This window comes from Hydra viridissima, unplaced genomic scaffold (genome assembly GCF_058129835.1).
Source record: "Hydra viridissima isolate aposymbiotic clone 2 unplaced genomic scaffold, HvirCarnegie_v1 scaffold_13, whole genome shotgun sequence".
NCBI classification, from domain to species: Eukaryota; Metazoa; Cnidaria; class Hydrozoa; order Anthoathecata; family Hydridae; genus Hydra; species Hydra viridissima.
The window spans coordinates 2,634,222-2,777,881 of record NW_028324312.1 but is presented as its reverse complement, the minus strand read 5'-3'; the positions used below and the strand labels follow the sequence as shown (position 1 = coordinate 2,777,881).

Below are 143,660 nucleotides of genomic sequence, written 5' to 3'. Positions count from 1 at the left end.
GAGAACAGTGCAGAGCGTTGTGAAACCATTTAAGGACACTGTTCCAATCAAAAGAAAATCAGGAAGTGGAAAAAAAAAATGCTTTGTTAGATGAGATCTTGGTAAAAAAGTGAAAGATGCCTTAGACAGAAAACCGGAGATTTCTGTTCGAACTTTAGCGAATAAATTTAAGACAAGTGCTTCCACTATACAAAGAGTAAAGAGAAATTGTTACTATAAATCTTATAAAAAGAAAAAAGTTCCTCGTCGTGAAGAAAAGCAAGAAAATGTCGCAATTCGATGTTCAAAGCTGTTCTATAAAAAATTATGTGCTAAAAAATCTTGTTTGATTATTGACGATGAAACTTAATGTGCTGCATATTTCCGATCTCTTCCAGGACACCAATATTATTCAGCAATTAATTGCAAGAAACTGAATTCCAATTATAAATGCATTGGAATGCAAAAATTTGCTAAAAAATTCTTTTGTGAATTTGTGAATATGGTGAAAGAAGCTCTTGTTTTGTTACTACGGGAACAATTAACATCAAAATATACATAAAAGAATGTATCAAGAAACGTCTTTTGCCGTTTTTAAGAACACACACGGGTAACCCGTTGTTTTGGCCCGATTTAGCATCATGTCACTACTCTGGGAAAACTTTAAACTGGCTTAGAGAACATAAAGTAGATTTCGTTGAAAAACACTGCAATCCACCAAATTGTCCCGAACTACGTCCTATCGAAAGATATTGGGCTCTTGTCAAAAAAAAAACTAAGGTTCAATGTAAAAGAAGCCAAAAACATTAAAGACTTCAAAAATAAATGGATATTAGCTACTGTGAGGAGGGAAAATGATAAAATTGTAAACATTATCTTTAAGTTTTACCCGACTCAAGCATATAATATTCGACAAAGAGTGAGTCAACCAACAAAAAGTACGCACGGAGACTTATTGAATTTGTCATATGAATAAGATGATAAAGCGAAAAGAAGAGTAAAATGTAACAACAACCAAGAAAAGACGTACACGCAAAGAATTATTGAATTTGTCAAATGAATAGACGATATACCGAAAAGAAAAGTAAAAACAACAACAACCAAGAAAAGACGTACACACAGAGACTTATTGAATTTGTCATATGAATAAACGATAAAGCGACAAGAAAAATAAAAAATAACAACAACCAAGAAAAGATGTACGCACGGAAACTTATTCAACCTGTCATATAAATAAATGATGAATAAGTAGCAAAACGGTAAACAACCGAAAACTATAAAAAGCTCAAAAAAAGAAAAGAAGACAGTTTTGGGAGGACAGTTTCTGAAGAGAGTTTTTAAGAGTTTTTGAAGAGGTTTTAAAATGGCAAAATAAGAGTTAAGAAGAGTAAGAGATTTAAAAGAGAATTTTATGAGAAAAGAGATTTAAAAGAAGATTTTATGAGAAAAGAGTTTTAAAGAGATTTAAAAGAAGATTTTATGAGAAAAGAGTTTTAAGAGATTTAAAAGAGGAATTTATGAAAAAAGGATTTTTAAAGATTTAAAGAGAATTTTATGAGAAGTATTTACGAAGATTTTAAAGAGAAACTTACGAGAAGAATTGGTAAGAAAAGATATTTGAGTAACTTTAAATAAGCGTTATTATCTGTATTGATTTATTGATATTTGCATGAGTTAATTTTAAGAGAATATATATTGATGAGAATATTTGAGAATATTTATTAAGAAAAATAAGTAAGAGAAGAAGAACCAGTAGTAAGTACTTTTGTTTGCATTTCGATTATTAATATTATTGTTGTTATTACTATATGCGTAAAATATTGTTATTGAAAAATTTGATGCTTTACCGCGCACCTTAGCATATCCGCGCCATTACACTTACGTCACACAAATATAAGAGTGCTTACCATTACACATTAATAGAACAATTGTTGAGTTTTATATTATTGAATATACTGAGGACGGCGAATTTAAGTTAAGCCTTTTTTGATTAGACCTTGCCCATTCCTAACCAAACTATTCCCAAACCTAGCCCTTTCCTAACCAAGTACTCCCCAGACCACTAACCTCGTTCCCAACCTCCATATACCTAATCCAAAAATAACACCAAACCCAAACTTCCCATTCCCCTTCGCCTTTACTGCAAAGAAGAAAAGATAATGATAATATAACAATAATAATAAAAATAATTAAATCCACCGCCCTCACACTACCAAGAAAGTCCAGCCGAAGACTGTGCAAAAGCTGATGTCAAGTGTAAAACGCAAAGTGCGTGCGTTCTCACGTACAAAACTTCACAAACTTTCTTAAGTGAAATTTAATAATATTAATAAATGTACTTTCAAAATATATATAACATTCAATATCGAAATACAATAGTTAAATAAATATCCTTTATAAAGTCCGTACAGATTTTTTCTGGTACATGTCTTATATTCAAAGTAGTTAAAATTGTTTTTTGAATTTTTCGAATTTTATAAGTACTCAATGTTAATGAGAAACTTTTACTTTTCTTGAAGGTCAAGAGGAGTCAATTTAAGGTTCCTAAAAAGATCATATTTTTTTAGTAGCAAGCATTGAGCTTTCATGCAAAAAACGATTATTTTATGAAAAAACAAACTTTTTTTTTCAATTATCATGGTGAAAAAAGTAATAATGGCTTCCAATCACTTCTACTCTAAACAAAATTTAAAAGCATGGTCGTGAAACCATTGCAAATAGAGTGCTACCTATTGGTCTGATCAATGAAGAGGCTGATGAAACAACAAAGTTACGAATGTTTCACTCAAGAAAATTTTCATGGTTAAAAGGCAGTCTGATCTCTTTTATAGGATTACGGACATCAGTGTCCCAGTCAATTTTGAAGTTTCATACAAAAATAAACTGCTAAAAATGTGAAAACGTAAATCTTTGTCTACAACAGTACTTTTGATCTTAAAGAAACCAATAATTAAAAAAGTAAGAATTAAAACAAGTATAATACTTGTTTTAATTCTTACTTTTTTAATTATATATACTTACTTTTTTAATTATATATATAATTATATATAAAAATAAATACTATTTACCTAATAATATCGTACGTCAAATATTAATATGAAATGGTAATTTATAATCAAGCGCGTTGCATTATTTTTATTCCACTATCAAATTTATTTCTTTTTAAAATCACTCATGCGTGCATACTATTATTCTATTCAAGTGCACCTCTATATTCTCTAACTTATTTTTTAAAGCAAAAAAGTAAAATTATTTATGAGCGCTTACTTGTAACTTTACCCTAATTTAATGAAAATTCAATCAAATTAGAAATGTTTAATGGAGTTTAATAACAAAGACTTTAATGCTGATGAATCAAGCCAGTATGGAGGGTGTGAGAAAAGCGATAAAATAGCATTTACTCTCATCAACTAAACGGTTTTTGTCTTGTTGAAGAATGTGAAGATTTATTATCTAAACAAAACAAAAAAAAAATATAACTCTTATTAAAACAAGCTACACTAGAGTAAAAAAAAAAATAATCAAAGATAAGTGTTAGAGTTTTTCATCAGCCATTACATTATGAGTGGCTGTGGGAAAATAGTTCTGAAGTTTTATGACCAGCATGATCATATAGGGTGTTTCAAATTGTGCAGTTTTTTTTAAGAATTAACAAAACATATAGTTTTCATTCATTTTCAGAAACTTTTTATTAATAATTGAATATCTGTTATAACATTTAAATACAAAATATAATATCTGCCAAATGGCCTCCTCTTGCAGCTCCACAGACGTCCACTCTTGTCAAAACTTTAAATGACATTTTAACATAATTGAGACTCTATCTCACCAATGACACGAATAATTTCATCCTTAAGCTCCGGAATCGACTGGAATTTTGTACCTGGCTAATCATGTAACCAAAAAAAAAATAATCCAACGGTGATAACTCACACGATTTTGGTGGCCAATTAATATCACCATTTCTGCTGATAACACGTCCAGGAAATTCGGTATGCAACAACGTGATTGCTTCATTAGCAAAATGAGGTGTAGCGCCACTTGTTCATAACAATACAAAAAATGCTGTAAGGCTGTTGAAACCAGATGTTCTCTAGATCAATATTCATTAATTCAGGCCATAAAAATTCGGATATCATTTAACAATATAAATCACCATTTATTGTTAGAGATTCACCGGTAGCATTTCCAACGAAGTAAGGTCCAATTACATCACCTGACCATAATGCATACCAAGCGTGAGGCTTTCTTCGTGAGCGTGAGGCTTTCTTCGAGAGGCTTTCTTCGAGAGGCTTTCTTCGTAAGGCTTTCTTCGAGAGGCTTTCTTCGAGAGGCTTTCTTCGAGAGGCTTTCTTCGTAAGGCTTTCTTCGAGAGGCTTTCTTCGAGAGGCTTTCTTCGTGAGGCTTTCTTCAAGCGTGAGTCGAAAGTAAAATATTTTATTAAAGAAAAATTAAATATAAAACACGACATTCAAATAGAAAGAGCCCACAGAACTGGAAAAAAAAAATAAATCTGGACATAAAAAGCGACGAACAATAGTTGTAAAGTTCCTAAACTATAAAGACAAAGAAAAAATATTACAGCATTATAAACGACTAAAGCTTTGGAATAAACGTATATATCTCAACGACGACTACAGCGAAAGAACGATTGAAAAAAGAAAAATACTCTTTGCAAAAGCTAAAGAATTAAGATCCTCAGGTAAGTATGCAAAAGTTGTCTATAATAAACTTATAACGCGCGATTAATAATTACGATAACAAAAAGAAATTCTTTAAAATGTGCTCAAAAAATAATTACAAAAATGAATGACTTTCAATCGCTAACCTATAATTTTTATGAAAAATACATTATGTCAGATGAAAACGCAGACTCAGATGTAAATTTTTTTAGTGATATGTACACGGACAGTTTATATCATTACCCTAGCACCATTAAAGAATTTCTTTTTAAAAATGTAAATGATACAAACAGTGAAAGAATCAGAATCCTTCACATAAATATAAGGAGTTTAAGCAAAAATAATGAAAACTTTCGACATTTTCTAGAAGAAACTGAAAAGATTTTTAATATTATATGTGTTACGGAAACTTGGTGCCCTTCTATCGAACTTGAAAATAATTCTAATTTTCATCTCAAGAATTTTGAATTAGTCTCATTAGAAAGACAAACAAATAAACGCGGTGGAGGAGTTCTTATATACGTTAAAGAAAACTTTGCGTATAAAGTTAGAAGCGATTTGAGCGTTTCTGACAAAGATAAAGAGATCGTAACCATTGAATTAATTATTAACAAAGGAAAAAACATACTTATAAGCAGCTGCTATAGGCCACCTGACGGCGCATGCGAAAATTTTAGCTTTTATTTGCAACGTAATATAGTTCGCGCTGGTAACAACGAAAGAAAAAAAAACTTTATAATTGAGGATTTTAATATGGACTGTCTTATTTATAACAAAGACAAAAAAGTGAGAAGTTTCTATGATGAAATTTTTTTAGCTGGCGCAATTCCCTTAATCAATCATCCAACTAGAGTAACAAAAAATTCTACTACTCTCATTGATAATATCTTTACTACAGACATCTTTAATAACTCCATCCAAAAAGGTATCGTAAAAACTGATATATCGGACCACTTCCCTATTTTCCTAACCCTTAACACAACGTTATCAAATAAAATTAAACAAAATAGAACTGTAAAAAAACGAATTTACAACGACAAAAAAATTAATGATTTTAAACATCAACTATCATTACTTCATTGGGGGCACATCAACTTTAATGAAGATGCAAGTACTGTTTATAATGAATTCTTTGAAACATTCTACTCTGTATATGACGCGAACTTTCCAGTATGTAAAAAAGTTATAAGTCATAAAACCTTCAATAGTCCTTGGATTACAAAAGGCTTAAAAAAATCTTCGAAAAAAAAGCAGAAGTTGTATATTAAATATTTAAAAACTAAATCTTCTGCAAATGAAAAAATATATAAAAATTATAAAAATTTATTTGAAAAAATTCGCAAAAATCTAAAAAAAAATTATTATACTAATTTGATCGATAAGTTTAAAAACAACTCAACGCGCACCTGGCAGATAATAAAAGATATAACAGGAAAATCAAAAAATCACTTAAGTTCTTTACCACAAACTATAAAATTTGAAGATGTAAATATATGTGAACCGAGCAAAATTGCAAACATATTTAATAAATTTTTTACTGAAATTGGAACCAATCTCTCTAAAAAAATTCCTATGACCAAAAATTCGTTTGAAGACTACTTGTGTCCTATAAATAAATCTCATTATAACAATGAGTATTCTTCTGAATTATCCCACGACGAGCTCGATATAGCCTTTAAGTCTTTAAAAAGAAATAAAGCTATTGGTGCTGATGAAGTAAGTGGTAATATAGTTGCAGAATGCTATGAAAATCTGAAAGATATTCTTTATAAAGTGTTTAATGCATCTATAAAACAAGGAGTTTTCCCGGATCAATTGAAAATTGTGTAAGTCATACCAATTTACAAACAAGGCGATAAAACAAATATCAACAACTATCGCCCGATTTCGGTTCTTTCAACTTTTTCAAAATTATTGGAAAGAATAATATATAATAGAATATTTAAATATTTTGACCAAAATAATATACTATACTCCAAACAGTTTGGCTTTAAAAAAAATGTTTCAACTGAGCACGCAATTATTCAATTTGTTAGGGAAATCTCAGAATCTTTCGAAAAAAAACAATATACCCTAGGAGTCTTTATTGATCTTTCGAAGGCTTTCGATACCGTTGACCATAAAATATTGCTTAAAAAGCTCGAATACTATGGAATCAAAAACAACATGCTAAAATGGTTTCATAGTTACTTTTCAAATAGAAAGCAATTTCTTACCTATAATGATGGCCTTCAAAGTGACTATACTGAAATAACCTGCGGTGTTCCACAAGGCTCTATTCTTGGTCCTCTTATGTTTTTAATTTATATTAATGATTTTAGCAAAGCAGCTAATCTTCGGAGTATTATATTTGCTGATGATACAAATTTGTTCTTATCAAACAGTAATATTAATGAGCTGTTTTCTGATATGAACAAAGAACTTAAATGCGTATCTGAGTGGTTTAAATGTAACAAATTGACCTTAAACCTTGATAAAACAAACTACATTCTATTTCACCCTATTTCTAAAAAACGTTTTTTACCAACAACCATGCCAAAAATTCTTATTGATGAACTAGAAATAAAAAAGGAAACTTTTACTAGTTTTCTTGGCATTTATCTTGATGAGAATGTTACATGGAAACCACATATTGACTACATTTGTACAAAGGTTTCTAAAAATATAGGAGTCCTCTATAAGTCAAGAAATTATTTAAACAAAACCATTTTAATCCAACTCTATTACTCATTTATACATAGTTATATTAACTATGCAAATATTGCTTGGGGAAGTACAAGTAAAAGTAAGTTGCGTACTCTTTACCATCGTCAGAAACACGCATTACGCTTAGTTTGTTTTGAAAATCGATTTACGCATTCAAAGTTCTTATTCAAAAATATAAAAGTACTTAACATTTATGAAGTGAATGTATATAAAATATTATGCTTTATGTTTCAATGTAAAATCAATCCGTCCTTACACGTTTTTAAAGATTTTATTACCTTAAAAACAAAAAATAAGTATACACTACGAAATGATAACTCTTTGAACCCTTTTGTCGAACAAAATTCAATCAGTTCTGTATAGCTTATCGTGCACCCAATCTCTGGAACAAAATTGTTTTACCTAATTTTGATTTATCAATTACCTTCCCAGTCTTTAAAAAGAAATTAAAAAAATTCATTCTCTTTAATGACAATATGTTGAAATACTTTTAAAATTAAGAAATTTGTATAAACACGCTCTTTTGTTTTTTGTATTTTGTCATTTTTATTTGTCTATATCTATCTATATATTCTATTATAACTTTTTATGGTTCTGGCGACAAGATCATTAGATCTTCTATCAGATACCATGTTTTTATTTAAATTAGTCTATATATCACGGATTTTATTGCATCACGAAAGCATATATCTCGGATTTTGATGTATTACGAGAACATATGTCATGGATTTTGTTGTATTACGAGAGCATATATCACGGACTTTATTATATTACGACTAATTAAATGTAAAACTGAAAAAAAAAAAAAAAAAAAAAAAAAAAAAGCAGTGACTCGTTTAGAAAGCAAAGGTTTCTCATGAATAATTCGTGGATTTTCCTTACCCCAGATTCGGTAAATTTGTTTACTAATATTGCCACCAAGTTTAAAATGTATCTCATCGGAAAACATGATTTTGTGAGAAAAATCAGCTGGTTGTGCAGTGATGAAGTTGACAAGTGAACGATGTTTTAAATAACAAAGTGCCTTTAGTTTCTGTGTTATTTGAATGTTATATGCCAAAGCTAAATTCTTGTGTAAAATACACCATGTTGTTGATATTCTGAGTACAACTCGTTGCGAACGTCGTCTAATTGACTCTTCAGGCTCTTTAGCAATACTTTCATGAACCAATTTTTTCTTGTGAATGCTACGGCTGCATTTTTCAGTTTTTTGATTTTCTACCGAACCGGTCTCTTGATATTTTTTAATAATTCAACAAATAGTACTTTGAGACGGACGACTATGCAAACCATAAAATTCACGTCATTTTTTAAAAACATTTTTTAACAGAACGCTGGTTTTCATAAAATAATTAAACAGTTTGAACGCGTTGTTGTAATGTGTAAGAAGCCATTTTTGTAAATGTAATACGTCACACTTCTTAAATGTAAAGATACCCAAACGAATTCAATGCACCATCTTTAATTTATTTATTTTTAAAAAAAACCGCTCAGTTTGAAACACCATTTATATTGGGAAGATCTCCATCAACAAAACCATCAACTTTTGGAATACCAACTTATGGGGGTAATTGAGACTTTTAAGGCTCTCGTTTTTCATCAACTCATCCTGAAATCCTTCAAATGACTACCAAATAATACGATTATCCTTTCTGATACAAAGAATACTCACCACCATCAGGAAGCATTTGTAATCCAGATGTAATCGATCTTCAATCAATTAAGGTTTTCTGCTAAAATTCCTATCATGTCGTCTCTTGAAGATTGGGGGAGGGGGAATCTTTTTTGGATTCTCCCTCAATTGTATCTAGCATGAAGTGCCGCTCCAGTTCTAAGTATTTTGTTTTCAGTAGACTATATTTGTATGTCCCCTGTAACACCACCACCAATCATAATGGGAACATATAAGTTATAATTCTTGGGAGTGAAATGTTGCTCTAAACAATAGTATCCTTTTGGAGACCAGTTAACAGGTAAAAGTAATAAATAGTAAAAAGTAATAGTAATAAAAAGTAATCAAACTACAAACAAAGGTACTTAAAAAGATTATTTTGTGTTGTACAATCAAATACTTTGATGAATTCCAAGTATACATTGCAAATTAAGATTTAAGATTCTTTTGGTTTTTTTTAAAATTTTTTTAGAACTTTAACACAGCTACGTTATGTTGTGCTAGCTAAATGCACACAATTGCTAACATTAATAATTATAGCGTATCTCTTTTTCCGTGGCCTCTACTGCCCCCGTATCCGCCTCCATATCCACCTCCGTAGCCTCTGCCATACCTTCCTCCTCCGCTTCTTGGATCACTCATTTTATTCATGTTTAACTCTTCAATTTCCTGAATCAAAGGTAAATGACTTATTCAAAACCCATTTCTAATTATGGCTTCATATTCAGTAAGAATCGCAGACGCTAAGAATGTTAGCAATTGGACTTTGCCAAACAAATTTGTTGTAAAACAATAATAGTCTTGTCGTTGATTTGTAACTTATAATATGACTTTTTAAAAAAAAGATATTGTGGTGAATCTATATGAGAATTATCTTGAGTTATCAACAAACATTTCCATCTTTAGGATTATTAAAAGAGTAAACAGTATCTGGATAATTTGGTCTCTCTCATTTATCACTTTGATATTTTTGAATGCCTTTCTACCACCTCATTTAGTCACGGTTTTTTTTTTTTCTTTTACAAAAGTTATAATGGACGTAGCAGCTAAAAATAGCAGTAAGAACATTAAACCTGCCAAAAGCACCGAGCAATCCTAAGAATTTTAATTTGAACGCTTGATTTGAGTTGATTTTCTAGAATTTCTAAAACAGCATTTTGTTTTTCTGCAACAAAGATAAGCATATGCAATGCAACATTTTCTAAAATGCTTACAACTTTAAGTAAATATTGATTTTTCTTAAACCACTGTGGAAGCGGAACTTAAGATTCTTCGTAATACTATTTTACATGCAAATATAAATACTCTTGTAAAATTCAATACTGGGAGCGTTATCAAAAAAGGATAAATTAAGACTACAATAACATAAAACATAATAGTCAAATTTTTAGAAAATAAAACCAAGAGGTGTGAAAATACATGAGTTGTTCATATACCATGCTTCAGAGATTTCGGATCAAAGTGAAGTCAATTTTTTAAGAATTCACTTTTGCATTTGATAATTTACTTTTGTATCCACTGCAATAATATATCACTGCACACTTAGTATCATACATAAAATAAAAATAAAAAACTAATTTTTCTAACTTTCCCCATAAAAACCAAAAAACCCGGTCGTGTTATACAGGTATCTGTGTACAGCTCAATATCAATCTCTTTTCCTTCCATAAATAAAACTTCTTCCGAAATCTTCAAGGGATTTCAAATCTTGCATTCCTGATTTGTGACAAGATTTCATGCGGATTTGGATGGTTGTTTACCTCCCCAACTTTGAGCGCATCTAAATTTTCTTTACCAAAATTTTACCTAAATTTTCTTTACTCTTGAAAGAGCAACAAAGAACATTTCTATGAAAATGATTCTTTGTTCCACAGTTTGGAGATTTTGCTTCTATCTCATCAAGTAGAACTTAGAAAAAATTTTCTAATAACAGAATAAATGTTTGTTTGTACAAAAGAGCTTAGCTTAGTATGAAGATAAGAGATTTGCCACATGATAGTCAGCTAAAAAATCTCACCATGTTTTTGTATGAATCCAAGCAGGTCAAATCATAGCGAAAAGTACAAACTTGCTCTTAGACGCGATGACATTTCCAAATTCTCAGGTGTTGTCTCTCATTTCTTCAAGGACTTCCCTTAATCAAATGATAGATTTAATTATAATTGAAGTTGAATCTAGTCTATGCAGTCTATTCTTACACACACTCGAGAGTTTAAAGAAAATAAAACAAACTTAATTGAAAATGCTGCAATTTACGGGTTTCTCACAAAAACAATTCCTTCCCTCCCTTCCCCCTCTCCTTCATTTTCCCTTCCCTATATTATGATAAAAACATGAATAAGTTATGCAAAATTTTGATAGGCTTGATCATTTAGCGCAAATGAAACAATATCATCAGTAAAAACGATGGAAAATTGAAATAATGAGTTAAAATTAAATAATAGTTATTTTTATTTTATTCTGAAAGTTTGCACTTCAGTAACCCTTTAATAAGAGATTCCCTTTGAATAAGAGAAAAACCCTTTAATAAGAGATTCCGTGCTTTTTTGATTGCCTTTTAAATGCCATTGTAGTCTTCGTTTGAAGAATTTGGTTGAGAAAATCTGCAGCTCCGAAAATTTGTTTTTGATTGTCTTTGCACAACGCTCAGTTTACCATATAATCGGCACAGATCAGAGATTCCATAGCCCCAGTAGACTTGTGACCTTTTATCAGTTGGTAAATCATACACAGCAATCCTTTGAATTTTGGCATGAAGGAAAGGTATTTTATATTGAAAAACATATTCCAGAACTGCAGCTGTTTCGACCAATGTAAGTGGGTACCCAAAATAAACTTATTAAATTCAAAAGTTTTGTTACAAATTTTGAGGCTGCAGACATAGAAATTATTGCTTCTATTTGTCTACATGGCCGTATAAGCTGCGACACTATCACAGCCCTTGTCATTCTTTTGCCAGCTCCTCCGAAATGTATTCTTTTACCTGGCTGCACAGCAACGAAAGAATTTGGCTGAAAAAATGATATTAATAACCAAATTTTCAATTAATGATCAACTTAAGTGTGTTAAGAGATAAGTTGACGCAAATCAAAAATGGAAAGACAATATTGAAAAAATCTGAAAAGGCGGATGTCAAGACTTTTTGATTTTTATGGAATTACTAAACACGCAAACTTTCACTTATGGGCAACTACATTTATAACTAAAACTGAATATTTCATACCAACATTAATTTTCTGCCGAATTTGTTACGAATTAAAAAATTTACACGACTCTATTAGAAAAACCACTGATTATTAGATTGGTACAACTAGGTTTGTGTTTACTTTACACGGCATCATTTATAGATTTGTTGATTTATGATAAATCAGTTACGTATTTGCTGCTACGAAAACATGCGGTTGCCTGAAAAATGAATAAAAATGAAATAACTGATGATTTTTTTAAAAAGAAATGCCATTTAAATTGGATAGAAATTTAAAAAATACTTTCAATTTTATTTTTTCTTTTATTAAAGATTAGATTGTGTAATCTGGATCCTAATATAATTAGTCAAGTACCTCTAAATTAGCTTTATGGCTACAATCCTTAGTTACCAAAGTAACAGCAGTCGAATGGTTTTGCGTTAAAGACTAATGTTAAAATAAATGCTCACTTGTTATGAACAAAAAATTTTAAACATGCTAATTTTTTCATTCAAAACATTTTTCTATTAAATTACTGTTTGTTACGGTAGCTGATAACCTTTGAGTATTTTTAGCTTTATATATATATATATATATATATATATATATATATATATATGTATGTATGTATGTATGTATGTATGTATGTATGTATGTATGTATGTATGTATGTATGTATGTATGTATGTATGTATGTATGTATGTATGTATGTATGTATGTATGTATGTATGTATGTATGTATGTATGTATGTATGTATGTATGTATGTATGTATGTATGTATGTATGTATGTATGTATGTATGTATGTATGTATGTATGTATGTATGTATGTATGTATGTATGTATTATGTAAAGCAAAGAGGCCCTTTTTTGCATGTTCTAAAATTGAGAACCAAAAGATATGGTTATATGAATTGTTTTGAATTTGCTAATAAGACACTTTTTTTTTTGCATAATGTTTTGCTCAAAACCAAAACTTTAGCAAGTTTTTTGTTTTCCTTCAAATCACCTACATTTTATGTTATTGTTTAGTCAATAGAATATTGAAACACAAGTTTTAATATGCTTATTTGAAGCTAGTTAATATATTAGGATTAATAGCAGTTTGCGTGCTACATAGAATTGTCATAATAACAAGGGTTAACTGTACATACTTAATCTCTATTAGTGAATTTATAAAAATAGTAGTAGATAAAACAATTGGTAATAAAATAAAAGTACAAGCAGTAATGCCAAATTCATCATCAAAGTGGATTTTTTATGTGATAAGCACAAGAATTATTTAGAAAAGAAAAAAAACAAAAAAATAAAATATTAGCTACGTGGTGCTTTTACAAATTTGTTGTTATAAACTGCCATTTGAACATTTGCATGATATTATAGTTATTTTTTCAGTGTTCTTAGACTTTTTTTTCCTACCTATGCATGTTTGCTTTTGGCTTTCTAATGCAAATTATCCAGCCATCTAAATATAATAGCTGCATCCTAATACATATATATGTAATAATACTTTTTGATTTTTTAAGAAAGCACAATTTTCATTATTATCAGAAATATGGTTTTGTAATATTCAACATAAATACAAATCATACTTTAATCTAACGGCTAGAATCTTCTTTACATAAATGTAACTTTTAGGTTTACACTCCCATATAGAATATTATGACATCTTTGAGGAACACTCAAAGCTCTCTTTCAAATAGGACTTCCAGCAGACAAATTTCACTACAGTCTTCTAGATCAAACATATTTGGAGCAAGTGTGAGCAAGCGCAATGTTGCATTTGATTCAAATGTAGAAAAGGCTGTTCCTAAGAAGTCTAATGTAAAGGTATCATGCAATTATAATTGATAATCTTATTTTCATATAAATACCAAATTAAGATATCAATCTGTCATTTAATTATTTTCATTAATAGTATTTTTAAATTGATTACAAGTGGAACAGTTGTTTATCTTTTTAGATTTATGATGAATTTGGTGTAGATGTGACACCAAGAAGTTTACTCGCATCATGTTCAACTGGATCAAATGAGTGAGTTTTTTTATATTTTAAGATTTGAAACAATTAAATGTTGTGACATTATTTTCTATAAATGTCAAGCTTTGGTTAAAAATTTAGTAAAAGACATCAATATTTGAATTCAACATAAATCTTTAAAATAACTTTTAGAAAATACTAAATAATAGCAAAATGGTGCTGAAAAAACATAACAACTGAATATTAGCAAAAGTATACTTAAAAACATAATAATAACTTTATGGTCCCCAAAAGTGAAAAATGCTATTTTAGTACTTAAAAATATATAGAATTGTCTCAAAGCATTACAAAAATGTGTTGCAGTATTATAAATTTGGCAAAAAGAACTTATTCTAGTAGGTATTACAGTTAATATAAAAGATTTACAAAGGTAATTAGAAACAGATGCTGAATAACATTGTCTAAAATTCTACATATACAATTAAGGTATACAAAGTGAAATTTGTAACTTTAAATATTTTTAGCATCTAATGATAATGTAATAAATTTTATTTCAGAAATACTTAAATCACCTACTTCTTTAAATCAATGAAATATCAAGATAAAATATTAAAGCATGCGTAAACTTGCCCACAAATCTTACTAAACAATGAAAATATAGTCTTTTGGAAAGCTGCAATAAAACATTATTTTTTTAATGTACAAATACCTTCATTTTTTAGTCTTTTACTCTTCTGGGATAATTGGTCTTGTGCAAATAACAGGTGATAACATTTAATTTGGCCTGTGTTTGAAGAGTCATAACTCACTTCAAAAATAAGATTGGATTTAAATGAAGACAGATTTAAATTTTTGATCTATTTTTATTATTTGAAATTAGTTTTTTTTAAATACCCAATTTCTATGGACAAAATCAATTTTAAAGAAAATTGGCTCAACTAAGCTCTGATGAACTTTGTGTAGATTTTTCCAATAAAAATTGAATGCGTTTTTTTAATTGATCTAAATTTTCAGCTTGCCAATTGTTCTTGTATACCAGTCCTTTAAGAATACTCCAAAAATTCCCTATTGGACAACATTCTGGCAAGTTTGCTGGGTTTTCTTCATTTTCAACAAAATCAACCTTTTTCTCTCAAAAATAATCAACCACAGTTTTAGCATAGTGAACAGACATCAAGTTAGGCCAAATATATATCATTAGAATGGTGCTCTTCGATTAATCGAATTAGTCTTTTTTTGATACAACGTTTTAAATAAATTTTTTAGTTGATAGCAAGATAATGTTAAACAAAAAGGCTTTGACATTCCATTTTTTGAAAAACATATCCAGATGAGCACCTTATCAAATTTATCAACAGGTTTGTATTTTATGTTTGTAAAGGTATGACAACTTTACAAGCGTAAATATTATATTGCTTGTGTAAAATATGTTGTTACCATTAATGCTAGTATGAGCTAAAATAAATGAAGAGTCATCATCTAATATGAAAGCTCAGTTTCAAAATCTTTTATACAGTCTTTATTTTCTTTCTTGAATAGATCTCAGTTTTTGTTGTCAGCGTTTTACTAATGTAAGCTTGGCTGCAATTAAACTTTTGGGCTGCTTGTCTTTGAGAAATTCCATCCTTGTGGTCAAACATTTTCTTTAAGCGTTTGACATTGTTTTTGGTTATTATTTTTGATTTATGACCACCTCCTGTTGCTTTTTGACAGCTAGCTCCACTTTCTATACATCTTATTATAGTTGATTTTAGTATAAATTCTGCCATAAAATAATTTTTTTTTAATGAATAAAATTTTATAGATAAATTATGCATTTTCTTAAAGAGGAGAAAATTTGCAATATTTTCAATCTATTTACAATTTTTCAAATTGATTGTGGTGTCAAGAAATTAGTCTAAAACTACAGGCTAAATTAAACGTTATCACTTGTTAGGCTTTAACTTTTAGATAGCATTTTAACAATTCAAAGTATAGAACATATGTACTTCATAGTAGTATAGTAAATAGCTTTTCTGACTTTCTTAAATTCTGATCTTAGTTTTGAGTTTCTTTTCCTATGTTTTAACAAAATTTTCCCTTTCTTTTTAAATTTATTGTCATTAAATTTATTGTCACTAGAAATTTGAAAAAATTTATTGTCAATATATCTGTAGCTTTTGATGTCTTCATTATTATATGCCTCTTACACCTAAAAAATCTACAAGCTGAATAAACAATTAATTATTACTAAAAAATTAAATTCTTTTAATAAACCAATGGAATAAAACATAATAATTTGCACATTAGTAATGATATACAAAACACTAAGTTTAACAATTGTATTTTTACAGAAAACCATAAGCAAATTGTAGGCGATTACTGCAGATGAATAAGTATAAACAACTAAGGTTCCCTATATATATGTGTTCCCTATATATAATTTCCCTGATTCCATAATCTTGGTATAAAAATTATTCTGCTGAATACTACTAAATGATGAAGTCAAAAACTAGTATAACACGAGGTTTTAAAAAAAAAGAAAAACATTTTATCAATTCTTCAAGATCTTAAACAACGCCAAAAAAAGTAGTAGATTTTTATCATGATGACAAGTTTACAAGGCAACTGTCAAGAAAAAAAAGACTGCATAAGTAATCAACATAAACCATCAACTTTCTAAAAACTGTAGAATGATAAAAGTAATAAAATTCAACTTTGAGTTAGTCAAACAGGTTTTTTAAGAAACAATAAGCTAAAGTTATTTGAATTGATTTTATACCTAGAAGGAAGAACAGCAAAACCAACTTCAATGACTCATTTTCTGTTATGGCTGTAAGTATGTAAGTGTTAAAGATGCCAGATAAATATAGTTACTATACATATTAATATCAATAAATAAAGTTTATATTACTATATTTTATATAATTGTTGCTTACTCTGAATATTTTTTTTATATGTCAATCATTAATTGATAAAAAAAAACTTTGTTTCTTAATAGATTTTCTGTTTTATCTAATTTTTTGTTTTATTATATTTAAAAAAACTTCTGCATCATAAGGAAACTATTTTTTGTTTGCACCCAAAAGAGATATTTTCAAATATATTTGTATTCCTCCATTTTTATAATTTTTGTTTTATGTACTTTTTTTATTAAGTGAGTTTTGTAACTTAAAAATTAACATTATTTAGTCAGGGGAAATGTTCAATCAGTCTATCTTTTGTGCCAGTACTGTGCAATCAAGTTTTGCTGCAGGATTCTCAAAGTGAGTAAGCTTTTTTACATTTTCTAAGAACTCTCAAAGGTTTTTTCTAAGAACTCTCAATGGTTTTTTCTAAGAACTCTCAATAGTTTTTTCGTCATAATAAAATTATACTTTTGAGCATTTTTTTGATTTTTTTTTTAAACTTTTTTGCACTCTTTTTAAAGGTATATCACATCTTACTCCTAAGGTAAAAAAAATATCTCCAATTATAGTAGGTATATTTTTGCACCCTACTATTAAGAAAAATAAAGTGATAAAATAAGTAATATTAAAACTTCTAAAAATGCATAAGCCTAAACATTTAAAGATATTTAATTAAAGCATAGTTTTTTTAAAACACAAAAATAATTTTTAAAAAATTTGAATACTTTTAAGCAAAAAAATTTCAACAGTTCTTTTAAAAAAGATTTTATTAGTGATTTATTAAATCTTTTTTAACTAGATCTATACTGAGCTCAATAATTGGAGGTGGCTCTCATATTTCATTGGATTCAGTGGCAGATGATATAAACTATGCAAATCTTTCAAACTTCAATGTTTTGCAAGGTAGAGAAACTTATAAACAAGTGCTAATACTAATCATGAAAATAATAAAAATAATATTAGTAATAATAGTATTGATAATTCATTTATTACATCATTTTTACTCAAAATTAGTTGCGGATCTTTTGAAAACACTTGTTATTTTTTTAGATTTTCATATTAAACATATTGATGATGCAGATGAAGAAAAAGAAATATTAAGCGAAGCTGATATTAAAAAGATGGTACACAATTGTTTAATTTGGATCATTTTCTTAAGCATTTATAAAACATATGTCCTAAACATTTGTTTTATTATGCTTTACATATTTAGTAGGGTAACCTTTTCAGGTATCAATCACATTAGAAGAGACTGATACCATTTGGCATTTAGATATACAAGGTGTCACAGTACCTATTGAAGATTCATTGCATGTCAAAAAGCGGAATGAAATTTATGATCAAGTCAGTAGCAGTTACAAAATAGTATTTTTATTATTATTTTTTCTTTCTCTAAGTACTATTTTGAGTACTAAGGTATATATGCATTATTTGTTTTTTCAAAGTGAATTCGATTGATAAAGATGGAGGTTACTTCTTTGTTTGATATCCTTTTCAGTTATGCAAAACTCGAGTTGGTAATGATATGTATGTTGACCGTGGTATGCAAACATTTAATGATGCATACAAAACTAAAGATACACAAACATTTCCTATTCTTTTTAAGGTTTATTTTGGCTTTATAAATTATATCACTATAAATACTATACTGACTGTATTTCTGATTTATTTCAATTTTTTATATTTATTTTTTATGTTAAATTCTTACTTAAATAAAAACAAAACATCTATCCAATAAAGAATATCAAATATATTTTTGCGTAGGAACAATCTTGCCAAGTCACAGGATGGGAAATTTATGATGTATATAAAGAGTTGGCTGCTCCATTAACAGAAGGTAAAAAATATTAACTTAAAATAATTAGTCACTTTTATTGAATAAGATCAATCACTGCTCTTTCTTTACTCGGCTTACAGAAAATTTAGACAATTGGTTATTAAAAACATAATTCTTATTTTACCTCTATTGTTTTTCCAAATTTACAGTTTATTTCTTTTTTTTTACATTTTGCTTTCAATACTTCAGTTAGTAAATATACTATTTAGATAATGATGATGATGATATTCTTGGACATTCATTCAAAATGCATAATGTTACAGAAGCTCAAAATGTTGTTGGTTCAGTATCAACTGCTTTACATTCATCTACACAATCAATAAAAACACAGTCAATCCTTAGTGGTAATTGAAGACTTTTTTTTTAATGAAAAATGTTTCTTTAGTAATAAATTAAAAAGTGCAAATGATTCATTTCTTCAGCTGTTTATTCTTTTGAATTGAACAAATAATTCAAATTGAATAAATTTATAATTAAAAAATTTTATATATTTTTGATTAAATAATTCAATTGCTTAATAAAGCAAACCTAGGTCTTGAAATAACAATTGCTCACCAAACAAATACCTCCCATATAAAAATAGTATCACAACATCAATAATAAAGTATTATGATATCATCTGAAGTTGATAAGATAGTATTTTGATATCTTCAGATAATATCTTATTGTAATTAAAATCATATGTAAACATTAAATGGTATTTGATTGATAATCAGATGTTATTTTGAGCCCTGTAATCAAAGCAAAAACCAGTATAAACTGTTTTATTATTTACAGAAGTGTTTGCATAAAGAAAGGTAAAAGAAGAAAGTAGCATGACACAACATTTCTTGTTAAATTTCTTGTTTCTCTTTTTTTTTTTAGAAAGCACTACAACATTTGGATCAGAGAGTATGATGTCGCTTATTGCTAGGCAAGAGAGTTTTGTATCTGAAAAAAATGCGTTAAGCTTAAAACAGACTAATGATGAAATGCTAAAATTAATAAAAGTAGGTGGAAGAATATTTGGTTTGAGTTAATTTTACTTAATGAACAATTAAACCTGTTAAATCATAACAGTTACACAATGATTGTCTTAACAAACAATTCTAAATAATATCTTAATTTAACCCATGAAGAGTTACTTGAATAAACTTTATTGACAAACAATTTAGTTGTATTTTTTTTTACTTGAAAGTATAGGACATTTTTTCAGTCATAATGAAATATTTTTCTAATTTTCCTTTCCCTCTAAAACATGAATTTTAAATTTGTTTGACAAACAAATCTTATTAATTAATAAATTTTATGACAAATTGCTATGCACAAAAAATGCATTAAAGTATGTGATCATTAAATTTGGTTTGATGAAAATTTAAAAAGATAAAATAATTAAACTTATCCAAAAATTTATTTATTTTAATCTAAGGAACTTGAAGGTTATAAAAAATTCTTTTCATTATTTCGAATAAATTAGCAAACATTTAAGTTAATCAACTACATCAACTTCTGCACAGTGTCTTTGGCAATTTTTTCTCCTACTAATGTCCACTCTTTAATCAAATCCTTAGCTGCACTTATTGTTTTGTCACTCTTATAAAAATATCCTTTTCTAATTCCCAAAAATTCTCAATGGGATGGAACTGTGGGCAGTTTGGTACATTTAAGCTTTTAGGTATGAATTTAATGTCTCTCAAATTTTTCCACTCTACAGTCTTCTTAGAATAATGACAAGAAGCAAGATCACACCAAAACCAACAGGGAACATTGTGACTTTGATAAAATGGCAAAAGTCTAGGTTGCAAGTGTTCCTTGATGTAAACATCTGAGTTTAAAGTTGATGATGTGATGATAGCTTGAGATCTCAAATCAAAGCTGCATATCGCTTGCCACAAGAGAAGCTTCTTACCAAATTTATCTAGTATTTATACTTAACTTGTTGCTGACATGTTCACCAATAATTGAAATGTAAAATTTTGGAACTGGGAGCTGTGTGAAGTCATACTTGATGTATGTTTTGTCATCCATAATTATGTAGTAATTCAATTTTATAAGCACTCTATCATTAAGTTTTTGAGCTCGAGACTAAGTAGTCAGTGATTGCTTATCTGATCGGTTTGCATTATTAATGGCTCAATAAGACTTGAAATTGTAAAATTTCTTAACTTTCCTGATGAAATACTTTGAAACTTTATACCTTTTGGCTTGTTCTCTATTCGAATAGCCAGGATTTTGCGTGAATGATTGTTGAATACTAATTGCTGCTTGCTTATCCTTAAAGCCACTCTTTCTTCCAGATCATTTTGCTCATTTGATAGATAGAGAGCTCTTGTATTGTTTTATGGCTATGTAAACAGTTGTTTTGCTAGATTCAGATGTTTTAGCAATTGAAAGTAACGGTGTAGAAGGAATTTGTAGATAGTTGTGCAGATTTTTTTTTCTTTTTTCTAATGGTTTCCATGACATTTTAACTAAGAGAAATATTTTGACTCGTTTGTTGATGTTTTTAATTAATACTATCATTACTTAATGTAATTACACACAAAAAAAAAAAATTTTAAATATGTTAATGACAAGCTTTAAAATGAAATTCGTTGTTCCAAATTTAACGATCATATGCTTTATTGTCCTCTATGCTTACAAACTTCAAATTATATAACACTATTGATAAACAAATTGAGATTAATTATTTAAATAGAACAGAAAATAAATTTGCAATACCATTTTATTCAAATAACTGAATATTTATGCATAGTCGTTAAACATAATTTTTTTAAAGTATAATTAACTTTATTATTAATAAAAATTACATTGTATAGTAATTGATTCTAACTTTAAAAAAAAGGAATTTTTTTCCAATATTATAATGCATTAATTAAAAATCAAATATCATTATTATTATACTATATATTTAGTGTTATCTAAACATTCAAAAATTGTCAATTTTATTTTAGAATGGCACAATAAAAGAAAGTTTGTTTTTTATGGAGAGGGTGATTCTTCAAAACCTGTTTCAAGATAAGCAGGCAGCATACAGAGGGCTTCAGGTAGATTTCAAATGTAAGAGTTTTCAATGTTTTTAACTTTAGTGATTTTTAAATGTTTGGAAATCATGATTTTTAGTTTGGCTTTATGTTAATGTTATCATGTGCAGGCTTGAGTAAATTTTTTTTTTATTTTGTATTTTTTTTATTCATATTTTGATTTATTTTTTGAGGCATTTTCACTTTTAGGCAGGCTTATTTATAAATATGCATTTTATTTAAACAAAATTAATTATATGTGTTTTTTTTTAAGTCGCTCAGCCTACTGCTGAAGAATATTCTGAAGTTAATCAAACCTCAAATGCTGTACCAAATCTAATGCAATTATGGTCCTATGAATGCTCAATGACCAAAGGAATGTCAGTCAATTGTATGGTTTGGAATAAAAGCAATAAAGTAAATATTTTTATTTGCTGTTGCTTTTTTAGCAGAAGGAAAATATTCATTGTCAGAAATAAAAAAAAGTCTCAAAGAGTGATGAGGACAATTCATACAGTTTTTGGCTTAAGGGCATTAGCTTGGTCTTGACCTTGGTTTTTAAAGCATTGTAATTTTAATTTTGAATATGCGTATTTATATTGATACTACCATGGAAATTTACATTTTCCATCTTTTTTTTGAATAGTTTAAAATTTTAAAAAATTGTTGTAAAAAGTCTTATGGAAGTTTTATCAAATTATAAGTTTTTTTGAATTAATTTTTGCAGGAAACTGCTAACAGCTGTAACCCAATTTATAGAAAAATCTAAAATTAGGGCTTTTTGTGAACAAATGCAGTATATCCTGTGTGTCATTTTACATAATGTAAACAATTGAAATGCCTATAGATCTACATATTCAAAACACAGCAAACACTGCATTTTACAAATTTAATATTCTGTTCAGTTGAGCCAACAAGTCTTTAGCCATGTGAATGGTGGCCTTGGCATAGAGTTTTAGCCCCAAGGTCTTAAGAGTGTTGGCCTTGAGCCTAAGTCCTTGGTTATGGCCTTAAGTAAAGTAACCTGTGAGTACTAGTCCTGACTCCATTATTATTTATTAGATTTTTCCAGGTGCTCTATTGCCACCTAACTCATTGCCATTTAGCAATAGAAGTCATATGGACCCATACTTACTCCTCTCCCCCTCTTTTTGTTTTTAAAACATAGAAACTTTCCACTTAAAGAAACAATTCACAGAAAAAAGATCATGTTTTGCTAATTTTTTATTATTCTTAGTGATTAAAGAATCCTACACATGCACTCAACTATTGCAGCTATGTGCCCTTCTGCATACACATAAAACAAATACTTTTATGAGTAAAATGATTAATATATAATATGGTTTCTATCTTTCCTTTCCGTTTTTTTATAATTTTTCTTGGAGGCAACTTTAGTAGAAGTAGCAAAATCAAATAAATAATTTTAAAAACAATAGTTTTCTAGTTAACTTGTAAACTTTTATAGTAAAATGATATCAAGTTTTTCTATTAGGATTTACTAGCTGTTGGATATGGTTCAGAAGATTTTCATAAAGGAAAAATTTGTATATGGTCTGTTAAAAATCCAGAGGTATGAAACATATTTTCTTTCAAAACTAAACATGTGAAGGACATTTAGGTTTATAGTCTTTAAGAATATAAGCTACTTTTAACTATTGTATGATAAAAAAGGTTTCAATATGAAGCAAAGTACTTGTAGTTAAAATGCTCAAAATATTTTGAAGTGTTTTTGGCTTACCTCTTCTTTACTTTTGCTAAAAAAATTTGGTTTATAAAAGTTATTTGATTAAAATTCTATCATTCAACAAATATATGAGGATCATTAATTTCTTGTCTTTAGTTTCCAGAACGAGTATACACTTTAAACAGTGCTGCAACATCAATAGACTTTTCTACTTCAAGTCCAAACTTTCTTGCTGTATTACCTTTTTTTAAAGAATTTTTTTTAAATTTTCTCTTCTTAAGTCTTATTTGTTTAAGTTTGAATTATTGCCATTTTTCTATATTGCTTTTTTATATATCTTTTTATAGGTTGGGTTGTATAATGGTGGAATAGCTGTCTATAATATAAGAAGTAGTGATGATAGTGTGGTTGTAGATAGCATGTAAATTTAAAATTTTTTTTTCATTACTTTGTTAAATTAGAAATTATTAATAATCATAACAGTTATTATTAAGGCTTCGCCAATATTGATATTTTTAGCTTGTTACTAGATTGCTTATTAAACTTTCTCATAAAGTAATAGTGCTAAAATATATTTTTCATTTTAAGAGATCAAAATTATTTTAATCAGGTATTTCACTAGCACGGTTTGTTTATAAAATACTTATGTCTGTTTGCATTTAAAATGTGTTGTTTTCAATGACATAAATTCCCAACTTTTAATCATTTTAAAAATTTTTTTCAAAAAAACTTCTTTTGTTTAGGGATAGTGATGGTAAGCATGGTGCACCTGTTTGGCAACTGAAGTGGATTGAAAGAGATAGAGGAACCAGTGAAGAGAAAGGAGAAGTTCTAGTATCAGCATCTGCAGATGGTCGTGTTTCACAATGGTCTATTAGAAAAGGATTAGAATACCTAGGTGAATTGCTTTCAGTCACCTTTTAGAAATATTGTGTCACTTGGTCTAGTATGGTGTAAAGTTCACAATACTTAAACCAACACATTAGATTTTCAGCCTCATAAATGACTTAAATTTCTGTGGTTCACTTTTAAGAATGTGTTTACACTACAAGAACAGCTCAATTATGCTCAGGATTATTTGTAACATTAGTTAATATTATTTTTAGGTAAATTACATTTACTTAAAGAATATATAATTAACAAGAATATAATAAACAAGAAAACTCTTTTTAGCATAAAAATTTTGCTTTTTGATGCATACAGCATACTTGTGAATAACTAATCCAAATAAAGTCTTATTAAATAGATCATTTATTTAGATTTGATGAGGTTGAAGCGAGCCAGTTCATTAGAGCAAAATTCAAAGAAAAAAAATGAAAAAAAAAATGATGCACTCATATCCAGACTGGCTGCAGGAATGTGTTTTGATTTCCACCCTTCTGAAGGAAGCATGTAAAGTTTGAATTTTAAAATTAAAGAATTTTAATTTTTGTCTGTTTTGTCTATGTGCATTTCATGTCTAATAATGATGACTATTATTTTGCCTTCCTATTTCTTACATAACCTGCCATTTTTGAAAAAACTGATAGGTGAGTTCTTTTCTACAAGAAATAGAAACAAAACTTGTAATTGCTTTATGATTTCTCCTAAAATATTTCTTATTTTAGCTACTTAGTTGGAACAGAAGAAGGTCTTATCCATCGATGTTCTTGTTCATATAATGAACAGTTTCTCGAAACATACTCTGATCACAAGGTTATTTTTTTAACCTTTTTAAGTTATTAATAATTTTTATTTGATGAATTCAATATCAATACATCCAATCTTCCTTAGTACTGATGTTAAGGAATAACCTGATTTTATTGTTGTTAAGATGTAGCTTTAAAAAAAAATGTGTTTTTATTCTAAAGTCAACTTTTTCCTTTTAGTTGGGCTTTAAAAAACCATGTTTTAAAAATTTTTAACACATCCTTTAAACTTAATAAACTTTCTTGCAGAGAAGATTTATTATGTTCATTAATTATGTCAGCAAAAAACGCAATCATACAATCGATGTTTTGACTGTATTCTTTATTTAATTGTATTTATCTCCCAAAAACTTTTGCTTGTAAAGAAATGTATTAGTGTTTTAGTTAAAATGTTGTTTAATTCCAAATTCATTCTTAGCACTTTTGCTTTACAAATGAATTGCTTTTATAATGCTGCGTTTTAAGCTGTTTGCTAAAATTAAATTGACATATGAAAATGAATTGTCAAACGAATCTCACATGGTTTATTCGATAAGGGTCCTGAGCATTGTACTGAATGGTTTATCACCGAGAAAACGGGAATGACTAATACGATATAAATGATTAGGAACCTTTTAAAAGATTGCTTAATGATTAAATTTCTTATATGTCATATCAAAATTGGGTCTTTTTTGTTATTCCTTTAACACATGGCAATTTCTTCACTTCAATATGTTATATACTTTAAAAATACTTATACAAAATCAATGCAAGCTTCTTTCTGATATTCTACTTTTGTATTTTGTAATCTTTTGTTTATCAATATAAAGATGTTCATAATTTTTTAATGATTTTTCCCAGGGTCCTTTATACTGCTTATTATGGTCTCCCTTTGATCGAGATGTTTTTATGAGTTGCAGTGCTGATTGGACAATTCGCTTATGGACTTTAGAAAAAACAGAATCCATTCTTACTCTGCAAGCATCTACTGTATGTTTGTATATCATATAAGTTGAATTTATACGAATGACGTTTTTCTTCTTTAGATTTTAAACATAAAAAATTATTTTTAAAAGCAGCATTTATGATACATTCATTTTGATTATTAGAAAGCTATTGTTGACGTGGATTGGTCACCAACAACGCATTCTTTACTGTGCGCAATAAATGACCACCATATCGAGCTGTGGAATCTCTCCAATAGCACGTAAATTATTTTTTAAAGATGGGCGGATGTTTGATAGATGATGCATCGAAGGTTTGCTATATGATGCATCGAAGGTTTGCTATATGGGAATGGGTTTTTAACTATACATCAGTTAACTACTGAGAAATCGGGATAGCAAGGGGCCATGTGATCTGGTCTTGGGTTTTTTCAAAATTTAAAAACTGATTTTTAATGAAAACTAAGTTTTCATCAAATTTTCAGAGGGACCATTTGTCCTGGTCCCGGATTTTAAGGTCCTTAATAGAAAAACTGGTTTTCTGATTTTTGAACTTCTTATTAGTCATAGGATAAAAGTCATAGTCTTTTTTTTTTTTCTACTGACGTGCATATTTTACATATTCAGACATGAAAGGGTTTAAACTCATTTTTTGTACAATTAATAAATTACAAATTACGTTTATGTATTGCTCTTTATGTTTTATAATTGTTTATACTTGTTTTATGATTGTTAAACTTTAGATTGGATCCCATCTTAACAGTCATACCTGAAACAAGCGGAAGGCTAACTTCGATCAAGTTCGCCTTGAATTCGGAAGTATTTATATAGAGATATAAGTTTTTAATGTTCTCTGAAAACTATTCTTTTTCTTCTGTAATCTAATTATTACTTTTTAAGGCATTATTAGTGGGGGACTCAGAAGGTCGAGTCACAGTATACCTCATGCAAAATATTCCGTCATCTCCTACGGTACGAGTAATAATGCACAATTTCGTTGTATTTTTTTTTTAGCTTAGTGGAAACTTTGTTTTATAGCTTCTTTACGGTTTTAAGTTTCTTAATATAAATTGTAAGTCTTTTTTTTTTTTTAAAAAATTTATTAAAAGAATACCATTACATAATTATATAATTTTCTTCCAGGATATCCGTCTAAAGAACCTTTTAAATAATATTCAGAAAAACGATGGAAAAGAGGAAAACGATGAATATAATAGAGAATGTTAACTATCTATAAAGAAGACAGTTTTTTGTTGCGTTATAAATTTTCTATATGCACTAAGTTTTTATAAAATATTTCATTAATAATATTACATGCCTTTTATTAAATTTATCTACATGTGACAGAAAAATGTACTTCCCGTTAATACTTGAGCGAAAGCGATAATAATTTTTAGCAAATTGTTTTCAAAGTACGTGGAATCTCTCTAAAACGCTTATTAATTTCCACTTTGTAGAACTTACTTATAAATTAAAAAAGACTGTTGATTATTATCTTTTTCATCTCTATCTGGAATGTGAACAAAGTTGCTACGATAATTTAAACATAAAAAATGAAGAGAACTGAAGGAAACATCTTAAATCCGAGTTTCATCGCTATCACAATAACGAAATGGCCAAAAAAGATTAGTACATCAACAATTTCCTCTAATATTTTGGTTACAAATATGAGTCAGCTAAAAACGTTAGCTCTTAAAAAAGTAGTAAACTGAAAACTTGCTTTTTTTCTCTTTATTTTAATGGTAGTTGTTAGGATAGAAATGATCGTTAAGAGCTTACTGAGATGCATGATTGCTTCAAAATTTTCTGATTCCCATTTTTTAAAATTTTATTTTAGATTCATTAGTGTAGATAATGCGTAAGAAAAACCAGTCCCCCTGTTTCCAAGATCTCAAGTGTACTAAGGCGGGAAACCAGTTTTTTTCTAAAAAAAAAAGCCGAAAACTTTAGTTAAATTCGATCGGTTGTTTCGTTAATAACTTATGCATACCGCGGTAAGCTTCGCTACCGAGAACTTTATAATTTATGCAAACCGTATTTGGCGTCAATAATTTCTTTTGTATATATAAGCAATTTTTAAAAAACAGTTCTGTTGCGAATGACGCGTAAGATAATTTATATAATAAATTTACCGAAAACTACAGCCGAGAATATTGAGGAAATATAACCGAGTAAAATACAACCGAGACTCATTTTTATTACATTTATCTTTTGTGCAACCGAACCATAATTTATTTATAAATTTTTATTACTTTTTAGTGAACACGACTGAAAACTGTGCACAAAAAGTACGTGACAAACGTTATCACTTTTGTTTTTGTTCTATAAAAAACAAAGTTTTATTATTGTAAAACAAAAAAAAGATGGTTTTTATTTAATTTTCGAGCTCTATGTTAATTTAAAAGACTTTGTCACGATATAATTGTATGGCTTAATGCTCAACGGATATTCTGAGGCAAAATTTAGCCGAAAACGAGCGCTAATCTCTGTGCGCGGACAGGTTTTGTAGTAAATATTGGCTACTTTCTAGCGCCTATCCTATCTCGTAGGTTACTTATAAAATATATATTTTAATTGCATCAAGAAATTCATCAAAAAATCTTTCCAACGCTACCAAATAAGTGCCATTTTGTTTAACTTTTAAACAAAATATCAACTATAGCATAAGTACAGTTTTTGTTGAAAAAATCCTGGTTTCCCGCCTTAGTTCACTTGAGTAGTAAATATGTTAAAGAAAATATCGCCCTCAAAATACCCTCATTTCTACTCTTTCAAACTACGTCAATTATCGCGCATTTGTAGAGCACCTTAAAGATTCCTTTTTTGGCTCTGAGTGAATAGCCCTTATGTTTGTCCTTGGTAAGCGCTTCTATAATAGAAGTTCTATTAAAAAACGATTTTTCTAATTTTATGTGAACACGGCCGCAATACAGTTTTTCCGGACGTACCTGAAATTTTACTTTAAGCAAATATTTCCTCTATAACAATGTATGTGCATTCTATATTTAAGGTTAAAAACCAAACATTTCAGTTGGATTATTTATATAATTTCGGTTTCTGATGGGATCAAATCCCATTGAAGAAAAATCTGATTTTAAAAATATTGATAATATAGATAAAAGAAATGAGGATTTAGTTTGTAATAGTGGTAAAGAAAATTACGTTGAAAGAATGTCAAAAAATTCTTCACTATATGAACATGAATCAAATCGCCAATTATTGGATTTTAATTCAGAAATTGTCTCAGAAGAGCATCATGGAAAAGAAATTTCTGATAATTTTTCCAACAGTGATATTAATGAAGTGATGAACTCAGGAGATCTAGGACTACCTGACCACATTAAGTTAATCGAGAAAAAAAGAGCTGTAATCAAATCAGATTCTAAGTTTTCAAAATTAATTGAAAAAGTATCATCTGGTTTGAAGAAAGAAAAAGTAAAAAAAAACTCTTTTAACTCATCCACATCTGATGGAAATGGTAGCAGAAGTAGTACTATACAAACCTTGCCAACAGATAATGCTGATTCTATATCTAGTATTACTAAATGGTGGCAAAAATATGCTGAAACACGCAAACAAAAGCGAAAAAAAGCAGCACAAGCTGAAGAAAATAAAATGCGTTACAAGTTGCAATATCATTTTATGACACCATTTCAAAAGTATAAGCTGGGCAGAAAGCCTTGGAAACTAGGAGTTCAAATTTTAAAAATCATGATGGTAACTGCACAGGTAAAAGTATAATATGTTTTATATGAATACTGATTTCTTGCATTTTAGTAGATATCTTTTTCTTACCAAGTAATTTCAATTGAAGTCTATCTTTTAAACTGATATTTTTCAAATAAAATCAAAATATAGTTATAGGTATGCAATGTAGGTATGATATTAGAAATATAAATTTGAATTGGTTTCTTAACAAAAACATAATATGTGAATTACCACCATATATTAGGTTTGTAATTGATTTGGAGATTACAGGGCTTATTTTATTTCATAGTATTATACTTGTCTTGTGTGTTGTGTGACTTATTCTGTTAACGTATAACTTAACAAATTAAAAACAATAAGAGTACAATTTAAAAAACTGAATATTTTTTTACATTAAATTTCCTGTAATTGTTTTAAATAAATGTAATTAGTTGTTGTAATGAAATGTAAGTATTAAGAGTTTAAATATATTATTATTCTTATTGTTATTATTATTATTATTATTATTATTATTATTATTATTATTATTATTATTATTATTATTATTATTATTGTTATTATTATTATTGTTATTATTATTATTATTGTTATTATTATTATTATTATTATTATTATTATTATTATTATTATTATTATTATTATTATTATTATTATTGTTATTATTATTATTTTGTTATTATTATAAATAGTTGTTAAATTCATTTCTCCCTTTTTCTTTTTCTGCTCTCATCTTATATAAAAGCTATTGGTTAAACATAGTTTTTTCATAATAACAAATCATGTCTATGCATAATTCTTAATGCAAATGACTAATTTATTTATAAGAACCACAAAAAAAAAACAACGAAATTCTGCTATAAAGAACCATTATGAAAAAAATAAAATTAAGTTAAGAGGTGTTATAGTTTTTGGGTGATGATTTTTTTAATGTTTACCAGAATTCTAGATCTAAGGCTATATTTACAATCCTCGCTTGAATAGTTTCCTGAAGTTAAAGTCATTTTTAAAATTCCTTATGAAATAACTATCAGCTCTAAATCAAGAAGGTTCTCTAAACCAAAAAGGTTTATCTAAATTGTCTTACTATTAGTTCAATTTTCATTTGCTAAATTATGTAATACATGTTTTTATATTAACTAATATTTTTAGCATGATTTTTTATTATTATTAAGGTTATTCTATTTGGTACAGATCGTTTTGCATCAGTTGCTTTTATGAAAAATACAAAAAGTGCATTTGAAAATCTTTTTATCCAATCATTTGATGGCTCAACACCATTTTCCTACTTTGATAGAGCTACAGTTGTTGATGCAATTAGATTTACCAACATGACAGTAAGTTACATTTAAAAAGTGCATTGCCACTGTCATCTTATAATTATAGTTTTGATTTTGAAATAACTTTCATGTAAGTTGTAAATAAATGTTGTATTAAATATTATTTATCAATAAGTTTTGTATTATATATTAGTATTACAACTTGGAGAATATATCTATTGGTAAGTTTTGGTATCCAGGCTTTGTGCTCACTGATCCACCTCCTATATCAATTTGTTTGCAACGTTATATAAATAAAGTGGGTAACAAAAGTCTTGGAATTGATTATGATGCTGCAACATTTACAAGTAAAATATTATGGCTATGTGAAAAAAATTCACTTTCCCTCATAGAATATTTTTGCGTTTATTTATTTCACATATAAGTTTGTATATATTGGCTGATTGATATTGAATTAAAAAAAAAATTTTTTCAATTTCTTTTTTTATGATAAAACCAATACATCAAATGTTTGAAAAGGAATATTTGATATTTATAGGCAGCTCAAATGCATTCAATTTTATTGATTTATAAATCAACTAAATGTTTTTTAATTGTTTGGAAAAGATCTTCCTGAACTATTAATTTATTATAGTTCAAATTCTTCTGTCAGAACACTTTCTACATACTGAAATGACTATAAAACCCTAATTTATGGTTTGAATTTGAGTTCTAGCATCCAACCACAGTCTGGTTCCAGCTGTCTGGAGCACTCAGTTGTGTTACTTGACCACATAGAGTAGAAACTGCTGTTGCTCATCATATCTGGAAAGCACTCTATTGTATTCTTGAAAAAGAGCAACTTATTTATAGTTCAACATGATCATTGAAGCCATTGATTGCTAGAGGATATCAAGAAGTTATTGCAAGCCATCCACATCTTGGAATTGAGCTGGAGGAAAATGGTTGACAGTTGCATCTTCTCCATGAACATGACCATAGGTGCCAAGTTCACGGGTGAAACAGGGGCAGTGGCCCCCCTGGAAATCTATACTGATAATATATTATCACAGATTATCATGAGGGCGAGAGTATCTATTCGCCCCTGTAATAATCCGTGATTTTATATTATTAGTGTAAATTTCTGGGGGGGCCACTGCCCCTGTTGCCCCCGTGAACTCGGCGCCTATGAACATGACTGACTTTTTGGAAATAAATGGTTTTCTGAATTCTTCTTAAATACCACAGATAGTTACAAAGCTTTTTGAAAGCTGCTTTGATAATCACTGGGTCAATTGTTGAATAGGCAATTCATGTAAAGCACTGTCATCCACTTTTTGAGGTAAACATGGACAGTGAATGCACTCATGTTACACAGACCTTTCTGTATGACATGAGTGTATTGATAGAACTAGGAAAAGAACATCCACATTTTTAATGTGTTGATGACTTTAGACACTCATTTTGTATAGTTTATTGGTCCAAATGTACTCTTCTACAATAGGTTTCTCCCAAATAAGATCACGATATATATTTAAAAATGTTCCATGTTGTAAAAATGTTCAATGTTTGGTGGGTCTGCCCCATGGATAATCTGAAGTTGTTAAAGTAGTTGCACAGTTAACTGCCTGTTCTGTTATTGGCAGCCTAGTGATGGAATATAGGATACAGACTATATAGCTAATATAAATAATTAATAAATGATAAATTACTTATTAAAGCAGTTACAAAAAACAAATATGTGACACTAATTAACAGAGCACTAAAAAAAAGAGCTTTTTGCTAGAGAATATTCAGAGATATAATAATCAGGATGTAAAAATGGTGTTTGCAGTTTAAACTGTTTTAATAAAGTATGCATAAAATTCTATTAATAAATCAGAATCAAACTTAATATAGTAACTTACTAAGAAGTTAATATAGTAACAGCTAATTATAAGCAAAAAAAATTTCATGACAATTTATGAATTTTTATCAAGATAGTATTGGCATCTGGTGGATATTATTATTATAAAGATGATTACATTTGTAATGATAATATTTGAATAATAATGATAATAATGATGATGATAATAATGATGATCATAATAATAATAATAAATGTTATATGTTGTTTTTTTTTGTATAATAATATATTTACTTATAAAAGATGTTTGTCTCATTGTAAAAAAGAAATATGAAGCGATGATGGTATTAGAATCCTACAGGAACCTTCATCAACAGTATAATGATACTATAAAATTTGTCAAAGCAGTAAAATCCACATAAAATATTTTTATAAGATGGCTGCCTGTCACATGTGGTGATATAATATGAGAAAAAGTGCAAACTATAGTACCTACAGTTAATATTAAACATCTCAAAAGTCTAATTTCTATTTTTTTTTTTTTCTTAATTTATTGAAAATTACGATATAGTTGCCTATTTAAATGATTTGCTTTTACTTTATTGTGTTATGGTAACATTTTGATATCATCGAGCTACCTCTAAATTTTGTTCGAATAAAACCATAAACTTGTTTAGTGGTTAATACATAAAAATCATACTTTAAAACTTCAAAGATAAGTGTCACCCTATTACAGTACAAAATAAAAATTAGTATTAATACAGTATTAAAAATACTGCAAATTTAAATTTAGTTCATTAAAATGAATTTTAAAACTGTATTTATGCTAATTTTTATTTTTTTGAAACAGTAATAGAGTGATTTTTTAAAAGCTGCTGTAGTTTTTACAAATTATGTTCAAGTTGTGTTAGCTGATTCTTTTTGTACAGATTTATATAGATAATACATAAACCTATTCCATTAAAAGGAACTGCTACCTTCCAACTATGATATAACTAAGATTCCCAACTGGCTTCTTCCAACTATGATATAACCAACCAACTATAACTATTATTTTCATATTTAAATTTTATAACATGAACTTCTGGATGAAATTCTGGATGATGTTAAATGTCACTTGTCGTGTTAATTTTTTTTAGAGTATTTCCAATGTCATTCTCAAAATTATTAACCTACTTGCTACTTCTTTGTTGCTGATCTTGGGCTATCTTTCATACCTATTTGCCTCTTTAATTCTTAGCTTTTAACTCATTTTTATGTATCTTGACTTTCTGATCTCAAAATCTCCATAAAAAAGTTACCAATCAAAATTTCCAAATCATCAATGAGTAATGGTTGAGTTTGCCAAAGAGCATCATGATCAATAATTGCTCCATATTCATTTATTGACCATGATGCTCTTTGGCCAACTTCCTGATTGTTGAACTTTTGTCTTCTTCCACAGCTACCAAAGTACCTGTTCATCAAAATTTGATGGTTGACCTCTCCCTTCTTCATCTGTAAGGTTTGGATTGCCCAATTTGAGCTGCGGCAAAAGATTAACCAGCTGAAGCTATCTTTTAAACTGGTTTTAGCTGATTAGTCCTTTGTTAAAAAATTTGTTGAGATCATGAAATGACTAGGATGCATTCCAATCTTTCTCAAAAAAAGTAAGGAATTTGGCAAACATAGATATGATTTTCAAAAGAGATTTTCTCTATTTGAGAAGATAAGAGTATTATTGTGAAAAAAAGAATTATGCACCAACCCAATACATAAAAGTTTTAGAATTTTAATGTAAAATTCTGGTTTGATGTAAAGTAATATTTAAATTTGTTTTTTTAGTTTGTGAGAGTTCGTTGTCTGATAGGTTTTTGGACAATATAGTGAATCAGAAAAGTTTCTTTGACAGGTAACCATTTTTTTATAAAGCATTTCTGCAAATGCTTTATAAAGAAACATAAAATAAGAAATTTATTTTATTTGTTTATTTTATTAGTTATTTATTTGCTTTAATTATTGCAAGTTATTGTATAAGCATTTCAATGTTTTAAAGTTTGAAAAACTATAAGAAATAAAAGTTTATATTTTTTTTTAATACTTGAATTCATAATGATACTTGTAACAAAAATATTGAAGTAGTAATATTTATCTGTCTTGTGTCATTCTGATATAAAAGCTAATTGCAACTAAATTTACAAAAATATATTTACATCACCAAATGCAAACAATGTTAAATATTTTTTTGTGGTAATAATATAGGACTTAGTAAGGCACTGCTCCAGCCTCATTTGGTATTATAGAATCCGTAATCAGCCTGCAATTATTAGAATAAAACAGCAAAAAAAATAGTTCAACCTAACAACACAAGTTTAAACTATTTTTAAAAACTATTTTTTATTTACTTATTCTACACAATAAAAATAAAATTTTCTGCTTAACATGAGAATGTATATGAAACAAATAAAACGGTGAAATATGTTAAATGCGTAAAGACATAACAACATTTGGCTATAATAAAGCATTCAATTTAAAGTAAGATCATGATGCAGCATGATCATGAGTCTTTCTCAGATCTATATGTTTTTATATAGAAAACATGTAATACATATACAAAGAAAACATATATATACATATACATAGAAAACATATATATAAATATACATAGAATACATATAGATCTGAGAAAGTCTTGTCTTATATAGGCTCCACAATATCACCTATATCAGCTCTAAAAAGAATTTCTTTAACTTTCTTTTTTTTTCTAAATTAAGTTATATTAAAAGGTGATAGTAAAGTATTCAATTTAATTAAATTAGGTTAAAAATTTAGGGAAATTTTTGAATGATAAGAATCATATATAATAAATAAATTTATTTTAGTTGCATTTTTTAACTTATAAAAATTTTTTTTAACTGTACTCAAAGTAATTTTTCATTATTTTTATGCCTTAATGCATTGAATGAATCAGCAGAATATATATACATTATTTATACATAAGTTCATTAATTTTAACACTTAAATTTTTTTAACCATAAAACAGTTACATCTGTTTAATATAAAATAACGTTACAAGAACTTTTAAAGGTGCTAAAATCATTTTTAATATATCTTTATAATTCTTATTGTTGTTAATTATAATTGTTATTATTATTATTTTTGAACCATTGAAGATTTATTTTGTTATCAAAAATTTTTAGTGTGGTTTCTATTCAACTGAAGTTTGATTTGAGTGTGGTCTTCTTGAATGGTTTAAAGCTACGGCATCTTCCAGAATGTTTGCAAATGCAAAATACTGTATTTATATTTTTTTTTTGTCAGTTTAATTTAATAAAATTTTGATTTCTTATTTTGATGTGTAATATTTTTTTTAATTTTGTAACTTATTTACACACCATCTTTTTGTTTATTTACCCATTTAAGTGCCAGCCATTTTTAAACTTAAAGCCTAAACAAGCTAAATTGTTTTTCATTATATTTTGTTTGCAATCACATGTATGAGCCCACATATTATTGTTTCAAGTTAGCATACAACTAAAAAAAAGTCCCAGTCTAGTAAAATTAAAGTTTATCTCATGATTCATTTAACTTAATCTCCTAATATATTTCATTTACTGTTACAAGGGTAAAACATTGTCAGTAAACATTAGGCAGAAGTTCTTTACAGGACATTAAACAATTAAAGAAGCTTTTTGGATTTTTTTTACTTTTATTTTTTTTTTAATTTCGTTTATTCTTTCTTTTAGAAAGAAGTTTAAATAAAATTTGTTTCAAAAAGTATTTACAAAATTTACATATTTACAAAATTTACCTCTTTGTATTTTCTTTCTTGAAGGTGTTCTTCATTTTTATTTTTCTTAATGAAGTGTTAATTCATAGTGTGAATCCAACTTTTTGCACCAATCAATCATTACAGGTTATCTTAACAGCTCCTGAACCACCATTTTATGTAAAAAAGTCTTTAATGATTTGAATAGATTTAATCAACATTTTAGGTGATAATATTTCAAATATGCATATAACCCTTGAGCCTCCACTGCACAAGGATTTAACCTGGGTAATTCTGGGCTTATCTTACCTAGAACCATTATAAAAGCATTCTTACTTTAGTTTTTCAACTTATCTTTAGATTTCTATTGATAATTCAAACCATGATGGGCAGTTGCGTGTTGCCCTTCAGATGACAGAAGACATCAAAAATTGTCCTGAGAAATTTCTACTATTAGGTATTTTACTAAGTATTTAGTTTGCTAAAAGGGAGGGAAGAGGAGGGAGGGAGAGAAGAAAAACTTAAAAATCTTAAAGTATCATTCAAATAATTTGAAGAGGTTTCAACTTGTAAGTACAAATAAAAAGCTGGTCTGATGTTTTTAAATTTATTTTTAAACTATATTTACAAGATCCTAAATTTGGCTTAACAAAAAGTATTGTGTTTTTATTTAATGTTTATTTGTATTTTCCCCCTTATAAATCCCCCTTGAATTAGTTGTTAAACAGAAAAGGTTTAATGTTTGTATAACTTTTTTTTTATTAGGGGAAGACAATACAGTCATTCAAGATCTTCTGATCACTTTTGACATTTTGGTCATATTGATTTGCAGCTTGTCAAGTTTGCTCTGTGTTCGTTCTCTTGCCAAATCTATCATGTTGGCTGAAGTGTGTTTTACATATTTATCTTTATTAAAGCTCTAGTTATAATAGGTCAACTTTAGTGACTGGTAAACAATTTTCTTCAGGCTGCACAAAAATATTTTTCTGACTACAAAGGTGAAGAACTCACCAGATGGGACCTACTTGAGCTTATCAACAAGTGGTTTGCAGTTATTGTGATTAGTGATTTGCTTTCTATCATTGGCTCTATCTACAAAATCCGTGTTGATGAAAGAGTATGTGAAAAGTATTTCTTTTTTTACAATAGTTAATAAAAAATAATATTTGTAATGTTGTAATGATAACTTTTATCTAAATTTTTAATGATGTTGTCTACATTTTGGTACCGCTTTTTATTCTTTTCAAACTTGCAAATATTTTTGGTATATCAATATTACTTATCTAGAACGTTCTGTTTTAGTGTTAGTTTGATAAAGTAAATAAATTTAAATAAAAATATTTTCTTAAAACTTGAAATTTATTACAAATTGTAAAATCTCTTTTTATTTTTTAACCTACACTCGATTCATGTAGTTAAATAGTGCATAAGTTTGAATTAGTTTTGTTTTTTGATATGCAAGTATTTATGCTTAAGTGTGATTTTAGGATATTCAGTTTTACAATATTTGCAGTGTGCTGCTAGGACTTGGAGTGGTGCTTGTTTGGACTGGCATGCTTCGCTTTTTTACTTACTTGAAAACTTTTAATGTAAGTCCTTCCTGTCATTTTAAAACCTTCGAGCTGTTTTAAAATTTGTGGTCTAAAAGTTTTTCATAGCAATAATGAATTTTACAATCCTTGCTCCAAAATTAAAACCAAAATCAATGCAAGAAAAGAAACTTTTTTCCAAATAATAATAAATTTAGTTATTAAATTCACCACTACTAAGGCAATCATTCTTTAGATTTTATTGATTGCTCTGCGATATGCAGCACCAAATCTGATGCGATTTATGTTTTGTGCTATGTTTATCTTTACCGGTTTTACTTTGTGCGGATGGATTGTCCTGGGGCCTTATCATCTCAAGGTATGATTTGTGGTATTAAAAAAAACATCTTAAAGGATAAAAATGCGAAGTGGCTACAAATTTGTGCAACACTTTCTTTTAGTTCCAAACCTTCCTATCGACAGCTGAAGGTCTCTTCTCTTTACTTAATGGAGACGATATATTTGCAACATTTGCGACCATGAGTCGCTTGAGCACCTCCATCTGGATTTTCAGTAAAATCTATCTATACGCCTTTGTATCACTGTTCATTTATATTGTGTTGAGTACCTTCATAAGTATAGTTGGGGATACCTATGAAAGACTCAAGGTATTAAATTACATCCCATGATTCGTTGAATTTAAATTATGTTGATATTTTATTTTAAAAAAATGTAAAACTTAAGGTGATCTAAGCGTTTCAAAAAAATTTGATTTTTTGAAACGGCAAGATCACCTTAAGTTTTATATTTTACTTTTATTGTGGAGGACTGGGGAAGAATGCCGCCTACACGTATTGAAGTATTTATAATGGGCCGCACGACTTCAGGGAACAGTAATGAAGGATTTACACCAAGCTGCCCTCGATGGTATGTATTTAGATTTCTATGCTTAATGTTGTTTAATGAAAATTTTCTTGTGGAGATTCTGTTATTCATTTTTGCCTTATTAACATAAACGTCTTTGTAGTATACGAGAATATAACCTCAGAGGGGGCACAAATCTAACTAAAGTAAACATCGAAGGTTTATCTTCAAGTCGATTGTCTATTGTATCAGCATCCCTGGAATGATAATTTCTAATATTCTTTAAAAGATAATAATGGCCCTAAATGAACGAAGTAATATTTTAACGTGTTTGTTTCTTGTGGATTTTTTCTCTTTTTTTTTTTTTTTAACTTTTATGCCTTGAATATTTACTTTAGGATTTTTTTTTTAAGGAAATAAACGTAAACTTTTAACAAACCTTTTCTGTTTTGAAAAAAGGTTGATAATATTTCGCTCTGTTTTTTACGAGCATTGTAAATTGATATTGTAGTTTTTCTAATTTCAAAACCAAGTTTTCTGTAGCAGTTTGTTAATATATTGTTACGAATGTCTTTACATATAGAATTTTGGATAACAAAAGTATTTTTGCAAACCTTTGCTTTGATTTTATATAAATATCTGTGAAATAAATAAAGTGAAATAAAGTGATCTGTGTAATAGATAATGTCAAAATAAAAGATGATTTAATTTATAAACACAATATAATTGATAATATCGAATATATATATATATATATATATATATATATATATATATATATATATATATATATATATATATATAAATATATATATATATATATATATATATATATATATATATATATATATATATATATATATATATATATATATATATATAAAATTGATAAATATCTTAACCCTTTCCTGCCGGGGTAGTGATTTCTGACGAATTTCCGCTTTTTAACTTTATTATCATAATAAGGTAGGTAAAAGGAAACCTTCAGATTATTTTAAGATTTTTATTGTACCTAGAAGTACTATTTCCAAGACCTAGACTTAAAAGTACCGTCAGGAACTTTGTGTTATTACAATGTTAGGAACTATGAGATCCAATACTAAATAAACAAATATCTATTTAATTTTATATATATATATATATATATATATATATATATATATATATATATATATATATATATATATATATATATATAATTAAATAGATAGGTTTTTAATTACAAATTGACCTCGTGGTATTCAGCAAAACAATTTTTCTTTTCATTTACACACAAAAGCACTTTGCAATGAGAACATATACTATGAGGTTTCGACTGAATCTTTTTCAAACTACAAACCTCACACCTTCCCCTATTTTCTACGAAAGTAGGCCAATGGATGCCTCTATTACCCAAGCGAACGTCTTTTATAATGGTATACCCAGATTTGCGTCTTTTGGAAGGGCCACCTTTCTCAGTATTATCAGTAGAAGTCTTTCTTTTCTGACTAGCATCTTTCATTGTTTTCAAGCCTTGAGTAACCTGTATCTACGCCGCCCATATAGCTATTATAATCTTTGACAGCTACAGGACATGTAATGGCAGACTTGTTGCCGTTTCATTACCATGAAAGTTAAATACTAAATGAACCACTTTTTTATCCTTCCATTTCCAATATCCAATGTCTAAATTTGAAAATCGATGATCACTGTCGCCCCTTTTCATTTGAGAATCAGCGAGCATATTTCCAGCTAGTCCTTTTCTATTACTTCGGATAGTTCCACATGCGTAGGTGTTCTCAGTTTTCAGTTTCTCAAGCAAATCAACAGACGAGAAAAAATTATCAAATTAAACTATCTTCCCTTTACTCCAATCTTGTTCCGTCAACTCCAATACTTCTTTCTCTCCCAAGCCATAGCCGGTAAACTTTGAGTTCAGTTCTTCGTCCTTTCCTTGGTAAATTTGAAACTTCTTTATATAGCCTCTCTAGTCAGCAAGACACCACAACTTGTATCCCCTTTTTTATTGGCTTTATAGGAAGATATTGTTTTAAGACAGACCTACCTTTAAATTTAATCATAGATTCATCTACACTCAGTTCGCGAGTACCATTATAAACCTCTTGAAGTTTTTTATTGAGTGCATCAATCATAAATCTAATTTTGTACAACTTATCTTTGCAGTCTCTAGGCATTTGGGAGTTATCATTGCAATGCAGATGAGATAAAATAATAGAAAATCTGTCTCTTGGTATTGTTTTGCAAAGAAGTGCATTGTTGAGATCAGGTGCCAAAGAATAATGGTCTCTCCACACCGGACGAGTAATTTAATCCATAAAAAATTCATACTTATAAATGTTAGAAGTTCCTCCTTTTTTAGGTTTAATACTTTGTCTTTCTAAGTAGCATAAAGGTTGCTTTGGTACACAATATTATCAATAATATCTCCAATCAATACTAAAAATATATCAGTCGGGGTGCTACAGTGAGCAAAATAGTCTTCTTTTACTTCAGTATTTAGAATGTATTCCGGTAAAAATCAGTCTGAACACTAGATCCAGGTATTGGTGATGGTGGTGCCTGATTTACAGGGCACTCCAGTTCATCATGTTTTGAAGGCGACAATGGCGGATCTTCAGTTAAAATATTTTCTAGAGCTCTTTCAAAAACCTCATCCAAGCCTCTTGGTGAGGGTAGCTGAATATTTTCCACTTCATCATCGGACACACCTGCATCAGATTATTCGTCACAGTCCGGAATCTCTTCTAATAGCAGGGTTTCAATTAGAGCAGTATTGTTGGTAATATCTAAGGGTCTGCGTCTCGTTACTTTTTTAAATCGAGACGAGACGATCCTAAAAGCTTTGTCCCGATTAGCGATAAATATCGAGACAATTTTCAATTTTCACTCGAAATCCGGGACGATACCGAGACGGACGAGATGTCCCGGACAAAATAGGAGCTTCACAATTTCCCGGAATTTACATCTTTTTAACGGGACATAACGAGACATAACGAGACATAACGAGACATACTAGTTAATCCTTAATGTGAAATTTAGTATTCTGCTGGGGGGCTCGGCCATTACAATTGTTTTGGTTACTTTATCGTAATTAAACTATTTACCCAGACTTAACAAGACAAATAAAAATTGAAATGAAAATTTGCATGTGTTTCATTAATTTTATTTGTGATTATTGTACTGTAATGCACATTAACTAAATTTTATTGACAATAAAAAAATGTTTGTAATTAGAAACTTTGTCAAACAATTCATTTACTTGTGTCACTAATTGAAGGTGCATCAGTAGGAGCTTTGGATGGTCCAGCAAAAGGAGCTAGGGCAGAACTCCTTGAACTGGTGATTAGTGGTGTAATACCTGGTACATGAGATGTTGTAGCAGTAGAGATTCTAGAGGAGGCCGTACTTGCTCGTGACATCGGCTGACTTGGCAGCCTTGGATTAAGCTGAATCTCAACCACATCATCTGATTCAACAACGTTGGCTTGATCACTCTCTTGAGACAACAAATCTGGAAGGAAATTTACAAAATTTTTTTAAACTGAGCAAAATTTCAGTTTAAAAAAAAAAAGGTTTAAAGCTAAAACAAAAAACTTAGAAGCAATAAATGGAAGTGGCAAAATTTAAGATTCAGCCAAAAGAGGTAAAGTCATTTCATGTTTTTTCCAAAATCCAAGAACATTTTCCTGGGCCTCTTTTATTGGCCAGGGATGCATATTCTTGTAGACATCCCATTCCTTGGTAATGTTGGACTTGTCCGATATTGCTGTGGGTTGAGAATGAAATTCAATCACGTCTTGAGCCAACGAATCTGTTTCCTCCTCCAAGTTTGCAGTGGCCGTTGGTTGATCCATAATTTTGTTGAGCCATTCATGATGATTGGTGTGGTTTTCAACCAAGTACTTGTAGGTTTTATCATAGGTTCCAAATTTTTTGGATGCCACACCCTTGTAGTAAGGATTAAGGAGATGACCTACACCAAGAAACATGGTATGAGCGCCAGCATTGGGAAACCTTTTATCAAGCTTGACTGAAAAAGTTCTCAAAAAAGATTTGCTTGTGTCTGACAAATCATCCTTGACCAATTCAACCCTGTTGATGTGGTCCTGCAAATTGTGGAGACCACCAACAACGATGTGTAGAGTTGGCTTTTTATCTGCACTAAGTCTCTCAGATGTCTTTGCCAACAGTTTGAGAGTAGGCAACAGTTCTCAAAGATTTTAAACTCCAATTCAGAGGGCACAAGAGATGCAACATCTGCTGGGTCAATACCTGGCCTTGCTTTTATTGCCAAAAGAGGTTCTTTCATGTCAAAGACACTCTGCACACACATGTATGTAGAATTCCAGCGAGTATTGTTGGCAGAGATGAACTTTTTGTAGACCAACTCTGTAACATTTTCTTTTGTATCGGTTTCCATGGCAAGACGAATGTCCCTGTTCATAGCTGCAATTTCGGCCTTGATTCTTTCATTCGCCAAATGACTTTTGTGCGTCTTTTCTGCTAGCTTTTGAGCACAAGTGATTGCATGATCTACTGTTGTGATGGCATCGACAGTGTCCTTGATGGCCAAATTCAAGGTATGGTCCACACAAAGCAAAGACTCATCAATAAAGGTGCACTTTGGAATTGCAGCAACATTGTCATGAGTTACGACAACTGAAACAGTTCCTGATCCAGGTAGATCGGCAACAACCCTAAAAAAGTAACAAAAAATTACAGCAAACTGAAATGTCTAGTATTGTCACAATATAGTAATTTATGTCTTATAAAAACACTAAAATAACTAACTTTTCTTTGCACTGATTATAAACGTGCGTAATGGCGAGATCAGGCATATCACTTTAACTGTTGAACACAAATAACTCATGTAAAAAAGTACATTTTGTAATTTAACTTACTTGTCGATCTTTTTGGGATTGTTGTCTGTTGTGTGCCTCTCCCAGAACGGACTGACAGAAACAACAAACTTGTTCAGGGTCCACTCCTTGTCAATGTAATGAACAGACAATGATTGGTATTGATCAAAGTTCCTTGAAGTCCAAATGTCCGTGCTCAGAGCCATTCCCGGACTTTCCAGTAGATCAGTTTCCAAAACTTTATCCACAGCCGTCTTGACATTGTCATAAAACAAAGGCAGCTTTACCTAGAATAAGTTGTGGCAGCCTTGATTTTCAGCTTTGGATCTAAGTAGTGCATAAACTCCATGAAAGGTCTTGCCTCATTAAAGCTGAGTAGAAGATTCATCCTTGCCAGAAGTTTCATAATTTCCAAGTCATCTCAAAGTTGCTTTGGATCTCTGGATTTGTACCTCAGATACTGACTCAGTCTTGCCTGGCTTGACTTACGCTTTGTAAGACAATCTGGGATGGAAAGTCGTCTTTCCTAATGGAGTGGTTGAGAACTTGAGAAGATTTTTCGCCTGGAAAAAATCTTAAAATAGTTTAGTATTGCTAAGCCTCGTTACGCTTTTCCCGGTTCATTTCGAGAAAACGATTCCGAGACGCAGACCCTTAGTAATATCCATCTCATAGGCTAAAACAATAAAAAAAGTTGTTCAGAATAATAATAAAAATAAAAAAAACATCTTTGATAAAACAAAATAATCACTTCATCGAGTTTGTGTATTATCAAACCTCATCATTTTTTAGACTAAAATCACCTGACGGTACTTTTAAGACCTCATCAGTTTTTATAAAATATTCATATAAAATAAAGTGATAATACGTTATAACAGCTTTTACAAATGTACTCTGTGATATAAACAAAGTAATTAGTAATAAAAAAAAAGCACTAAAGGAACGTCAGTTGTAGTTAACGTAAAGTGATTTCGTACTTAAGTTATTAGACGAAAAATGTGGTGGTACTTCTAAGTAGAGGAAAACCTCAATGAATGGGACAGTTTTTGCAAAATGCTTTTTAAACGTAGATAAAATTGTTTAATATATATATTTAAATATGTTTGATAACAACCGACTCTTCCTCAATGATATAGTAAAACAAAAAAATTGGATTTGCATTTGGCTTTTGGAAAAAAGAGAGTTTTATTGGAGCATGACATTTGTCCCATTCATTAAGTATGTCTCATTGAATGGGACAAACATAAAGGAATTTAAAAAAACGTATTTAATTCAATCATTTTTCAAATTAGTTTATTAATTGTAAATGTAGTTAAATATATAGATTAGACATGTCCAAAAAACAACTTTTTTAAAAAATGTCTGAGCACAGCTGCTAAATGTGTTCTATGTAATAAATTAATACTAAATTTAAAAAATTTTTGAATAAAAAAAATTTTTAGGGGTCGCTCAAGACCCTTAAACATCAGACGAGTCCCTAATATTTTGAAAAAAAAGTTTTTTAAAACCATATCATGTTGGGTCTCAAAAGAAGTGAAATTTTATAAAAATTTCAAAAATAATAAAAAAAGTTTATAAAAAACACAAATTCAAAAGTTTATTAAAAAAAACTTTAAAAATATGCACTTTTTTATTTTTTGTTAAAAAACGATAGTTTTTAATTCATAAAATTTGAACTGGTAATTTTTATATAAAATAGTTAATATTTTTGAAATTTTTATAAAATTTCACTTCTTTTGAGACCCAACATAATATGGTTTTAAAAAACTTTTTTTTTCAAAATATTAGGGACTTGTCTGATGTTTAAGGGTCTTGAGCAACCCCTAAAAATTTTTTTTATTCAAAAATTTTTTAAATTTAGTATTAATTTATTACAAAGAACACATTTAGCGGCTGTGCTCAGACATTTTTAAAAAAAGTTGTTTTTTGGACATGTCTAATATAGATACATACATAAAGACCACACAAAAAATATTTTTAACTTTAGACATTTTAACTCTAATTAAATTTCAATCAAAGCAGAACTTTCTCATTTTAGAATATTATATTTAGTTAATTTTATTTAAGTAAAATATTGCAGTATAAAAGTGTGTAAATAATACCCATTACCCATGGGGATAAAAGTAAGGGACTGCAGCATCCCTCTGCTTAGCTGTAAATAATACTTTGTTAAATTCATTCAATAGGTAGTATTTTGTCCCATTCAATATGCCCATCACTTTATACAAAAATGATTAGTCACACCAAAAGCACCATTAATTAAGCTTGAATGTTTTACTCACTGTAGTATTAGAGACTGTTATCTATTTAGGCATGGAATTTTATTTTCCATAACTTCAAAAGTTGCTGCAAAATCAGAAAAAAAAAACGTTTTTAAAAATTACTTTTTACATTCGAAAACACAATAACATTTATTGTCATTACGGTCATAGAGCAATAGGATGGATGAGTCGGTCAGTTGAGTTCTTGTTTCTATCACTCTTTGTTACAGGAATTTGAATATCCTTACATCGATGCTTCTATAAGAATCTGAGTTTGTCCCATTCAATAACCGTCCCATTCATAAAGGTTCTCCCCTACCGTAAGGCAGGAAAGGGTTAACAATCTATAAAAAATTATAATGCAATTTATAAATAATTGTGAGACTCTTACCAAAAAAAATTTAAAAATATAAACAAAAAAAAACAAACAAATGCTCCGTGAAGATGTCCAAACTCTAAAAATCTTTAGGTTAAATTAATGCGTACCGAGTACTCAAACAGGCTTACCAATCAAAAAGCACTCCTTTTTTTTTCTTTTAAAACTCTTCGAGCAAAGAACGAGATTCTTGGCAAAATTCCCTGTAGAAATATTCTTGTAATAGCAATATCTATTTAAGTTATCCCCAGCTACCCTGAGGCAGGTCGCTCCTCCCTCCTTTTTTTCTGATACCACTGATTTTCGCAAGTAAGATATTTTAAACACTCGAGCGAAAGTTAAGCGCGCTCGCTCTTACCCGTATTTGATCGTGACCCAATGTTTTTTACAACTAACAAAGTACAACAAACTAAGAAATAAAAGTAATTTTAACAGCAATGAGTAATATTTATATTCAAGAGCCTCCTACATCTGGAAAGGTAAATGACGTGTGTATTGTTACATAAATTATTTGAAAATTAAAATAGATCTAACTGTGGTATCATGAAATTATGACCTTAAAGCAAATCTCTTTTACATTTTTAAATTTTCTTGAGAAAACCAGGGCATATATTTTGTTTTATATTGGAGAAATCTTTTGCAAACCAATTATTATGAAGCTCACACATATTAAGTTTGTGAGCACAAAAACAGCCTTCAAAAGCAGTTTAACCCTTTCATGCACCAATTATTTTTCCATAACTAACATAACCCATAAAAAATCATCTACAAAATGACAGCGATACTATGAAATGTTAAAGTAGACTTTTTCTACAGCTTTTTTCAACTCTCATTTTTAAAATAATATTGTTTTTAATTGGTTAGAATGCACCATTTGAATTGGGGAAGCTTAGATTAATTTGTTGTTATAAAACAACCCAGCGCATGAAAGGGTTAACAATGAAAGTAAGGGAAAATAACCAATAATTATAAATAAACTAAGAACTGAAAGTAAAAAAAAGGAAACAGTTGCTTAGATTTTGTTATCTAAAAATAGTTACCTATATATTTTAAGGAGATGTCCTAAATATATTTCATGTGGCTGGGAGAAACTACAACACTTTATATTGAGTCTCCAACAAAATGTGAGAAACTTGACAGACATCCAAATATAAAAAATAAAATTATTTAAAATGTATAATATTAGAGGTAATTAAATAAAAATATTAGGGGTAATTAAACTATTATTTTAAAACTTTAAAATATTAAATTAGACTATTACAATTGCCTAAAAAGTATTATTAAGTACAAAGCAATTACAATTGCCTAAAAAGTATTATTAAGTACAATTGCCTAAAAAGAATATTAAGTACAAAGCAATAAAAAAGATGTTTAAATGAGCTGAAACAAGAAAACATGAAAATATTTTCAACTTACAAAATTGTACAAAATAAATTTGAAAACTTAATGAGCAATAAGCTAAAAAGTGAATAAAACATTTAAAATCAATTAAATGATATTAAAGTTTGTAATAAATACATTATTATTTAGTTGTTTTTATATTATCTATCCATGCTAGCATGAGAAGGTTTCTTTTAAACTTAAGTTTCAAATAATTTAGATAGTTACCCCTAATCTAAATATTTATTGCATGTGAAATTAATTATTAAAACTTATCTGCCTATATTGTTTAAAAGTTTTAGCACAGTATTTGAGTAATAACACAGTTATAAAAAACAAGAGTTTTTAATCTAGATAAAGATGTTTATAATGAAATGCTTTATGTTCCGTATTTCTGATGATGTATGAGATGAGATAAGTAATATAACATGACATAAGTTATATAGTGAGATGAGATGAATTATATTACTAAACAATATAAGTTATGTAATAAGATGAGATAAGTTATATTATTAAATAAGTAAAGACATAAGTTATATGATTAAATAAGTAATGACATAAGTTGAAATTATGTGATGAGGTAAGATAAATTTAATGCTACAACCTGTTCATTTAATGATTTCATTACAATAAGATGGAGGGGAGGGATTTATGAATATATATGTCATATATAAATCAAGGCTTTAAACTGTTTAGAATGAGTTTAAAAAGTGGCGTTAACTTATATACTGAGTAGAAAGTATGTGTTAACTCATAAGTCAATGTCACTTTTTTTGATCAATCCTAAGTGGTTTAAAATCTGAACATTAAAACAGTATATGCAGTATACTAAGTTTTCCAAATTTTTTTTTTTTTTTTTTTTTTCACATAAGCGACGCCTTTTTGGAAATAGCATTTAGTTGTCGTTTGCATTTCAAGTACTTTTACCTTTTAGGTACTTTTATTTTTCAGGTACTTCTTAAGACAACTCTTGGTGACATTGACATTGAACTTTGGTCAAAAGAAGCTCCAAAAGCATGCCAGAATTTTGTTCAACTTTGTATGGAGGGTTATTACAATAATACCATATTCCACAGAGTCATAAAAGGTCTGGAACAAGTCTTTTCAGCTCTGTTGGTCTTTTAAATTCAATACTGATTATATGTTTTAGGTCAGTTTAAAGATTGTATTGTTTCTTCTAAATTTTTTTTAATAGATAAGTCTAGTAACTCTTAATCAATATCCATGACCCCATAAAATGCACAATATTGTTACAAAACTTGAATCCTTTAAACATATTTTACAAGTTAAATTAGGAAAATTATTACTGTGTATTTAATGCAGTCAACTGGATTAGTTATAAACCACTCTAAAGAAATACTAATTTGTGGCAGTTATTGGGAAATTTTTAAGATTGGAAAATCAAGACAATGTAAGTTTCAAAAAGAACTTAAATACTGCAAACTTTACAAAATGTACCATGGCTTTTAAGTTAACATTTATCTGACTGGCAAGCTGTAGTTGGTATCATATTTGAGATATTTAAAACCTTAACTTTTTTTTTGGAATTCTCTTGTATTTGCTTGCATGCTTTTGAAATTTTGTTCTCTTTTTTTTTTTTTTGAAAATCAGGTTTTATTGCACAAGGAGGTGACCCTACTGGAACAGGAACTGGTAATCTTGATTGTGTTTCTAAATAATGGTGTATTTTTTAAATATAAATATGGCTATCTTACACTTTAAACATTCTAAGGTTGTTTATTGAAACCTGTAATTTACCACATGATCAAACCAAAATATTTGTCAGTAAATGCAATAATAGTTCAGGTGTATTGTTGAAGCAATTTTGTACAATTACTATTGTTGTTATCAAAAAGTAATTATTTTAAAATAAGTTCAATGGCAAAATTTTTCCAGGTTTTAAAACTATATAAAAATAAGTCTCAACATACTTTTAACAAGCTCATCATACTTTTTATGTTGTTATTTTTTTAGGTGGAGATTCAATTTTTGGAAAACCTTTTAAGGTAAATTCAAGTATATTTATTACGTATAAACCTTATACAAAAGTACTACTACTGCATTGTTAAAAGTACAAACTATAAAGTTATTTACAGGATGAATTCCATCAACGGCTTAAATTTAATCGAAGAGGTTTGGTTGCTATGGCAAATGCTGGGTCAAATGATAACAACAGCCAGTTTTTTTTTACACTTGATCGTGCTGACGAGTTAAACAAAAAGCATACAATATTTGGAAAGGTATAATTTCCCAACATTCTCTCGTTCCCTGACTTCTTATCATAATTTATTTCAAATGTGGTAGTTTTTATCTTTTTAGTTTTTAATTCTTTCAAGCTTTTACTAGTTTATTTTGTAAATAGTTCATTATTTTTTAGGTCACTGGGAACACTATATATAATATGATTCGCTTCAATGAAATAGATACTGATAACAATGATCGCCCACTATCCCCTCCAAAAATTATTTCTACTGAGGTTTGAATTTAAACAATTTTTTGTATTAAAACTTTGGCTTGAGAAATAAAAGACTTTTGCAGAATACATAGTTGCAATGATTTGAGGCATTGTGACAAAATAGGAATAAGTGATAGTAAATGATAATAAAAATAAATACTAACAACTTTATCTAATTTTGTTTACTTCAATTTTCTAAACTCTTAAAAAGATTTTTAAAAACAAGTAGCTATTTATAATTATTTTTATTCATTTTTAAAAAAGTAAAACTATTTTAGCTGTATTTAAAAACATTATAAATATACTTTATGCAATATATTTAATATCATTGTGGTTCAAATTTTCCTAATAATAATTTTACTTTTTTATCAAGTAGATTTTTTTAAACAACCAAATTTTTAAATGGTTAAATAAAGATAATGCGCTGTGCCTTGTATTTTTATAATTAATTTTAATTTTTAGTTATCTTTACAATAATTTTTTATTTTTAATTATTTTTACAATAACTTTTAATTTTTAGTTATTTTATTAATATTAACTTAAGGTGTTATCTAATCCATTTGATGATGTTGTGCCTCGAAAGAAAAAGAAAGATGATATTGAAATGATTGATGCTCCAAAGTTTAAGAGCCAATCAAAAGCTACAAAGTAAATTTGTGATAAAGTGTTTTTTGTTTTTGTATTATGAAAAACTAAAAGATTAAATTTGTAATCATATGCATTTATAATTATATGTAATTATAATCATATATCAATTTATGGTCATGTAATAATTTTTTATATTCTACAATTTATCTGTTAATCTATTTCTCTTTTAAATCTCTTTAAGAAACTTTAAGTTGCTCTCATTTGGAGAAGAAGCAGAAGAAGATGAAGAAGAAACTGAACAGTTGATCAATGCAAGTTTTTTTTTTGTGATTTGAAAATTTTAGAAAAAAGGAAAAGGCTCCAGGATAAAAAAAGTCCAGTAGATAAGTTTCATGAATAATAGTTAAATTGAAATTTTCTCACATTCCACCATTATGAATATTATCACTATCTCATAAAGAGTATGTTGATTTAAATATAGTTGAGTAATTGGATTAAAAAAATGTGCTATATGTACTATATGGTATGGAGTCAAGTACAGATAGGTCTACTGCAAGTGCATGGGATCTGGTTATTGACAGCATCTTTACTTTTTACTTTTTCTATGTTTTGGAAGCAATGTTTCTTCAGGTACATAATCTTTTCTTGCACATGAAGTAAAAAAATCTTCAAGTCAACTTTACAAAGACCACCTAAAGGTAAAATTTAAGTTAATGAAACATTTGGGCATATACTAACTTTTTAAAATTGTGACGCAAAAAAATAAAATCTCTGTACTTTATAATGCCAATGGTGTAATTAAATGCCAAATGATAAATTTAAACTATTGTTGTTTTTTTTAAGACTTAAATATTTAAAAACTATGTAATTAATAATAATAATAATAATAATAATAATAATAATAATAATAATAATAATAATAATAATAATAATAATAATAATAATAATAATAATAATAATAATAATAATAATAATAAATAATAATAATAATAATAATAATAATAATAAAATAATAATAATAATAATTAATAATAATAATAATAATAATAATAATAATAATAATAATAATAATAAAAATAATAATAATAATAATAATAAAAATAATAATAATAATAATAATAATAATAATAATAATAATAATAATAATAATAATAATAAAAATAATAATAATAATAATAATAAAAATAATAATAATAATAATAATAATAATAATAAAAATAATAATAATAATAATTAATAATAATAATAATAATAATAATAATAATAATAATAATAATAATAATAATAATAATAATAATAATAATAATAATAATAATAAATAATAATAATAATAATAATAATAATAATAATAATAATAATAATAATAATAATAATAATAATAATAATGATAATAATAATAATAATAATCATGATGATGATGATAGTAATAACAACTTAAAGTAATAGCTTATAGTAAAAATAATAACAACAATAATAATGAACATAATAATGATAATGACTTTGTTATAGTTTGTTTGCTATAGCAACACCTGTTTATAACAAAAGTGAAATTTTTGTTATGAATAGATATGGATGTTATAGCCAAAGTCAATGCATGTTATAGCAATAATCAACTGGCAAGAAGCATAGGTAAAATTAAACAATATAAATCAACAATGAACTTTTTACACCAAAAATAATGCACCAGAATGAAATTTTGTATATCAGCGCAATACCAATACAAAGAAAAAGAAAAAGTTCTTGAAAAGTTCTGTTTTGGATAACTTATGCCACATTAGGAGTATATCATCATCTGCTGCATTTCCTGAAGTTTAAGGAATCAAGCTATAAAACTTAAGTATGGCTAATGTCTACCAAGATTGTGTCTTCAGATCGTGAATTTCTGATATCATCTTAAAATTTTTTATATTCAAAAAAATTACTCCGATTACTGAACTATATTTAAAATGTTTTTCATGAAAAAAATAAAAATGTTTAACCCAAGCTTCTAATATGCCAAAACTTTAAAACCAGTAGGAGATTTTTTTAAAGCGGGAGTTTTTTTTTATCTCATTAATCCTAGTGCTTATTTTCATTGCAAAATTTTAAAAAATCTTAAAAGGTGAGTTTAAAAGTTTAATTTTTTTGTTACAATTTTATATGGAATTGCCCACTTTTAATTCTTTAGAATCATCGCATAGCAAGTAGCCATGATTTGCTGAATGATCCCAAATTGAGTTCTCAGCCTGCTGTTATATTAGATGAGCAAACTCAAAAAGCAAAAGTACATCAGTTTGTTTGGTGTTAATTTATGACCCAGAAGTTTTGGATTCTGTCATTACCAACAACCTTATATTCTTTCATTTCTAAAACTTTGCAATAATAATAGTTGAAATGATTTATGGCACAGTAATAATAAAGTAATTGTGATTTACTGCTCTAACAACCTGCTTAGTAAATTTTATTTGAAATTTATTATTTAAACCAAATTTTAAACTAGTTTTCTTCTGCCTCCATCTTCAAAGGTGACCTTTGCCTTATATGGGCTTATCTTAATACAAACCTAAAAGTAAAATTGTTCAATATCAGGGATAAACAGATAATGATAAAGATTTAAAAGTTATGTTACTCTTTCCAGTTTTAATGTTATTCTTATGTAATAGTTAATCGTCCTCATACACTTTTTTAAATGTTGGTGTTTCACATTGGCTAATCTTTTATAGTTCAAGCATTCTTCTTATAGTTCAAGCTTTTTTCATTTTTTTTTTCTTCTTTAGGATGATGAAGTCACAGAAAGTATCAGAAAGAAATTAAAAAAAGATTCAGACTTGAAAAAAGATACTGTTATTGTTGAAGAATCTGGATCAAGCAAAACAAAGGATGATAGAAGGTATTTTTTTCTTTTGATTGTGTTACTTTTTATTTCTTGGGTACTCATTCTATTAAATTAATCATTTTACACCTTTAACAAATTAAAACAGTAATGAAATTAACATTTCCTTATTTTATGTATTGAAAATTAATTTCTTTAAATATTTTGAAAAAAATGCAATAAGAAGGGCATTATTCAGAATAGTCGATCAATAATTGTTTCCTATCTTTTATATCAAAATCTTTTGAGAACAAATATTCTAGTTATTGTATTATCTGTAACTTGCACGCTCTAAAAATTAGAGTTCAACTTTTCCTGAAAATCAGCTCCTTTATATTGCAGGCTATAATACAGGTTTATAGTTTAGAGATTTATTTTAAGACAACTTCTTTCATTTTGTGGATTGGCAGCATTTTTTTTTGTAAAGTTGATTTTTTAATTTTTTTATTGCTTCTCTATATATTGTTAGAAAATTGTTAAGAGAAGAAGCAAAGAAGTTGAAAAGAGATTTAAAGAAGGAAAATAATGAAAAAGTTGCAGATAAACCCGAGTCAAAACCAGGTATTTGTTAAATATATATTTTTATGATTCTTATTATCATTATTGATAAGTATAGGTAATAATCTAAAGTACAAATTTAAAAAATTTCTATCAATTTTACATATGCATTCATATATATTATTATTGTAAAGTTTAAATAAAATGCATTAAGCTTCAATTTTTGACACATTTTAAATTGATAGCTGCAATATTTTTCAATACCACTTAATGCAACTTTTTTTGATATTTCCAGAAAAGACGCCAGTAAACGATCTCATGGCACAACTGACATCAGAGCGCAAAAGTTTCTTGAAGCGTAAAAAGGAGGAGGCTATCTTGAAAAAGAAAGGTGATAGTCGTGAAAAAGAAGTGAGAAACAATTATTTTACACTGTTTATACAAAAATTCTTTTATGGATTTTTTTTTATATATATATCATTTTTATTAACTGTACAGTTTTACAATGTTATTAAATATTTACAACTGCTCATAAAAATTCCAGGTTTTAAATAATAACCTTTTTTTATTTAGACCTTAGAATTACTAGCTGGTTTTTCAACAAAGATTACAGGCGTTACAGATAGTTCAGAGTCGCTTGAAGAGGAATCATGGTATGCTATAACACTTATCACTTAACGTAGAATTTATTAAGCAATTATTATTTGCAATTTCAAAAGTCTAAAAACCAAATTTAGATTTAGTAAATTTGGTTTTATGAAAGATTGAATTCTTGGTAAACTTGTGTTTCTGTGGTTATGGTGTTACTCTGAATCTTTCATTGTTGGATCAATTAAATACCGTGCCCATCCATCTTTTTAGACTTTTAAAATGAATGGAAGTATGGTATTTAATTTGATGATTTTATTCTAACAGGATGAATCACAAACTAAAGTTTGAGGATAACGAAGAAAGAGCAAAGGACGCAAATATGAAAGGAGATGACTGGTATCGCCATTTGTTCTCTGCTCAAAAATATTTCTTTTCTTGTTTGAAATTTTTTTTTTTTTTTTCCTATATAGATTTTTAACGTAAATTGCCAACTTTTCCGCATTGCTTTGAGAATCCAGTAGTCTTGCTTAAATAGCATATAATTATAAAACTGGTTGATAAGTGTTTGAAAATATAAAATGTAATATAACATTCTAAAATTAATAGATGTTAACCACCCTTGTAATGTTTCTTATAAATTTTTAATAAAATATTGTCGTCGAGCATAAGAATGTTATAGCTTGTTGAAATTGAGATGACGAAACTTCTGCGTAGTCTTTTTCATACACTTAAATGTTTTTTTCTCCATCAGGTACGATATATATGACCCTAGAAATCCGATAACTCAGAGAAGACGTGAAAAATCCAAAAAAGCAAAAGAAGCCAGCAAAGACAAGTATTCTTTGACTTGAAGAGAATGTATTTGTTACATTTGCTACGACTTTAGAGATCGTAACTCCTTGGGACACTAATGGCACTTCTGAGACAATGAAAGCTTGTTTTTAGACTGAAGTGTGACCTCGAATATAAATGATCAAATTGCAAGTTGCATTTTGTTATTTTGATTCTGTCATCGAATTGTTCGGAAATTGTATTAAACGACATTTTATGTGGCGATTTTAATCTTATCGACAGCTGAATTTAAGCTGGTCTGTAATGACGTCAAAATCTACAACCAATCTTTTGGTCAAAACTGTGCAATCGCATTAATATAATCTGGTCTTTAATTTGTATATTTTTTAGTGTGAGAACCAACAGATTTTTGAGTTTTTTTCTTTCTTAAGAAACCGTACCAAGAATAAAACCTTTCTTGACTTTGACTTTTTTTTTTTCAGAATTTTCCTTTTGAAAATTTGTTTAAAAGTAAAAGTATATACACTTGACAAATTTAGTACTACGTTTCGATCTAATTCTTCGTTTCGATCTAATTCTTCGTTTCGATTTAATACTTCGCTTCGATTTAAAAAACTAAGTAATGATATTAAATTATCTCAAATCTGTGTAAGACATTTATCGTTTACTGGTTCGATATCTTTATCAATTAAAATAAATAAAAATTAAAAGTTTATTATTCTTATATTCGCTCTACTATAAAAAATCGCATAAAAAAAAAAAGCAACTTCAATCATTAATGAGAATTTTTGATTGAATTCATGTTAGTATATGTTAATATATGCATAAATATGTTAAGTATTACATTCTGTAAGCCCAGTTGAAAATTATTGTTTTGATCACAGAAGGAAGTCGTAAGAATTCCACAATGATCACTGAGAGAAAGGATTGCATCGAATAATTTCTTTAAATTGAGTGCACTGGTTCACTTTGTATGGGGGGGGGTGGGGTGGGGGGGTGGGGTGGGGGTGGAATTGCAAAAATATTTAAAATTCCGTACATTTTTCACTTTTGTTTGCAAAAACAAGTTCCAAGTTCCATGTAACTTGTTTAATTTTGAAACTAAAAGCTTTTTGTCACACCCTGTCACGTGTTCTTATAAAAGGTACAAGTGTAAGTCTGTTAAAATCTTAAAGTTTGAAAGTTTTCAATTGTTTGGCCAAAACTGAGTCAATTTTACTTCCCTCTTATTAACAAAGAAGAAACCTTATTTACATCTTTAAAACATCGATAACGATTTTTATTTTTTTCTTTATTCAACTGACCACTTTCGAATTAACTTCGTCTTAATTGTACGCGTGTTGTATTTATCAAGTTTTAGTATTTATAAATTTCTTGAATTAATTAATTTATCAACAAAGTGAAAGACATTTATGATAAATTAATAAATTCAAAAGATTTTTTACTGTACTCAGTCTTATATTTAAAAGATTTTCCTTTATAATTCTCTAACATGTCTTGCGCTCAATGTTTCCTTTCAAATTCTCTAGAATGCATTTCGTTTGTGTTACTGATGTAATTCAAGATTCAAAGAGGTCTTTGCCGTTAGAAATTTCACGCATTTCACCGAAATTCTTCATAAAGTAATCTGAAGCCCATATGATAATGAGGCATTTTAAAAGGAAAATAATATTTGGTCAGAGGTATAAAGTTTAAAATAAGAACCCGGAGTTAAGAGCTATTGTCTGAGAAATGTAGGCAAAGTCTGGAAGTGATGTCTTCAAATTGTACTCATTTTTAGATATTTTGTAAAAGACAATGAAAGTAGGCCACTGGTAATTTTTTTTTCTAAAATTTTGATTAATTTCGGAGATATTGGGTCCCAAAATTTGGCCCGTTTTGAGAAAATTTTGCGCATTGAGTGCAATTGCTACTTTGAGGAGTAGTTTTAGCAACATGAATATGACAGAAACATTTCTTTTTAATTTTTTTACTAATCTGGGTAGGTTTCTACAGTAAAAGTAAAAATTCAACAAGATTACATTTTCAGTTGTCTAGAAATCGTGGTCCGAAACCACAACATTTGAAATTTTACCCTAACTTTGAGCTCTAATATCTCTTAAGGCCAATACTTGTACGTAGTTTTTTTAGGTGTTTTTGAAAGACACTATGACATACATTGACTTTTTGGAACAAAAACCATGTGCATGCAAGGACCTGGGAAGAAGTAACCTGCCAAAAATCACTTTTTGCGTTCAACGCACTTTGATAAATTACCCATAACAACCGTGGCCTTAGGTCCACCATGAACAGTATAAGTTATTTATTTTCCTTAAATTTGCATCTTCAAATATCTGAAAAAAATCTATGTGCTCGGGTGATAAAAAGCCTATAGATGTCCTAGAAGTAACCTTATTTTGCCAACTTTTTAACTAAAAAAATACCCTAGCAACGGTATAGATATACTTAGCAACGGATACTTTACAGCCTTATTAATTAGTACTGCTATTAAAAATTTTAACATACTTTTTATAAAGGAACTGTACAAGAGAACTTGAAAAAAAAAATTTTTTTAATTTTATCAATGAAAGAAAGAACCATTAAACTTCAAGATCGTTTTTTCCGTTTAAAACTGATGGGAAATACAGTTTTCTAAGAATTAAGAAAAATATATAATAAATTTATTAATGGCCGATCTGAATATCCACGTTGTCAATATCGTCTTTTTAGAGTGAATAATCACCTCTTTCATTAGTTGGTGTTGGTGCATCAATCTTACAAACAACGTCAAGAGACGAACATTGGAGAATATTTTCTTTGGTTGGCCATTTGAAGCAGTTCTTTCCAGGTGTAACAGACAATTCCATACAAGAAACATATATTCCATTATCATTGACCTATTGGTTGAGGTAAAGTAACGTCTAGTCATTGCTGCTTCCTAAATATTCCTTGAAATTAGTTAATATGGTTAATAAACCAATAATTTTGTAATAGATCTCAATACACAAAAATACAATATTATAGTGTTAAAACTTCTTACATTTTTAATTATTGCAGGATACCATTGCATAAAGTATGGAACAATAATCCAATCACCAATTTGAAAATCAGCTGCTAACTCCTTTGCAATCAACTAAATATCGTTGTTTAAATCATCTTCTTCGTTTTCAGGTGCATCTTTCATATCAACAGTTTCATCAATCATATTATCAGTTAAGTTAATCTCTTCACAAAAAGTGGTTTCCAACCTTCCTGTTCTTTTTTGCTTACTCCATCTAAAAAATTACACTTGAATGATAAAGGAAATTGCTAAATGTTTATCTCAAGTCCCAAGAAAAGAAAAAAATCACATTTTTTAGCATAATTACTTTGGGTAATTGTAAATATACAAGTTCATTTACTTTCCTACAGAATAATGATCGAGTTTGTTGAGTTGTCACATATTTACTTAGCTTTAAAATTGTACTGAGCTGCTGGTGAACTTGCTTTATCTAAAAGGACAGTGGACTTGCTCTAAATGCTTCACACAAAGAGCTAGCCGCTTTTTTTGATTCTTCGATAGTTTCATCTGAAATGATTGTTCTATCTGGAACATATATGTCATCAGCAGGAAAGCAAGACTTTATTGGTATTGGAGCTGGTTCTAACATGTCAATATTGTTACCTGTAGAAATACATTTTAGGTAGCTGAAGCAAAATACGGCACCAACAGGAAGTGATAAATTCTTTTCATTATAAGCAGCAAGGGTGTTCAAAGGGACGGATCTAATTTTTGGTGCTTTTTTACCGATTTGAAATTCATGTCTTGGGTGTTGACAACTGTTTGTCTGCTTCCAGCCAATACCAAAAGAAAAACGATGGTACGCACATAATGAGTCATAGCGTAAAAGATAAGCTTGTAGCCGGCTATCAATCAAGGTTTTTTCATTCACTGGTTTGTCGATAGTAGCTATAAAACAGTAACGTTAGATTTTCCGCCTATGGAGTAAGAAATCCTGTTTCTTTTAATAAAAAAGCAAATAATGCTCTAATATTATTCATACCTTTAAAGCTTGTAAATGATTAGTTATGTCAGCAGTTAATTCATTAACTTAAAAGATTCCATCTTTGTTACAACACTTAAAAGGACCACAAGAAGTCTTCTCTTTATTAAAATATATGCATTTCTCATAAGGACTGACTTTATTCTTGCTCTCTGACATGTTTTGTTTATTGTTAATTATTTATTGACTAATATTAAAAAAATGCAGTTTTTACTAACAAATTTTAATTCTTCTACTGAAAACTACTGAAAAAAATTTATGTCATGTAACTCAAGCAATGTTCTACCTGATATAATATATTATATTAGATAGAACATTGTATTTATTTATATATTTTTTTATTTGTTTTTATTTTAAGTGCTATATGTATTTATTTCAAGTTCTCTTGTACAGTTCCTTTATAAAAAGTATGTTAAAATTTTTAATAGCAGTACTAATTAATAAGGCTGTAAAGTATCCGTTGCTAAGTATATCTATACCGTTGCTAGGGTATTTTTTTAGTTAAAAAGTTGGCAAAATAAGGTTACTTCTAGGACATCTATAGGCTTTTTATCACCCGAGCACATAGATTTTTTTCAGATATTTGAAGATGCAAATTTAAGGAAAATAAATAACTTATACTGTTCATGGTGGACCTAAGGCCACGGTTGTTATGGGTAATTTATCAAAGTGCGTTGAACGCAAAAAGTGATTTTTGGCAGGTTACTTCTTCCCAGGTCCTTGCATGCACATGGTTTTTGTTCCAAAAAGTCAATGTATGTCATAGTGTCTTTCAAAAACACCTAAAAAAACTACGTACAAGTATTGGCCTTAAGAGATATTAGAGCTCAAAGTTAGGGTAAAATTTCAAATGTTGTGGTTTCGGACCACGATTTCTAGACAACTGAAAATGTAATCTTGTTGAATTTTTACTTTTACTGTAGAAACCTACCCAGATTAGTAAAAAAATTAAAAAGAAATGTTTCTGTCATATTCATGTTGCTAAAACTACTCCTCAAAGTAGCAATTGCACTCAATGCGCAAAATTTTCTCAAAACGGGCCAAATTTTGGGACCCAATATCTCCGAAATTAATCAAAATTTTAGAAAAAAAAATTACCAGTGGCCTACTTTCATTGTCTTTTACAAAATATCTAAAAATGAGTACAATTTGAAGACATCACTTCCAAAATTTGCATATTTTGCCTACATTTCTCAGACAATGGCTCTTAAGTGGTGAGATTAAGTTATTGGGCATTAATCTCATACTACCCAGTTATTATTCAAATGAGATTAAGGTATTCAAATGAGATTAAGTTATTAATCTCATTTGAAGTTTTAGTACTTTATTAAGAACGTTATCCTCCATCTTAATTTAACAGAATTTAAAAAAAACTTTGTTCTGAAATCAAGACTGAATTTCTGAATCAATATTTGTGGTACTATATACCTATTACTGTGAACAAAATTCTTGTATGTAGTTTGAAAGTTGATAAAAAATGCATTCTTTCAATCTGGCAATTCTCGGAAGAGTCTCAAGATGGTCGCCATAAAGATTTTCGACGATTCCATGAGCACCATTTCAATAAAAAAAAAAAAAAAGTTTTGTTTAATATTCTTTGTGTAACATCTGATCCTGTTATCAACTCACCCGGAAAAGTGCTCAGTAAAAGAACCGGGAAATTACTTCGGATGTGCTAAAGTTATTTGTCCCGCCTTTAATACCATTACATCAAATTAGAAGTAAAATTCCTTGTGATGATGAAGATTTTTTAGGTTCCAATTTGTCGGGTTGTAAATATGACAACGTTTTAGCCAATGATAAATTGTTAAGTATGTAATATTTGTTAACATTGCATTTTGACCTCAATTACAGTTTTATATATATATATATATATATATATATATATACATATATATATATATATATATAATTTTCAAAAGTTTTTACAGAGGCCTGTTGCTCTGTAATGTATTTAAATGATAGTAATACCAGGAAAGATTTTTATGGAGCTTAAGAAATTTTTGATCATTGTTCACAGTTAAACAAAAATTTACCGTGAAAAAAGAAATAAAATAAAAGATAAAAACAGAGTTTGAAACACTTTTATCGAAAACATAAAAACGCATGAGTGATCCTGAAAAAGCGCTGAAATATTCGTTTATTCATACATACTCAGCGAGTCATTTACGGGCACACTACTTCCGTGAACTATTCAGCACGTGCACGCTGTGTCTTAAAGCTGGAGAACTTGCGTTTACGCAAGTTAGTCCTAGTCTTTATCAGAATCAAAACGAAAATATAATAATAAAAACATGGTGACAAAGGTGCTCAGCAAAAGTGATTAAATATTTTTTAAAGCAAAACAAATTATTTTTTAAATATCTGTTGAGTTTACAAATTATTTGTTTGAAGTTATGGTTTAGTTGATACATCAACGAATGTTTTAAAATGGTTTGTAGCTAAATTGAAGTAGAATAATTTCTTACAAAACTTTTTAACTAATAAAATTCCTTTCAAGCAAAACGCAGTCATCTTAACAAGAGCAAGATATTGCAATGCTTAAAAGCGCGAACATTTTTCATAAATATAACCTTTAAATTTCGTGTAATTCATGAAGAAAAAATAGCGTAAAACTTTAGCTCTACATTTTTTAATGAAGTTAGACATCTATGTTAATTTGGCTAACTCGTGGAATTAAATCTCATGCTTAAACCTTATAACTTGAAAGCAACCATAAAACGCAAACTGACTTCGTTTAAACAATTTCCAAATCAAATTTCAAAACGTTTTTTTAAAGAAACATTAAGAACAATAAATAATGCATCTAAGAAAAAAAATTTTACATTTAAAAATAAATCTGATATTTTTAAAAAAATGCTATCTTTTATTTCAGGCTTCAACAAGAAAATGGGTGAGCGTGGTGGTGGTTATTTTATCAAGCACGTTTTTTTTGACAGCGATGGAGACCAGCAATCCATCGGTGAAAAACGCACTCGAAAGTACCGCATATATGGTTCCGGCATACACTAATGTATTACCTTATATTTCACCGTATTTCGTCCCTGTTTCGAGTAACATCTACCAACCAAACAGAAACTTTTTATTAATGACAAAAAATTTTGTGCCAAAACCAGAGAGTACTATAATTGCAAAAAACAATTTGCCATCCGGCCTAAACTTTAATGGCGGTCAAGCAAACAATGTTCCTGTGACTAATTTCGCTACAATCCCGAATAATAGCGGTTATATGCCAGCTACAAGCAAGCTACCGCTATTTTCCTCGAAATGGGCTCTAGTCTCAAAAAAAATTGCTCTGATGTCAAAAACCTTAACTGCAAATAACGCTTCCACAATCAGTAAGGGATAGTCTGTTTATTGTATCTTGCCCGTTTACGTTTGGGTGTGTATTGATTTTGCTTGTGCGTGGGTGTGCTCTGTTATTTGTTCACTTATTATTGCTTCAAATGCTTCACCTTCTTATTTTCATGTTTTTCTTTAGAAACTTCAGATATCCATGTTAAAAAAAAGAACTTTAATCAGGTTATTGAAAATGTTTTGCGCAGCAGAGGTAAAAAAATATTTGTGATGGGTGGGAGAGGGTGGAGGGACGTAGAATGAGGGGTGTTGTTTTTAACTTAGTTTGACTGATAATTTAAATTTTAAAAACTAATGAAATTACTTAGATTTTTATAACAAAGTATAAAATACCATAAACTGAAATTTAGTATTTGAAAATGAAAGCTATAAAACGGATTTTGGGCTCAATTCATTTTACTTCTTTTAAAACAGGTAAGACAGTTGATTCCATTTATGACCAAAACTTATTCAACATCGTCACAGAATATGCTGGTTACAATCCCTCTGAAGTTTCTAGCGCTTACCATCTCTCGCCGGACCTCATTAGTTACATCCAAGATCACTCTTATCTCGAAATTTCATGGTGTTTCAAACTTTCCTCCAACATGTCTTTTCAAAAAACATTTCTAAAGATCAATGAAATGGAAAGTTTCAATAAATTTACCATCTACAGTGCAACAGGTTCAAAAGATTGGCCTTCAGGTAAAGAGCTTCGCCATGTAGTCTGTAACACGATATCAAAGCAGCCAATCTCAAGCAAATTCTATGAGCAATTTCTCGTCCCAGCAAGATGCAAATTTTTAGGAGTTAACATTACAGAGTTTAATTCTATAAAAAAATTTCTTGACATTGAGCAACTCGCCACACGATACGAATTCGCACAAGCGTTACGCATTGAGTTGGTACAAAAGCGTCTGCAACCAAAACTTTTAGAAGCAATATCTAAAAAGCTTAAAAACATTTCGTTTGATTCAATATTAGCGCACAATCAGTTATCAAATACCAATATTAATAACAACATAACACATCACACAGTAAAGATCATGCAGCAAAGCTCCGTATTAAAACTCATAGCTGATACTTATAGACTACCTCAAAAAGGCCTCGCATCAATAATGAAATTCTATACACAAAAGTCGCACAAAGTGTCAATGATGAACAGCGTGACCTTTAAAAGTTTAGTGCATTTTTTGAATTTACCATTGAGATCAAATGCATCGTTTGGAGAGATGTTTGTTAAGTTATCTTTTGTGATGACGGACCTCCAGCATCGCATGGATGCTCCAATGATTCTGATAGTAGACAAAAATCGAGTTACAAAATCCGTTAGCAACAAAACAATTCTTAATGCATTAATTTCTTCTGCTAAAGAACCAAGAGATGTACTCGTAGCATTTTATGAAATTTCACCAGAATTGGAACATTTTATCGAAGCAACCACGTTTTACCAGCTCCAGCAAATGCTGGGACAAAGTACGATACGGCTTGAACATTTATCAATCAACTTTATCGTAAATCTCTTAAAAAAGCAAACAAAAGGCAATCTTCGTAACGGCACGCTCAAATTTAGTCAAAATAACATAAACACTATGTTTTATAACGCTGTAAAAAATATTATTTCCCATACTAAAATGATCGACTTTCAAAGAATGTATAGAAAAGAATGGAACGCTAAAAAAATTTACCAACAAACTCTGATGTCTATTTCGAAACAACAAGGACTGTCAGGAAGAGAATTTGTTCGTTTGTACAATATGGAGGGAAAAAAATTAAGCGACGTTACTCGTTTTTCAAACTATTCATTAAGCAAAATTAAACCAAGAATCCAAGGAAATGTTTTAGAATATACATTGGAGCAGTTGGCCCAACAGGTTCGTGAACAGCTGAAGCTACCAGAACTAAAAAAGTCACCAAACTCGACAAGCAATGCTCAAACTAAATCTTTCAATTTTGTAGTAAAGAAAGTGAAATCTCCTTTATCTGGCTCAAGTAGATCTAGCTCTACAGAGCGAGACGTGGATGCCTCTACACTAGCTAAAAGAACAGGTATCTACTGCATATTTGTACATCTATTTTGAAAAGTTAAAATGCAAACTTCTACGCAGGTTAAAACCGGGACAAAAAGTTCTTTAGAAATCCTATGAAATTTCCTTAGACTATTGAGATTCTATAGGAGTCGTAAAGAACTTCTTTAAAATTCATACAGATTTCGAATACGCTTTTGAAACGTAAAACTTTTATCCTGGGAAAGTCTTAAAAACAATATGTTACACACATATATAAAGATATATAAACATATTTACATATATAAACAATGTTACGCGAACCTATGCTACGACACAAATAAGCACCACATGTTTTTCATTAACACAAATATTTATTTTCGTTTTTAATTAACACTTATTTCTAATACGTTTTTTAAATACAGATAGCGTTGGTATAAGGCGCTCGATGATTATTGCTCCAGCAATTCTATGCACTCTAGGCATAATAGTTGGTGTCGCCTACGTTTATTATACAGCTAAATGCAAGCACGAAAAACCTATTACAAAAAGTATTTTCAGATGAACAATTTCAACGAAGCAACGAACAAATTTGAAGTTGGGATTCACACCAAATTGAGAGAAGACGAATTAAAAGAACAATCACGAGATTAATTATTGCATAAGCAATTGATCAAGTGTACTAATAATTATGCCGAGAGCGTTGCATTAAAAAAAAAAAACAACCAACAAACTTGTAACCACCATGAACAATCTAAACTTTTAGAATTACAAAAAAAAACCGTGCGTAAAAAAAAATTATCCATCACCTTGATGACAAGAAAAACGAAATAAGAAGTCTACGACGGTGATCTTGATTTGTTTTTTTTACACGGATTTGGGAAGATTTTCTTTAGCGTTTCAGTAATTTAACGATTTATATTTCGATTCGTATTTCAATTCGTATTTCGAATATTTAAAAGAACATTTAAATTTTACACGTTTATTGAATTTGTATACGCGATTACGGGTGGTGTACATTTGTCACCAACTTAATAGGCGAAAAGTACCGTGCAATTATAATTTAAATTTTGGCAAACACCATAAACTAAATTCAAAAATACTGGTAGAGATCAATTATCCGTGCAAGTATTTAAATTAACCGACAGATATTTAAAATTAATTAAACGAAATATTTCAGTTAAACTTTATCTATTGGTCATAATATGAAACTCAAAAAATGAAATGTAGCATAAAATTAATTTCAGAAATGATTGATCAAGATAAAGTAAATAGTAAAAGATCAAGCTAAATATAATCTAAATGATGAGCACTTTCCTAATCCCATTTGTTCCACATGCCGCATGTACCCCTCAAATTGATACGTGAGCAACATCTAAAGAACTCTGCCATTAACGCCAAATTTTAAGCTTATTCTAGTTAAAAATAGAGTAAAAAAAATGCTATTGTTGTATTAGTGTTTTCACAAACAAGAATGGGAGGCATATGAAGGAAAATAAATTGGAGAAGGTATGTTAAAAGAGTATGTAAAATAAATTGGAGAAGGTATATAAAAGAGAGATTGAGAAAACAGCTGAAAATGAAATATTTGGAAAAAAACGATCAAAGAAACCGATAGTTAGCCGAAGTTTGGATGTTAGAATTTCATAGGGAAGCAAATATTAAAAAATATAAGTCATAAAATTCAATCATAGGAATCAGAATAGGAGCCAAGAAAACTTCATGATTACAAAGTATCATTACTTTCATTCAATGTGTATGTTGTCAAACGGTTATATGACAACATACAAATTGAGTGAAAGTAATTTTCTTTTCAGATTTTCACAATTTTCTTCCATAAAACACAGCTTTGTCAGAAAAACCCGAAAATATAAAATCCTCCTCATAATTAGGGTAACATACTATTTTATTCATTTTTTTCTAAGAATCTTTGCAATTTTGACCAAATTAAATAACATTTATTTACCCTCTGTTAAAACTTTATTTTACTTTAATTTTTCTTTTATTCTTTTTTTTTTTTTCAGAAAAAAACTTTTATTAGTCTTTTCAAAGAACATTACACACAATTCAAAATCACAAATACCCTTCAGAATTCAAATAACCCAATCTTATTGGTCAAAGTTTTCAACAGGAATTCAAAAATTTGAATATACTTTTTTATTGTTATAATCAATTGTACAGGAGTGTAGCTACTTAAAGTACTCTGGATGAGTACTTTAAGTAGCTACTCTGTAAGATTTATAAGATGCACTTGATTTCCTTTCTTTCTTAAAATTTGATTGAAAGGTTTTTATTGGTTGCTCACTGGAGAGTCCAAGATCAATATTTTAGGTTTGTTAGTAATAAAAAACAGAAATATATATATATATATATATATATATATGTATATATATATATATATATATATATATATATATATATATATATATATATATATATATATATATATATATATATATATATATATATATATATATATATATATATATTTCTGTTATTGTTTTCGAATTCTACCAAATATTATAGGATGATCGCAGTCGATGGAATTAATATCAAAATTAATTTACTGGAGATAATATTTAACTTCAATTGAATTTAAAAAAATAATGGGAAAGTCTAAGGAATTGTCGCTAGAAAAGAAAAATTTAATAATGCGTTCTGTAAAGAAGAAAATTCCTTGTAAGCAAACTTTTGAGCTTTATGATATGGCTAAATCAACAATTAGCAATATAACAAATAGCGTATAACAAATAGCGTAATGGTATTTATTGATTCGTCTTCACACCATGCTTGCTGCTGTGCAGTTGGATGCCACAGAAAATGTTTGCTGTTTCAAATCACATGAAAACACCAAACAAACAAATTTCTTAATTCTTGATCAAATCCAAAATCCACTTTCACATTCTGAAAAAACTCTCAGGAGCGTCTACATATGCTGTTTGACATTTGTTGTTTTGATCTTCTTGCATAGACTGGACTATGAGGTAGTGATTCATTTTCATCCACCAAAATATGACCAAAACTAACTTTTAGAATCGAGCCTCTTCCCTCCTATCGATTCCCGATTTGACAACAACTAAACCGTCAAGGTTTTGTGATGCTTGCACATTATTACTTAGTTCACTGATGCTTTGGTAATGTATCATTTGCTAAATCTGATCTTTTTCAAAAAAAGATTGATGTTAATGACAATGAAGTGTTCTGATAGCTATGACCAGATTGAGCAAACTTCAGCTGGAAGATTGCCTCTGGTTTGACTTGATTTAGAGTGGAGCCAAGTTTTCTCATTCAATTGTTTGATAGACCGATGTGGAAAGAGCTAACTATCTTGCTTCTTTAGGGTCTATCTCAGCCACCCTTCCTAAGTTTTTGTGACGTGTGCAAGGGGTGCAATTATGTGAATGACTCAACCAACAACTAACCAATATTTAATGCAATATTTTTCATTACTCTGTAGAACCTGTTAACGTGATTTAGTCACTGGGTCCTTTTGCTTGGCTAATGGATGCTGTTCTTCGCCTTAAAGTTTGCCAATATTTCAAATTAGGCAATTGCAATTTGATGACAAACGCATGGGAGGCTCAGTTGAAATTGAATGAAAATCGTAGAGTGTAGAAATGGTTTAAGAGCCATCTACTTTTCCTAAATAAAATCGAAAATTGGCACAACTCCTAGTGTAACTCTTTCATCCTAAAAATTCAAATCCTTCTAAATAAAGTAAGAATTTTCTCCTTCGCGGCATCAGAGAGATCTCACTCTTCTACATGCAAATGACGCAAACTATCTTTCTACAACCATGTGTTTTATGCAAGAAAATTGTAAAAATCTGAAACAGCGAAAATTTCAAATTCCAAAAAGTATCACGGACGACAATCTCAGAATTCAAAATAACTTGCAATGAGCTCCGCAGGTATATACTATTACCACCTAAAAGAATTTCTCCGAGTGTTTTCCTTGATACTAATGTCAAAACTTTCAAACTGAGAAATAATTTTTTACAAAATATTTGCATTAAACAGTTAAAAATCGCCGAACAAAACGCCGGAACCGGAGCATTAAAATATAGAAATAATACCCAAGTATAAATTAAAGTTCTGTGAAATTCAGAAGTGAAAAACATTTGAGAAGCTCAAGGCATATTATTTTTAGACTTCTAAAATGGGTCGAAAAAAAATGTGGAGTTTTAATTAGAAGTTAGTTCATAAAAAGAAAAAAAATCACAAAGTTAATAAATAATAAACTTTTTAACACTTTCTTGCCATAAAATTGTTACCCTAAAAAAACTAAAAAAGAGAGAGAGAAAAAAAAAAAAAAAAAAAAAAAAAAAAACCCTCTTGCATAACATCGTATGTGTAAATAGAAAATCGATAAAATCATTTGAAAGAAACCTATAAAGTCCAACATCGTTTTAAATACAGTAAAATAACAAATTATAAAAAGCCTAATCTACACACGAACTTAAAATTATCAAATCCGCTTTTAAAAATTAAAAGTATTCTAAGTTCTACATCAGATGTATCAAATAAGTTTGCTTATGTGTAACTTCACATTTTCGAACACCTGGAAAAAAATGATATTATATATGCATATATATGTATGGTGTGTATAGGATATTCTCATGAATGAATGATAACTGCTTGTTTGATCTTCAAGAACAAGCAATATATTCATTTATGAGAATTGCAAACTGTATTTGCCTTAAATTTGTCATAAATTACAAATCTCTTGAATTTTAAAACTTAGTTTTAACTTTTTTGTGTTTTTATTTTTGGTGTTTTGAGTTAAGTAAAATTCAAAAAGGAAAAAAGTATTTCTATAATATATAAAATAATATTTATTTGAAACATAAAACAATATTTACTTGATTGTCTATAGAAAAACAAAAAAGTAAATAATAATGCAATCATAAAACATCTCACTTCATCTGGTGATGAAACAGCACTAACATTCACAACCAAACCTTTCTTTTCATAGTAATGAATTATTGGCATGGTTTCATTATAAAAAGTACGAAATCTAAACAAAGTATTAATGGTGTTATAAAATATTTATTATTATACCTTTGTATATGTATTTTATGAACATATTGCAAAAGTTTATCCAAAAAAACTTCAGAAAATGATTCATGTATTGTAAAATAAAACCATTCTAAAAAATCAAGTTTTGGTACAACAATGAAAATCTCATAAGTTTTAAAATGCAGCTAAAACTATCATTTGGAGTAGATAAGTTTTGTCAATCATCCAAATCAACTCCATGGATATAATTATTTAAAAAGAAATATTTATTAGTAGGAACACACTAGATTATATTTATTCTTACATAATTAATGTTGAAATAACCAACATAAGTTAAAAAATAACTTATTTCTAAAGCTGCAATAACAGGCGACCAAGCCACCTTTGATGATTAATAATCTGCCCTATTAATAATTGTTAATAGCTCCAATCATCTCCAATATTCCCTAAGGGTTAATATAAGTATCTTATTATACTTAGCAAAATTTATTATCAGTGTCTTAGTAGTCTTCTAATACTAAAAATAGCCAAAGGCCAATGATCAATGTGTTAAATGATTCTATAGTAGATAAACTAAGAGTTTATAGCAGCAATTTTTTTTTATTTCTGAATATAAAACAAAAATAACTTAGACTTTTAAAACTAGAAGGGCTGAATTGATGAACAAAATCTTGTTATATTTTTATACAGATTTTCTTCTTATAACTAATCTGAGTAGAATAAATTTTAATCTTCAACAAATGAATACATGATTTATTAACAATCACATTAAATTTTTAATTTGATAATAGTCAACAGAAGTCAGCACAAATTATCTTAAATATCTTCTCAGCCAAAGCTCATTAACTAATTATTTATTCTTAAACACAGCAACCCATTTTTTATTATTGGTTAGCAGATGTTAGATATCAGATGATTTTGTTTTAATGTAAACAAAATAACCTTTTTCTTAGACTTTCTTCATTATCATCAGTTCTGCCACTTGTTTTTCCTCTTTCAAGTATTCTCTGAACACATACCTTAACATAGAAAAAAATTATTTCAAAATCATAACATAATAATAATAATAATAGTAATAATAATAATAATAATAATAATAATAATAATAATAATAATAATAATAATAATAATAATAATAATAATAATAATAATAATAATAGTAATAATAATAATAATAATAATAATAATAATAATAATAATAATAATAATAATAATAATAATAATAATAATAATAATAATAATAATAATAATAGTAATAATAATAATAATAATAATAACAATAATAATAATAATAATAATAATAATAATAATAATAATAATAATAATAATAATAATAATAATAATAATAATAATAATAATAATAATAACAATAATAAAAATGATATCAATACAGTAAGATCAAATTTCCGAAACTCAACTTTACATTAATAATGTAACTTTTTAAACAAATTACCTCTTCAGGGCAGTCAAAATATAATACAGCCTTTACAATGCATTTGTCTTGCATGCAATTGTTCCAACCAAGAAGATTATCTTCATTTCGAGGAAAACCATCAATGAGAAAAGGCTTGTTAGGGTTTTCTGCCATTGCCTTCAAGATGAAAAGTATTATTATTACTTTTAATAACCTAAATTTTAACAATAAAGGATATATAAAAACACTAAAGAAATGAATATTGTTAAAAATATATAGGAAATATTATTGAAATTACATGAGCAGAAATACATTCTTATTAGATTATTATCTTTAATAAAAATTATTTAAACACCAAAAAAAGTATTTTAGAAAATTTAGTTAATGGCAAACCTTTTCAAGCAAACGGATTGTAATCTCCACAGGAACAATCTTTCCTTCTTTAATATAATTTTCAATCAAATTTCCATCATTTGAGCCACTTGCTCTTTCAGCTCTCAACAAGTCACCAGCTGATAGATGAACAAATTTATATTCCTGGGAAATTTTTAATAAGTTTTTTTGTATTAATTTTTTTTTAGTATTAGTAAAAAAAAAAAAAAAAAAAAAAAAAAAAAAAAAAAAAAAAAATCTTTTTTATTTTGTTTTAAGTAGTTTGCATAAAAAATTAACACTTTGCTGCAATTACTATTGTATACAAATTGGTTCATTTATTGAGAAACCTGAAGGTAATAAACTTAAATATGGATAAAAGTATAAACTCTTGTACATAAGTAATGTAAAAAAAAAAAAAAAAAATGTAATAAAGTGAATAAAAACTTTATATAATAAGATATTTCCTAACATTTGCTCATGATGTAAATTATTCATAAAAATATAATACTGCAACATTATTTGATAAAGTTAAACGTAATTTGGAAAAGGAGATGTTTGGATAGTCAAAATATAATAGTATGTTTTGAGAAAATTACCTCATTAAATCAGAATTAATAATAACAAATACAATTTTTTTTTTACTTCACAAAAGGTGACTGAACAGCCAAGATTTTAGGCAGTACTCTAAAGGTGGGTTTCTTTAAGTAATACACTTTGCCTCCTCACCCCAGCAAAATAGTTTACTTTAGGCCTAACACTATAAAGTACCAATGAAATTCAACAAATTTATAAAGATCACAAATATAATTTTTTTTAAAACCTTCTTTCTTTTAGAGGTTTAGTACTGGTTTTAGGGATAGAATATTTACATAAGTAAATAAAAATATCAAGATAATCATTTTCATTTAAAAAAAATTGTTAACTTGAATTTAAAAAGATTATATATCGAAATAGTTATCAAAAGTTAGAAAACTAAAATATATAAATCATATTGGTTTTAATTTTATCCTAACCTAAAATTAAATAATTTATTATTTATCCAACAATAAAGCATTGAAATAAACTTACTTAAATAAATACTTAAATAAATTTAATTAAATTCTGCACTCAATATATAACAAAAAATAAACAACAGGAAATGAAAAGAAAAAAGAAAATTATTCGAAAAATTATTTTTTTAATTATTGTTTTTAAATATTTTGTGATTTGGTTTTTTCATTGGGTAAGAATATAAAACACAGAAATTGTCATGTATATAAACAAGTATGCTGAAAATAACTGAAATATTTATAAAAACTTAATTTTTAAACTTTTTAAATTATACCACTATATTTACCTTCACTAAATTTAAACATTGGGTTCCTTTACCAGCTCCTGGTCCTCCAAGTACAAACACAACTGTAGGAAGCACTGACGACATACTAAAACGAGCAGCTATTTTAACAGTATTTTTTTGTTGCTTGAGTAATGTAGAAATTAAGGAAACACATAAAAGCATTCACTTTTCTAAATATAAAGAAAAAATATATAACTCTTGTAGCTTGTTTTAACAAATATATAATCATCTACCATATGTATGTATGTATGTATGTATGTATGTATGTATGTATGTATGTATGTATGTATGTATGTATGTATGTATGTATGTATGTATGTATGTATGTATGTATGTATGTATGTTTTCTATCTATCTATCTATCTATCTATCTATCTATCTATCTATATATATATATATGCTTTTTTTGGGTTTTTGCCCCAGTTTAACTATATAATAATTGAATATATAACTAGAAAACCGATCAAATTACACACATATTTAGCTTAAAAAATAAGTGAGCCATGGTTTTTTGAAGTTTAAATTCTAATTTACTCAAAACAATAAAATTGTAGCTTGATGTTTTTTTCAGTGTGGTCTTCATATATTAACATATATATATTTAATATACACATATATAGACATGTAGATACATATACATGTATATACATATATACATTTATACATATATATATACATATATATATACATATATATATATATGTATATATATACATATATATATATATATATATATATATATATATATATATATATATATATATATATATATATATATATATATATATATATATATATATATATTGAGTTTTGACATTTAGAAAGTCACAGCAGAAGGTTAATAAGAGTTATGAACATTACCCCACATGACTACGGTTGTTCAAGCTGGTTGGGATCCGCAAATTCTATTCCGTAAACTACTATAAAAGTTTACGTGAAGCTGCTCACCTGGGTCACGTAAATTGTTTGGTTGTTTACATGCCCCATGCTGCCACGTGCATTAATTGTTAAAAAAAAAAAACAACTGAATACTATTTGCTATTTTTAAAATATTTTCTAACTATTTCTCCATAATTTGTATCCTCGGTAGTATAGTGGTAAGTATCCCCGCCTGTCACGCGGGAGACCGGGGTTCGATTCCCCGCCGGGGAGATAACTATTTTTTAAGTTATTTTTCTGCAATTTAATGACATTATAATTATAGCTTAAAGATAGTAATCATCTCTTGACGCTAATGGGTAGCAGGGTCGTCAAAAATGGAAATATAAAAAAACATCAAAAAACAAGTATGAAAGAAAGTAAAAAATGTTTTCGCCTCTTTTAAATAACATTGAGCTAATTTCGCTGCACTAATATACATTTAAAATACATTACTAATACATTATACATTTAAAACTGCTAATCAATTCTTTTCTGGAGATCTTTTAAGACAACTACATTCAATTATCTTTTAGTCGAACCCATACCTATCCGTAACTACCTCTGGAAAGACTTTTTTCAAACAATTCTTGATTCTTCAACGTAGTTTTTAAACATTTTTGGCTTCCCACTTTCCCTTGCAGACTAAACATATAACCCCAAAAGTCTACCATTGGGTATATCTCAGGACAGTTGGCAGCAGTGACGAATAAAACATTTTGCGGACTAAGTAGTTGTGGGGAGGGGAGGGGGGAGGCCGAGATTTAAAGGGCACACTGCACAGTGGGCCAGAATTCACTTTTACTGGACAAAATTCGTAACTAATTTAACATTAGAGCTATATTCACTAAAATTAGTATGAGTACTAATATGATGTCTGCGCTTTTTATGAAGGTAATATTTTTTTATTTCGTTGCTATGGATACCTTTATTTTGCTTAGCAACAACCTATTTTTGTTATCTGCAGATATTTTATAAGTGCTATATTCACTAAATTTGTCATGAGTACCAATATGAGATCACACATCTTACAAAAGTGATAATTTTTTAAATTTAGTTGCTATGGATACTTATATTGCTTAGTTTCCGGATACTCTCCTTAGTTACAAAGTGGTAAATTGATATTTGAATGTTTTGTCGGATTTTTGACCCACCTATATTGAATAACAATTGAGTATTTAGGTAAATAATGTTTTAGGAATAATAAAAGCAAAAATAGTGCAAGAAAACATTGTCAATTTTAAATTGCACCAAAAAAATTATAAAACAATAATATCGTTTGAACCTTCCCATCAATCATTGTAAGTTCAATAATACAATTCACTTCAATAGAAGATCTGCAAACCTCAAATAAAATCATTCCCAAGCTTTCTATTTCACTTTTAATGTACTGATCTTCTTCAATCACAGATTCCTTGGATTCCATTTTGTATGCAAATCTTATGGGTCTACAATTGGCTGTGGAGGACGACTTTTGATTTCTCCAAATAGGCACCTTTTCGTTGCTGTTGTTAAATCCAGTCAAATCCAATGGTACTAGACAAGTTATAAATAGTGATTCTTCACGCTTTAAATCTCTGTTAATGTCGGGTTCTGATAAAACTTGTTTATGAATACTTTAGCCAGTAGCACCATCAAAACCATCCTTACACGTTAGTGTCATTGTTTTTATTGCTTTGTCGTTCAATATCAAGTGCCTTAGCACAGGTTCCCGAACTCCACAGATTCTTATCAAAGTATGAATTATTAAATCTTTTAAAGGAACTGAAGCTGAATAGTCCTCCACTGTTATGTTTGCAGGATAACATTTCAATTTTGCATCTCTGACATCATTGTAAGCAGAGTAAATGTTATATTCTTTCTCCAAGGCTCCGCTTCTAACCAATTGATAGGAAGCTTTTGTCAGACTTGCATCAATTATTAAAGCCAGTGCTTCGTCTGCTGAATATTTAGTTGCTTTATCTGTATTTGAAATATTTAAAACGTTCTTGGCAGCAACAATAATAGATTCATCTCTAAATTTTTTATTAGCAGCAAAAAATAATTCATTGGATGAATGAGATTCAATTAAACAAGATACACGCCGTTTTTTAGTTTTATTAGAACTATTATCAAATGCAACTGGTTTTCGACCACGTCTACTTGCAGTTGGTTCATTGTCTTTTTTTCTGACAATTAAATATTCATTAAGCCAGCTCACAAACTTCTTTTCAAAATTTTTGACAGTATAGTTTGCAGATTTCCACTTTTTTTTATACAAGTAAACAAATCGTTGAACAGCATGTCTAAAATCAACGTCTTTAAAATCAGCAAATTTTGGCTGAATAAATTTTAATATATCTTCAGAAATATATTGTTTTGAAATACTAAGATTGTTTTTTTTGGAGAAAATTATGAATGTCTAAGTTTAATAAAACCATATCTAAATTATTATTGTAGCAAGTATTTTGTATTTAAAAGTTTAATGTTATAATATATATGCCGTCCGGACTATTAATACTTGTTATTAATTAAGTTACTACAAGTGTTAGTAATTAAAATTAAAAGTAATTAAATTACTGTTAGTGTTAGTAATTAAATTACTAGCAACTACCGAAAATATGTTGTTGCTATGCTATGCAAAGTAAGGTATCCATACTAACCAAAAAAAATAATCCCATAAGAATTGTGAATCTCATTTTAATACATACCCCCAATATTGTGTACTTAGCGCATGTAAAATACTGTTAAAACAACGTTAATGTAAAAATGAGTTGTTGCCATGCAAAATTTAGTACCATAGCAACCAAGTTAAAACATATATAAAATCTGAACGGGGATTTAAGGGGACGAGCAATCAATTAAAACTCAATTGAAGCATCATATAGCTCAAATAAATATAAGACAGCACATGGCAAATTGTGGTAATTATTAGTTATAGTGCGGCAAAAAACAAATTTCTTAAGGAATTTTTTTTTTTAATCTGTGATTTTCAAAGTATAACTGAGATAACATGCTATGACAAATTTATTTCACACATTTGGTTTTTCTTATCTCTAAACACTCTAGAATAACATGTGCTAATTTTTTGTTTCAAAAACGTAGATGTAATTGAAATATAACACAACGTTGATATCACCGTTAATTACTTATTTAAAATTTTTTTTTTTTTTTTTTAATTTCAATATTCAAATGCTTAGAGTCCTGGTAACTAAGGGATTTAATATAAATAAGTTATCAATAAATTTCTCCTAATATATATAGATACTAAAATTAAATAAGTTTTCAAGATTAGACAACTAAAATTTTTCCCATTTTGTCCACCTACTGGCCCACTGTGCACTGGTCAAAAATTGTGTAAAATGCGCCGAAACTCCAAGAAATTGAGATTTTTTAATTGTTGGTACACTGATGGAAATTTGTTCGATATAATTTGAAAAGCCAGTAAAAAATCTTCTTTTAAAAAAAATGACCAAAAAATTTTATTAAATAATGGCACGAAAATGCCTGGCTTCAGCAATGATATAAGTGCTTACAAAATGACAAAAACTCGCAAAATATAAACAATCAAATATTTTAAAAAAACTAAAAACTTGACAAAACTGACCATGTAAAACCATGTAAAATTAAAGGATATTTCACAAATAAAATTCCGATGGGCAACCACAGGAATCAAAAAAATTCCAATTTTCAATGCTGCCAAACATATTTATTTAAGCATCGTCTTCTCAAAAAGCTATTTCAAAATATCAAGATAGTCATTTTAACTTGAAATTGATTTTGATTGAAGATGCATTTGATTAACGAATTTTAAATGGTTTCATTAACGGCAAAAAAAAAAAACAGCTTAATGGATTTTTTTGACAATTTATTTTAAGTTACCATATAAATTTTTCAGATTTTTGAAAATTTTCCGAAAATAGCATTATCATATTTGCGAATAACAAATTTGGGGCATTTTTATAAATTTCTTTTTGATTGGCTTTTCAAATCATAGTGAACAAATTTATATCAGTTTACAAAAGTCCAAAATTTGCATGTGTTAATCTGTGTATGTGGGTGTATTCTTTATACAAATCTACAGTTTTGGTCCGATCCTCACCAAACTTTGCACACAGATTTAATTTTTCCCAAGGACGGTTTTAGTTCAGGTTTGGACCGCCCCGGACTCCATGTTCAGAGTGCTTATGGCTGGAAGCAAGTTCCAGACCTCTCCAACCACTCCTTGCCCCAGGCAATTGTATGATTACGGAGCTAATAATTTTAATGATTTTCATAAGTGAGAACCAAAAAATCGTTAACATGTGTTACAGGTTATGACGATTTTTGAGGGATATTTTTGGAAAAGTATACAGTTTAAATGAACGAGAAAATTTGTAACGGCACGTTTTTGTTTGGAGAAAAAATTATTATGTCATTAAATGACATAATAATTGATAAATAACATAATAATTGATAAATTTTATCAATGTGTTTGTTGGAAAAAAACTACATTACCACAGCGTGGTTTGGTTCCTAAAAACATGACTCTTAGTTACAATTGCATTGCTGATTCATACAGTAAAGTTTTATGGCTAATAGCTGGAAAATATATATTCCAACTTGTATATATATATATATACAAGTATGTATATATATATATATATATATATATATATATATATATATATATATATATATATATATATATATATATATATATATATATATATATATATATATATATATATATATATATGTGTGTGTGTGTGTATACACAGGGTATTCAAAAAGTCGGATAAAATCTTTGATTAAAAATTTCTCCTCATTATAATAATTTATCCATTTTAATAGTGATATATGTTTTAAAGCTTGATTCTAGGAAATTTAATTTCAGAAAAAAAAAGAGCTACCAACTATCTCTTGAAGAGAGAATTAAAGTTGTTCTTCTCTATGCCAAATTCGAGAGTTCTGAGCAAGTTTAACGAGAGTGGAGAAAACAGCTCGGCACGCAACCACCCTCTAAGCCGGAGATTCTAAAGTTGGTTGACAAGTTCAAGGAGACAGGCAGCGTTCATGATTGAGAGAGATTGGGTTGGATCTGTGAGAAAAGAGGCATTTGAAAGAGTGACTGAGTATCTCTCAATTCGAAAGGGCACTGCAGCTCTGGGAGTGAAACAGACCAGCTATTCCAATGCTGTTAAAGATTCAGACCTTCGACCCTTCAGGCCAAGCAAAGTCCAAGAGCTTAGTGAAGACGACTTTGATAGACGAATGCAGTTTTTACAAACACTATTGGACAGTTTTTCCAAAAACCCAAGTATGATTGACAAGATTTTGTGGTCGGATGACAGTCAGTTTACTTTAAATGGGGTTATTAGTTGTCACAATAGTTGCTACTGGGCCTACTCTAACCAGCATAAAATATTCCAGGTCGGTACATCAAAAGAAAGACATATGGTGTGGTGTGGAATGACTTCAAGTGGACTTATCGGACTATACTTCTTCGATGGTTCTGTCACTGGCGAGTCCTATCTGGAAATGCTTAAAACAAATGTATGGCCTAAAGTTAAACAGCGTCGTCTCTACTTTCAACAGGATGGAGCGCCTTCCCACAATTCACTTGTAGTGAGAGAGTGGCTCAATCAAAAGTTCCCTGAACATTGAATCGGCAGACGAGATCCTATCAAGTGGCCTGCGCGTTTTCCTGACCTACTCCACCAGACTTTTTCCTGTGGGGCTACTTAAAAGATATACTATACAGGGACAAACCCTCTACTCTTGTTGAGCTACGCAGCCGAATCGAGTAAGCCTGTGCGGAGCTACAGCCATCGACAGAAGGGACTCATATCGAAAATTTTCTCTAATTAAATATACTATCGATAATTCTACTTTAAAATAAAATACATATAAACCAATTATCTTATTTCTTTACTAAACTATATTTCATCAAATACTTAAACCGATTCAACGAACACCCTACATTGCAATTACATATTGTTTAGTTTACGTAAACACTAAGACGTTATTATTTAAACATTCGCGGCATAAGCTTTGGCGTTTTGTGGAATTCAATTTTTGAGGGAACACCCGTTGCCACGTTTGGATTATTTCTAGGGAATTTTGTCTAACAGAAATCAGAGAACTCAAAACTTTAAACATCGCTGAACCACGCGAACTGTTTTAACTTGTAATAAGATTAATGTAAAAAATATTTTTCATATACAAAACTTATTTTTTACAAAATAGAAAGGAAAGTCATTTCAAGAATTAAATTGGGAATATTTTTATTGTTATTCAAATTGTGTGCAAGTAGTTAAAGCAATCATTTAAGTTAATACAATTTTTATGAAGCATTCAATCTATGGACAATCTCACTTGAAGTTCCAACAATAATCTAATCATTCATCTCTCGTCATACCACTCATTACTGATGTCACCAAGTTTTTCCGAAAAGTTTTCAAGTTTGATAAGCTGAAAACGCAATTTGATGTTCATGTGGCAACCAAGCATTTTGTAGCTCTCCAATGAATTTAGAAATAGAATTTTTTTTCTGTAAACAAAGTAGCTAATGCAGTATGTTGAGATTACCAGGTTTGAGATCTGGAAAACTGGATTTTTACTGAGTTCTTTCGCTTAATTCAGATTCTCAAGAGACTACTCAATAAAAACGTATCATTAAACGTAAACTTGAGATTTTAAATAAGTTTTTCTTGATTATTCAACTAAAAAAAGTAACAGACTGTGCACACCCTGTCAAATTCACGATCAATCTCATCTGAAAGGACCAAAAAAATCCTTCTATTAAAGCATAGTATAGACCTTATGTGTACATTGGGAAGCTTTTTTAAAATCTTTTAATTTTGTCCGAGCCTGATTTTTGCGTTTTAACAGGTGGATTTTGGATTTTTTGTGTTCGAGATGGTTAACTTACCAGGATGGTACAAACTCAAAACTTTTATATGCTCATGATAGTATCAAATGAGTATGGTTCACAAAATATTACGGCAATTGGAACTTGGGGAAAAAAGTACCCCCAATAATTTTGTCCTTTTGACCGCAGTTGAAGAAAACACTGTTTTGGAAAAAAAAACTACGCTATACTGTAGTAGACCAAAGCACTTTTATATAATTCAAACTTTATCAACAAAACTCTTGGTGTTTCACGGTTGTTTACTGAAACCTCAACAGCGATATGTTATTATGCGCTTGCGCCAAAAATAGAAATCGAAAGCGATGTAAACATTAAAAAAATTTATGATTTATCAATAATGGCAATCCTAACGTTTTCTCAAATAATTTTACAAATAGAAATCTTCTTAAAAAAATGTAAATTGGGATTCCAATTATAAACAAACTATACATTTATCTTAAAAAAACCTTGAAATTTAATTGCGCGCGAATATTAAGAACTGAAAAAGCAGCTGTCAATAAAGGTAAAACTGAGAACTTTAAAGTCAAAATAAAATAAAATCTAATCGTACACTGTTAAAAAAATATCGCGCTTTCTACGGAAAATTTCCGGCAGCTACGATGACAAAACTTCCCGTTATTTTACGGAAAAACCCATCACATGTAAACGGAAGTTTCTGTAAATAAACGGATATTTCCGTTTAAATACAATGGGTTTTTTCCGTTTATTTCCGTTAAATAACGGGAGGTTTTGTCATCGTAGCTGCCGGAAGTTTTCCGCATATAAACTGAAATTTCCGTTGAAAATCAATGCGTTTTCCCCGTTAAACAACAGAAAGGTTGTGGCAACTCAACTGCCATATAGTTTTCGTAAATGAAAGGAATGTTGTTCATATGAAAATTTAAAAAGTGAACATTTTAAATGTAAAATAGATTGAATGTTATCGAAAATATTATCTAAAACAAATCATTTTTGATTTACAATAAAATATTAAATTTTCCGTGATTAAATAATCAATTTGTAAATAAACAACTTCAAAAAAAAAAAAAAATTAAAATTTTAATAAAGTATTAGCACATAATAATGTAATTATATTACATAATCCTATATACATTTACAGTGGGGTGCAAAAAAAAAAGCCACACTCAATTTTTTAATAAAAAAAAAGCAATAAAAAATGTCTTAAACTCATATAATGAAAGTAATATAAGACAATTTTGATAGAAAGGCTTTTGATATTATTGTATATTACATATAATAAAAAGAAATTAGGATTTGTGAAGTATTTTTCAAGTTTTAGTTGTATTAGTATTTAATTGGCCACACTTTATTTTTTATGACTTCTGCGCATCTAGAAGGCATACTGTCTAAAAGTCTTTTTAATAAGTCATTTGGCAAAGCATTCCATCCAACAAGAAGAGTTTGGAACAGTACATCTTCATTTGTTGCCCTACAATCTTTTAATTTTTTATCCAATATAGACCATAGGTTTTCAATTGGATTTAAATCAGGAGACTGTGCTGGCCAAAACATAACTGGTATCAATTTAGATTCTAGATACCTCTTATTCAACCGTGCTGTATGTTTGGGATCGTTATCCTGTTGAAAGATGTAGTCACCATTAGGAAAAAAATCTTTTATACTTGGTCCAAGTTGATTAACTAAGATTTTGTGATACAAATGCTGGTCCATGGTGTCTTTCACCCGGTAAAGTTGTCCAACTTTGTGTGCACTAAAACAACCCCACACATTGACCTTTTTGTCATGTTTAATGGTTGCGTTTAATGTTTGGGGGTTGAATTTTTCCCCAACTAATTTCCAACAGTGAAGTCGACCATTATAAAACAAGATGAAAGGAGACCCGTCGCTCCAAATAACTTTAGCCTATTGTTCACATGTCCAATCTTTGTGCTCAATGCACCACTTTAATCTTTTTTTGCGATTGATTTCACTAACAAATAGTTTTTTTATTTGCTTTCCAGAAAAAAATTCACCTGATTTTTCAGAAAAAAATTCACCTGACTTTTATTCGACGAGATATTGTCCACTTTGAGATATTAGTAAGGTTCAAATCTAGTTTTATCTCACTACATGTGATTTTACGATCTTTTTTGACGGTGTTAAGAATGTAAGGATCTTCCTTTTTTGAAGTTTTAGGTTTTCTCCCTGATCCAATAGACCTTTCAGTTGTAGCATTTTGTTTATATTTCTTCACCAATTTGCTAATAGTGGAGTTTTGCCGTTTAAAACACTTTCCATAGCTTCTATGAGACTCTCCTCGATCAGCAGCTTCAATAACTCGTCCAATTTCTATATCCGTTCGTTGTTTTGTAAAATATTAAATGTGCCCATATTATTCTGTCTTTTTAATGATTTTTGTTATATAAATATGAGTTTATATATATACATACCTCTTCTTTCCTGAATTTTTCACTGCCACATCCAATTTTTTTTGTTTTGCTTGATTATACATTTTATACTTAAAATCAAGAAAAAATGTTAGTGTGGCTTTTTTTTTGCACCCCACTGTACATAAAAATTTATTTTTATCTAATATATATATTGGTTTCCTAAAATATAAATAAATCAACTCAAATGCAAAAAAATATAGTATTTCCTTTCTTATCCATTTCGAATCAACTAAAAATAAAAATGCATAAGTTTTTGAGTAAGGAAACATTTTAATATTTAATAAAGTAATAAATTATAAAAAAAGTTGTTACTGTATATGACTGATTTAGCGAAGGCCAATTTTTTGCCATTGTTGGTGCCAGTTTTAAATTAGATTTAAATTAAAATTAGAAAATTAGATTTTTTTTATATTATTAAGTAAATAAAAATCTTTAGAACTTCTTTGAAATCAAATTCTAATAATCAATTACTAAATTTACCTACCAAATAATACAATGATTTTTTGAGCAGAAGATAAATTAAGAAAAAGTTTAAAACTCTATTTTAACTCTAATAACAATTATTTATTCTAATAAACATTTTAACAATCCAAATGTTCTTTTCTAATCTTTAATAAAAATTTATTTTGATTTATTATAAAACCATTTAAAAAATAAAAATTAAAATTTTTTATACTAAGTTATTTTACTAATTTTATATACCATTGTTATATATTATAATATAATAAAAAATGAATATTTTATAATAGAAAATTAATAACTCTAACCCATCTGGTCATTAATCATTGCTAAAAAAAAACTAAATTTATGAAATAACATTTCATTATTCTAAGAATGTTTAAAAATTAACTTTTTCTTGCTTAAGTTAAAAATTGTTACAAAATTAATATATCTCTCTTTATTGCTATTATTTTTGCTAAACACAAAATAATTAAAAATAACTAATTTAATATCCCTGGAGTTGATAATACACCAATATATATATATATATATATATATATATATATATATATATATATATATATATATATATATATATATATATATATATATATATATATATATATATACATATATATATTATAATATTTATATAAATTTTTCAGTAAATAATCGAAGAAGAAGAAGATGCAATTGTCAACTTTTATAAATATTTCTATTTCTTTTTGAAGCTAAATGTGTACCCAAATATAAGTTTGAAAAATCATCACTTATGGCGGTTTAACATGTTAAATATAACTGCAGTTATTAATAATACAACGGAAACTTCCGTATTTGAAAATTTAGCCGCAGATACGGAAAATTTCCGTACATAATGTATCTGTACATCCCATACATGGATATACGGATACTTTCCGTGCAAGTAACAGAATATTTTTCCGTTTTTTAACGGAAATTTTTAACAGTGTAGAATTTCCAGATTTTTTTTTTAATACTGAAATTCAGTCTATACACAACATAACAAAGCAAGTTTTACTGAGCATTCAATTTTTTTACTTTACGTTGATGGGTTACAAGTGATGACAATATTGCACTGCTTTTGGTTGGTTCTAAACTATGTACAAGTGCCAAAACCCAAGGAGCTAGCGTTATTCATAAATTCGTATTCTCTAAATAATTGCTGAAACCTGGTCTGGAGATAAAATTGTGGTTGAAAATACTCCTTTCACCTTGTATGTATGTATGTATGTATGTATGTATGTATGTATGTATGTATGTATGTATGTATGTATGTATGTATGTATGTATGTATGTATGTATGTATGTATGTATGTATGTATGTATGTATGTATGTATGTATGTATGTATGTATGTATGTATGTATGTATGTATGTATGTATGTATGTATGTATGTATGTATGTATGTATGTATGTATGTATGTATGTATGTATGTATGTATGTATGTATGTATGTATGTATGTATGTATGTATGACACCATGATAATGTTAAGTTCTGTTTTTTATAGAATTATTGTTCTGCTTTAAAGTAGTACTGGCCTGTAAAAACTAAAACAGTTAATCTTTTGATTTTCAGTGTAATATTTGATTAAAAACATGTACAATGAAAAAACTTTCAGTGTAAAGAAATAAAAAACTGTTAATGTGCCCATAAACATGCAGAGTCAGCAATTAATATGCAATTTTAACAAAATTTTTAAACAGTAGTTTCTTCTTAACTAGTTATTTTTATTTTATAGTTTGAGTCTAAATTTTTACAAAAAGGTTAACATGTTGATATAGGGATTTGATTGGAATCACTGTCATAGCATTTATAAATGCAAAATGGTGGCATTTTCAATAATGGCTTTTAATTTTATTGTAAAATTTGTGCTGTCAGTATCATTACCTCAAGAACAGCAAACTGCAAAAACCTTATTTTGGTCAAACCCCTCGAAAGTAACCTGATAACCGGTGTGTAAATATTTTAGGTGTAATCTCCAAGTAGTTAAAAAGATATCTTTGTTCAAAGTTGAGAAACTCAGAAAACAAGAAAACATAATAAAACCTCTCTAAAACATTCAATACACATATGAGTTTTTATCACAGAAACATTCTCTTATGACTGACAATTTAGGTCATTTTTTTACTAAGAAACATATAAACATTATACATTTTTTAAATTTACGATAATTATATCATTTAAATCTATAAAGTAAAAAAATTGGAAAATTTTGATATTTTACAGGCTAGTACCACCTTAAAGCACTTTATACGCTATATCTGGATTATTCCTGACCAATGTTTCCATGTGGAAACTACTATTTAACTAATCTTGATTTAAAAGCAATTATAATACTTCTATAGACAAAACAATGTAATACTCTGTAGCTTGAATCTACACTGAAGAAAAGTGAGGGACCATGCACAAAACAGATTGAAGCTATATTGCAAAAACTGAAAGTTCAGCGATAAGCATACCATGGAAAAAGTTTTATTGGAAATCATAAAATGCTTCAGGTTCCCTTTCTTTTTTAAATGAATTAATTCTAAATCTAAAACATTATTATTAATAACAATAATAACAAGTAATATAAAATCATGCAATATATCTTTTAAAGAGACATTTTTCTTTTTTAGAAAAACTCGATGCTTAAATTATGTAATTCTATTCCAAAGCTTGTTTAGGATGACGGATTCTCTGGGACAAGTCTGCACAAGAAAGCAGTCGAAATCATTACAAAACATAAACTACACTTTCATAAATTTTCTGCATTCTATAGCATATTGTACTCAAAAAATGCAATGACAACAGAAACGTTAAATAAACTTAATAAGTTTTATTTGATTTTTTTTTTTTTTTTTTTCTGTTTATGAGCTTCTCAAAGCGCTTTGGAATTTTATTGTGTTTATAGTTATTGAGGTTGAAGATTATACTGATGTATTTTTATCGCACAACTTGACCTAAGGCTTTAATGCCTACGAAGTTACACATGTTGAAAGATCACGCTATTCCACTTTTGAAAAAATGGGGCGCTGACTTTGGATTGCATGGCAAAAAAGGTGGATAATCAATTTATCAATTGGATGGATCAGGTGGATAATCAATTTATCTTGAGTTCAACAATTTAAAGCGTATTTATTAATACATCCCTTGCCCAACAAAGCGGTTAAAAAATATCCTAAAATTTCACCATCAGACAACTAATCCTAAAAGTAGGGTGTTAATTCCACAATCACGAAAAAGAAAGAGAAAAAACGAAACTTTTCATAGTTAAAAACACTTTTGGCAACAACATTTTACATTTCTTAATAATATATAGTTCCTTTTTTCTTTAAATTGTCTCTACTAAAGGCAAATAAAATGTAACTATAATGGTCAATAAGGTAATGCAGAAGCGCCTTTTTTGTCCATTAAAAAATTGAATGCTAAGAACAGCCATTAAAAGTAAATAGAAGAAGGTCACCTCAAACTTTTTCAAAAAACATGGTTACATTTCTACGATTAAAAACCTAGAACGTAGGGGCCAAAAAATGTAAACAAATCGCGTGTAGTTAACCAGCCATCATTCTCAACAACAAATATTAATGAACGTTTAGATGTTCCTTCTATTGTTTTAAGCATTTTAGTACACAGCTGGATTATTGTTAAACTAATTTAAATTGAAACAACAACAAAAAATTTTAATATGCAGTTACTCGGTTTCCAGAGAAAAAATATTTTCGTTGCTAAGGGCCGTTTTGAAAACATTGATTTTTTTCATTAAATATTGCGCATGCGTACAATGACATAGCTCTACCAAACGACCGTGGTTAAGAAAGGATGACTATGTAAAATTTACAACCCCTTAAATTTGAGGGAGGCTGCATTAAGCTACATGGTCATTACGCTTAAACAAAAAACATAAAAATCTTTTAAACCTAAATTTTCTTAATGAATTTTCATTTGCTTTAGGATGACGTAACTTTTTTTTCTAAAAAAATTATCTTCGTAGATGGGGTTCAAGAGGGCAAATATATTGCGGTGTTTTTCTAAAAATGGCAAAAAATTTTGTTATCAAATAATATTTTCTTAAACTTTTAGACAGATTTAACTACTTCAGGCACTTTTGATTCCAAACTAACCATAAATACATCTAAATGTAACTTACTGTAGGTGATGTTATAAGTTTTAGACTGATTGGGACACAATGAGAAGGAATTATAAATCTACTAATAGAAACAGGTTTGTAAGAATCGTTCCGATTCATAATTTTTTTAATAACAAAAAATGACTGTTGATAAACTTAATAGCGGTTCATCCCTAAGATGTTTCAATGAAGGTGGTGAATCACTATCATGCTTAGAAGAAAACTCTATGAAAAAAATACGGCGATTATATAGGAGTGGAGTTGATTATGAGTAATAATAAAGTAATGAACTTACATTATCCAACTAGTGCACCTGATGCAGCTACTAGAAAATATGTTGATGACCACATTTACTTTTTAAAAATTTCTGCTAGCACTATGAGGGGTGTTTTAGAAATGGGAAGTAATAAAATAACATATGTAACAAATCCGATTAGTAATCAAGATGTTGCCACATTTAATTTTTGAAAAAGTCTAGGGGAGCAACGATTAGTGTTTTGGAATTGGGAAAAAGCAATAAACAAGTGTGACAGATCTAACTAACAATTAGGATGCAGCTGCAAAGATTTATGTTGATGGTAAATACAAAAGGTTTCATATACTTTCAGTCCAGTTATGACTAATGGCTCAGTTCAAACTATATCTACTTTAAATGGTGATAAGGTATTTCAGATATCATATAATAGCAATTTTACTAGGTTATTCTTCACAAAAGATATTCTTGGGGCTGTTTATCCTTTTTTTGATACTAAGCAGCATGGAATGATAGTTACATTCGAATCCATTTCCGATTATGTTTTCCATTCACATTTTGAAGAGTAGGTACATCGTTAGAGATAACAAAGGTACTTACAAAATATAGTGATAATTTTGGTAGATTGTAAAATGGACATTATGAATTGAGTTGATTCGCTTCATACGCTTGGGTATAGAATTTTCATAAAAATTATTTTGGCATTAACAGAAATGACTAATTTATTTGAAAACAAAAGCTTTGCATACTTGCATGAATCAATTTCTTCTATATTTGCTTAATGAAAAATCCTGTGGATCCGGTAGGATTTCAATACAAAAACCTAGTATGTAAATTCCATGATAATGTTTATAATGTTCTTGAAAACTCTACACTAACATCTTCAAATCCATTAGTAAAGTTTTATGGAGTTATTTTAATGCAAACAATTTTAATTGCTGTTTATAATAACTCTTTTAAAAACTACATAACCGTAATGTTTTGGAACAATTATAATACTTGTGGTTGATTAGTTAAGTTTGTAGAAAAAAAAAAACCAGTTATTTGTATAAAAAATAACTAAAAGTATTTCTGTTTTTTCATTCAAAAAATTGTTGATGAAAGCGGAAAAGTAATAAGTCAAAAAAATTATTAAATTTAGATATATTAATTAGTGATAAGTAATATATCACACTTGCTTGCAACATTCCCATTTTATTTTACCATGATTTTTATTTCCATAATTTTTATTTCTACTTGTCCCACCATCTTAAATTACTATGTTTTCACACACCTGTACTTTTACATTCTTTAAAATGATTTTTAGCTCATAGATGGATACAAAGTCCTTTTGTATTTTCACTCTCTGTGGACTCCCCAATATTCACATTTATTCTTCTTTTTGTTTGCTACTGAATTATTTCTGCAAGTAATACACGACATTAATACTTTTCCATTATTCATAAACAGGTCTAATTTATTTTTTTCTTACATCTTGTACAAACTATTCTCTCCATTTATCATATACAACAGAAATTTTTTAGAAATAATTTTTGAAATTTATTATTTTTAAAAAAATTGAATTTTCATTAAAAAATGACATGCGGATCAGAAAGATTCACACCTTGCACGACGTATCAGGGCTTAAATTTTTTAACTAATTTTGTTTTACTTTTTAATTATAAGTTTGTATTAATTTTGGACATCCACAATTTAACAATGTAATTTGTTACTTTTAGATTTAAGTTTGATGACTGTGGTTCTTAGACAGTTTTACATACTGAAAAGTTTTTATAACTAGTTTCGTCGTATTTTTGATTACTTTTTGACATTATTTTTACTTTTATGATTGTATATATATTTCTTTGCTAGCTTTTTTATGCTAGTTTGAATTATGTACCAGGGTTGGAATTTTTTTATGGTTAAAAATTTCATTATGCCTTTTATGGTTGCTGAATTTTTCTGAGTTAGCTTTTTTTAAACTGACTATGCATTAATAAGGAATAAGAGTTTACATCGTTGAGCTACATCCTGTTTTGACGTGCACACATTTTGTTTAATGGTTGAAAAAATGATTAAAAAGGGGTTAAGCCAGCTCTCTCAGTTTACTTTTCTACTTTTCATCTTTGCAAAATAGGAACAATTGCAAGTTTAGAAAAAGTAACAAAAGGTACAATTTATCTAATCACCTCAATATTTTCAAAAAAACAATTATAAAACATTATCCATAAGGATTTTTACTATTTTTAATACTATTAAAGTTTTTTAAGTTTACCAAAGTTACAATATAAAAATTTACCGAGCAATCTATAAAAATGAAACTTCTTTCAAGGTTTTTAATTTTCTTTGTAGAAAATTGTGACGAAGCAATAATTTATAAGTTATACGTAGACATTAATTTCAGCTACTTGAAGTAAATCATCAGCTGCTGCGTTTTTTGTAATTAGAACATACCTGCCAATATATGATCCATCAAACGTTTGCATCGAGTCAATAGTTAATGTAGCAATTTCACGGTAATCGACTGAGTTTTCTGTCTCGCTCACAATTAATTTGTTACCAACCATTCTTCCTGGAAAATACACAAGTCGGTTGTAGACAACAATTTTAGTTAGTTGATATACAAAACTTAAGTCCAGTTTAAACCAATGCCCGCCTGCCACTTCGCCAGTGATTGCAACCGAATTAAGATCTCCATCTATTGCTTTATTTGCACCGGTTGATGCTGAATCCCAACTTGATGATATTGAAGGAATTGCAGATCTTGACACATCATAACTCGCTGTTAAGTTATTAATAAAAACTTTCAAAACTATATAGCATATACAATTAATGTAAATAAAAATATAATAAATAATAATAATAAATAAGTAAAAATAATGTAAATAGCTACTTAAAAGCTGTGTATTACAATATTTGTATAAAAATAAATTAGATTTGTGTTCTTTAAAATTTAGAGTCAAAGTCCAGTTGAGGATGTATACTTACCCAGGCAAGAAAAAGTATGTTTGCCTGAAGAGTCACACACATCTCTGCATAGCTTTGAGCTTGGGCATGGATTAACTTGTTCGCAAATTTGACCAATCTAGAAAATACCAACAACGAAAGAAATGCTTTGATACAAAAAGAAAACAATAAAAAGGAAACAGTGAAAAAGTGATCAATTTTTATAATAAGAAAAAGTTCATTTCATAATAAGAAATTATCCGATATTACCAAGCGATGATGCGGGTCAAAAGAAATGATAAATAGAATTTTCAGAAGTCAGCTTTGTTGTTAAATTGTTGTTCAAAATATAAGAAGCTCACTTGACCATTATAATTTCTGATACAGCATTTTTATGAAATTTCTTAGTTTCTTAATACTTCTTTGTTGTCAGTAATAAGTGTACACTGACGACCGGTTAAATTTAAAGATTTTTTTTTTGAGTGTATTTTAACTATCATTAAATTTTAAAGGAATATGTTATTGCAGCTTGTTCTTCCTGCCAACTTTTGTTCTTTACTTACAACATTGATCAACAAATAGACAAGAGAACTGCCTACTTTGCTAGTCTTTCATAGGCCTTTGAGCATTTTTTTAAATATATTTTTCAAAAAGAATTGCTTTTTCTCTATTAATCAAAGAAATTCTGAAATTACTTACAATCTGATTGCTTGTGGTGTCAGTTGCTAAAACATTCCAGGAATCGTTAAATGTCCCTTGCGTTTGAGAATTTGTTATTAGCTCGCATACTGTTGCATCCTTCTTGAAGTTAACAAGCTCGCATATTGGGTTACTGATGCAGACTACGGCGCAATCAGTATGTTTGACATTTGTCAAGGATTTAAGGATAGTTCCCTGCATGTATAAATCTTGAACTATGTTAAATTTTGCGTGGATGATACACGGTAAGCGGGTAATAAAACAGATTGCAATTGAAAATTGGTTAAGTAATAAAATAAACCTAAAACAATGATAAATAAGTAATTACATGTATTTATGTATGCGTGTATACTTGTATGTGTGCGTATATGTATACGTATATATATACATATACATACATATATATACATATAAATACATTATAAAACAAATACTGCATTTATATATATACATGTATATGTATATGTATACAATAATGTTGTATATACATACGTATGCATGTACACTGCAGGCCAAAAGTTTCCAGACACTTGATCTTTTTATATAAAAAGCTAAAATCTATTCTGTACATTAAGTTAATCAATAATATTAATTTATAATACTTAAACTTACCAGTTTTAAGTGTTTATGTAAGTTTGAGGTCAATAATTGGGTATTTCTGACCTCAAACTTACATAAATAAGTTTGTTTTTTTAATTGTTTATTTTAACTTGATATAAAGCGTTACATTACTCTTAAGAGTTTGGTCTTATTAAAGTTATTTATTTGTTGAAACATGAAGTAAATATTTATAACATAATGATAGCCGACTAAAATGATTAAGAATATTTAGTTTTGTTTAGTTTTCATTTGGAATTAATAACAGTTGCATTAAAAAATCTTCAAAAAAATTTGAAAATTTAAAATTCGACTATTTAATCAAAAATATGGGTAAAAAACCTTCTTTAACGGTTGCAAAACGTTCTGAAAAAATTACACTATATAAAGAAAATTATCCAGTTCGTAAAATTTGCAAAAAATTAAAAGTTGCCTGAAGTACTGTACAAAATACCATCAAACGATAGAAAGAAACAAGGCATTTTTGAAGACAAAAAAAAGATCTGGTAGACCACGGAAGATAACAAAAGCAGAAGATAATAGTATAATGTTGATGAGTAAAAGAAATCTAAAACTTACGGCCCCGGAAATAAATTCAGGCTTTAATAGGAGTCATTCAAATTCTATTTCATTAACCACTACAAAACGACGTCTAAGACAAGCAGGACTTTCTGGCCGTTTAGCGGTCAGGAAACCGTTGCTACGGATTGGAAATCAAAAGAAAAGGTTACAATGGGCTATAGACCACCAAACTTGGACAGAAGAAGACTGGAAAAAAGTACTATGGACCGACGAGTCCAAATTTGAACTGTTTGGACAAAAACGTTGAATTTACATTAGAAGAACAACAAAAGAAAAAATGATCCCAGAGTGTTTAGTGCCGACAATCAAGCATGGTGGTGGGTCAGTTATGGTATGGGGATGTTTTTCTTCAGCTGGTGTAGGTGACGAAGTTAAAACTGAGGGTATTATGAAAAAAGAACAATATAAAACAATTCTAGAAAACAATGCTATACCTTCTCGCTTAAGAACTATTTAATCGTTTTTTTGTTTTTATGCAGGACAATGACCCTAAACACACCTCAAAATTATCTAAGAACTATATAAAGGAACAAGAGGATAATGGTGTCCTCAAAAACATGACCTGGCCGGCCCAATCACCAGATTTGAACCCAATAGAGTTACTGTGGGACAAATTGGACAGAAAGGTCAGACAAAAATGCCCGACATCCAAAGAGCACCTGTGGCAGATATTAGAAGAATCCTGGTTATCAATTACACCCGAAATAATAAATAAATTAATAATTAGGATGCCACGGATCGCCAAAAAGTGATAAAAACTCGTAGGTTATTTTTTGACGAAAAGACAGTTTAATAATAATAGTGTTGTTAGTATTTTTTTTATTTCATTTTTTTTTTTTTTTTTTTCTTAAATAGTAACTATATGTATCTTTTATAATATAAATATGATATTTGGATTTTTTTTGAAATAATTATGGAAGTTTTAATTAAAAAATTAAACAAAATCCAAGTGTCCGGAAACTCTTGGCCTGCAGTGTATGTATATATAAAATTACATATATGCAGGGCCGGTTTAACCACTAGGCGAATTAGGCGGCCGTCTAGGGTGGCAAGTTTTTTTAGGCGGCACTAAAACTAGCTTCATAAAAAATAAATATATTAAAAAAATTGCAAAGATCTTTTTCAAATTTCTTTGAATTAAGTTTAGGAGATTTGAAAAAGTACTCTTTTAAATCGAATAAAACAAAAGAATGAACTTTGATACTTTAATTTCAGTTGACGCGATTTCCTTTTTCTTTTTATACTTTTTATGCAGAATGAAATTTTGTAGCAATTAATGCAATACAAAGTTTTCATTACTCATTTATAGACAAATTTAGCACGTTTAACTTTATTGAGAAATATGTTTTTGCTGGCGTCGTAATTTAGAAGTAGTAAGAAACTAATTTTAATTAAATATTCTATGGTAGCAATTACGAAGTAGTATAGTAACAAATTAACTGATTATATTTTGTTTTTATACTATAGAGTGTTGTTCTTTTCATTTATGGAGTTTTAAAAGTTTTAAAGTTTATCTTTAAAACTTTTATAAAGAAGTTAAAATAATATTTTAATTTAAAGATATTAAAGATGTACGAGGTGGTCATTTTTATTATCTTTAGGAGTTTCCTTTGTTATTTCAATCCACGATGGCAGAAAGAAAAAAATTGTTTGGTGCGCAATATCGTAACGAGGGGCTGCAAACGAAGGGTTTATAACAGAACAGGCTGGTTCTTTGTTAAAGTATATATGTTCACCGCAGAGAAATGAAAATGGCACGGATGAGATAAAAAATCAAGTTGAAGCAGACAGGGAAGCCGATGAGATGACAGTATCAGAAGAGTTTGAATTACATAATGTAATACACGTAGCACATATAGAATCTGAAGTGCATAAAGTTGATAAATTCTCTTGTCTATATGCTAACTATAGCAATCCGACTATTTAGGTCGTATTTGATGATGAAATGCGACAACTTTAGATAGAACATAGACCAAAACAAGTCGATCAGTTTGATTTTCCTAATGACACTATTCAAAGAAAATTTTTATAAAACCATTACAACCGCCGGCTTGTCAATGGAAATGAAGTTTGCAGGCATTGGTTGCAGTATTCTGTAAGTAATGACTCTGTGTATTGCTTCTGCTGCAAACTGTTTACCAGTAGCACAACAGCTATGTCATCTTTTTCTTCCAATGGTTCACATGATTGGAAAAACATGTCCGCAATTCTGTAAGGGCATGAGAAAAGCAGTGAACATCTAGAGAATTTTCAGTCATGGAAAGAGTTTGAGCTGCGACTGCGAAATAATAAAACAATTTATGCCGAACATTTGCGTCTTGTTAAAAAAGAAGAACAGTATTGGCAGCAAATCTTGAAATGGCTGATAGCTTTAGTTAGAGTTCTTGGAATGCAAAGTCTTTTTTTTTCGTGGAACACATGAGAAACTGAACACTGCTGATAACGGAAACTTTCTGAAATTTGTGGAGTTTTTAGCTTTGTTTGACCCACTTATGGATGAGCATCTTCGAAAGATTAAAGACAATGAAACACATATACATTACCTAGGCATCTATCCGTGTTGAATTACCAGATGCTCCTGTTAAACTTGCGTTGTTCGCAATCTCTGCTAGAGTATTGTAGATATCACCAAATTCATAACGGAGAGGTTTTAAAGCATCAATTCGGCTTTCCCACCTTGTTTCACTCAGTGAGATTAGAAACATGTCGAGTTAAAACTTCCCAGCGACGAGTTGATGCAGAAAAGAATATATATACACGTTGCACCAGATCAAAGAAAGCTGTTGCTTCTAAGCAACTTTTAACAGTATCATTAACAGCCAAATTCAATGTATGGGCACAACAAGGAATAAAAAAGCTTTGGGATTGACATCTAAAATTCTTCGTTGGACACTCTTATTTTTCCCCCTCATATTCCTGCCATTGTCATATCCTTGACCGCGTAAGTTTTCAATAGATAAAGACATCTTGCCTAACGGTATAGTGATAGTTTCAGCCATACCAGCACCAGTTGTCTCCTTTAGAGGCATAAAATCTAAGAAATGTTCCTTTATAGATGCTGTTGCTGCAATGCTATTTTCTGGATTTGAAATCACATCCAAAAAGCGAAAGATCATAGCCATTTGTTCAACATGACCAGCATCAGGAGTGCAATAGTTATTGAAAAGTACTTAGCATCACAAGCAGATGTAAGAATTTTTTGTTTGATTGGATAAAAGATGAATCAATTCATTTTTTATGTCTTTGCACGATTAATTGCAAACGCTATTTTTAGTTATAAGTTTGTCGTTTCTCTGGTTGTGTGGTACGACGTGTTGTTTGAGATCAATATGACTAGAAAGCAACTTAAGGCAAAAGACTTAGATATGCATGACGCCATAATCTTAAAAAAATAAAGAAGTTTCTTGTAAATCGCAGAAATGAAATGGAGTTTAAGAAAATACTAGTAGATGCAGTTGATATTGCATTCAGTTTAGAGATAGCTGCACTTTTTGAACCCAAACCAACCCATATCAGAAGAAAGAATAAACAGTTTACGTATGAAGGAAATTGTTTGGTTTTCTGTATGACGTTCACAGTTTACAGAGTGTAACTAGCAAACAAGTCATGGAACATTAATTGAACCTTGAGAAAGCTTTGCAACATGGAGATTCCAAAGATATCGATGCAATTGATCTATGTAGCGAACTGAAATCAATATCAAGACGAGTAGAAAGGTGTACATTGCCACTAGATTTACTAAATTTTATATCAAAAAATAATCCAACAGAATGTGTCCCCAACTCTGTTATAGCTTTAAGAATCCTCTTGACACTTCCAGTTTCCGTGGCTAGCGGTAAGCGAAGCTTCTCAAAACTCAAACTGATAAAAACATTTTTGAGAACGTCAATGCAGCAAGAAAGAATTGCTGGATTAGCTACTCTGTCAAGCGAACATAATATTGCTAGAAACATCAACCTGACGGAACTCGTTTCTACGTTTGTAAAAACAAAAGCGCAAAAAGGGAAGTTTTGAAATTATTTATTTATATATTATAAAGTTACACGAATATACGCTTTTTTATGATTATGCAAGTATGTATTCTTCCGAATGTAAATACAAAATATAATAATATAACTTAATCATTTCTTTGTGAAAGTAAGTTGGGGAGAGGGTAGGGGCGCAGTAAGTCAGATTTGCCTAGGGTGCCAAATACTCTGGCGCCGGCCCTACATATATGTACATATACCAACTATATATATAAAATCATATATATAACAGTGATAAAAAAAATCTTATTCAACAAAATAGTACACAAAATAGTTATTGTGAAACGCGAATATCCTATAATACTATATTAAATGTCTTATGGTATCAGATGGATATCTTTATTTCTCGTATTTAATGAGGCACACTCGTTTTAAGACTTTTTTTTGACATTGCTAAGTAGCATTAAAAGAAATGCAGTTACAAATAAACTTGATGGTTGAAATTTTATAATAAGTTTAGATTATAATGAAAAATCTTTAAGTTTATGATGTAAAAGTTTTTTAAAGATTATAACCGAGAGAGCCTAGGGCGAGCAAAAAATCTGACGATTATGTTTATAATTTCAAAATATAATTAAATTTTTATATCAATTCATAAATGATGATACCACACAAAGATTTTATTTAAAGTAAAAACCAGATTGGATAACATCGTAAATAATTAAACAATTTGTTGCTGTTGAATTATTTCCGGTATTATTTTATAAATATCTAAAACTTTGAACTTGTAAGTTCTTTGTTAAAATAAAGCTTATGAATTATTATTGGTTTTAGAAAAGAAAATGGCTCAAAATCTGCTTACACCACTGAAACAAGCATTGAGGGATGAACAAGCAGGCTCGATGAGGGATGAACAAGACCTGCGCTAACTTGCTCTGAGAAGTGTAAGACGCTACGCTCTGTTGTTTTGTACCAGCCAATATGCAATAAATGCCGCTGAATTTGTATTTTTTAAAGTTAACTGTTAATTAGTCACAAATTTCTCGCCAAGATAAAAATTTAAGAAAATAGAAACAATTAGGCAATTTATTGTATAATTTTATAGTTTTTGAGAAGCAACTTTTAGGAAACTGGAGCGCGGGGGAACAACCACTGCAAATTATAAGTAAATCCACGGTCATTTTTCTAGACAAAAGATTAATTATCAGTATTTTTCCATAATTTTTACCTCATTTTTAACAAACCGTATTATCGTGCTCAGACCCGTTTATTAGAAAGGAGCTTTTTTTTTCATAAGACTTTTTTGAATAAGAAAAAACTTTAACAGCCACACACGAAAGCCGAACGAAAAAAAATTGAAGCCTAAAAAAAAATGCAACAGGGCGCTGGCGCACAGTGGGACGAAATCCCGATTTCTTGGCCTAATGACAAATTTTTCAGTTTTAAATTTTCGTCTTTTTACGTTCAGATCTTGTTTACAGATAGTCCTAGAACAAAATTCCGAACAGGGTTGGTATATACCTGCTCTAAGCTGGCCTGGACATCAGTTGACATATAGCCTCCGTTCGGTACGCACTAAACAAGTGGACACGTCGAAAAATTCTTGCTTGTTTTAAAGTGCTGTTAAACTGAAGAAACTATTTCAATTGGAATTCGGCAAAATGGAATCACTTTCTAGAGGCATGTAGAATAGATGGTCATGCACTGTTATTGCTAATCTTAATTTTTTAATATTTAAATCGCGCGACAAGTAAACATAAAAAATTGTAAATTTTTTATCTAAAATCGATTTTCTAATGTCGTTTTAAAAATTTAACAGCGGTTATCCACCTTCTTTCGACAAAGAACTGATAGTGTATAGTGTTAAATATAACATATAAAAAAACTGGCTGCCATTGATTGACATTTTAATAGTGAGACTAGTTTTTACGGAGGAATGCGTGGTGCGACATTAATCTATTAACATAGATTAATGTCTGAAAATGGTCATGAAAATTAGTGAATTAACATTATTTAATGGCACTAATTACATTTTAATACAATAATTTATTATCTTAAATATATGCTTTACAAGTTACTTCTCGTTCCGATTTATGATAATCTCAAAACTTTATAAAATAGTTCTCAAAGAACTCTCAGCCGTTATAACTGTATTACTTTTTACAGAGTCTTCCAAATCTTCAAATATGGAATTGTCAAGAAAAGATATATTCTTTAAGGTCAAAGAAAGCTTAAAAAATGAATATAAATTCATCATTGATGTTTTGACAGATGCAATTTTCAAAAAAACGGAACATTTGTGAAGAATGACAATAAAAAAGGAACATTTGGGCGACCTTCGCAATCCTTTGCTTCATCTAGTGATAGATCAAAGAGGCGAAAGACTCAAGAACTACGTTCTTCTTTTGCTACAGAAGAATTGGCATACGCTGCTCAAATGAGTTTAAGGACTTTTGGTCAAGTACATGTTGCTCAAGTTGTTAAAGATGTCACGTTAACAACCCCTCTCGAGCATCAGGAAATTTCCCCAGAGACCGGTAAAATCTCTACATCAAGAAGCTTTACAATTGTTAAAACAACCTGAAGTCACCAGACAAGATTCAAGGAACGATTCCGATTTAGATACAAGTAGTTCAACATCAGATTCCGAATCGAATGATTCGAACATTGTTGAATATGACATACGTGTTTTTGTTACTAGGATTAAATAAACAATTTTTTTACATGTATGTGACTTAATCTTTTACCAATTTAAAAAAAAAAAAAAAAACTAAAATTACAAACTTCTGTTTTTTTATTAATAGTTTAAATTTGGAAATAATTTTACAATATTTTTGCTCTAATTTAACTCCTGAATCATAAGCAATGACCTCGAAAACCAAACTACATTAGATTTCATATTTTCAACGTATGAACAGTTTTGGCCGCCATATTGGAGCTCCATTTTGAATTTTTCAAACCTGACCTCAGATTCGTAATCAGCGACCTCGAAGACCCTCGCGTAAGTGATTAGGGAGTTTTGGCCACGAAATCGGGATTTCGTCCCACTGTGTAGCGGCCTGAAAACTCTAACGAACTTTTATCCAATTTTTTAAGTTATTTTTTAAAGTTTAATTCTAAAATAAAGTTGCACTAAATCCGAAGAAGATTAAAATTTACCTAGCATTAAATCAATTTGAAGTTTTTAGGTTTCTGATCCTAGTGGAATCTATCTTTTTCCTAAAATTTACAAGTACCTATAAAACTTAAAGAACTTTTAGAATTATTTAACGTGGGGAGGAAAGTTATTAGCCCTGTCTATTAAGACGAGTTGAAATCTTATTCCGGGCTTAAATAGCATTGAAGTTGAAATTTATTTCATGTAGCTGTAAATTAAATTTTAAACAATTTGCCTGAAAGACGATAAACCTAAATACTGTTGCTACATCGCCTTTTTATTCTTTTTAGTTTAAAACTTTTTAGTTTAGTTATGCAATGGGCGATAAGGATTCTTGTAACAATTATGTGAAAAAATCTTCTCTAACAAGAAAATTCTAAGTTGCATTCTTATTTTAAAATAAAATTAGCGTTTTAATCTATGAGGCAATATTGATTCTCCTTTTGCAAATTAGAATGAAAATGGGAGTGTTACCTTAAACAACATCATTTTTAGGAAAACTTTCTTGAGCTATAGGGTAACGCGGGGCAAAATGAGACAGCGGGGCAATATGAGACAGTTCGCGTTTATCATGATGCCAGCCCTACAAATTATTATTTGCAAGATTTTTAAATATGCAGTTGTGTTCAAAAAGGTGCTAGGTGCTGTCAATAAATGATCTCTGGTGACCAAACCACTGCAGTTTTGCAACTCATATTTTGTAAGCTTCAAGTAAGATGGTAGAAGATTTGAAAAGCATCAAATTATTTTTTCAAAAGTTATTTTTTTAAAAGTATTAGATAAATTAGTGCTTAAGTGTCTCATTTTGCCCCGCGTTATCCTAATTAGCTCCTAAATACATAATAAAAATAATAATGGTAAAAACGAGAAAAGTATTGATTTTATTTTCTGTGATAATATAAATACTAAAAATATTTTACCGCAATAAAACAATTATATTCAACATACCAAACATTGTTTAAAAGCAAAAGCATTTTCTTAAGACTGAACTTTGATCCCCAATTGAACCTGCTTATGTTTATGAGTTAATGTGAACTTGTTTTACGATTTTTATTAAATCGGTATTAAATTCTCGAGAACCTTTAGAGAAGTGAAATAAATAATATATTTTGCTGCAAATCAAGTCCTAAAAATACTTTTTTTTTTTTTTTTTTTTTTTATTGAATACTTTCCGATGGAACATATTCATAAAATAAAACAATGTTTTTTTATAGAAATGATATGAAACCATAAATATCATTTATAGGAATGAATATTTCATGTTGTAGATGATAATGCATTCATCAAATGAATGTGTTCCGGTGAAAGCCATTAACATTAATATTTTCACTGAATCGCGAGAATAAAACTATATTGTGAATGTAAATAACGCGTCATCATTTTTTTTTCAAAATTTCTGAACAGTATGAGGAAAGTCCGATAACTTGTGCCGCTTTTAACTTTTATTAGCGGCACATATCTTTTTTGTTTCTACCATCGGCTTTCGAAATTTCTCAGTTGTTACACTTTTGGGGAAGTAATAATAAACTCCTTTAGAAACTATTCCATTGCTGCACCATTAGACATTCTTGGTGATCAATATCACCTTGAATGCCAAACTCTCAGTCTAATGCTAATTTGTGACCATTTACCATTCAACTATATAAAACTCTCCGTATTTTATATTTTTAGTTACAATGGAATGTTTATCAAAATACTTACTTTTATTGCAACATTGAGATAAAATGAACACAAAAAATACATCTAATAATCACTAATTTTTCAAAGGGCTAAATCTTGTTTTCATTTTTTTTATAAGGTATTGCTGTTGTTTACTTTTTTAAATAAGTTTAAGTTTTCCCTCACTCAAAAGTCTAAGCTCACGAAGCTTTTTTGCAACAAACACAAAGATTAAATGGAAGATGTTGTGCAAAACTTGACCACACTCACTTTTTGCAATTGCATTTCAATATCAATAGCCTGACGATTTTTGAGAGCAATTTTGAAAAAGTGAAAAATAGTAAAAAGCTTGTTTTGCAATCCTTATTATAGACAAATGTTTAATACAAGGATTTATAACTTAAAAATCTTTTTTTTTATCTTTTTGGAAAAAAACCTAGAACATAGAACATTACAAATAATTGTTCAACTACTAACAACATTTTTATTAAGCTACACTACGTTTTTAATGGAGTTTCTCGATGGAGTTTCTCGATGGAGTTTTATAACGGGGATAAAACATTTTTCATAAAAGATTTGAAACCACCTCTTTCAGCCATCTTGTGTAGCTTATTGTTCCTATTGGTCATGCAAAAGAAACTCTGGGTAGCTTTTTTTAGTCTGAGACGTCCTCCTATATCCAATAGTTTAAATTATCTATCTATCTATTTATGTAACTACCTATCTATCTATCTATCTATCTATCTATCTATCTATCTATCTATCTATCTATCTATTATATATATATATATATATATATATATATATATATATATATATATATATATATATATATATATGTATATATATATATATATATGTATATATATATATATATATATAGGGGAACAAGGGGCAAGATGACGAACGTTTTGAAAAGCACTTATATCTTATTCAATAACTGTTTCAATAAGTAAAACTATCAAAAAGTGGAAAAAAAATTATTGTGCGTCACATATGTATAAAAAAAACCCATATAAAAATTAAAAATAGCCTAGAAAAAACTCATTAACCAAAGTTACCTCAATTATCATCTTGCCCCGTATGCTGGACAACTTGGCGACTTAAAAAAAAGGAAGTTCCGTTATACCATTACCTTCTCAAATAAAACGATATCATAAATTTTAGTTAATATGATATGTAATGCAAACGGTTATGTAGTATTTAAACAATTAAGCTATATATAGGGCTATGCAAAAAAAGTCTGCTAATCAGTTCATAGCATATTCCAACAAAACAAAACAAAGCAAATGTCAAACAAAATATTTTAATGCATAATAAAGCAATGTTATAATGACTAAGCTACACAAAAGTTATTGCAGTACAGGTTTATGGTAAAACATGTACTTTGGCGAAACGACAAACAAGTCATCTTGCCCCGTTCATCTTGCCCCTAGGCTAATTAATCTTCAAAATGACTCAGAACTCTATATAAATAAGTTATTATAGCTTAATACTACTTTTATGGCTTCAAAATTGAACAAACTGAATGAGAAATTCTTGCTTACCTTTGGCTGGTGATGTAATAATGAAATAAATCAAGTTCAAGTGGATAAGTTTTTTTTTTTCCTTAATACAGGAAAAACCTTTTTAACAATCATCTTTGATTCTGAAAATATTAATTATAAAGAAAGCGTAAATAAAACCAGTAGATATAATCTACTTCCCTCTTAGCTAGAATCAGATTTCATATTTAGTTGAGTTTTGAAAATAACAATATGTTTTCATCTTGTCCCATTCGTCATCTTACCCTATGTTCCCCTATATATATATATATATATATATATATATATATATATATATATATATATATATATATATATATATATATATATATATACAGTATTGGACAAAACATTTGCAACCAACATCGAACAATGCTAAAAAGTGTTCCTAATTTTACGTCTTAAAAACGAAACGAACTATACTACCACAGCAAATAGTTCAGGAGTCTGGAGTCATAGCATGCCATGACATGAGCAATCAGCTGACAGGTGACAGCACACAGACAGAATTTCGTTGACAAGTGCCATTTTGTGGCAGACAAAATAAGTGCAACTTTTTTGGTTTGTTTCATTTTCTTAAGTCTGGTCCGTGTCAACGTCACGGAAGTTTTTTAATAATTAAAGGAAGTATCCAGAAGTTTCCAGAAGTTTCCAGAAGCATGCAGAAGCTTCCAGAAGTTTCCAGGAGAAGCATCTGGAAGCATCCAGCAGCATCCAGAAATATTTTTATGACTTCAAGTGCAAAAATGGCTCCCGACAGTCTTGGATCGGAACTAAGAAAGAAAATTATTGGCGATTACGTAAGTGGAATGTCACAAAAAAGTATTTGTGATAAATATCGCGTGAAAAAATGGACCGTATCAAGACTGTTCCAAATATCGTTCTACGGGGAAGTTGACAGCAACTAACAAAGGTGGAAGACCGCGTTCCACCACTTCTAGAGAGGATTCTATGATCGTCAGATTCGTCAAGAAGGATCCCTGGATATCATCAGTCGAGATACAAAAGCAACTAGAGCTGCCTGAATCAGACCGAACAATCAGACGACGTGCTGTTGAAGCCGGATTGTTTTCTCAACGCCCTGCAAAGAAACCGCTGATTTCACTAAAAAACCAGAAGAAGAGACTCCTGTTTCCTACATCTCATATTGACTGGAATGTGCAGAAATGGCGAACTGTCCTGTTCAGTGATGAATCGAAGTTCCACATCATTGGGAGCGATGGCATTTGCCGTGTACGTCGACCGGCCGGAAAACGCCTCAATTTACGTTACTACCATAAGATCGTGAAGCATGGTGGAGGGAATGTAATGGTCAGGGGGTGTTTTTCTGCTAACGGTCTAGGTCCAATACATCGAAACGATGGAATAATGGACCGTTTCATGTATAAAAATATCCTGAAAGATGTTATGTCACCTCATGCTGAATGGAATATGCCAATAAAATGGGTTTTTCAGCAAGACAACGATCCGAAACACACTGCAAAAGTAGTCAAGCAGTGGTTTCAAGACAACCACCTATCGGTGATGGATTGGCCGCCTCAATCTCCGGATCTCAACCCTATCGAGAACCTGCGGGAGATCGTCAGCCGCAGAATTAATCGTGAAGGTGTTCGTAATAAGGATCAACTGTTTGAACAAATTCAAAAGGCCTGGGCAGCGATTCCACAAAGTTTCATTGATCACCTGATCGAATCTATGCCTCGAAGATGCAAGGCTGTGATCGACAACAAAAGATTCGCCACGAAACATTGATAGCGAAATACAGCTTGGCCAACATTTTGTCGAGTTGCACTTGTTTTGTCCAGAAGGAAATCAACTTTTTTTAATACTTTTGATTAATTTATTAATTTTCGTGTGCAAATAATGAACTTCGTGATGAATAAAACTTGAAGAACTGTCTCTAAACAGTTACATAGTTATTTCTCTAAATTGAAAAAATGCAGCACTTTTATGTAAAGAAACTAAATTAGCATTATTTGGTTGCAAATATTTTGTCCAATACTGTATATACAGTGCTCTGAATAAGTTTTAGCCCACTTATTAAAACTCATGTTTTTTTAACAGATTTTGAATAATAGCTCCCGATTATTTTGTTATATAAAATAATGTCTCACTTCAAACAATACTAAACACTATTTTAACAAACAAAACTTATAACTTACGTTTGTTTGTTTTTTTTTTTTCTTTTGTATTATCATTTTTATTGTTATTTAAGTAATAAAATGGGTAAACTTCCATTCCTGGAACGTAAAAATATTATCGTGCTTCATGAAGAAGGTTATTCTCAACGACAAATTGTCCAAAAAACAAAATATTCAAGGACAGCCATTAGAAAAGCTCTCAAAAAATTTAAAAACATGGGATCTCTTGAGGATAAAATTCGAAGTGGAAGACCTCCAAAACTTACAAAACATGACATAAAGTATTTAAAAAATGTGTCTCTGCGAAATCGGAAAAAAACCTCCGTTGAACTAGCCCAAGACAGTCAGGCTGCGACTGGGACAAATGTTTCCTCATCTTGTATTCGACGACATTTGCTAAAAGCTAGGTTAAGAGGGTGTGTTGCAGTTCGAAAGCCTTTAATACGTCGTGGCAATAAAGAAAAAAGACTTAGATATGCAAAACAGCATAATAATTGGACGCAAGGAATGTTAAACCGTATACTATACACAGATGAATCAAAGTTTGAGTTGTTCGGTAGCAGAAGACGACAGTATGTAAGAAGAAGGGTAGGAGAGGCTTATCTTCCTGATTGACTACATCCAACAATCAACCATGGGGGAGGTTCTGTTTTAGTTTGGGGTTGTAATTCATCATCTGGAGTAGGTGATTTAATCAGAACTGATGGCAAACTGATAGGAGAACAGTATAAAGAAATTTTAAGACCATGACTACTAGGAAGTGCCGGTTCTAGCGCATTGATCCTTTTCCCATACTTAAGGTTGATACCTTTGATGCGATGACTTACCTTTTATTCAAAAAAATGTGTTTAGAAGTTATAAAAAGTTTCTTGCCTCAATATGTTTTTGTGATGATTCTTCTTGTTAAGTTCTAAAATTTTTTCTTGTTGAAGTTTTAAAAATATTTCTTGCCATGATTATGTTTTCATAAAAAATTTCTTACCGCAATGATTTAAATTTATTTTGGAGGTCTGTTTTTGTAGTGTCCAATAGCCAAGGTGTGAATGCCGTCTTCCAAAATGAATCTTTTATCGTCGTTAGCGCTGAGAGCGACTTTGTTGATTTCTTCGGTGTACATGTTGTGAAGATGAGATCGGATAACGTTCATAGTTTTGAGCTGCTCTTTCTTATCCATTAAGCAATCGTAGTAATCTTTGTGGTCTAATTTATTTTTAACAACATTTTTCTGAACTCCTTTGCATCTTTTCTGTTCTTTTTCTTTTTCTTCGTCTTCTTTTTTAAGGATCTTGTAAGAGTAGAGTTTAGGTCGAAGCCCAACAAACTCTTTAATTTGCTTTCCTCCTGTTTCATCCTTAAACATGCCGATGACCTTTTTATTTAGGCCCACTTTAAACCCGACGCTTTGAATGGCAGGATGGTTTTTATCAAATTTGCTCGTGTCAAATTTGCTTTCAACATCATCAGCAATGTCTTTTTAAAAATCTTCCGTTTCGTTTTCGTAAAAGAGCGAGTCTGTATCAGTCATTAATAATTTTGCTCGATCACCGTATTTAGGCTTTATGTAGTCGTAGTGGTGCTCAAACATGAGAGTTTTGCTGATGTCAAGGATACACATTCCCAAGTAAACAGGCTTATCATAAAAGACTTCTGTTTTCTTCATGTGAACCGCAATTAAATTTTCATCAAAAATGGTGTTTCGATCATATTTAGGACTTTTGGATAATTTTAAGGCTTCTTTTTTAGTGGTGACAAGTTTAATATCAACATGCTTTAGAATATTCTCCATGGTTTTACCAAAGACGGAGTTGTTCATGAGTTTGAAAAATTCCTTATCAGATTCGCAGGTAGCTTCTGTTCTCTTTTTGGTGTTGAGGTCAATGTAAATTTTCAAAAAGGTTCTTCTCTAAAGGTGATCCCTCGATGAATTTTGATAATGACTAAACCCATTCGTTCATAGAGTTTTAGGTTTTCATGATAGACGACGTATTTCTCTTTGTTGTTTAAATTTGGAACGAGTTTTTCAACTTTTCCAATGAGCATTCTTTCGGGAGCCAACGGGTAATCGTTGTGTTTATCGTGAAGGTGATCGGGGTAATCCAAGTCGACTTCAAGAATGCATGGCATGGAATTCCAATTGGCGAGTTCGTCTTCAGACATCCATTTTAATCCTTTAACGGGAAGAGGTTTGCTCATCGCCCATCCGTACAAATTGTTAGCATCTAAATATTGGATAAATTTTGATGGTTGTGAAGGATCGTACGAGTCGCCCATGTATTTGTTATTAGCAGTTCCATGTCGGTTGGAGATCATGCTGATCCCACCGCGCATTCCTCTTTGAACCATGAGAAGCATGTCAGGGTCAAATAGAAGCTCTAATTTAATTCCAGTTATTTTTAACATAGCATCCCAAGCCAAACCAGGGGAGTTGTAATACCAAGGAGGGTCAAGACCGTAATAGGTGCGACACACCTCTCTGAAATTTTCGAAAATGTCAGCAAGTATCAAGACATCAGACTTGTTGTACAGCTCGTGGTAGTCTTTAAACGTTTTACATCCAAATTCGTTCCAAACTTCCTGAGCATGTGCATAGTCTTTCACTTCTGCTGGTTCATCGTTTAGTTTGGAATAAAATGCTTCAATAGGTGGTAATTGCGTTTCGGAGAACTTATCAATGGAGTCCACCCATTCGTAAGGGTAAATGCCTTTTTTTCTTAACAAGTCAAACTGCTTTCCAGAATAATGCATAGTCACGTTTTTGCATTGGACGTCGTTTAGATCTTTAGACAGTTTGTCTAACTTGAAACCCATGAACCTAAAGCTGTCAATAAACCTCAATTCTTTCCACACTTCCTTTAGTTTGCCTTTCTTATCAATAAATTCTTTCACTTTGATTTTTTTTTGAGAAGCTGATGTATTTTTCATCGTTGTTGGGGATGCAATTGAGTTTACCACCTAATTTTTTTATGAACAAATGACTGTCGTAACCGGATAAATTATGAAAAATGACAAGTATGAATTTTGGAATTTGATATTTTTTATTGCAAGCATCGTGAGCAGCTTCTCGATACTTTCCAGTCAAATGACAGTGGTCTAAGACTTTATCGTTTTCAAGTTTTTCTTTGCAAATGTGACATAGTGTTGCATCTTTAAAATTCTTTTCATCCTCATCAGTTACCACTTTCTTTTTACTCCAGCGATGTTGTAGTAAATTGCTATCGTTCCAAAATTTTTATAAGTTCTGTTTCAAGGCTGTCTACAAACTTTTGCGCCACATCGTCATCATCGCTTTCTGCTGTGTACGTGACAGGTTTTCCTTTGTAAATGGTTTCGTCGAAGCATTTGATGTAGTAGCAGAAGGAGCTTGGAATGTGCTTTTGATATTTTTTGGTGTACGACTCTTCGTTATTATATTTAGTGTTGTCATCGATGGGTTTGATGAAACTTTCAAAGTCGGCATATGCAACGTATGGGACTTTGATAGACTTTTTATAGTTTTTAAACTCAACGGTCTTACCTTCTTTAGGTAGTTCGATTCTTACTGGAGCGTTATCATAACAATAAGGTTGTTGATTTTTGAGCTTTTCTTCTTGGCCATAACCTTGAAGGCAATTTCTGCAAAAATATTTTTTGTGTTGACGAGCTGATGCTGAAGAACCGGCAAACCGACTGAAATTTTTAATGAGACAATAATGGTCAGTGTCTTCGTTTGAAATATACAGCAAATCAACACAATGCTTTCGATCCAAAAATTCAGATCTTCGCAAAGGGTGAGGTTTTTTATCCATATATGGAAGAAAAAGTAGCCATTCGAGTAGTTTCTTCACCAGTTAAGATGCTTACAGATTTCATTTCACACGTTAAAAAAATTTTTACTTTTGTGTTTCTTTCTCCTTCCATGACTTTGATCGCAGACTCTCTCACCAAGTTAAAAAAGGCTGCAAGGTCTTGATATCGAACGGAAGGTTTGTAAGAAAATTGTCTAGCAGTACCCTCCGCTGAATGCTCAGTCAATGCAAACTTTATCTTAACAGGACGAGGAGCGGAAACCTGTATTGGAGCTGGAACAGTTCTTGGAGCGGAAACTGGTTTACCAAATACAACGTCTTTGAGAGACTTTATCGTTTTTTCCACTCCATTTCTCACGCTGTTCACTGCATTCTTCACCGTGGTTGGGACGTATGGATCAACGAGAGCATTTAGTTGGTTAAAACCGTTGGAGACAGTCGTTGCAATTCTTGAAAACCAGCCAGCTCTTGGTGCAGGAACCGGACTTACAGGACGAGGAGCAGCATTTTGCAAATGGACTGGTTTTGGAGCAAGAGCTGGTTTCTGCATGACAGGTCTCGGTGGAATTGTTAATGGTTTCGGAGCGATGGCAGGTTTTTGACAACTTTGAGCAGGATCAGGACGAGGAGCAGGCAAAGGTCTTGCATCAGTCGTTCGTCTACGATCTGCAGGTCCATACCCAATGATGGGTTTTGTATTTTTTATAGCTTCAATAAGCTCGGCTTTTCTCATTTCTGAGATGCCTTTGACGGCGCGGTCTTTAGCCATCAATTTTAATTCTTTTACATTCATTCTATCCATTTTATATAAGGAAAAAAATTTCTTTAACCCATTTTCAATTTTTTGTAAGAATTTAAATTTTATACAAATTTAAATTTCAAGACTTAATTATTTCTATTTGATATCCGTGTTTATTGTCAAAATAGTTCCATCCACGACCCGTCTCCTTTCTAAATTTGTAAAAGGATTTGTATTCAGTCACTTTTCCCGTTTGAACATGGGTTACTTTTAAAGTGGAAGGATTAGTTCTGATGTTTTCAAGTCTTTTCCATTTAGGATTGAAAGGTTTTTTTTCTTTTGGTTTATATATTCTCGGTCTTCCAACAGGTCTTTTTTCTTTCACCTTTTCCATTAAATCGTCTTTATTAATCAAATTGTTTTCAAAAGCGATCAATGTCAAGGCTATCAAATTGTCAGCCGTTTGGGTAATTCCGTTTTTGACAAGTAAATCTTTCAAAACCTTTTTTGTGTAAAGCATCTTTTTATTACTGAAAGATTTTATTTAGCTCAAATTCAATTTTTTTAATTCTTCAAAAAGAATTAAAAATTAATTTTACAACTTATTTGGCTTCATCAATCTCCCTGTCAAATACATTAATTCAGTATCCAATTTATCCATCTTTTCTTTTTCATAAAGCAGCTCTTTTTTTCTTTCATCCACCTTTTTTATTTTCATCGAGAGCTCTCTACCTCTTTCTAAAATCATTTTTTTCTCAGCTTTCATTTCCTCAGCCATTGGAATTTTTCTTTTATTCAACACCTCTTTTCTTTTCTCTTTTGAATTTGCTTTTTTCATCAACTCAGACAACTCAAGATCTTCCAAAAACTCTTTTTTTTCTTCATCCCACGTTTTGATTTTGGACGGGAATTTTATTTTTCTTTCCGTCGCCACACAGTGGTCCTTTCCGGCGATCTATGGTTGCAAAAGTATTACACCACAAAATAAGGGACTGAAAGTTCGTATACAGGTAAAACATTGCTGTATATGTAAAATGCAAGAATGACCTTGGTTAGTTATGGTAGCAAAGATAGTAATTTCATGGCAATTGTCGTAAGTAGGGTGCACTTTTACTGTCTTCAGGTAACAGGATTATAATTTGGAATTCCTTCAGTGCCGGGGTTTCAATATTCTACAGTTATTTTCTTAGAAATGAAATCTGTCTACATCTTGCAAAACATTTATATTTCTTAAAATGTCTTTATTTGTCAAGGACTGTAAATTAAGTATTTATTCTTTATTTTGTTAGATATTAAAATTAAAAAATGATGATTTTTATTAAATTATCGTTTCTTAGAAATAGTAAGCACTGTAAAGTTTGTATAATTTTAATTCTATATTTAAAAACAACGTTAAAAATAACGTTTTATAAAATTTGTTTTATTTTTCTGGGGAATAATTTCAAATCAAACCGATTTTAGTTTTGTTTTTCTAAATTACTAGTATGTAAAAAAATCGCCTAAACCAGAATCCTGAAAATGTAAATAAAGCAATGTATTTGCAAAGTAGGTATTGAATTTAATGCTTAAAAAAAAGAAAACACAGTAACCAATTTTTTCCAATATTTTATTACATTTTTATAACATGTGAAAACAATTTTTGCCTACAAGTCTTCAGCTTCTCTTAGCAAGGCTAAAACTGATTGTGGAAAACTGTCACTAGATTTTGGCTTTTCTCTCCTTAAAGAAGAGATTAAAGGGTCAGAGCTTATAAGAAGTAGATGTAACATGTCTTCCACATTTTCTTTTCTGGAAAATTTTGTGTAAACTTTGCGGCATGTAGTACCAAGAGTATTCTTGAATGTACAAATCAGCAGTTTGGATGGTAAAATTTTCAAAAACTGGTATATTTATTGCAAACCCCGAACTAATTGTATGGAGAATTGTACCTAATCTTTCTTTAAGAGATTTATTTACCCCTGTGGTTTGTGAGGCTAGCTCTGGGTTGTAAAAAAAAGTACGAGCCACATTCCCTGTATTACTTATGCCAAAGCTTTGTTTTGGTAAATCAACTAAAATATTCAATTCTCTTCTCAAATTTTCTTGTACTTCCTTTTTTCTTTTTTCTGTTATATCTTTTTGTGTTTTCTCAATTCTCCATCTTTTAATATCTAAACGGTATGATATATTGAGGATACATTCCATGCATTTAATCCAAGCATGTAAGCTTGATAGTCCTAATTGAAGAGCATTTTCATTTATCGGTCTTGCTCGCACTGCTTCTAGATTGTTCATTATTTTTGGTGATGCACCACAAATATGACAATTTTGAGCAGCTGTATTGGAAAGAGTGCTGCAAGTTTTACCATCGATCATCGTTAGTGAAAACGTCGTTTGTATTTTAAATTGCACTCCTTCCACAATAACCTCACTGGAGCTCAGATCCTGTATTTATTTTTTAACATTATCAGCTTGTTGTGTTACAAAATCAGGTGCTTCTTTGTGAAATATTTTGATGGGACGACAATATTTTGTTGATAAAGGTACAGGATTATTCCATAGAATCAAATCACATGACCCACTTACCGACGAAGCAGTCAATATAAGGGGAACCATAGATACAAAATAAATGCTCGAATCGTCACTATCGTTCGTTTTAAAACCTTGCATATATCGGCTATGACCCGATGCACCATCACCCGATCTACCTTCAACGAGATCTTTCACTCTCCTAGTTTTCGCGGAATGACTGCATTCTCTGAAATGTTTTTTTGGACGTCCTGTGTTTTCTGTCTTTTCACCTTCTTCTAAGCACTTAAAAATTACAAAATCAGTTTCCAACCAAAAATCAGTGTCTTTGTTGTGGTGTAAAAATTTGTCAATTGAGCGACATAGTTGTTTTATTTTTTTGGCAAATTCGCCACACCAATATTTTAATTGTTTTTCAAAACTCACTTTAGGCCCTTCTTTAGTATCACTGCTATTAAAGTTAATTGTTTCTTCAACAAATTTCATCATTGTATTAAAATTTCTTTCTTTCCGCCATACTTCAAAAATGTCTCGTTTTCTCACACGACACGCCATCGAACCTACAAAAATTAAAAATATATAGAAAGAGCACGTTCGAGCACACAAGAGTAACTTTTTCTGAGAGATAAATAAATAAAGTAACAATAAAAAAATAGTTTAGCAACAATCCCGAACAATCCCAGAAGTTCTACTCTGTTAAAATCTTTACAAATTCTTATTTTAGTGCTAATCTATCATCATCTTTACAATCAAATAATTTCTCCGGAAAGATTTTAGTAGGTGCGCTTCGTTTCGCTATAAATCGTTTTAAACTTCGTACACAGAATTTAGCTGAAAAATCCGGAACAAGATCTAAAAACAAAGAGCGTGGAGAGCAGCAAGTAAAAATTATTGCCCTCAAATATATTCCTAACGTATAATGGGCCTACGTAATCAACACCAGAAAATTGAAAAGTGTGATCATCAGTAAGTCTGCTTTAAGACAACAGAGAGGGGGGGGGGGGGGGAAGCCTCTGGGTAAGAGTAAGGTAGTCCTTCGAAACGCTCCCACAAATAGCATCTTCAAATGTGTTTAATATAATTACTTGCTTTCGGTACCCAAAACATAATGCCAAGTTGATTTAAAGTTTCTTTAACTCCATCGTGCATGACTGTGAGTGATGATAGTACATAGCTTAGTCAGTAAATTCTGAGTCATGTGGTAAGAAGATAGGATGTTTCATATCTGACGTAATCGGTGCACCATCAATATTTTTAAAACTTAGATCATGTTGAAGCTGTTTATAATTCTTTGTATTTGCTAAGGTTTTTTGTGTATATTGAATGCAAATTTTCAAGGCGGCTACTTCTTTCGAATCTACTATAGATAACTTTGCTTTCTTCTTCCTTAGGTTTTTTATGAATCCCATTACTAAAGCTGTCGTACGTAATAAACATAAGTAGTTATTAAACCTTTTGATGTCAATAATTTTTAAATCAATATGTATGTCGTTTGTAATTACATTAGTTAAATATTCGTCTAACATAATCGTAGGTTGACTTGCTAAATCAAACTTCGCCCAATCTTTAGGATTATTATACAAAAATAAAGGTCCATTAAACGAAAGCTCGTAATTGTGTAAATTTTCCAGAGTTATACCTCTTGATACTATATCTGGTGGATTGTTTTCAGAGTGAACATATTTCCAGTGAGAAATGTCAAAAGTATTTCGGATTTTTTGTATACATTTTTGAATAAAGGGGTAATAAATTTTTCTATTGCTATTTATCTTATGAAAAACGATAGTAGAATCAGTCCAGCAAACAACGCTTTTAAAATTAAAAATTAAAGAAAGTTTTTTTAAAACAATGGACATAGTTTCCGCTATTAACAACGCGGCCCTTAATTCTAGACGAGGAACAGTACTTTTCTTAAATGAGCTATTCTAGATTTTGCTATAATTAGTGAACAATGGTGTTGTTTATCAACAAAAGAGAATAATAAAAAGAGGCAACAGCCGTAAGCATGTAATGAAATGTCCAGGACTATTGTAATTATTAATGTACCACCTTGGAATAATGATATATCGAGAGAAACGGAAATCATCAATAATGGCTTGCTACACTATTAACAAACTAACATCAAGCTTAGTGTCCCATCCCATTTTGTTTAAACATAGTTCCTGAAAAAAGATTTTACACCGTACTATTACTGGATTTTTTATACCAAGCGGATCAAAGACGCTAGCTATGAATCGTAATATTTCCCGTTTTGTTGGGCTGGTCTTGGTTTACTTTGATAAATCAAATGTTACAATGTCTTTTTATTTGTTCTAGTTTAAACCTAATACTTTGGTAGTGCTGAGAGACTGAAAGTTTTGTTTATTTATTAAGTTCTCTAATTCTTTACTGTTCGATTCAAATATTCGTAGATTGAAACCTGCATCTTGGAGACGATATTTTACTTTTTGATAAAATTCAAGTGCAGTGTTTACACAATCAACTCCTGTAATGAGATCACCTACGTGTAATGAGCTCATCAGTTTGTGAACAAAATTTGGATCATTGTCTATGTATCGTTCAGCATAGTGTTGATTGTGATGCTGAAAGGAGAAATAAAGATGATGTAACTCCGAATAGCAACCTACAAAGTCTGTACAAACTAATTTCTTTCGTATGAATGTTGCCTGCAATAATGTTGTTGAGATCTTTGAACCATAAAAACCGGACATAATAACGATCTAGGGCAGATAATGCTATTTGTAGAAAGGCTTTTTCAATATCTGATATGCAGACAATAATTTTGGCATGGAAACGTAATCAGACGCCATAAAGGGATGTTGTCAATTATGGTCCTGGATACAGACATTCGTTTAATGATGGGCCCTCGGCTGAACTACTTGCATCAAAAACGATTCTTATCTTGTTTGTAATTTTATCTTCTATCAAAACAGGTTGGTGTGGTAAGTAGTGTACCTGGCCTAGATCTCTAGCGTTTTCGATTACTGGCTCAATAACACCTTGTAAAAATTGATCTTTTAAAATTTCATTGTATGATTGGAGTAGTGCCTCATCTTTAGTTAGTTTCTTCTGTAGGCTTTTAAATCTTTTTATGCATAAGTCATAATTGTCCCAAATTGGATGGTGATCAACTTTAAATGGTAGCCAAACACTGAATTGCTTTTGGGTATCATTGTATTTAATTGTGAGGCGAAACCTATCAATAACCTCAAAGTTTGAATCACCAAATTCCCCAATCCCCCAAACTGACGCCATGGATTATTTCACCAAAGACTCTGGCGAAAGAGATGATTCTACTAACATGACATTTGCAATGTTAACACAACTACCTGACTCACTATTTTCAAATACTTTTTTAACAAAAATTGGATCACTTAATAAAAAACCTAGTTTAGATTTTAAAGCAATGGGATTATTGTGGTAGCCTCTAATAGTTGTTTTTTTGACATTGCATTTATAAAAAGTGCATTTGACTTCATGTAAATTTCGAAAATGAGAAAAAAGGATATGTAATGATGAAAATATAATCTACAGAGGAAGCACTTCTTAATTTCTTTCGGAAACCATTTTTAAAAAAATTTTTTTTTTTCAACGGATCTTATTATTTAATTCGTTGAATTAATGGAATTTCGAAGACTACGTAATTTGTTAACTTTATTCCGTTAATTTAGTTGTTTTTGGAAACGAATTACTTCGTTAATTTAACGGAGACACGCAATCCATTACTTTTTCTAACGGATTGTTTTTAGAGTGTAGGAAACAATCATAAACGCCTGTTTTTATTTTTCCTACTTTAGAAGAATTTGAATTGAACTTGTCAAAATATTGTCCTTAGAGGTACAAAAGCTGAAGTAATCTTAGAAAAATTGTTAATGAATGATAAAATATTGTGATTAGATTTTCAAACGAGTTTTTAAAGTCAGCGTTTTAAATTTAAACCTTTCAACATCTCCCATTAAGATTTATTTTTTTCTTTTGACAAATGTTTTTTTGAAAGAGAATGCTGCAAATTATTCAGAAATTTTAAGTTACCTTCAGGTGGTCTATAGAATATGGAAACTAAAACAATTTTTGTATTTGATAAGTTAATCCAGTTGTTAAACCTCACAATTAACATCAAAAAACCATTTCTGGCCTTTATCGTTTCTATTGTGTTCCCATTTACATAACAACTAAATGTGCCGTTCATCTGAAAGAAACAAATTTTACTTTACGGACCACCAGACACAGGGCTTTACTTTGCGATATTTTAGAAAACAAGCTTTATACTAGTTGCTTTTAATATCAAATGTTTGGGAGATTTTTAAAAAACTCTCTAATCAACTCTCTCCTATCAAAATCGCCATTAAAATCTTCTATAAATCCTTAAGAAAACTGCTAGATTTTCTCAACCTTTTATTTTACATTAGCCCGCTGTTGCTTCTTCAACCAAAGGGCGTTCAATACTGTCATGTGATATTTCGCTGAAAAGATCGGAAAAAGACCAATATGAAACAACTGATGCTTGTTTCTAGAATTTAAAACAAGTTTTATGAAGCACAAAATGATTGCAAAACAGCAAAAAAACTCGTTGAATTAATTTTTATATTACTCATCAAATTAAACTGAAACGAGTAATAAATTTGTAAGATTGATTTTTTCTACAAAAGTAAGAAACAGCAAATGTCTCAGATATAAAATTATGTTAAAACACGTGAATAGGAAACCTATTTGGGGCATTTCTTTTGTCGATGGAAAGTATGTTTGAAAGTATGTCTACAGGTCTCCCAGACATATTATGTCATAACAGCTCAAAGGTGAAAAAAATACAAAAGTTATGGGGTTGTTAACTTTCGATATTTCAATTTGCATTATTTCAACATTTTATTTTTTCAAGTAAAAGAAAATCTTTTTCGAAACAAATATTTTAGAAACAGTCACTGCCGTAAAAGTTACGAAAGAAAGTAAGCTATTATTAAAACGCGTTGAAATAAATATCTCTAATTACTTTTTTCTAAAATAAATCCGTTTAATTAACTAAATAATTTAATGCTAACTATTTATTGATATTCATAAATGTCAATTAAATAGTTATATCTTAATTGATAAATTTGATAAACATTTTCGAGTAATTTTCTTAAGTGCATGTTTCAAAAACGCTTCTTTCAAAAAAAACTTACGAAACAAACGACGCTAACGTAAAATACTCGAAAATATAACTTTTAAAAAATATCTATTAAAGTGGCTATTGCGAAATAAAAAAGTTTAGAAATAAACTGTTTGGTTACTGCCAACTTTTGTAAAAACCTAGGTTAATACAAAAAGTAAAAAAACCAAGAAACCTGGTACATCTGAAAAATCTGGTAAACCTGGCTTGTGGAAAAGATTTATCCCGAAAGCAGTTATGCAAATTTTGATTTTCATCAAAAGTAAATTTTAAGTTAGTGGCGCTTAAAAGTAATGTTCTCTTTAGTGTTACTGCGAGTGCATCTATCTAAGCTATTTTATCTTAGAAGAATCTAAGAAAACCTATCTTAGAAAAGTTTAAGAAACTTCCTCAATATTTTTACAGCTGTACATCACAAGCAACAATCCAAAAATATATTTATCTTTCATACTCTTTTTAAATACACTTTTCTATCTTTTCAAGCCAAACTCCTTTACTCAATTTGATGTTTTAAAACACCTTTTACAAAATGTTTTGAGTCGATTCTTTTTATGCGAAAGTATAGAAGCGAAACGGTCTTCTGACAGTAAGGCTGCTTAGAGTGATTTTAAATAAATCGTCTCTGCGGCGAAAGTACAAAATATGTTAACAGAATTTTTTTAAAAAAAATGATTGTAAGAAATCTTTAAACCTTTAAACGACATTAAATCTTCTAATATAACCACTCTTTCATTAATTATACTATATATATATATATATATATATATATATATATATATATATATATATATATATATATATATATATATAATATATATATATATATATATATATATATATATATATATATATATACATATAACATATATATAACATATATATAACATAAAAATGTTGCATCATTGATAGCCGCTACTGAAGCAGCACTCGCTGATATGGATCATGAAGCATTAAAGTGGGCTTGTCAACGCTTTAGACCGAGAATTTGATGATATATCGAATTAATATGTTCTTCATGAGCTTATAAGCAAGATAAAAAAAAGCTTTATATATCTTTTCGTTTTTGTAATAATTTTGAAAAACAGCGTAATTCGTCCGGATTATGGTGCTGCACCCTTTTAAATCCAATTTGAAAAGTATTTTAATCCGTAGAAGTTGACGTTTTTTGATCCAGTTTATTTATAAAGTACTTTATGTATTCTTTTTTTTTTTTTTTTTTTTTTACATTTTCATACATTTTCAGCGAATATAGAAAAACTGGATTTAGTTTCGTTTTGCTAAAGAGTGTTTGCAGCTCTGAAATCTTCTATTGCTCATTAAAATGTTATCCGAAATTCTCTGAAGTAATTTTTTACTTTATTTATATTATGATTTCAGAATTGAAAACTTAATAAAGTTTGTGTGGTTTAGAGTTTAAAACATTTAACAAAATAATTTTTGAAATGTTTTGGTATAAAGTGTTATTTCAAGGTTTGATATTTTTGATAAAGTTATTGCTACACCGTCCAGTCCAACAATTGATTCAAGAAATTGATCAAAAATTTAAAAGATGGGGGTTTATGGTTTACATCTTTTAAAAAGTGTAAACTTTGTAAGGATTGGATTGTAATTGAAGATTTGACCAAACCTATAAAAAAATTTTCCGAAATCTGAATCACTTTTAATAGCTAATATACCTCCCCTAGCCTTCCACCACAAATCAAGCTAGCACGTCCCACTGCACAATTTGTAATGTAACACAAAAAAAAAAAATGATAATAATAAATAAACAAAAAAACTGTCGAACAAAAAAATTTTACTTTTTGAATAAAAAAAATGATCATTTTAACTTTGCCTGGTCATATCAAGAAGGAAAGCTTATTAATACCGAAATTTTAAGGGTTTTTCCTCTTGATATGACCAAGGAAAGTTAAAATAATCGTTTTTTATTGTACTCGGTCATTAGTTCACCAGTTCAACACTGAAGTAAAACATTTGTTTTTATTCAGCATTTTAAAGCTTTATATTTTTTTAATTTTGTTTTTTAAAAAGAAACTTAATCTAATTTTTAAATAAACTTATAATGAAACATCTGAATAAATTTGTTGTAATTAGTTAAAAATTTTATACGTTAAGTGACGAAAATCAACCAACTTAGATTTACCCCCTGTCTCGGAATAAAATATTTCGTTTTTAGGTATTATTTTTTTGGTTATTACTAGAGTAGGAGGAAAAATGCCATTTCTTATTTAAAAATTCTTTCAATTTGACAATAGACATCCCGTTAAGATTGATGATGCAGAAATGGCCTATTAAGAATGAGTTAGTAAGTACCGCTATTTTTAAACTTTTAACAAATGATAATAAGTTAAAAGTCTTTCGTAAGCTTAACGACTGATTGCACTGTTAAACTTTCCAAATGATGCTCGCTGCTAAGTTTGTGGAACAATACATCTTAAATATGTGTTGCAATTCATACTTTATGTACTTACATATTACACAACTTAAACCTACCGCCAGTTAGATTTAAATTGCGTAATATAAGGTCGTTAAGTATATAGTGTGTGGTTAGAGACATTGTTTAGTCTTGGGGAGATGTACTTTTTTGTTTGGCTATGTTTGAGTGTTTATGATTTATTTAATCGAATGCCCTAAATCGACTTCAGAAAACGATCAATCATTTCTGGCTCTATCGTTTCTACTGTATTCCCATTCTCATATAAGCTATTGAAGCCATTCTTCAGAGAAGAAACAGATATTTTACTTTACAGACCACTAGACAAAGGGCTTTACTTTTCAACAATTAAAAAGATAAGTTTTATGTTGTTTTTAATATCAAAAATTTGGGAGGTTTTTAAAAAGGGATTTTTTTTCGAAATATTTTTTTTTAAAGATCTCCTACAAACTCTCCATTCGATTCTCTAATAAAATCTCCCATCAACCTTAAAAAACTGCTCGATTTTCTCAACCTTTCATTTTACATTAGCCCGCAGTTGCTTCTTAAACCAAGTGTTGCTCTAGCATAAATAAGGAATCCTGTTAACAATTTGGCATAGCGTTTTTGTATCGAACTCTGAATCATGATTCTCTGAAACAGGATTTTTCAGTTATTTTTTGATAAGCGTTTATTCCTAGTCTCGTCATGTTTGTAAAAATAATTAAGATAAAAATAGAATCCTCGCGTACCTTAATAATTGAACCATAATTAGCATTTATCAGTGTAGTTACAATTGACCTTCTTTCATTTTTCCTCCTCACAATGGAAAACATGATAATGAAGCTTAAGGTATTTGATATGGCTAACTTTTCTTACATACGGATTACGGTTTGTCATTCATTAATCAAGTAAAGGGTTGGACCGAAATTAGGCTAACTTGTCAAAGGTTGTTCTAGAATAGTTTGGTAATATTTTATTCAACACTTCAGTTTGAAGAAAGCATCACCAAAGGTTGCACCTACGAGATTAACATTCGTTCGTACTTCAGCTTGAGGTGGTATCTTTTGGTGCTACAAGTTAACTTAACAAAGGCATCTCAAATATGGTAAACTATATATAGTATCAATGTGTAATCAATAAAGTAACTGTGTGTTACTCATTTGTTGAGTTTAGGTCATTAAGTTAAAGGTTATTACTGCAATTCTATTCGAAACTTGAAATGCAGAAGTGGCAAACCTTTGCTAATTTTGTCCCACGCCGTTAATATCACTATTGTCGTTTTACCGTTTTTTAAATATTGCTGTGTTTCTTACTTTCTCCTTACGCTATTAAATTTTTTCTTTATGAAGTATTTAGTTTTTTGAGTCTTTAAAAACAAATGTTTATTTGGTGAAAAAAGTTAAATGTTGATTTTGAATAAAACTTTCGACAAAGTTGCCCCGTTCTCAGACCTACACAAGGTTTTAGCTTAAATAAAGCAATATTTTAAACTTCAACCCGATGAATCATATTATCTGATGAATCATGGTGTCTAATAAATCATAATATCTAACGAATGAAATAATTCAAAAACAATAATTGACGAAAATCGAAAGTTTGTAATATTTTGAAACCATCTTATATCTTCACACCGTAAGCATTAAAAAAGCTTTTGCATTTTACCAAACATTCCGTAAAGTACTCAAGTGAATATAGATCCAGCCATTTGCAATTAAACTAAATTGCTGTAAAAGACTTTCAAATTCTCTTTTTTTATATCTTCCAAAGATTTTGAACTCGTTTTTTAATACTGTGAAGAGCACGGGGCTAAAACTTTTACTAACTATATTTGAAAACACGTTTGTAATAACCAATTCTACTAGAAAAGCGAAAAGACTATTTTATCGAACTTCAGGAGAAGTTGCCTGTAATACAGGTTTGCCTAATGGACAATCCAGCATAAAAAAAGACAATGAAGCAGATTTACGGTTTAAAAGTTATTTTAACAAGATTTCAAGATTATGTCTGTTAATGACTATGTCATGATTATGTCTACGACTAATGTCGTGAATACAAATACGTTTTCTAATTTATTTTCGCATTATTATTTCGGCTTTACATAGGTTCTATCAAAACCATTGGCTAGCTGCCTTATGTTTTAAACCAGGGACAAAAAGATAAAAATATATTTCAGAGGTTTTTTTTAAAACAATGAACAAGACTTGACGTTAAATTGACTTTAGAATTAGAAGAGTTTTTAACTTGCTTTAATGAATACCTAAACTTTGATATATTAACTCCTGCTATCACAATAATCTCCCTAGAAACCAATTTTATACAAGTTCTGCAACTGGTGGGCAGCAACAACCAGATGATTTCCTTCTTTGTTTTATTCTTTCCAGAATATTGGCTTAAATAAAGCATTTTCCTCTGTTTCATATCATGATAACTCTTCTTTTTAATTTGAAACAACACAATCCTCTGCTATTGTAAGTCTATCACTTAAAAATTAGTGAAAGGAAAAAAGAAGGATTATGAATAAAAATAAAAACTATTGTTGATTTTAAATGCAATTGTTATTAGATATAACATATTAACGTAATTAATAGTTAATACTTTTATTATGAAAGTTATTATTATCAATACATTTATTATCATTACTATTACTATTATTATTATTGTTATTATTATTACTATTATTATTATTGTTGTTATTATTATTATAGTTATTATTATTATTGTTTTATTATTATTATTATTATTGTTATTATTATTGTTATTATTATTGTTGTTATTATTATTATTGTTATTATTATTATTGTTATTATTATTATTATTATTATCATAATTATTATTATTATTATTATAATTATTATTATTATTGTTTTATTATTATTGTTATTATTGTTTTATTATTATTATTATTATTATTATTATTATTATTATTATAACTATTATTATTATTATTATTATTATTATTATTATTATTATTATTATTATTATAACTATTATTATTATTATTATTATTATTATTATCATTATTATTATTATTATTATTATTATTATTATTATTATTATTATTATTACTATTATTATTATTATAACTATTACTATTACTATTATTACTATTGCTATTAATATTATTATTCTTGTTGATGTTGTTCTTCTTATTATTATTACTATCATTATTGTTACCATTAGTACTATTGTTATTGTTATTATTATTTTGATTATCATTAATATTATTATTACTATTATTGTTTTATTATTATTATTATTATTATTATTATTATTATTATTATAACTATTATTATTATTACTATTATTATTATTATTATTATTATTATTATTATTATTATTATTATTATTATAACTATTATTATAATTATTATTATTATTATTATTATTATAACTATTATTATTATTATTATTATTATTATTATTATTATTATTATTATTATTATTATTATTATTATTATTATTATTATTATAACTATTATTATTATTATTATTATTATTATTATTATTATTATTATTATTATTATTATTATTATTATTATTATTATTATTATTACTATTATTATTATTATAACTATTACTATTACTATTATTACTATTGCTATTAATATTATTATTCTTGTTGATGTTGTTCTTCTTATTATTATTACTATCATTATTGTTACCATTAGTACTATTGTTATTGTTATTATTATTTTGATTATCATTAATATTATTATTACTATTATTGTTATTATTATTATTATTATTATTATTATTATTATTATTATTATTATTATTATTATTACTGTTGTTATTACTGTTGTTATTACTATTACTGTAATTCTACTTCTTTTTCTTCTTCCTCTTTTTCTTTTTCTTCATCTTCGTCTTCTTCTTCGTCTTCTACTACCTCTTCTTCTTCCTCTTCTTCTTCTTCTTCTTCTTCTTCTTCTTCTTCTTTTTCTTCATCTTTTACTTCTTTTTCTTTTTCTTCTTCTTCCTTTAGTTATTATAATGATAATAATAATTATCTTTATCATTATTAGTGTTTTTATTACTCATGTTAATATTATTATAAAGATTATGTATTATGCATGGGTTACGGATTATAAGTTTTAATAAGGTTTGGATACGGATTTTAAAAACGATTAGTTATAACAAAAAGTATTACAGTGGTTAGACGTGTTAAGCAAATGCCTCCCTCAATCTATAATCAATTATTATGTTGAACTTTGAAATTCGCTCGCCAAAGCAACTTATAAATGTAAAGGTAAAAAGAAGGGCATCGAAAGAGTGATCTTGCACTGAGGCGGAGAAAAAGTTTTAATGGAAAATAACTATAATTTAGACCCAACGAATTAACAAATGCAAATTGTATATTTATATATTTTACTTTGGCTTTTAGTAATAATTTCAATATTTATTAAATATGCATAAGTTTCTTCATCTATGTATTATACAGTTTTATTAATTTGTATAATGCAATATTAATTGATAATATTGTATTAAACAATGTATCATGCAATATTATTAAATGGTGAATCAGGTTAACAAACCATCTTCAGAATTATTTCAGAAAATTAAGACTTATATCAATTTTTAACATCCTGCAAATTAGCTCCGAAGTTTATGTCTTGATGTTCTTTAACATTCTTAGCTGCCTTTTCTTTCTTTCTTTTTTTTTTTTACATAAAAAAACTTCTTTATAATTGTCTATTTTTATATTTTTCCCAAAATGGAAGCCACAATGGCAGTTATTTCTGATATATCTTTTATTTAAACTATGTTATCGATTGAAAGCGATCAGCATCCTTTATTCGTTAATTACTCGAAAACTACTTAACAGCTTTTTTTTTATCTTATTAAGGAAGCGAGCAAACTAAATTATCAATTTATTTCAAATATTTTTTGCATGCTTTGTTTGACAATGATCGAAACCAAAAGGTTTTTTGTATCCCATATTTTCTGTTTAGTTATTTTCTATATTTTTTAATCGTTTTACTGGCCTGGCAATGTGGAAAGTTCTGTTTGCATTAGGTTTCTTCGTCTTCAATTATGCACAAGTATTCTCGGCTTAAAAGCTTATGTAGCCTTTTTGAGCGAATTGCTTTAATTTCTCCATCAACGGATTGCTTTGAAGCTTTCTTTTTATGATGTGCTTTACATTCTTCAAAGTACTTAACTTTGTCTATCAAAGCTTGGATGCGATAAAATACTCTAGCAAGATTTCTCTGCGACTAACATGGCTTTGTCTTCATGTAGCGAATCACTGATTTTGCTTTGTATTTATCTTTAAATCCTTTTTTCAACTTCCTGTTTTTCTTTCATAAGATCGAGTTTTATTACATCGACGCAATGTTAATCCAAATTAAGATCGAGCAACACCAGTCAATTTTGAAACGTCATTGTGTGACAACGAAGAATTTTGAAAAAAAGTTTCTGAAACTTTTTCTACATTTAACAATTGTTTACTCGTTTTTATCCGATAGAAATGATAAGCAATACTTAACAGCAATATACTCAAACACATTAGCTTCCTTCCTGCAAAAATGTTAGAAAAATCATTCAAGTAGTTTTTGAGTAAGCAACGACTGATTCAAGTAGTTTTTGAGTAAGTAACGACTGATGGGTAACTTCAGCGTGTTCAACCGATGCTTGTAAACTTTTACATTTTTCACTTTCTTTTCAAAGATGGATGTGCAAGCGTCTTACTTTAATCCCGTCCCGCCAGCGGTTAAAGATTTGCCAAAAGGGTTTGTTGCAGACTGTACTCAATTTTTACCGGAGGATCTGCAGATTGAGCTTCCGAAGAAAGTTGTTGTGCGCACGGAACCAGAATTCAAGGAGGTTTCGTATCCTTACTCGAAAGATGTTGACATGGGATTTGGTATTGCCTACACAGAACCATTTAGGGTTTTATCCGAGAGTGGCGTTCAGAAACTTCGTTCGATTGTCAACAGAGAAGCTCCATGTCATGGGCAAAGCATATCGAGAACGCCGTGTTTCCTCCGCGGTTTGGGGTATTTGAGTACTGCCGTAAGAGAGTATTCGGAATCGCCTGTTTTAATCGATGTTTGCTCAAAGCTTGCCGGACAGCCTCTGGGACTTCACCCGATTTCCATGAACATGGGTCATGTTAACATTTCAAAAATTGGCGAAAACTGTGTCGATTCTTGGCACGTGGATAGCGTTGAGTTTGTGCTTGTAGTCATTCTTAGCGATATGACTGACATTGTTGGTGGAGAGTTGCAAGTTTTGAACATGCCCGATGCAAGCGGAAGCCTCTTCGAAGACCTCAAATCTAACGGGGTTCCGGAAGATCTTGTTCGTTCGATTTCTCACATTCAACCGGGACACGGAATCTTCATGCACGGTTCAAAGATTCTTCATCGCGTGAAGGGCGTTGTCAAAGCCAGAGATCCTCGCATTTCCATGGTTACGTCGTTTTGTAGTCTTGATGTATTCCAACCAGACTGCACTCGCTATGCTACCTTTCTGACATACGATCCTGAAGATGTAGCTTCACTAGAGTTCGCTCGCCACAAGGCATGGCGAATCGAAGGTAAAATGAAATACGTAATGGAGAAATGCAACTTTGACACAGGCTCGCATCATCTTAGCCGGGTATTTGCCGAAGCAGCGGAGGAGATGATTCGAACTTCGAAACTTCTACTGAGAGAAGAAGACGACACACTGCATCATTTTAATTCTGCTCCTGTGGCTAAAACGAAGTAGCTCCATGTTTTACAATGTCTTAGTGTCACTTGTGTTTGTCGATATGTTCAACGTTGCATGATAGTTTACTTTTTATTGCTTTGATTTTCATTTTAAACTCATCACATTTGGAACAAGTGTCAGTCCTAGGGTACCCAAAAGAAATGTTAAAACTAGTGTTAAATATGTTGCGATAAGACTCATATGACAATTTATCATTTCCATACTTGATTTTAAACAGGTTAAACACTCTGGTAATATTCAGTTCTTCAGGAAAATATAGTTGACTAGTTTTTTTTTTTGAGAATAGTGGGGCTCTCGACCTCTGAAAGAAGAATCGTGATCACATATTTTTACTTTTAGTTCAGGAGTAAAATTTTTACAATGATTTTTGTGTTTTCCTCTTTGATCGTGAGGTGAGTGACCTATGTAATCAAAAAGCGTAATTCTTATATATGATTAATGCTAGCGAAAACTTACAATCATTAATGTATTTTATTGAATACATTAATGATTGTAAGTTTTTTTTCTTAATGCTTACATTAAGAAAAAAAACTTACAATCATTAATGTATTCAATAAAAAGTTACAATTTGCCTGTGGAAAAATACTTCCTTTTATTGTCTCCAATCTTCCCTTCTTTATCCCAAAGATTAAAGTAAACGCAGAAAAGCAAAATGAACAAACGTACTATTACTCGTAATTACCCCTTAATTTATAATAAAAAGTTTATATTTGTAACTGCTGCTATAATCTTTTGAATCAATACTTCGTGGTCTCCTTCTTGAAACATTAATTAAAGTTATTAAACTAGCAAGATACGATTCTTGAGTATCGTTGCTGGCTAGAGAGTCGAAATAACTTAATAAAAAATTTCTATCTTCTCTTTTAACAATTTCGAAGCATTTCAACCTTTTACAGTTACATTCAAGTCCTGTTTTATGCGATGCTAGCCTTTGCTTTTTTTTTTTTACTTTCCCGCAATCTTTACTTACTTTTCCTTTTTTCGGATTTTTTTGGCATTTCTAATGGTTTTTTATGTGCCGTCCTTTTTATTAAATTTACATCAACCAAATCATCTGTGACTGTTTCGAAAAACAAGGACTTAGAACTATCAATATAAGTCTTGATAATTCAAAAACTAAGGAACGTGAACTTGGTTGATGTCTATTATTAAGTGCCGAAAGTTATTTTGTCGTGAATAACGTCTTCATTATGCAACTAGCGTGTGTGAAGGTGTTAATGTTTGTAGGTGCTAATGTGTGTAGGTGTTAATATATGTAGTTGTTAATTTATTAGATTTATCAAAATGACGCGGTTGTAAAACTATATAAAAAGAGAGTGTAATTTGTAAAATGTATGATTCGCAGTCAAATGGAAAAAATATTATCAAGTTCATAAAGAAAACAGTGACTCTTTAGTGTCTCTTTAGTGTCAGGGAAAGACTCTTTAGACTCTTTAGTGTCAGGGAAAGTCTAAAATATTCCCCACAATTTACATTCTTAAAAACTTGTTTTTCGGGGAGGTAATTTTTTGTGTAATGAAGAAAAGAGATTTCATTCCATCAAACTTTAAATATGAATCAAATCGTTTATTTCATTTGAATTCAAATACTTTTGTAACAGTTTTTGATTGTTATTAAAGTTCATACATCACCTCAATTGTACTTTCTTTTAGAACATAAAGATTAGCATTTTGAATTTTGATTATTCAAAAGAAAGTAAAAGACGCAGTTTTATGAATGCAAACTGATTTAGATATAAACGCAAAAATCTGCTTCTGCCAGTGCAGACCAGACAGAATACAGAGGATTGTAAATGTGCCACACAAGGTGCATTTGCAATCCTAAAACTGGAAGGAACGCTTCACATGATTGTAGGCCACCGCTCCGATATCAAGGCCAATTCAAGCGCTCCGACTTCAAATGCAAAGCTAAAAAACAACCATTCAGTTCCTCTTTAACGAGCTGAAGCTGCAAAAACAATCAAAACTTTCTTTAATTACAATATTCACCCACTTTTTTAAACTGCATACCATCGTAATCCGTGCGTGAAGAAGTTTATATCAGTAAATTTGATAATGAAAATCTAAATATAATGAATAACTTAGAACAGTCAATGAATGTGTGATAAAGTTATTGTTTTACTGAGACTAAAAACTTTCCAACGAAGTTACACCATTTAAACGATTTTAAGTTACGAGGTTCATGAAATTAAAGATATCTTGTCAGTTTTTTTGATTTTTACGTTAAACAGGGTTTTTTAACAATATTTTCCCGCTTGATTGTCCGATTCAAGATCGCAATTCATAAAATCCTCTGAAATGGCACGTGAACAATCATATTTCAGCTGATGGTCCAGATAGCTCTTTATAATTTGATGAAATAATATTGGCACTGCAGTCTTGGGGATTCTAAAATATAAAGCCTACAGTTTGTATGTGTGTATGTGGGTGTGTTCTTTACACAAATCCACAGTTTTGATCCGATCCTCACCAAACTTTTCACACAGATTTAATTTTTCCCAAGGACTGTTTTAGTGCAGGTTTGGACCGCCCCAAACTCCATATTTAGGGTGCTTATGGCAGGATCCAAGTCTCAGCCTCTTCCATCAACTCCCTGCCTCTGGTGAAGAGGTGATTTCTGAGCTAAAAATTTGAATAAATTTTATCAGTGAAAACCAAAAAGTTGTAAATAGGTGTTAGCGGTTTTTTTATGACAATTTTTACAGGAATGTTTTTGGAAAAGCGTGCGGTATAAATGAACAAGAAAAGTTTAAAGATAGGCTTTTGTTGGGAGAGATTTTTGTGATTTACCGAGTTTTTTATTGCAAAAAGCTACATTCCCACAGTATGTTTAGTTCCCAAAAACATGGCTACATTGTTACAATTGCATTTCTGATCCATGCAGTAATGTTTTTTAGCTAATAGCTGGAAAACCCGGCGCATTGCACCTGGCATTCCAGCTAATTAATTATAAACGTAAAAATTTGTCCATACCTAGGCAGTATAAAAAGCAAGAAAATAGCTGTACAGTTTCCAGCAAGTTTATTTAAAGAAAGAAGTGGTGCTCAATTAGAGGCATTACTTTTGATATTCCTTGTGAAATAAATATTGTTGCAATATTTTTGCTTTTAATTCTACTCTGGTATGTAATGCGAGTATGTCATAGCCGGCTAAGAACCCCTAAGCCAACCGTATTGCCAAAACAAGTCAAAAAGTATAGTTAAACTACGGATACCACAATTTTAACCATACTTTACAACCAACAAGCCATCGTAAAATTGGTATAAAAACTTTTACTATTAAGCTGTCATAAAGCTATCGTAAAACATTCAACCATAATATATTTCAACCCTTACATTAGGAATGAAAAACTTAAATCTAAAGCTATTACAAAGCATGGTTAGATTTTAGATATTCAAAACTAAACCAAATCTAAAAATTCAAACAAAATTGAATTGTTTTAGTAGAACAACCATTCAAACTAACGTACGCTGAAGTGGATTTGTTCAACTCCTAGACATTTTTCTTTTTTACCATGAATTTAGAAAATCTTGGATAAATTTTGAAAATCATTTTACTAACAACTTTGTTTTATTTTTCTTTAAGATTTTTTCAATTCTATAAGTATGCTGTTCCCTTTTAAATAATTATGCTTTTATAAATGTTCCAGCTTTTTCTTCGCCATTGTCATCTTTACAATTATATGTAACTAGCAGTGATATTTAAGTTCTAAATATAATTTCAATTTCCATTTTTACTTCGTTCTTGTAGCATTGATTTAATTTCTAATTTTAATTTTACTTCTTTTGAATCAGTTCTGATGAAATTAATTTCAGTTCAGTTCTTATGATTTTAATCATTTTAGTTCTTATTTCAGTTACTAAACCAGTTCATATTTTACTTCTATCAAATTTTACAGCAATTAGTAGTCCTAACGACATATTTTTTTGAAAAAATTAAAATGTAGTCTTGAAGTCTATGAATTTGGGCAACTTGTACTAGTTACATTTATTTAAAAAAAAAAATCTTATGGCTCCTTCCTGGGCCTTAAAAAAAGAAAAACTTGCCCCACCCCGGGGTAAATTGGCGCAAACTATAAAAAAGATTATTAACGTATTAGTGAGTAAAATTGTATAAAAATTATTTATTATTTCTATGAGCTAGTAGCAGTTAGTAGTTTGAATATGAAGCCAAAAAAACACTCCACCTTTGTTCCTGGTAACAAAACAACACCCCACCTTTATTCCTGGTAACAAAACAACACCCCACCTTTGTTCCTGGTAACAAAATCCCCTAAATAAATTTTTTTGGAAAAAAATTCAAAAATATTTTTTTTGTAAAAATAAATTTTTTCAATATTGTTAGAAATAAAAATTTAAAAAAATATTGATTTTATAAAAATATTTTTTGTTTTCCAGCTTCCCCTGTGAAAATTTTGCCAATAAACCCCAAAAGCTTTTCAATAAACTGCCTAAAGGTCCTGAAAAATGACAACTACTAAAACAGCCTGACTGATAATAGTAAATAAATTGTGACTGGAATGTTTATAGCAGTTTTATTCATAGGACCCAAGATGAAATGGTCAATTAGGAAAGTTCCCTGAGATTTCTGATACTTTTTGATAAAAAACTCTGCAGAAAAACGCAATTCGTCAACTTACTCCTGCTGATAACTAGTCCCGGTCTCCCCTATCATTATTTCAAGATATAATGTAATACATAAATTTCAAGAAAAATATTTAAACAATTTTTTAACTTAGTAACCATAGTAACCAACTTAGTGATTTTTTCATTCGATTGCGGCGACCAACAGTTAAAATTCCTTAAAGTGAAAATATCCTTTCTACAAACGCCTGTGATGCTGGGACGGACAGTAAATCTTCAGCCAAAATTGCAATCTTGCTATACTTGCTTTTGTTTTGTTTCCAAAAGAGCAGGCCGTTACTTAGCAGTGCTTCATCACCGCTTATGTCTACCAAATACCTTGACAGCTGACTTGCAACAGTGAGGTTGTCTTGGTTATAAATTTTTCTTTCTTTTGTAAAGATTTTATTTGACAAGAACTTAAAGCGCTTTATGGCAGCAAATTCACATTCAGATCCATTTGACTCAGCAGCAGCTTGTAATTCTTGTTCTACTCCACAAACTTTTATTATATACATCTTTGCTGCATGGAGCAAGGTGCCCATTTCCGGTGTGAGGATAAAGACAGCAACGGTTGGATCTAACAAACATGCAGCAGACGGAAGAGGATTAAACGTATCTGAGTCCGGCTGCAGAATTGATTGAAACCGTTGACGTAGATCTCCAAGAAGATTCGCTGTCAAAGACTTGTTGGTAGGATATTCTTGTAAATGGCATTTCAAATTGAGTATAGATGGTAGAACCTGTGAAAGAGACTGGGCATCGGTCTGAAGTATATCTGTTTGTACTGCAAAGGGTTCCAAAAGTGAAGAAATGTTTTGAAGACAAACCCATTCACTTGCTTTGAATGTGTCGATTCCTAAATTTAAGTAAACCGTCTGAAATTAAAGTTTACTAATAACAATTGTAATAACTAATAATTTTCATTGATATACGTCTTTTTTTTCCATACTGTTGTAATGTGATTTAAAAGGCAGGGTAAAGTATTTCCGTGTTATTAGTAAACCTAATTTAAAGACTATATACCCTGTCTTGTTTTTTAGTGATAATGACTAATGAACTTCTTACAATTTATTACCATTTTCGTTTTTTTAGTTTAAATAAGGTAAGACGCAATTTTGTAGACTTAATAAAATTCCGAAAATAATTTATACACACTAATAACATAAATAATAAAATAATATATACCAATTTCTTTAAGAACTTCATTCACCGATGTCTTTATTTTAAACAGCCGGTCAATCATCTGATATGTACTGTTCCATCTTGAGGTGCAGTCAGTTATCACAGACTTTCCACACTTGTCAATAAGTTTCTCAATTGCCACACTTGATTTCCTAATTCTTGATACAACTCGTCTCGTTTCTAAGATGGTTGCACTATAATGTTCATAAACTGGTTTTGTATGCATCTATTTATATTTTACTGGAATATGATCTGGCAGAAATAAATCAGTTTGTTCTGACTGAGACTGGATCTCTTCCTCATCCGTTTCATGTTCAGACTCGTCAGATTCAAACTCATAAGATTCAGATTCGTCAGATTTTTTAGCTGCATGCATGCATCCTGTAAGAGCCTGATGGCTTTAATCATATTAGACCCGTTGTCTGAAACAACCAACATAACTTGATTTTCTCTAATACCCCACTGGTCAAGACATTTCTTTAAACATTCAGCAAGCATCTCACCTGTGTGGGGATGTTGGAGTTCCATCAAATTTAGGAAAGCATGTCGTGCTTTATCAATGGTGGTGTCATAGAAACAAGCAGATATTCCAAGGAACGATGCTGTGAGACGCTTCTTCGTCCAACCATCAAGACAAATTGTTACTTTGCGTGTATGATTCATCAAGTCTTTCAGTTGTGCAGATTGTAGAAGAAAACGCTCGTTTATCCGCTTGTTCAGTGTTGCAGACCCTGCAATATAAAATTTAAATCAGTTAAAATTTAATGCACATCAGTTTGTGGTTTTAGTTACTATAGTGTTACATTAATGATACTATAATTACAGGCAAACATTTAAAAATTGTTTAGCATTGAATGAATTTAAAACAATAATTTAAAAATTTAGTTGTGTTAATTATAACTTGGCAATTTAAATTTTGGGTCAAGCGTTTTTATCATCTTTCAAAACGGCGGCTGATCTAGCAATACCATTGGATAGCTGGTATTAACAATCATTTCAATCACGCTATCCTGACACAATTGATATTCACTTGATTCCGTTGGCCACGCGGTGATTCGGTGTTCAAAGCACTCTCTTATTGTCTGAGTTTTTGTCTTTCCACTATTTCGGGAAGATATAGAATTGCTGTCATCGATTTTACGTTTCAAAAATATTTTTTCTGCATTTCGTTTTTTCTTTTCATCCGCGTAACATTTGTGTGTGTCTTTATGTATTCTCTGAATGTGCGCCACCAAGTTACTGGAATTTTTTCCGGCAAGAGATGCGCCACATACACTCTCATTATTTATGTCCTGTACTAGACACGTGGATTTGTCATTTTTTTCATCGTAAACGAAGAATTTCCATACAGGACTATCACGCTTCCTACCAGCCAACAACCTTGATAAACTCATTATTCTGTTATTAATTTGCAACTCTTAAGAATCTTTAGATGTTTATTTTATTTTACAACAAAAGATTGAGTGCATTGAATTTATACTTAACGTAATGACAAGCACGTTTTGTGGTCCATTGATACATTCTATAATCATTCCAAATATCATTGTTATGGTCAAACATGTGCGCCAATTTTAAAGCAAGTATGCAAAATTTGTAAATTAATTGTCAAAAAAAACTAATTAGTGTATCGAAATTTCTTTTAATATTCAATAATTTTCGTTCGGTAATAATTCCTAATTCTATTCCTATTTTCGTTTTTTGATGCTTATATTCAATTCTATTTCAGTTTTCGTTCTTCAGATATATCCTAATTTTAAATTTTTATTCACATTAACGAAATCAATTATTTTTACTTCTAATTTTACTTCACGTTAATGAAAATATCACTGGTAACTAGAGTTGGATTTTGTACCACAGTTACTGTGAAAATCTCTTCAGCCTGCTTATTTGTGTAGCCCTATTCGAATATTGACTTTTTCTTGCTTATTCTAACTTTGCAACTTAACGCTTCGGTTTTTGTTTAGGCTTATATTTTTCCAGTAATTCTAGGTATTTTATTGGGTAAACATTACTGGGATTGTGCTGTCATTTGCAGTAATATTAGCTTTACCATGGGTCATCTTTGTTAAAGAGCGAGTAATATTATCATATTCTTTTACTAGATCATTCAAAGCATTTATGCATACATGAGCTTTATTGGCAATAAAATATTTCCCCAGTTTTTTTGAAGTTGTACAGTTCTATCTTTCTTCAACATGAGATATTTCTTCATTTTGTGTTGAGCATAGTTCAACTGGCACTCCGTACCAGGTGCTATGCAATGGACTTTGTATAACTTTATTATAAAATACTTTACCATTATTAACCCAAACTTTACTGGGCTTCTTTTCATTGAATAAGCCATTAAATTCTTTTGCGACAGTCTTTTATTTATGACAGTCTAACATTTATTTCTGCTGAAGATGCAAGAAGAATAAGAGAATTAATCATTAATTTATGACAGATAAAAAAGAAATCAGGATTTGCATTGCTTGTATGAGTTATTCTCTATCGACAAAAAACTGGAATAGATCCGAGCATGGTTGAATATCACAATGTAGGCTGTGGTTGCTTGAGGGTAAATCTGAAATTGGGTTCTGTAGTCACCTTAGAACTAAAAATCATCGTAAAGATTGTAAAGATACATGTGCATATGAATATAATGATATAAAATAGGAGTGTGTAGATGGAACTAGTTTATTTGAGCATATATGATAAAGTTGACATGTCTGTCTGTAACACTCTGTTATAATCTTTAGAATTTTTGCATCTGCAGATCAAAGCAGGATAATAAGAAATGTGAAGATCTACTCAAGAATTTGTTGTATCAATTTGGATTTTTTAAGTTTTATATAAACTATTAAGCTTTATATAAATTATTAGTTTATTAAGTTACTTTTGTGCTATTTTTTTCATAACGTTTGGTATTGCAACTAATCGAAATTTTGTACAACTCGATCAGCAGAGGCAGGGCACGACATTATAGTTCTGCATTCAGACTTCCTTTTTAAACTTTTAGTTGGATCAAGTTTTGAGAAATTAGATCATTTGGCATAAAAGAACTTGGCATAAAATATTGTCTAGCTATTTAATAGTTACTCATCAAACAGTGAATTTTGGAAACTTTGATATGTTTTGAGTTAGTTAAATTATTTTTGAAATTATTTCTACTAGGCCTATGGATATCTTAGATAGATTTTTGTTAAATTCGATCATTTGATCAAAGTAACAACCTGTAGATCAACATTGAAAGTTACAATGATAATTCGAGTTTCAAACATTTTAAGGTGATTTGAGTTAATTTTTCCTTTTCAATCATATTTTGATTGAAATTTGAGCATCAACGTAAACAACATCTTATTCTATTTTGTGTGAAAGTTTTATTTAAAAGTTTTGATTTGAATATTGAATTTCTGTATTATTTTGTTGGAAAACTAAGTACCATCAATTGATTTCATTTTTTAGCAATCCATCAAAAATGCCAAAAAGACAACTCAGTGCCGGAAGGATGAGAAGGCTTCGCCAAACTGTTGAAATGACTGAAACACTTCTCAGCAACGAATTTGACTTACCAACGCCCAGATTAGTAGAAATGAGTTACGTTCTGAGGAAAGTCCGAATTGTGCTCAAGTTAGACGTAATGTTGATAGAGAAAGGCATAGTGTTAGCCGTTCTCGACGAAATTTGCCTTCTTCAACTTGTTCCACTTGTTCCTATGATGAGAATACAGTTTCTGAAGCCAATATAGGTAGGTACAGCTAGCCTTAACTAAATTTAGGTTTTCTGAATTGTGTCCAAATTAATTTCAACGCTTTCTGAAAGAATATATTTTACTGATCGCTATATAAATAGTCCACCAAATCAGAAAAGTTCTATTAAGTAATTATTGTATTTTAAAGATTTTTTCGCGCCTTTTATTTTGCACCTTTTTTTGGTCCGCCATGTTTTCATTCAAAATTTTATTGTGAAAGTTACAGACAATTTATTGAAAATGAATAATACAGATGGTATAGTGTTATATTACATAGCTTAAGAGTAGATAATCACATAATCGGAACGTTTTAAATCATCAAAATATTTACAAATATAAAATTAAAAACTATTTCTTCTTGAATTGAATCACTAAAAAATATCAACATTTAGATCAACATGTCCAAGAGAAACAAGATATTTTCCATTATAAGAACTTAATGCCCTTACTAAATTATGTCCATATTTAGAATGATTTGCGGACACCTTGTACCGGTTCCACGAGGCAGTTTTGAAGAGGTAGTGAACACTTTGTCCTGATTGCTCCAAATAAACTCCAAGGCCCATTTTTTTTGTTTTACAGAATTCAGATACATGATTGAACATGATATGAAATTTTAGTGTTAAAGTAATATCATGTTCCAACATCAAATTTTTATAGCAGGCTTTTAAATTTTCGATATTAGTTTGAAAGTTTTCATCAAGTCCGGATCCAAAGCAATACTCAACAACTAAATTTAACAACCTTAAGCATTCTCCAAAAGACTTTAGTTTAATTGGCAGCTCATCATTAAAGACTTCCCACTTTTTGAGAATCTTTCGAGAAGAATTTCCATTAAATTTTCCACTATGCTGACCAGTCTTAATAATTTGCAACTGTTCGTAAATTTTCTTCATATTCATTTCCAATCAAATCCGCTCCATGTTATCAATTACATGGTTGACAGTTCCCTCCTTTATATGAAGCTCCGGTGAAACCTGTCTTACCAGCTGTTAAAGTTGTTGTTTTCTCTGGTCTTGCTAATGCTAAAACTTATAAGCGAATTAGAAGTGGACTTATTAAAAAGAAGAATGAAAAACTCGGAAAAAGACTCTATTATAAAAAAGTTGCAAGTGCATATTCAAAGCAATGGAAAATATTTATATTTATCTAGGGTTTTTCCAGCTATTAGCTATAAAACATTACTATATGAATCAAAAATGCAATTGTAAATATGTAGTCATGTTTTTGGGAACTAAACCACACTGTGGGAATGTAGCCTTTTTGCAACAAACACACCAATTAATCACAATAATCTTCTCTCCAAACAAAATTCCTGCCTTTACAACTTTTCTCGTTCATTTATACCGTACACTTTACCAAGAACACCTCTATAAAAATCGTTATAAAAAACCTCTAACACCTATATACAAAATCTTGGTTTTAATTGGTAACATCTATTCAAATTGTTAGCCCAAAAATCAAATCCTCAATAGGGGCAAGGAGTTGTTGGAGGGGGCTGAAATGCTAATCATTATGTTCTAAAAGAAAGTATAATAAAGGTGATGTATGAACTTTAATAACAATCAAAAAGTATTACAAAAGTGAATAATGTGAAGCGTTCCTTCCAGTTTTAGGATTGCAAATGCACCTTGTGTGGCACATTTACAATCCTCTGTATTCTGTCTGGTCTGCACTGGCAGAAGCAGATTTTTGCGTTTATATCTAAATCAGTTTGCATTCATAAAACTGCGTCTTTTACTTTCTTTTGAATAATCAAAATTCAAAATGCTAATCTTTATGTTCTAAAAGAAAGTACAATTGAGGTGATGTATGAACTTTAATAACAATCAAAAACTGTTACAAAAGTATTTGAATTCAAATGAAATAAACGATTTGATTCATATTTAAAGTTTGATGGAATGAAATCTCTTTTCTTCATTACACAAAAAATTACCTCCCCGAAAAACAAGTTTTTAAGAATGTAAATTGTGGGGAATATTTTAGACTTTCCCTGACACTAAAGAGTCTAAAGAGTCTTTCCCTGACACTAAAGAGACACTAAAGAGTCACTGTTTTCTTTATGAACTTGATAATATTTTTTCCATTTGACTGCGAATCATACATTTTACAAATTACACTCTCTTTTTATATAGTTTTACAACCGCGTCATTTTGATAAATCTAATAAATTAACAACTACATATATTAACACCTACACACATTAGCACCTACAAACATTAACACCTTCACACACGCTAGTTGCATAATGAAGACGTTATTCACGACAAAATAACTTTCGGCACTTAATAATAGACATCAACCAAGTTCACGTTCCTTAGTTTTTGAATTATCAAGACTTATATTGATAGTTCTAAGTCCTTGTTTTTCGAAACAGTCACAGATGATTTGGTTGATGTAAATTTAATAAAAAGGACGGCACATAAAAAACCATTAGAAATGCCAAAAAAATCCGAAAAAAGGAAAAGTAAGTAAAGATTGCGGGAAAGTAAAAAAAAAAAAGCAAAGGCTAGCATCGCATAAAACAGGACTTGAATGTAACTGTAAAAGGTTGAAATGCTTCGAAATTGTTAAAAGAGAAGATAGAAATTTTTTATTAAGTTATTTCGACTCTCTAGCCAGCAACGATACTCAAGAATCGTATCTTGCTAGTTTAATAACTTTAATTAATGTTTCAAGAAGGAGACCACGAAGTATTGATTCAAAAGATTATAGCAGCAGTTACAAATATAAACTTTTTATTATAAATTAAGGGGTAATTACGAGTAATAGTACGTTTGTTCATTTTGCTTTTCTGCGTTTACTTTAATCTTTGGGATAAAGAAGGGAAGATTGGAGACAATAAAAGGAAGTATTTTTCCACAGGCAAATTGTAACTTTTTATTGAATACATTAATGATTGTAAGTTTTTTTTCTTAATGTAAGCATTAAGAAAAAAAACTTACAATCATTAATGTATTCAATAAAATACATTAATGATTGTAAGTTTTCGCTAGCATTAATCATATATAAGAATTACGCTTTTTGATTACATAGGTCACTCACCTCACGATCAAAGAGGAAAACACAAAAATCATTGTAAAAATTTTACTCCTGAACTAAAAGTAAAAATATGTGATCACGATTCTTCTTTCAGAGGTCGAGAGCCCCACTATTCTCAAAAAAAAAAACTAGTCAACTATATTTTCCTGAAGAACTGAATATTACCAGAGTGTTTAACCTGTTTAAAATCAAGTATGGAAATGATAAATTGTCATATGAGTCTTATCGCAACATATTTAACACTAGTTTTAACATTTCTTTTGGGTACCCTAGGACTGACACTTGTTCCAAATGTGATGAGTTTAAAATGAAAATCAAAGCAATAAAAAGTAAACTATCATGCAACGTTGAACATATCGACAAACACAAGTGACACTAAGACATTGTAAAACATGGAGCTACTTCGTTTTAGCCACAGGAGCAGAATTAAAATGATGCAGTGTGTCGTCTTCTTCTCTCAGTAGAAGTTTCGAAGTTCGAATCATCTCCTCCGCTGCTTCGGCAAATACCCGGCTAAGATGATGCGAGCCTGTGTCAAAGTTGCATTTCTCCATTACGTATTTCATTTTACCTTCGATTCGCCATGCCTTGTGGCGAGCGAACTCTAGTGAAGCTACATCTTCAGGATCGTATGTCAGAAAGGTAGCATAGCGAGTGCAGTCTGGTTGGAATACATCCAGACTACAAAACGACGTAACCATGGAAATGCGAGGATCTCTGGCTTTGACAACGCCCTTCACGCGATGAAGAATCTTTGAACCGTGCATGAAGATTCCGTGTCCCGGTTGAATGTGAGAAATCGAACGAACAAGATCTTCCGGAACCCCGTTAGATTTGAGGTCTTCGAAGAGGCTTCCGCTTGCATCGGGCATGTTCAAAACTTGCAACTCTCCACCAACAATGTCAGTCATATCGCTAAGAATGACTACAAGCACAAACTCAACGCTATCCACGTGCCAAGAATCGACACAGTTTTCGCCAATTTTTGAAATGTTAACATGACCCATGTTCATGGAAATCGGGTGAAGTCCCAGAGGCTGTCCGGCAAGCTTTGAGCAAACATCGATTAAAACAGGCGATTCCGAATACTCTCTTACGGCAGTACTCAAATACCCCAAACCGCGGAGGAAACACGGCGTTCTCGATATGCTTTGCCCATGACATGGAGCTTCTCTGTTGACAATCGAACGAAGTTTCTGAACGCCACTCTCGGATAAAACCCTAAATGGTTCTGTGTAGGCAATACCAAATCCCATGTCAACATCTTTCGAGTAAGGATACGAAACCTCCTTGAATTCTGGTTCCGTGCGCACAACAACTTTCTTCGGAAGCTCAATCTGCAGATCCTCCGGTAAAAATTGAGTACAGTCTGCAACAAACCCTTTTGGCAAATCTTTAACCGCTGGCGGGACGGGATTAAAGTAAGACGCTTGCACATCCATCTTTGAAAAGAAAGTGAAAAATGTAAAAGTTTACAAGCATCGGTTGAACACGCTGAAGTTACCCATCAGTCGTTACTTACTCAAAAACTACTTGAATCAGTCGTTGCTTACTCAAAAACTACTTGAATGATTTTTCTAACATTTTTGCAGGAAGGAAGCTAATGTGTTTGAGTATATTGCTGTTAAGTATTGCTTATCATTTCTATCGGATAAAAACGAGTAAACAATTGTTAAATGTAGAAAAAGTTTCAGAAACTTTTTTTCAAAATTCTTCGTTGTCACACAATGACGTTTCAAAATTGACTGGTGTTGCTCGATCTTAATTTGGATTAACATTGCGTCGATGTAATAAAACTCGATCTTATGAAAGAAAAACAGGAAGTTGAAAAAAGGATTTAAAGATAAATACAAAGCAAAATCAGTGATTCGCTACATGAAGACAAAGCCATGTTAGTCGCAGAGAAATCTTGCTAGAGTATTTTATCGCATCCAAGCTTTGATAGACAAAGTTAAGTACTTTGAAGAATGTAAAGCACATCATAAAAAGAAAGCTTCAAAGCAATCCGTTGATGGAGAAATTAAAGCAATTCGCTCAAAAAGGCTACATAAGCTTTTAAGCCGAGAATACTTGTGCATAATTGAAGACGAAGAAACCTAATGCAAACAGAACTTTCCACATTGCCAGGCCAGTAAAACGATTAAAAAATATAGAAAATAACTAAACAGAAAATATGGGATACAAAAAACCTTTTGGTTTCGATCATTGTCAAACAAAGCATGCAAAAAATATTTGAAATAAATTGATAATTTAGTTTGCTCGCTTCCTTAATAAGATAAAAAAAAAGCTGTTAAGTAGTTTTCGAGTAATTAACGAATAAAGGATGCTGATCGCTTTCAATCGATAACATAGTTTAAATAAAAGATATATCAGAAATAACTGCCATTGTGGCTTCCATTTTGGGAAAAATATAAAAATAGACAATTATAAAGAAGTTTTTTTATGTAAAAAAAAAAAAGAAAGAAAGAAAAGGCAGCTAAGAATGTTAAAGAACATCAAGACATAAACTTCGGAGCTAATTTGCAGGATGTTAAAAATTGATATAAGTCTTAATTTTCTGAAATAATTCTGAAGATGGTTTGTTAACCTGATTCACCATTTAATAATATTGCATGATACATTGTTTAATACAATATTATCAATTAATATTGCATTATACAAATTAATAAAACTGTATAATACATAGATGAAGAAACTTATGCATATTTAATAAATATTGAAATTATTACTAAAAGCCAAAGTAAAATATATAAATATACAATTTGCATTTGTTAATTCGTTGGGTCTAAATTATAGTTATTTTCCATTAAAACTTTTTCTCCGCCTCAGTGCAAGATCACTCTTTCGATGCCCTTCTTTTTACCTTTACATTTATAAGTTGCTTTGGCGAGCGAATTTCAAAGTTCAACATAATAATTGATTATAGATTGAGGGAGGCATTTGCTTAACACGTCTAACCACTGTAATACTTTTTGTTATAACTAATCGTTTTTAAAATCCGTATCCAAACCTTATTAAAACTTATAATCCGTAACCCATGCATAATACATAATCTTTATAATAATATTAACATGAGTAATAAAAACACTAATAATGATAAAGATAATTATTATTATCATTATAATAACTAAAGGAAGAAGAAGAAAAAGAAAAAGAAGTAAAAGATGAAGAAAAAGAAGAAGAAGAAGAAGAAGAAGAAGAAGAAGAAGAGGAAGAAGAAGAGGTAGTAGAAGACGAAGAAGAAGACGAAGATGAAGAAAAAGAAAAAGAGGAAGAAGAAAAAGAAGTAGAATTACAGTAATAGTAATAACAACAGTAATAACAACAGTAATAATAATAATAATAATAATAATAATAATAATAATAATAATAATAATAATAATAATAACAATAATAGTAATAATAATATTAATGATAATCAAAATAATAATAACAATAACAATAGTACTAATGGTAACAATAATGATAGTAATAATAATAAGAAGAACAACATCAACAAGAATAATAATATTAATAGCAATAGTAATAATAGTAATAGTAATAGTTATAATAATAATAATAGTAATAATAATAATAATAATAATAATAATAATAATAATAATAATAATAATGATAATAATAATAATAATAATAATAATAATAGTTATAATAATAATAATAATAATAATAATAATAATAATAATAATAATAATAATAGTTATAATAATAATAATAATAATAATAATAATAATAATAATAAAACAATAATAACAATAATAATAAAACAATAATAATAATAATTATAATAATAATAATAATAATTATGATAATAATAATAATAATAATAACAATAATAATAATAACAATAATAATAATAACAACAATAATAATAACAATAATAATAACAATAATAATAATAATAATAAAACAATAATAATAATAACTATAATAATAATAACAACAATAATAATAATAGTAATAATAATAACAATAATAATAATAGTAATAGTAATGATAATAAATGTATTGATAATAATAACTTTCATAATAAAAGTATTAACTATTAATTACGTTAATATGTTATATCTAATAACAATTGCATTTAAAATCAACAATAGTTTTTATTTTTATTCATAATCCTTCTTTTTTCCTTTCACTAATTT

General features: G+C 29.4%; 10 protein-coding genes and 1 non-coding gene across 15 annotated transcripts; 7 read left to right on the top strand and 4 right to left on the bottom strand.

Moving 5' to 3' along the window:
• The first annotated feature begins 1,266 nt into the window (after positions 1–1,266).
• Positions 1,267–27,556, top strand: LOC145194831 (dynein axonemal intermediate chain 4-like). Of its 4 annotated transcripts, none has more exons than XM_090070117.1 (25): positions 1,267–1,582; positions 13,864–14,055; positions 14,189–14,259; positions 16,971–17,019; positions 17,377–17,450; positions 17,893–17,996; positions 18,144–18,217; positions 18,324–18,437; positions 18,592–18,699; positions 18,858–18,930; positions 19,140–19,274; positions 19,795–19,919; positions 21,864–21,969; positions 22,207–22,349; positions 23,425–23,502; positions 23,773–23,850; positions 23,964–24,037; positions 24,360–24,514; positions 24,876–25,008; positions 25,224–25,311; positions 26,145–26,273; positions 26,393–26,490; positions 26,971–27,046; positions 27,128–27,199; positions 27,371–27,556. In XM_090070117.1, the coding sequence occupies exons 2-25, from the start codon at positions 13,888–13,890 to the stop codon at positions 27,452–27,454; spliced, it is 2,409 nt and encodes an 802-aa protein (XP_089926243.1). In that variant the 5' UTR covers positions 1,267–1,582; positions 13,864–13,887; the 3' UTR covers positions 27,455–27,556. The 4 variants fall into 4 exon arrangements, with proteins under 4 accessions (XP_089926243.1, XP_089926244.1, XP_089926246.1 ...); XM_090070118.1 differs by having other exon boundaries at positions 16,971–17,027; XM_090070120.1 differs by lacking the exons at positions 1,267–1,582; positions 13,864–14,055; positions 14,189–14,259; ... (2 more) ...; positions 17,893–17,996; positions 18,144–18,217 and having other exon boundaries at positions 18,325–18,437; positions 18,539–18,634.
• LOC149880059 (uncharacterized) lies at positions 4,404–6,614 on the top strand. Its single transcript, XM_090070121.1, has one exon. The coding sequence runs from the start codon at positions 4,785–4,787 to the stop codon at positions 6,489–6,491; it is 1,707 nt and encodes a 568-aa protein (XP_089926247.1). The 5' UTR covers positions 4,404–4,784; the 3' UTR covers positions 6,492–6,614.
• Positions 27,557–29,132: 1,576 nt separating the features above from the next.
• LOC145194832 (mucolipin-3-like) lies at positions 29,133–39,876 on the top strand. Its single transcript, XM_090070550.1, has 13 exons — positions 29,133–29,956; positions 31,108–31,269; positions 31,406–31,559; positions 34,862–34,928; positions 36,217–36,313; positions 37,146–37,242; positions 37,551–37,672; positions 37,753–37,902; positions 38,273–38,374; positions 38,571–38,693; positions 38,776–38,982; positions 39,141–39,241; positions 39,342–39,876. The coding sequence occupies exons 1-13, from the start codon at positions 29,288–29,290 to the stop codon at positions 39,442–39,444; spliced, it is 2,154 nt and encodes a 717-aa protein (XP_089926676.1). The 5' UTR covers positions 29,133–29,287; the 3' UTR covers positions 39,445–39,876.
• Positions 39,877–46,995: 7,119 nt separating this feature from the next.
• LOC145195088 (spliceosome-associated protein CWC27 homolog) lies at positions 46,996–56,291 on the top strand. 2 transcript variants are annotated; one of them, XM_090070723.1, is made up of 15 exons: positions 46,996–47,153; positions 49,006–49,204; positions 49,666–49,707; positions 50,029–50,060; positions 50,151–50,294; positions 50,432–50,530; positions 51,054–51,157; positions 51,339–51,408; positions 53,265–53,360; positions 53,854–53,966; positions 54,418–54,509; positions 54,742–54,857; positions 55,020–55,099; positions 55,362–55,433; positions 55,789–56,291. In XM_090070723.1, exons 5-15 carry the CDS (start codon positions 50,199–50,201, stop codon positions 55,886–55,888), a joined length of 1,038 nt encoding a protein of 345 aa, XP_089926849.1. In that variant the 5' UTR covers positions 46,996–47,153; positions 49,006–49,204; positions 49,666–49,707; positions 50,029–50,060; positions 50,151–50,198; the 3' UTR covers positions 55,889–56,291. The 2 variants fall into 2 exon arrangements, with proteins under 2 accessions (XP_089926849.1, XP_089926848.1); XM_090070722.1 differs by having other exon boundaries at positions 46,997–47,153; positions 49,006–49,141.
• Positions 56,292–62,162: 5,871 nt separating this feature from the next.
• Positions 62,163–66,165, top strand: LOC145195013 (uncharacterized). The gene is made up of 5 exons (XM_080072775.2): positions 62,163–62,284; positions 62,727–63,189; positions 63,333–63,401; positions 63,623–65,236; positions 65,619–66,165. Exons 1-5 carry the CDS (start codon positions 62,282–62,284, stop codon positions 65,756–65,758), a joined length of 2,289 nt encoding a protein of 762 aa, XP_079928901.2. The 5' UTR covers positions 62,163–62,281; the 3' UTR covers positions 65,759–66,165.
• A 3,365-nt stretch (positions 66,166–69,530) lies between these two features.
• Positions 69,531–74,334, bottom strand: LOC145194839 (UMP-CMP kinase-like). Its single transcript, XM_090070937.1, has 7 exons — positions 74,198–74,334; positions 73,337–73,506; positions 72,019–72,162; positions 71,665–71,802; positions 71,154–71,230; positions 70,113–70,209; positions 69,531–69,753 (listed from the first exon to the last, which is right to left on the bottom strand). The coding sequence occupies exons 2-7, from the start codon at positions 73,496–73,498 to the stop codon at positions 69,712–69,714; spliced, it is 660 nt and encodes a 219-aa protein (XP_089927063.1). The 5' UTR covers positions 73,499–73,506; positions 74,198–74,334; the 3' UTR covers positions 69,531–69,711.
• Positions 74,335–74,416: 82 nt separating this feature from the next.
• Positions 74,417–74,488, top strand: Trnad-guc (transfer RNA aspartic acid (anticodon GUC)). Its single transcript has one exon. It is a non-coding gene; the product is annotated as a tRNA-Asp (tRNA).
• A 4,800-nt stretch (positions 74,489–79,288) lies between these two features.
• LOC149880058 (uncharacterized) lies at positions 79,289–79,879 on the top strand. The gene has a single exon (XM_090069987.1). It carries the CDS (start codon positions 79,289–79,291, stop codon positions 79,877–79,879), a length of 591 nt encoding a protein of 196 aa, XP_089926113.1.
• A 10,672-nt stretch (positions 79,880–90,551) lies between these two features.
• LOC149880057 (uncharacterized) lies at positions 90,552–101,387 on the bottom strand. Its single transcript, XM_090070627.1, has 4 exons — positions 101,235–101,387; positions 91,983–92,283; positions 91,326–91,422; positions 90,552–91,119 (listed from the first exon to the last, which is right to left on the bottom strand). The coding sequence occupies exons 1-4, from the start codon at positions 101,258–101,260 to the stop codon at positions 90,719–90,721; spliced, it is 825 nt and encodes a 274-aa protein (XP_089926753.1). The 5' UTR covers positions 101,261–101,387; the 3' UTR covers positions 90,552–90,718.
• A 14,101-nt stretch (positions 101,388–115,488) lies between these two features.
• Positions 115,489–115,917, bottom strand: LOC149880056 (uncharacterized). The gene has a single exon (XM_090069985.1). The coding sequence runs from the start codon at positions 115,915–115,917 to the stop codon at positions 115,489–115,491; it is 429 nt and encodes a 142-aa protein (XP_089926111.1).
• A 15,824-nt stretch (positions 115,918–131,741) lies between these two features.
• Positions 131,742–132,973, bottom strand: LOC149880055 (zinc finger BED domain-containing protein 4-like). Its single transcript, XM_090069984.1, has 2 exons — positions 132,751–132,973; positions 131,742–132,421 (listed from the first exon to the last, which is right to left on the bottom strand). The coding sequence occupies exons 1-2, from the start codon at positions 132,971–132,973 to the stop codon at positions 131,742–131,744; spliced, it is 903 nt and encodes a 300-aa protein (XP_089926110.1).
• Between the last annotated feature and the right edge of the window lie 10,687 nt (positions 132,974–143,660).

What these genes read in the sequence shown, in the direction of transcription:
- LOC149880059 (XM_090070121.1), top strand. Translation starts at nt 4,785, where the DNA reads ATGAATGACTTTCAATCGCTAACCTATAATTTTTATGAAAAATACATT.
- LOC145194831 (XM_090070117.1), top strand. Translation starts at nt 13,888, where the DNA reads ATGACATCTTTGAGGAACACTCAAAGCTCTCTTTCAAATAGGACTTCC. An exon ending in AAAAGGATTAGAATACCTAG is followed by an intron (nt 24,515 to 24,875) that starts GTGAATTGCTTT and finishes TCATTTATTTAG; the next exon opens with ATTTGATGAGGTTGAAGCGA. An exon ending in CACCCTTCTGAAGGAAGCAT is followed by an intron (nt 25,009 to 25,223) that starts GTAAAGTTTGAA and finishes TTCTTATTTTAG; the next exon opens with CTACTTAGTTGGAACAGAAG.
- LOC145194832 (XM_090070550.1), top strand. Translation starts at nt 29,288, where the DNA reads ATGGGATCAAATCCCATTGAAGAAAAATCTGATTTTAAAAATATTGAT. An exon ending in CAGAAAAGTTTCTTTGACAG is followed by an intron (nt 34,929 to 36,216) that starts GTAACCATTTTT and finishes AAAAATTTTTAG; the next exon opens with TGTGGTTTCTATTCAACTGA. An exon ending in GTTTGCAAATGCAAAATACT is followed by an intron (nt 36,314 to 37,145) that starts GTATTTATATTT and finishes ACTTATCTTTAG; the next exon opens with ATTTCTATTGATAATTCAAA.
- LOC145195088 (XM_090070722.1), top strand. Translation starts at nt 47,112, where the DNA reads ATGAGTAATATTTATATTCAAGAGCCTCCTACATCTGGAAAG. An exon ending in CCCTACTGGAACAGGAACTG is followed by an intron (nt 49,708 to 50,028) that starts GTAATCTTGATT and finishes TTATTTTTTTAG; the next exon opens with GTGGAGATTCAATTTTTGGA. An exon ending in AAAACAAAGGATGATAGAAG is followed by an intron (nt 53,967 to 54,417) that starts GTATTTTTTTCT and finishes ATATATTGTTAG; the next exon opens with AAAATTGTTAAGAGAAGAAG.
- LOC145195013 (XM_080072775.2), top strand. An exon ending in AAATAACGCTTCCACAATCA is followed by an intron (nt 63,190 to 63,332) that starts GTAAGGGATAGT and finishes GTTTTTCTTTAG; the next exon opens with AAACTTCAGATATCCATGTT. An exon ending in AAATGTTTTGCGCAGCAGAG is followed by an intron (nt 63,402 to 63,622) that starts GTAAAAAAATAT and finishes CTTTTAAAACAG; the next exon opens with GTAAGACAGTTGATTCCATT.
- LOC145194839 (XM_090070937.1), bottom strand. Translation starts at nt 73,498, where the DNA reads ATGCTTTTATGTGTTTCCTTAATTTCTACATTACTCAAGCAACAAAAA. An exon ending in AATGTTTAAATTTAGTGAAG is followed by an intron (nt 72,163 to 73,336) that starts GTAAATATAGTG and finishes AAAATTTCCCAG; the next exon opens with GAATATAAATTTGTTCATCT. An exon ending in CAATCCGTTTGCTTGAAAAG is followed by an intron (nt 71,803 to 72,018) that starts GTTTGCCATTAA and finishes TTCATCTTGAAG; the next exon opens with GCAATGGCAGAAAACCCTAA.
- LOC149880058 (XM_090069987.1), top strand. Translation starts at nt 79,289, where the DNA reads ATGATTGAGAGAGATTGGGTTGGATCTGTGAGAAAAGAGGCATTTGAA.
- LOC149880057 (XM_090070627.1), bottom strand. Translation starts at nt 101,260, where the DNA reads ATGCTTTTGCTTTTAAACAATGTTTG. An exon ending in TTGCTTTTAAACAATGTTTG is followed by an intron (nt 92,284 to 101,234) that starts GTATGTTGAATA and finishes TCATTGTTTTAG; the next exon opens with GTTTATTTTATTACTTAACC. An exon ending in ACATACTTTTTCTTGCCTGG is followed by an intron (nt 91,120 to 91,325) that starts GTAAGTATACAT and finishes ATAACTTAACAG; the next exon opens with CGAGTTATGATGTGTCAAGA.
- LOC149880056 (XM_090069985.1), bottom strand. Translation starts at nt 115,917, where the DNA reads ATGGCGTCAGTTTGGGGGATTGGGGAATTTGGTGATTCAAACTTTGAG.
- LOC149880055 (XM_090069984.1), bottom strand. Translation starts at nt 132,973, where the DNA reads ATGCATACAAAACCAGTTTATGAACATTATAGTGCAACCATCTTAGAA. An exon ending in TGAAGTTCTTAAAGAAATTG is followed by an intron (nt 132,422 to 132,750) that starts GTATATATTATT and finishes ACTTAAATTTAG; the next exon opens with GAATCGACACATTCAAAGCA.